This window comes from Rhea pennata, chromosome 1 (genome assembly GCF_028389875.1).
Source record: "Rhea pennata isolate bPtePen1 chromosome 1, bPtePen1.pri, whole genome shotgun sequence".
Classification (NCBI taxonomy): Eukaryota; Metazoa; Chordata; class Aves; order Rheiformes; family Rheidae; genus Rhea; species Rhea pennata.
In genome coordinates this window covers 52841994-52982527 of record NC_084663.1, presented here as the reverse complement: position 1 = coordinate 52982527, position 140534 = coordinate 52841994, and the positions used below count along the sequence as shown (strand labels likewise).

The 140534-nt window shown below is 44.9% G+C and overlaps 8 protein-coding genes across 15 annotated transcripts; 5 read left to right on the top strand and 3 right to left on the bottom strand.

Annotated features, from left to right (window-relative positions):
- Positions 1–11407: 11407 nt before the first annotated feature.
- Positions 11408–35780, top strand: AGBL3 (AGBL carboxypeptidase 3). Its single transcript, XM_062586039.1, has 12 exons — positions 11408–11462; positions 14784–14928; positions 17812–17919; positions 21348–21486; positions 22003–22782; positions 24645–24807; positions 25921–26047; positions 26502–26599; positions 26744–26776; positions 33370–33427; positions 34913–35101; positions 35746–35780. The coding sequence occupies exons 2-12, from the start codon at positions 14811–14813 to the stop codon at positions 35748–35750; spliced, it is 1818 nt and encodes a 605-aa protein (XP_062442023.1). The 5' UTR covers positions 11408–11462; positions 14784–14810; the 3' UTR covers positions 35751–35780.
- A 7790-nt stretch (positions 35781–43570) lies between these two features.
- Positions 43571–49330, top strand: LOC134145961 (transmembrane protein 140-like). Of its 3 annotated transcripts, none has more exons than XM_062586050.1 (4): positions 43571–43726; positions 45674–45765; positions 46361–46512; positions 47707–49330. In XM_062586050.1, the coding sequence occupies exon 4, from the start codon at positions 47763–47765 to the stop codon at positions 48345–48347; it is 585 nt and encodes a 194-aa protein (XP_062442034.1). In that variant the 5' UTR covers positions 43571–43726; positions 45674–45765; positions 46361–46512; positions 47707–47762; the 3' UTR covers positions 48348–49330. The 3 variants fall into 3 exon arrangements, with proteins under 3 accessions (XP_062442034.1, XP_062442044.1, XP_062442049.1); XM_062586060.1 differs by having other exon boundaries at positions 43571–44014; XM_062586065.1 differs by lacking the exon at positions 46361–46512.
- A 442-nt stretch (positions 49331–49772) lies between these two features.
- CYREN (cell cycle regulator of NHEJ) lies at positions 49773–50703 on the bottom strand. The gene is made up of 3 exons (XM_062586066.1): positions 50488–50703; positions 50349–50415; positions 49773–50238 (listed from the first exon to the last, which is right to left on the bottom strand). The coding sequence occupies exons 1-3, from the start codon at positions 50613–50615 to the stop codon at positions 50011–50013; spliced, it is 423 nt and encodes a 140-aa protein (XP_062442050.1). The 5' UTR covers positions 50616–50703; the 3' UTR covers positions 49773–50010.
- A 2443-nt stretch (positions 50704–53146) lies between these two features.
- Positions 53147–53632, top strand: LOC134141454 (transmembrane protein 140-like). The gene has a single exon (XM_062578075.1). It carries the CDS (start codon positions 53147–53149, stop codon positions 53630–53632), a length of 486 nt encoding a protein of 161 aa, XP_062434059.1.
- Positions 53633–57422: 3790 nt separating this feature from the next.
- Positions 57423–75773, bottom strand: WDR91 (WD repeat domain 91). 3 transcript variants are annotated; one of them, XM_062586004.1, is made up of 15 exons: positions 75632–75773; positions 74042–74221; positions 72356–72562; positions 71414–71497; positions 69123–69247; positions 67029–67206; positions 66602–66760; positions 64265–64464; positions 63653–63803; positions 62107–62201; positions 61584–61752; positions 61115–61223; positions 60192–60304; positions 59263–59460; positions 57423–58285 (listed from the first exon to the last, which is right to left on the bottom strand). In XM_062586004.1, the coding sequence occupies exons 1-15, from the start codon at positions 75752–75754 to the stop codon at positions 58121–58123; spliced, it is 2256 nt and encodes a 751-aa protein (XP_062441988.1). In that variant the 5' UTR covers positions 75755–75773; the 3' UTR covers positions 57423–58120. The 3 variants fall into 3 exon arrangements, with proteins under 3 accessions (XP_062441988.1, XP_062442008.1, XP_062441998.1); XM_062586024.1 differs by lacking the exons at positions 74042–74221; positions 75632–75773 and adding an exon at positions 73908–73988; XM_062586014.1 differs by lacking the exons at positions 74042–74221; positions 75632–75773 and having other exon boundaries at positions 71374–71497; positions 72356–72432.
- A 743-nt stretch (positions 75774–76516) lies between these two features.
- On the top strand, positions 76517–91277 carry STRA8 (stimulated by retinoic acid 8). Of its 4 annotated transcripts, none has more exons than XM_062568489.1 (10): positions 76517–76583; positions 77358–77581; positions 79178–79253; positions 80500–80584; positions 80956–81108; positions 83040–83072; positions 84283–84565; positions 85510–85586; positions 87344–87455; positions 91030–91277. In XM_062568489.1, exons 2-10 carry the CDS (start codon positions 77384–77386, stop codon positions 91102–91104), a joined length of 1092 nt encoding a protein of 363 aa, XP_062424473.1. In that variant the 5' UTR covers positions 76517–76583; positions 77358–77383; the 3' UTR covers positions 91105–91277. The 4 variants fall into 4 exon arrangements, with proteins under 4 accessions (XP_062424473.1, XP_062424479.1, XP_062424486.1 ...); XM_062568495.1 differs by having other exon boundaries at positions 76561–76583; positions 77378–77581; XM_062568502.1 differs by lacking the exon at positions 83040–83072 and having other exon boundaries at positions 76561–76583; positions 77378–77581.
- A 4013-nt stretch (positions 91278–95290) lies between these two features.
- On the bottom strand, positions 95291–117767 carry LOC134136560 (solute carrier family 23 member 1-like). Its single transcript, XM_062568479.1, has 12 exons — positions 117714–117767; positions 114392–114538; positions 112845–113002; positions 109170–109329; positions 107353–107534; positions 103586–103706; positions 102928–103084; positions 102423–102676; positions 99038–99202; positions 98178–98286; positions 97028–97123; positions 95291–95559 (listed from the first exon to the last, which is right to left on the bottom strand). Exons 1-12 carry the CDS (start codon positions 117765–117767, stop codon positions 95291–95293), a joined length of 1872 nt encoding a protein of 623 aa, XP_062424463.1.
- A 5989-nt stretch (positions 117768–123756) lies between these two features.
- On the top strand, positions 123757–133247 carry LOC134140828 (uncharacterized). Its single transcript, XM_062576866.1, has 5 exons — positions 123757–123937; positions 125143–125331; positions 129307–129442; positions 132200–132379; positions 132998–133247. The coding sequence occupies exons 1-5, from the start codon at positions 123757–123759 to the stop codon at positions 133245–133247; spliced, it is 936 nt and encodes a 311-aa protein (XP_062432850.1).
- The last annotated feature ends 7287 nt before the right edge of the window (positions 133248–140534 follow it).

The following is a 140534-nucleotide window of genomic DNA, read 5'->3' as shown; positions in this document are numbered from 1 at the left end:
AGAAAGCTCCTTTTATGACAGTGGTTTTCCTTAAGAGGCTAATAAAAACGAGCTCTAAAAACTCTGACAAAGCCCTTCCAGCATGTGTTTGTTTCTCAAGCCCTGATGCAATGCTGCTCCGCATGAGGCAGTGCCCAAGGGAAGACGCCTCCTGCCACAGCATCACAATCCCATCCTGCCACCCTTTGCCATCTTCTAGCCTTCATCCATTTTGTTGTTGTTGTTGTTGTTGTCCTGTAAGTCAAACTGAAAGCAGGGAAAGGAAATCTGGAGCAGCTTCTACATTCCCAAATGTGCTGCCAGAACAGGCTGGCCACACGAAGGCTGGCTTGCAAAGTCATGGCTGGCAGGTCATCGCTTGCCACATCCTTGAACATTTTCCCCAACAGTGGGGCTGAAAATTCCTCATCCATAGAAACATTCAAGGAATTTTTAAAAGATAATGAGAGAGGAACCGCAGGATTTTTAATGCCTGACATCTGAATGAGGACTGGGGAAAGCCCTGCTGCATCCTACCATTGGGCCTAGCATGCATGATGGGAGTAATACCATCCTGTCCCGGAGCAATGCAAAGGGCACTGGACACTTATCCATAGTGCCCACTGCTTATCTCAGGATAAACTTTTCCTAAATGCAAACAGGGACTTGTACTAAAGTAAATGCCAGCTGTTGGTATAAAATTACTAGTAAAAGAGCAGTTTTATAAAACAGATTTCATCTTGTAGCAACTCACTTCACTACTGTTACATAAATTGGAATTTACTCTTACTGGAAGAAAAGACAGGAGGCTTTGGGACTATAATCATATTGTTAGCTCTATCAAGTATGATCTAAGCTCTCCACAGCTGTAAACAAACGGCAGTTTGGTCCTGTTTAGGCTAGTAAAATCATAGTCATGACTTTGCATGACACAAGCACAGAGATAGAAATAGCTTATTTTTATTTATTTTGGGTTTTGACCTCTATAAAATAAGCATCTTCAAGACTGTGTGACTTTGCCAAAAGTTAAAAATACAATTAAAGAAGAAACAGCCATAGACTGCTCCTAATCCCAAGTCAAAATAAAACTAGCCACAGCAGAGTAAATCTAACCAGTATTTTCTACTCTATAAACATGAACTCACTTACCTCACCTCACCTCCCATAAAAGAAGTTTCAAATGCCAAAGTATATTAATAAATTAAATCATTATCATACACTAAATGTCAATTAGCCCTTGTGCTCTGTATCAGGTTCTTTTTGACATGCATCCCCCAATGTCCTGATCTAAAAAACTTGCTTTTTTCTTCAAATAAGCAACAACTACATAGGCAGATGCATCACCCTGTTCTCACTGTTGAAAGAGATGCTGCATCCCAAGAATCAGCAAGGCACCAGGAAAACAAGAATTATTAAGTGATTTTCAGTCTATGGTCTAGAGTCACGAGGGAGTCCATGAACTATTTTTAAAGAGTCCAGGAAAAACAACCAAGGCAAGCATGACTCTTGTCACTAGGCTTTAATTTGATAGACAGGAACTCATACTCCATTAGAAAATTTCTGGAAACATATTGGAAAAATGTAAAAGACATCATCCAAGGTTAAAGGTGCTCTGCAGAAGTCCATGCATCCATCTAAAGACCACAAACCTGCTTCACACATACCACATTCTGGATTACAAGTGTTCCAATTAGCTGAAGCATGAAACTGGTGAATGTACTTTGCTTCTCAGCAGCATTTTGCAGCCCTTTCAGATTTCTCACTACTGCAGCTATTTTCTTGGCAGCATCCACATCAGATAGTTTAAATCTAGTTCAGTGGTTTCACCATCTTTCTTGTGCTTCTCTGCCTGAGCCTTTGTCATTTCTCTGAGACAAGGAGCTCTGTTTTCATGTTCTGAGTAGGAACATTATTGAACTCTTTGTTTCTGCACTGTAGACTTGTTTTGCTGATTTACCAAGCCAGCTCAGACTCTTCCTGATTCATTAAGCAGCCCCAGGTCCCCTCTTTAGTGTCCCATACTGGGTACAGCCACCTTGTGACAGACGCACAAAAAAGCCCCTCAGCTGGGTGAACTCTGCTGGGTTAACATTTGTCATTTTGTCTGTCAAATCACTGATCTGTTTGGTGCAGAAGCAGCCAACAGGGCGTATCTACATTGTACAACAGAGCTCTGTGCACTGATCATGGAGTTAATGCCCACCAAGATAGCTCTGGATTGAGAAACAGTCTAATATTTCAGCACAGCAGTCTGCCTGCTAATTTAGTCCTATAGAGAGATGGAGTCACTAAAGAAACTGCTATACTGTTCTTTGGATCCAAACTGCTATCTCTGCATAGCACGGCACAGATATTCCAGCTCTGCCTGGAGTCAACTCCAAGATATCTATACTACGAAATTTAGACATGCCACTTATGTGCTGTTCTAGAAATTGCTGGAGAAATTCCAGAAATCACTGCAGAAGGATGCTGAATATTTTACACAGACCACATCACCTCTAGAGAAAACGTTTGCATAAAGAAATAAATCAGCTTAACAAAATATTTTCCATGCTCTGGTGCAGCAGCATAACACAGCACATGTTAACAGTAGTGTTAGAAATGTAACTGGCACAAGAAGATAATCTTTTTGCCATTCCACCAGGGGATCATTCGGTGAAACTCCCAGCTTGCGTTAGGCAGGAAAGCAGACTGCAAATATCTGTGTTAGATTAATAACGGTTTGTTTTTAGGCTATCACTGCATGCTGTGGAAATATAAATTCAGCCTCCTGCTCCTTAACAATGTATGCATTTAGGATAGCTGTTCTCTGAACGCTCTGGTTTATTGACACACTGCTGTAGAAGTCAGTAAGCCTATAATGTCTGCCTGTTTTCCCTTTCATACGACAGGTTTCTAAACTTTTCCCTTCCTAGAGCATTTTCCCCTATCCTCACTTCTTCCCCTAATTTTGTGTCATTTTGGAAAATTGGGCGCTCTTTCTCCCAGCACTGGTGTTACACAGTGCCTTCTGATCAGCCTGTACTTTACAACTTTGCAGTGTATTCTCAGAGCCAGAGGAGCCGTCTGGCTGGATTGCTTCTTACAGAGGTCTTCCCAAGGCACAAGGCTGTTCAAAGCATGGTTATCCCACTGGGTTCATAACCTGGATGATTGTGTACTAAACTGGAGGTAATCTTTAGTTCAAGTCTGGACAAGGCTTAACTCATATTTCTATTTCACTACTACTAGATGCCTTAGCCCTTCTACCCCTGCCACAAGATTTATCACCCCAGGCTGTAGTAATTCCATTTACTGTTTATTCACTCTTTGACTACCTACAATTACTATGAAGTTTACAGTTCAGGAAAATCTAATTATTATTTCATTAAAAAAAAAGCAACTGAATTGGTGCTTGCAAGTAAACCCCATGTTCAAGAAATAGTCACACATGCCCAAGATAGTGAGCAGTACCCAGTCTAGTGTGCAGAGGGGAGAGGAAGGGCTAAACATGCTTACCTCAAACCCATTCCACATTGCTACCTCGTTTGTGAACGCACGTTATTTAAACTTTAAAATAATGTCTCTGATCTAGTAAGAATTTGAGCCAGATCTCTGGAGGCTCAAAGTACCACCACAGGCTTGCCCTGTGTTTTTCCCCAGTGTTCGCTATAGGTAGCTATCAGAAAAATGACAGTAGGTATATGAACCCTTGGAATGACCTGATATGGCTAGTCTTAATGTCTTAAGGTGACTGTTTCAAAAGCTAAGGAAAGAACTTCTACTTCTGATGTCTATTTAGTCAGAAAGAAACTAGTAAAAATGGTAGAACTAGCAGACTGCTCTGGTGCTGGGTAGAAGCCACAGCAGGTAGAGCCAGCAAAGAACTAGCAAAAGGGAAAGGCAGGAGAGGCAGGGCAGGGAAGGGAAGATGTAACCAAGGGAAAAAGATATGAAGATTATTTATTATAGGTTCTGGAATTCAAGCTCGGGCCCAGATGTGGCTAAGTCTGTGGGACTGCTTACAGGAAAGCCACAGAATAATGGAAATATTGAAGGAGCTCCTCAGCTGGGCTGGGCCCCTAGCCTCCCCAGGGCCTTGTCCTCTTACAGGGATCACCATCTACATACCAGCTTTCCATGCCTAATTACACCAGAGCATGGTAGAGGTCTCTAAGGATGGGATTCATCTCTCCTAATTTTAGGTATCTACAGCACAACTGCCAATGAGGATTTAGTCAATAAAACCAGCAGAGGTTGAGGAGGGATTCATCTGACCTAGTGCAGACATCTGCTTCACAGTTAAATGGATCATACCCTAGACCCATATCCAGTTATATTGACTAAATCTCTGCAGACTAACAAGAATATCTAAAGTGTCTAACTCAGATGTAGACACTTGCATGTTGCTAGATGTGAGCATCAAAGTAAGAATCCAAAAATAAGGTAATTCAGAATTCAGTGAGGACCAATTCTAGCACAATAATGACAGTGATAACCACACAGAAAAGTATTCAGGGAATACAGACAAAAATAAACCTTGTTGGAACAAACCAAATTCTCAAACCACTACAATGACCAATAGTTAAACAGTGTACTTTTGACGGGCATTCCAAAAACATACCAAAACCCTTAGCAAGGTTCAAAATTTCATTATGCTGAACACTGTACAACCATATGATAAAAAGATACTCCCTATCCCTAGAGAATACATGCAGAAGCAGTAAGATCTGTGCATGGTTGCCATTCATTTTCTCTGATTTTTTTCTTTCCCTACCATTTCACATAGAGTTCACACAATCGCCCATCTCCTCTAAAGGGTTATCCTGGAACATAGCAGCATGATTTTGGCAAGCACTTGGATTTAAATTGGGTTGCCTCAGAACAGGGCACGTATTGCTGTTTGCAAACTTTCTGACTTTTCAAGGCCAGGTTCATACCATGACACTTCGGTTTCCTTTTGGGTGATATCAGGTTGTTTCAAAATGTCTCAAGACCTTCACCCAAGACTTTACAACAGAATGAGGTAACAAAGAACAATATTAGAAATATTCCCCAAATATGTTAGTGAATTATTTCCTTTTTGTACAAAACCCAGAGCATAGGGGGGAAAATGTGAAAGAAATACACTCACTCTAATGATAAATTCTACAGAATTCATTTTTTTAACTGAGTAAACACAGGAAGGAACTTAAATATTCAGACAATTAACATTGTTAATGAAGGCAGAAAAAAAAGTAAAAAATGTGTTTGCTTTTTCTGTACCTCAGATTTAACTTCAGGTATGTGTTGAGTACCTATCTCCATGTATGTTCAAGAGTTTTTTGTTCAGCCTTTAAAACAAGGTCACCCGGCTTTTTAATCCAAACAGTAACATCAGAGATACGCAAGCGTTTATTTCCTTTGCAGCTGAAGTTTTCAAATAAAGCCCAGGAGGCTTATTAAAGTTGGAGCTGGGAAAAGGAAGAAGAGAAGCCCAAGCATGGACACAAATATCTGCACTGGCAGCTAAAGAGGAGACTTTCAGGAAACAGGCCAAGAGAAGAAAATATCTGGAAAGAACAGGAGAGAACAAAGAAGAGGAAATGACTGGATTTAAAAGAGCTTACTTGTGAAAGAGCTTCTTAAATACCTGTAAAATTCATAGATTTGCTACATCCTATGAGTGAGACAGTTGTAAAAGTATTTGGAGAATATCTTATTTTTAATTATCTAAAAAGAGATGGAATATTTATTCTTAAACAGTTTTACCTGTTAAATGTAGGGTGGACCTTTGAGAGCTATAGGATAAAAGGAAAATATGTGGAAATTAAATCACATAGAATTAGAAAAACATATCAATTGCATCAGATATATAAACTCTACAGCTACTTCAGTTTGTCATTTTATCACCCTGTAAGCTATATTCCAACCAAAGGAAAATAATAATGAAGAGAATTAGGTCAATTTAGGACATGATTTACTTTATATCCTCCCCTGTTCTATGTTTGATGGAAAATTTTACTCTACCTGCTAAGAATAGTCCCATTTAAATCAACAGAAATTTAAGATATGTGTGCAGATTTGCAGCACTGGGTAAAGTGGGCCCAATAAAAATCATGATTTCATCTTGTGCAACTTTAACTGACATTTTTTCACTCCTCCTTTTCCTCCAGGTAGAGAGTCTTACTGAGCAATGACTATGTGAAACACTAGCACTGAACAGAAAGATGTGCACAAGAGTAAAGGTGGGCTCCACATGGGAAATAAGTTTAGACTATAGGTTACGGTTTTTATTAAGCATATGACAATGAATATAAGTACATACTAGTACTGACTCTTTTTTGCTTTAAAAGGCTTACACTGTGTGCTGCAAAGTGTCTCAGCATGAAATGACTAAATGAAGCTGTTGCTATTCACAGCACAACTAGCACTTCTGGTTAGAAATACAGCAAGATTTTGGCACCCAGGGCTTATCTTCATTGTAGAGCTAAATTATGTTTAGAATGTTGTAACCTTAATGCTGCCTTTATTTTAAGATCTATTTACACACACAAAAAAAAAAACTTAAGTATGATGCAGAGTAGATATGCTGTAGAAGGAAATTAACGCTACTAAACCTCAGATACCTTCCTATCATTCCCATAAAGACATAATTCTCCCAGAATTCACATTGAAATAGTTTACAGAACAACTTTGTATACTAATGAGTGCAAGAATGTTTTCTGACAACTGTAATCCAGACGAGAGGTACCTCCACAATTGCCTGCCCCAGTTATCTGTCATAGGCTCCCTCTTGCCGTCTTCCCTCTCATAACAGGGGCAGCAGAAGTTAACGTGCATTTTTTGCCTGAAACTGTGGTTTCATGTTCATTAGTATGGGTCTGTGCACTGCCAGATCACTCAGCAGCACAATTTTAATCTTGATCACATGTGGGCATATGACTGCATTTCTGTCAAATCAGACAGAGCACATGATGGAGTTCTTGCTGCCTTGATGTATTGACACGAACTTCGTGCCAACCCCAGGAGGCTGGGTGATGTCTGATGTCCCATAAGGCCTGACAGTATAAAGTTAACTCATTTCCTTGCTCTGAACCAATCTGAGCTGGCAGAATCAGCATATAGGAGATGAGCACTTTGCAACCAATGCCTGTGCCAATCTGGATGCTTTTCTGAGAGTTTGAAAGGCAGACCGATTACACTGTCCAACAAGGTTCGAACATCTCAACAAACTACCCAGCATGTTAGATTAAGTTGATAATTTAAAATATATTAGCCCTTGGACTCCAGATATTCCTTTCAGCAATTTACGCTACAGGATTGATATTCAGGGCAAGGGCACATACCGGCAGGCTGTGAGGCACTACAACCCAAGTGATCAATGAGCCAGCGTAGAGACGATGATGTGAATGTTACCGCCCATGGCTCTACCTCACACAAGATTAACTCCAAGTGAAATACCTCAAATTAACGCAGAACAGAAAGTAGATCTCAAATAACTCTGCTGGAACATCGCAAGTGCTCCACTCTACAGCACGATGCTTGCAGCAAGTATCTGACTCCATAGATCATTAAGCAAAGCTCTGACCATCTCCTCGCCCTTCTTTACAGACTACTACCATCTTGTGGTCATTCTGTTTTACATGTTGACATAAACAGCTGAAACTAACAATTAGTCCATTTTTCTCTGTTCTCCTAGCTGTTTCTTTGGAGATAAATATTTCTTAGGGAAAAAGTAGAAAACGCAGAACTCTGTGGGAGAACTGTGTCACTGTAGAAAAAGTAACACAAACAAAAATATATTAAAAACATTTTTCTTAAAATCTACACAAGGATCTCAAAATAGCACCTACAACTCCGTTCTGTAAATGCAGATGAAACTATTAAAGAAGAATATCATGGACATTTTAAAAACAAGGAACTACTGTGAAGAACAATTGCCCTAATATCAAACACACTTTACACACTCATTCTGAAATCCTGGCCTCCTTGGATAATTCAGGAACAATTTGACACAGAGACAGAGCAATGTTCCCTAATATAAAGCTAATAGAAAACATCTTAAATTAAGCTGCTACCAATACAAACATTTTCTCAAAGAAAAAAAAAATTAATATGTAACATCTCACCAGAGGTACCCAAAGGTTTCTGGAGATCCCAAACTAAAAATCAGATTGTGAGCTTCTCACTGTCAGCCCAGCAGCTCGCTTTTGAGCTCCTGTAAGGCCCAGTAGCTGACTAGTGGTCACAGGTCAGGACAGTGCTGACGAGTGTAGGACAGATAATGCATTTTCTATTCTCAGTTCTGCCACTCTAGTCCCCTGGGGAAAGTCACTTCTATTTCTTATTCCTTTCTTTCTTGCCTTCCCTGTTGACCTCTCCAAAGCAACAATAGACTCCTAGCAATATATAGCACCTAACACAACACAGTTCTGACAGAGATAATGGTTTTTAAGCACAGTGGTGATAGTGAAATAAATGTGAATAATTGACAGAAAATGTACAGCTCATTTTGTTTGTTTTTATTTGTTTTAGTTTGTGATTAGGTCTCAGAGATGGCTGTTTATACAAGGGAAGTAAATTTCCTGATCATTCATTTGGCATTTTAGGAAAACAAGTAAACTATTAAGAAAATATTATGATATCAATCAGTTAATACTATTTTTCTGCCTACAAAACAGAATCATCTCTATGGTCTGTTTCAGGAGCTTTCCAATTATTTGCCCATGTTATAAAGCCTTTCTTGAGGCACACAGTAGTCGTCTAAATTGGTTCTACATTAAATGCTCAATTTTCACTCATCATAATCAGAAAAACATTACAATTGAAAATGCTCTTCTGGGAGACTTACCTTTTTTCAAGTATTTTAATGACACGGGACAGATGTTTGGCACTGCATACACATCTCAGGACCAGCTAGCTTCACTACAGAGAAAAAAACACGTATTCCTTTCCAGAACTGAAGGTACGCGGTCTGTCTCTAGAGGGGGTTGTAAAACCATACGTGGAACATGATTTATAGGGGGAAAAATCTTTCCTATGTGTTAAACAGCAGTGAGTCCCATTTCATATACAAATTGAAACAACCATGACACATACTGCTGATGCAGAGGACACAGCATTTCTCTTGTGGCAACTGACAGCAAAGATCCCATGAGTGTTCAGTCCTGGAGACTGCTTTTGGAGCTAACAGCTGCTCCATCATTATACAGGACCTAGCTATACTATACTATACTATACTATAGCTATACTAGCTATACCTAGCCAAATCATTACTGTAAGAGACAGGTCCAAATATTGTCTCCCCTGCTCAGGTAAAAGAGCACGCTTACTGCACACAGTCCTTTTTGTGACTGGATGTTGTCCTTGTGACTTGCTCTGGGCAAGGTGGAGGGCTCTGGGCAGCCACTGCTGCTGGTAATTCACAGAAGCCTTTGGGAATGGACATGCAACCACCTTGGACCCCTAGTTCAGCCAAGGAACTCTCCAAAGGTCTCCTCTCTAACTGCTGGAGAAAGAGCAGATCCCCCAAAGAACAAATTCAAGCAAATCCAAAATCTGGCACTGTTGATAGTTTTTTGGGAGAACCTACCTTCTTTGAGTGACCTACGTCAGATGCAGGGAATACTCTTCCTGCATTGCAGCCTCCAACAACATAGTTATTCCTATACTTCAGTCTAAATTTCTCCTTCTTTTGGGCCTTCATCATCCTTGAAGACCAATGTCCAAGGTGTACACTGCTTCACTCTCTGCCTTCATGCTCTGGTCCTCTCAGCCAGGGATGGCAAGCTGCTGGCACTGCTGCCAGGATGGTCAATGAGATGATGAGGCTGGTAGCAGCCACACTGAGCTGCAAGGCTCTGAAACACATTTGTCACTGGTCAGCAAACAGTTTCACTCTCCTGCTCCCTGGGCCCAGAGGGCCTCTACCCAGGCTCCACATCTGAATACATTTCTATTCATGGGGCACTTTCCTGGGTCTTGCGCAGAAACGCTCTGGAAGCTAGCTCATTTTGGAGTTAGCCATTCCAGCATTAAAAGAAGAACTATTGCAAGGAAGTTAGAAAATTAAGCAGCAGCCTTGTTTTATGCAGGACACTGAGGGAGAGACATTCACACTACGATCTTTATGTCAGCCATCATATTTGTAAGCCTGTTGTGGCTTCAGCAATGACACCTAAGGCTCAAGGGGGACCTTCTACATCCACTTCTATGTATTTAAGGCAGAAGCAATGCTGTAAAATGATGAGTGTAATTATTTTAGCCATGAGATTGAAGTGATGTGGTACTTGATGGACAACACAATAACCTATTAGAAAACAGACTACTGAGCAGAACTTCTTTGGTCCATCAAAGTGCTGGTAGAAGTCTAAAAAAATAAAGTATGGTATTATACAGCAAAAAGATTGGAAAATGACCAAAAATAATATAAGGAGGTATAGCATGAATGGACTCTTCTTCCATGGGCCAGATTACAGATACCATGGCTATTAGGAGGCCAGACAGGAGATGTTGCCCTGGTGGTACATAAGCATTCACAAGCATTATGTTTACTTTCATTGCAATGCTTTACACTGCTTGTATTCTCGGTGTGAGTCACAGGATTAAGCGTTACACTTTAACAGAAGAGACATTTCTGCCTCCCGCAGGCAGCAGGGAAACAACAGGCGCCCTAAAAGCACCGCAAGGCCAGGCCGCAGCTCCCCCACCACGCACACATCATGGCCCCCGTATCCCGGCAACGGGGCCTCGCAGCGCGCAGGCGCCGCACCGCTCCCCCGAGGCAGCCGAACTCTCGCGAGAAGAGAGCCCGGTTGCCGCGGTGACGGGACGCCCGACGCCCGCCGGCGGCGGCGTTGGTGGTGGGGGGCGGGCGGGTGCGGTGAGGAGGCCCAAGGGGTTGGGGTCGGTTTTGGTCTTTGTCTGTCCTCGTTGTCCCGTTGAGGTCCCCAGCAGCAGCCCCGGTGGGGCGGAGGCGCCCTCGGGGTGGGGGGCTCCCTTCAGAGAGGCGCCATCGCTGGCGGCGGCAGGCGTTTGCCCCGCTAGGGGCCAAGAGTAGCTGCCATTTGGCGGCCCCGCGGAAGGGGGTGGGGGCTGCGTGTGTGATGGCGGCGGTTCCTCAGAGGGACGGCTAATGCGACTGTCACCGCCGGCGTCGCTCTCGGCGCAGTCTCGCTTCCCCAGGGTTTCCCTTCACACGGCCTGCGCACAGGTTTTGCTTGAGAAATCGGAGTAGGAGTGCAGCTGGGCCAGCCGGGGCCGGGCACTCCCCTGGCTGTGGCGGTTGGCAGCGGGGGGGCCGGGACAGAGCCTCTCCTGCCCGTGGGAAGGAGTTACGGAGCGGGAGGGGGAGAGTGGATTGCAGGGAGATGAGGGTCGTCGTCGTCCCCTCCCCCCCCCCCCCCCCCGGCACATTTTGAAGGAGCAATATGTTTCCTAGTCTGCAGAAAAGCAACTTTTGCATTTTTGAAGATTAAGTCAGAAGACTGGGAGAAGAGTAAGCGAAAGAGCACACTTAGTCGGTAAGGAGTACAATTCAGTAAGTTTCCCTTGGTTCATTTTCCTTATCTGTGTGCTCAGAATAAACCCACTGATGTAATAACTCATACTGGTTTATGGGAGAACTCCATGAATCTTTATTTCAGCTCCTTATTTTAAAAGGACAATTTCATTTTGCAGTCTAGCCCCGTAAAATTAATTGAAGGTACTCCTGAATATCTCTGTTCATTTGAGTGAGTTAATGATCACTTTAGTCATCTTTCCCTCCTACTCTCCTGTGCAGACAAGAAGGAAAATATAGCAGTGAAACCAAGCAAAACCAAATTTCTGCCAAAATAATCAATGAACTGGAAAAGAAGGATTCAGACACATGAATTTTATTTAGAGGCTGGTTGCGTGAGAAATCCGTACAAGAAGTCTGGTTTCTCCACACTGCTATAATACAACATTCTTTGTTCTACTTCAGTTCATATTGCACAAATGTAGTGATGCAGTCACAGGATATAACAGTTCTACTGTAAGTCATTAGTAGCAATTGCTTCTTATTCTTACCTTCAGTGGATTTCAAAGGCTTCCCTTTTTTCTCTTGTGCCATAATCATTTTGCAACTTCTAATGTATCTTCACATTTGCCATGCACAAAAGGCCTTAGACTGTTTTTGAAGACTGTCCCCACCTTCAAGGAGACATCCTGCGCATAGTTCTCCAGTGTTCGTGATTGCTTGTGCTGTCTTCCCTCATACTAAGCAATATCTTCGGACAATTAAATCAACTGCTTTCTTGGAAAAAAAGTAATACAAAAATACTCTGAATTTCTAACACTGATCCTATTCTGAACTTTTAAAAATAGTTTAATGGGAGAAAGTCAAAAAAAAACAACCCCTGTAACAAACCATCTCCACAGGCACCTGAAATGCTTCACAGAATATCCTTTGTCTATAAACTAAATTTTGGAACCTTGCTGTGTGTAGGACCACACAAAGCTCTGTCCTAAGAGTTTATCATTAGTAATAAGCATGTTATTCGGAGCAGTACAGTTTTACAGTCCTGAGCAAAGTAAAATTCTCTGCCTTCTCTTAAATTGTTTTTTATCAATGCTTTTTATTCATGAACTGTTCTCAGTTCTTTCCCTGTAAAAATCAAGTCCTGATTTGCCATTGGACTAGCAGATTTTTCGAAGCAATGTATATGCAAATGTAGTAAATTTAAATAGAAGCGATTAATAAAGCTGGGAGACTTGCCACTAACTGTCAAACAGATTTGATATTAGCAACATTTGTTCATATTTCAGGAAGGAAGGTGGATTTTTAATTAAACATAGTGTTTAATGAAAGGGAAAGATTGCATACCCAGAAAGTAAAGTTCTATGTTAAACACTGTGAAGAGAATGAGTGCTGTTCCACTGTGTTGCCATGCCCATATGCTTCAAATTTAACCCAGGGCACTTGATTATTTTTCATAGCCTATGTGCACTTTGGGTTTCAGAGTGATTCCTTTTCCATTTTCACCGTGTGTTAAGCCTCAATTCACCAGTATCAAGTTCATCTCCTTTCATTTCTGGTTGTTGTTTTAGGATAATTGTAGCATAAATCTGGGTTGCTGCCAAAAGGGCTGTTGTAGCTACTGTTTTCCATTGCCTGTTCTGCACTTAAATTAATAGACTTACTTGATGAATTTGATCAGAATGCTAAGTAATGCAACTGAAAACATTTTGTTGTTATGTTAGTTCGTTGTTCTAGCTTTTCACACAATACTATCAATACTAGTACTATACAAGAGAAGCAGTGGAAATAAGTTGCTGGAAAACAAAAGAGGACAAGAGAAAACTTTAGACGGGCAACCAGGAGTAATGTGAGAGTAAATAACTACACAGATTCAGCCTAATTTTTATTCGAGCTATAACATAAACCAAAACAAAGGCTGTTGTTTCACTCTGAAAAGAAACAGGAGAAAGCTATCCTATTGTGAAGTGTTAATTTTATTTTAGTACTTTATTTTTTTTAGGATAAATATCTCGTTAACTCATTTGAGATAGAAGGATGAATAGGAAAAGACATATTAAGGTTCACATAACTGCCAAACTCTAAAACAGAATCTGAGCCAAGTCTAGTCAAACTTTATGGTTCTTGACCTATATAAGTAATTACTTATATATGAACTTAATAGGAACATAAATGAGCAGTCCTATCTTGCAGCCTGTCCTTGATCAGCAATTATTGTTTTGGCCAGGTTATATTACAGTATCCAGGTATCCACTAGAATTAGATAACAGCTAGAGTTTACAAATGGGTTCAGCAGTTTTGTTTTTAATTCATTCCTTTTTATGTATGATATAATCTGCATTTGAAACTAGATCCTTAAGGTGAAAAGCTTTTGTATTAAGATGGTCTTTTGTTTGTTATGAAGGGAAATAGGTCTAGAAATCAGATCTAAAACTGATTAGAAATTTTTCTGTCAAGATAGGTTTTATGGGTACTAGTGCCTGATGCAGACCCAACGCAAGTACAAAATGAATAAAATAGCCAGATTCCTATCTTCTGGTCTGCTCTGGGCAGATGGTAGCTAAGGATAGATGGAATGCTTTGGGTAAATATTTCTGTATCTATGACAATTAATTAACTCTGGGCAATGTTATAATCCATGCACAATACTAGTCCCAATTATCCACTTACTATTACTTTTCAAAGCTTTTTCTCTGTCTTGTTTTCATTCAAGTGGCTTCTCATAACTTTGAGGAATTCCTTGCTGACAAGTGAGACCTCCCACCTCTTCCCAATATCTCTGATGCTTTACAAAACTCGTGATAGAGTCAGGTTGTTATCTCTCCTGTCATGCTAGCCAGCACTGTCTCATTATTGCATACAGTTTGTGTGACTAAAATTATGCGCTGTTCCTTATGTGATAAGTTTTGTAGGAATAAGCTTTGTTCTGTGTTTATTATAACACTGCACAGTACATATTTTTGGCTCAGGCATTGAGATTGTAGGCCTTACTGTAACACACTAGTAATAAAAGCAGTAATAATGTTGAAAAGCGCCAGCATTTTCTACAGGAGCCCAAATAAACTATTTCTTGCTTACAGTTAAATATTTGATGTGTTTTGTGGTTTAATTAGTTAACAGGTTATTCAGTGCTACTTTTATATTCAGTGCCATTTATAGGATGGAGCACTGAATTTCCATTTCAGTGGGATGTAATTTTATTATGCCATGCGTAATTATGTTAATGTCGTGCAGGTGATCTCTGTACACTGCTCCTACTTCAAGAGTAAAAGAGACTGATAGGAGCATTTTTTCACTTTCTTACAAATTCTGTTTGTGCCCATCCTTTTCTAAAACAAAACAGATTCTCTTATCATCTGGCTCAGAAAGGATGGTACCCCATCTTCATGCACCTCAAAATCTTCAGGGCTTATCATCTGCAGGTCAGCTTTCCCTCGTGCATTGGCCACACCAATGTGAAGTCATCAGGGACAGAATTGAGCACATTGGTAAGTTGTGTGTAATGCTCGAGATCTTGTTTATGGCAAATAGGAGCTACACTTTAAATGTAAAAGTAAAGCCAAGAATTTATTGTTAGTTTAATTGAAATCTTAAGAGTCATTGTAAGTCCAGATCTAATTGTTACAGAAGGAAAAAGAATAACAATACAGTTAAAGTTGTTATACACTTGCTTCACTTGCACCCTTTTCCTGATGTTATGCTCATCCTTCCACTGCTTCTCTGAGGCCTAAGGCTGGTGGTCGCATTCTAATGGCAGAAGGAGTTGCCAGCACCTGGAGCCCTTTGCCAGGAGGAGCATGATATTCATACGATGGTTTCTTCTTCTTCACTTTATGGTCCTCTCAAAGTCATTTTTATATGTTTGGTAATGCTTTTATACCTTCATCAGTCTGCAGCTCCAATTTACATCTGAATTTGCTATATGTGGTGCCCTTCACATGTTAAATGCTATTTTCTTGTTGTCTTTGTTTTGTTCAACCAATGTTGTCCAACTCCAGGTCTACATTTCTTTAAGTTGACCATAGGTGAGTTGTTTAAAACCATGGGGTCACTAGTGCCACATCTGTGCCCCGTCTCTTATCATCCTTCGTCTGTGCTTCTCTACCATGCCCTGTGTCTCCACTGCTCAAGGCCTCTGCTGTCATAGCAGGCCTGTATTTCTCTACACTATATCATTTGTGTTAGAATTGTATATATCTCATTCTACATAGAATAACTGCTTGTTACTGCTATCTATATAAAACTATGGTTGTACCACACAAAAGGTAAACGAACGTAAAACAAGTTAGCCATAGATTCCCAGCCAATTAGAGAAGCTGCTATCACAGCTAAACTAAGTGAAACAAAGCTACAGGCAAATAAAGAAAGTTCGCACAGAGCAAGCCTGACAAGTCTCAGTCTTGAGGCCTTCCAAATTCAGTATGAAGCTTAAATGGCCTGTTAGTAGCTATGGCAATACTGTATCACAGAGCTATATGGTTACTTACAAATGTAAGCTAGTAATTGCTTTCGTGCAGACTATATAAAAAACTGCAATACCTATTAGGAGAGACTGAAGACTAGAGCAGTCTCTGTGCTTTATAAATAAAACCTGTTGTGATTTGGAAGTGATCTGTAGAAATCAGAGGTGCACAAGAGGTGGAACTGAAGATTTATGTCCTTCTTTTGTTATCTTTGAAAATAAATCCTAGTATCTTGAGTAGAATGGGATAGGACTGCCATGAGTAATACAGAAAGGGAATTTCACAGAAACTCCAAGAGATAAGATGTTCAGTTTTTAATAAAAGCTAAAAAGTGTGCATTGGGAAGCAGAGATTAATAGACTCACCAAAAAAGTAATGCTTGTGTTTTTCGCCTTATTTTTCACTTTTTTTTCATATTCTGTTTGGTTTTGTTCAGTCATGGCTGGTATTTGTGCTAAATACATGGCCATACAGTATATCAGAACTTCTATCATAATGTGTTTTGTTCTGTAGTATTATCAGCTTCCCCTTAAAATGCGACAGTTTCTCTCTACTTATTTTTTTATCTGGACATACACTTGAATCGTAGGTTTTACGTGAAAAAGAATACTTGCAGATTGGGAAATGGAAAACCTGAAAGGCATGACCTGCCTTGCTTTTTTCTTTCTTAAGGGTACCAGTTGAGGTACCCAAAGATAATATTTCACTGATGATCGTGGCTCATTCACAATTCATTAAAATAGCTAGGAAAGATCGTGATGTGAATGTGTGTACATATAACTCTGAAAAACTTCAGATAGGTACTCCCAGTAAGTAGACTGGCTAAGAATTGCAACTGTTCCCTTGCTCCTCAAGCTTCATCAAGCTATGGAGCTAGAGCACATGCAGCCCTTACATAGATCAGTGCAGTCTGAATCTCCACAAACTGCAGCTGAATCTAGAAACTCAGTAGGTACATGAGTCTTACTGAAGATAAATCACTGTTTAAAATGTCTTTAATCACTTTAAAGGTCCTTTAATGCCACTGATCAGCACTTTAAAATTATGACTTTGCCCTTAAATCAACAAGCAAATTTGCTGATGCATCTTTGAATTATGCAAAATGAAAATTTATGGTTTGGAAGCCTTATAGAACAGTGCTGCTTTTTTCCTTTTTGATTTGAACAGAATAATATAAAGGAAATTTGGTCCCTTTTTTGATAATGCTATTATGTGCTATTGCTGAGGGTGGAGAAGAAATATAGAGATCTGTGCTGAGATGCTTGGCTGTGAGTTATTGGCAACAATCTGTTAAGTGAAAATTGGTTAAGTGTGTCATGTCTCTGTTAGAACTTCGCTAATATACTGAAGTATTTATTACTGCTGAATTTAAGAATCTTTATTTTTACATATGAACATGATTTTAGCAACATTCAACTGATTACACAGAAATCTGAAATCCTCCAGTTATGTTGTTAATTGTTTTATGAATTCATCTTTCACATAAATTGTCAGTCCCAGAACATAGTGGCAGACAATATATCATTGTTGAAATCCACGAATCCCATCTCAAGTCTGTCCGTTAGTATTTGCAGGCATACAAAGAAAATATTTACTAAATTGTCATATGAATCTTTCCCCAGCTCTGGTGTCAAAAAGACCCTAGATGGGTACTAGAACTTTGAACATATGCTTTCTCTTATATTCTACATGAAGTACTGAATTGACTAAGCCTGCAAGTCATGTGGGTTATGCTATTTTGAAGACACTATCCAAACTAGTTGCAACAGAAAGGAGCCTCCCTAGTCCTTCATCTAGCGTTGGAGTAAATAGGATGAAATGCTAAGTTTTTGGTATCTCCTCCGCTTTACAAGCAGTCTAATAAAATCTCCCTGCTTGTACTCCTTTTGTATATCTCTTCTTTTTCAGATTGGACACCCCCTAGGCCTGAGCCATTGTACACTCCAACCGGTTTGGAGATGAAGCCATCATACCAACCCAGTAACGAGGGCACTGTGATTTATTTGACAGAAGAAGGTGGGAGCACCCTGAGAAATGTTGCTATCACTTGTATGTAGCTCCTTTGTGAGCCTAATTCAAAGCCTATTGAAATCAACAGGACTTGGGAATAAATCCTTTCCTTATAGTTAGGGAAGGAATTCAGTTATACAGCTGTACTTTCATCTATACATTCTGCTCATACTATTAATTATTTCAGAAGTTCAGTTCAAGCCATTGTTCTCAGTCAATAGCAGATAAACTATTCTGATCAAGTTTATTACGAAAATATGAGTGCAGAAAGATAACGTAACATCCATCCAAAGGAGAAAGTGAAAAGGTAAGAACTGCGTAACTGCAGGATCAAAACTAAAGTCTGTTTTGGGAGAAGATTTTTATTGTCCCGTTTTCTGTAGAGTTTTTTCAAGCCTTGTAAACAAAACATGTCCAGATTGGATTGGTGCTTAATTACAGGCTCCTAGGTCTGGGAAGGACTAATTGGACAGAACTGAGGGGGGATAGTTGCCTTATTCCACCAGTTGATTATGAGACTTCTTTATTCTTTCTTGTGTTTTCTAAGTTGATGCAATTGCCTTGAATGAACTTGGAACTTAGCCAGTTGTTGATTTTGGTCCTGGACTACTTGTACCCAGATAAGAAGGGATGATACAGTTTTACAATTCTAGGCTAACTGGATGTGGCAACAAAATTTTCAGATGTGCAAAAATGAAGGGGAGCTGACCTCCTTGAGGTCATTAACACAACCGGTAAAGGTATGCGATATTCTGAAAAACACTAGTATTCTTTGATACCATGTTTATTTAGAAGTTCCCTGCTTCTGCAGTATGAGTGTATTACCCTTCACTTCCTCCCTTTAAATTAAGTGCTACGCCTGGCCAGTAAAATGATAGCTGCTCAGTGACTGGAAAAGAATCTCTGTCCTCTGCAGCTGGCTTGCTAATTTATTTGTCTGGAAGGGATAAGGGTAGGAAGAAACACACTGAAACCCAGTTTCCTGGCTCTTTTGAAAACTAGGACAGTGATTTCTGTTGCTGTCTATTAGAATCACAGAATGGTAAGGTTGGAAGGGACCTCTGGAGATCATCTAGTCCAACCCTAGTTGCTATTCTTTAAATGTGTAACTTTCCATATACTTTATTACTGACTTGAACTTCACATAAAAGCAACTGGAAATAGTTCTTATCTTTGTCCATATTTCTCTCTAGCAAAGGGTGTATTTTGGTACCATAGTTCTCAGACCATAATAATGAAACTTCCCAACTGAAAAAGAGAAAACATCTGCCAGTAAGAGGGGCCAGTTCTCTCTCCTGCTCCTGAGGAATAATATTCCTTCTGGCAGTGAGCAGATTTCTGATTAGCAAACATTCAGCATCAGCAGGAAATCAGTGCTTGCTTTTGTTGCTATGACTATGAAAACTGGGTACCTAAGCACATGGATGGCAACAATCACTTCTCTGCTTGCCTTGTGCTAACTGAGCTGCCAGGCTCCTCACCCACTATGGCCAGTTAGGAACAGGCACAGGTGGAAGGAGGAGGAGTTCCCCTTTCTGTTCCTGGGATGGAAATCTCCAGGCTGGTAGCTTTGCCATCTAAGATATATAGCCAATAAATTTAATCTAAAAAATTCTAAAATTGTCCTTACAGGAAAGCTCTATAGGGTAGGACAGAGATCTGCACTTATGCAGAATTACGGCATGAGTACTGTAGACTGACTAACATGTAACAAGGAGCCATTGCATCCTGAGGGAGACGGAAGCTCTCATCTCCTGATTCCAGCTGAATTTGAACTCAGCAGAAGCTGGGAGCTACTGTGTGACTACCTCCTGCTGAGCTCTTACAGCCTTTCTGATACCTAATTTGGAAGGGAAAAATACAATCTAGCAGTGATTCCAGTGCAGAAAAATCAAAATACCATGATAGAGATCTCAGATTTTTATGTGTTTCATTCTGTAGCATGTGAGTGATACAGATATTTCCACAAACAATTTTATTAGATTTACTACTGAAACACTTTTCTTCCTTCATGTCAAGGAAGAGCATAAGGCAGGAAGTAAAGGAGGCAGAAACTGTGAATGGAATTTCAGCTGAACAGAAAGTAATCATCCAAGTGGGTTTCCTAGCCAGGAGAGCAGACACTCTTGTTTAATGAAAAACTGTACGGGTCTGTAATAACTTAAGTCACCAAGAACAATACACTGAATATGGCACCTTTTGAGTGTGGCAACAGTGATTCAAGGATAAAGAAATGGCTTATGGGAATTTTGGCTTCATGTAATTTTCCTGAATGGTGTAGCCAGCACTTTTCTAAAACTACTGTGGTTCAGCAGAGAATAAGACAGACTCCCATCACAGTCACCCATCACCTTAAGCAAGGGCAGACAGTTCTGATCTGAATGGAGGCTGCACAGCTTTAGCCATGTTGTATGGTACAAGATCAGTCCCCCTTATTTGATAATGTGGTAAGGCAGCAGTATCTTATCAGCTGCGTCTGGTACTGAGGAGGTAGAGAGAAAACAGAATACAGGAGCTCAGAATACAACAGCTTAACAATCGATGTCCTGCTACCAGTATACAGCCTCCCTTATGCCAGTAGGAAAGTTTGGTAGGAGAGAAATTCTGCTACCTCTGTAAGATTAGACAAGCCAGTCCGTTGTTAGCAGCATGAAACTGGTGTTCTCACAGTACACAGTTATAGCATGGAATACTTGCAGTTTTCACCTGTCCTGCTTCTGCCTGAGCAGGCCCTTACCAAAGTATCAGAGTGTAGCTCATGCACAGCCTAGATCAAGCCAGAGTCACAAGCATGAGTACACTGAATTCTGCAGCAAGGTCTCTGGGCTCATAGCTTTTGGCAGAAGAGCTGCATCTTCAGTTGTGTCTCTATGAGCCTCATCCGAGGAACGATGAACAAGGTAACAGAAGCAGATAAGAGCTCAAACTATATGCTAAATGTGATAAGGAAACATCACTTACAAAGTGAAGTGATGGCTGCTATGTCTGGGAGTCATTTTTTTTCCTCAGATAGGAAGACTTGAATATAGAGTTTTAAAAATAAACTGATGGCAACATTAGCTACATGTAATTTCTGAGTTGAGAAGTTGCCCACCTGATTGATGAGAAGACCTGAGGGAGCTAGAACCTCGCATCTTTCCACCTAATTTAGCTGTCTTGCCTGAATACAGACTGTGAATTGCCCTTAGCTCATACAGTGATACACAGGCACATCCAAGACAGAGTCAGATCTTAGGTTGCCCTGAATCCATAAAGTTAAGTAGGAATAGACAGCAAAATCTTCGTATAATTTCTTTTGCATTTGCCCAAGATATGCCTTGAAGCTCAACTGCATGCAGTTGTCCATTTCTAGAAGGAAGTTCTAGAAGGATGGAAGTACTCCCTAAAATGACTCAGACTGCAATAAAAGGCATCTGTGCTGTTTTTCCCACTAGCCAACAAAGACTCTGGATTTGTGTATTCTCGAGTGAGAGGTCTCTGCCCTTCAAAGCAGATCCTCCATCAGAACGGGGACAACACATTGATCTTTGAAGCACGATTTGAGAGTGGGAATTTGCAGAAGGTGGTCAAAGTGTAAGTTTCTAGTCTTTTCTTCTTTTATTAAGACAAAGTTATTATCAGAGTTGTTATTATCAGTGGCCTGCTATCAGCTTGTAAGCATGATGTTCTGGTGTGTTTTCAACCATTACACTAGTTGAATGAGTTTTGAAAATAGTTTCAAATAATCTTTGTATGAAATGATCTAATAGCCATTGCACAGAGCTGAATGGTTTCTGTAAGTGATAATCACCTATGCAAAATCACAAACCATTTTTTAAGACATTCCTTTTAAAGCATAGAGTGGAGAACTCTGTAACTGAATTATTATTAAAAGTCCTAAGGAAGACAGCAGTTCCATTATTGACAGACTCCATCCAATTAGGTATCCTTCTCTGGCTATGGCCTAGACTGTATTTGATGGTGTAAATGTGCTAGATTTGTACCTTATTCACTGCTGAGTGCTTTTTCATGACAGTTTGCATTATGTGATGCTGCGTCATACTACAGTGCTAATCACCATCACAACTGTTTCTTTTTCCTGCCTGCCAGTAATGAGTTTGAGTATCAGCTGACCCTGCGCACTGACCTCTACACAAGTAAATACACGCAGTGGTACTATTTCCAAGTAAGCAACACTCAAGCAGGGATGCCATATCGTTTCACCATTGTCAACTTCACCAAGCCTAACAGCCTCTATAAACGTGGGATGCGCCCTCTCTTGTACTCGGAAGCTGATGCCAAGAAACACAACGTTGGCTGGCGGAGAACAGGGAACGAAATTAAGTATTACAGAAACAATGCGGGCCGAGGTGGACAGCAGTATTTCTCACTCACCTGGACATTCCAATTCCCTCACAACAGAGACACCTGCTATTTTGCCCACTGCTATCCTTACACCTACTCCAACCTACAGGAGTACCTAGTAGCCATCTCTAAAGATCCAGTGAAGTCCAAATTCTGCAAGATCCACATCTTATGCCATTCATTGGCAAGAAACATAGTATATGTTTTAACAATCACCAGTCCCCATGAAGGTGACAAGGACACAAAGAGAAAGGCTGTGATATTAACTGCAAGGGTGCATCCAGGGGAAACTAACAGTTCCTGGATAATGAAAGGCTTTCTGGATTACATTCTTGGCAATTCAGGCAATGCTCAAGTGCTCCGGGACAACTTTGTCTTCAAAGTGGTGCCAATGCTGAATCCAGATGGTGTGATTGTGGGAAATCAGCGTTGCTCTTTAGCAGGTCAGGACTTGAATCGCAAATACAAATCTAACCTGAAGGAATTTTATCCTTCCATCTGGTATACCCGAAACATGATCAAAAGGTAACCTCATTTGCTTTCCCTTTAAAATAAGTGATTTGTTTTCAGTGTCTCCATATTAATGTGACTTCTTTTTGTTCTGTAATGTTTTGATATTATTTGCTCTGTGCCCAAGCATTTCTGACTGTTTTGTTTACAATATGTTGCATTTCAGAGTGGTGGGGTTTTTTTTGCTATAGCATTGTGCACATTTTCCTGTAATATATGTTCTCTTTCCTGGTTAAAAGTTATAACTATGAAGTAAGGAGGTTTCTTCAGAACATTTTTAGTACATTTCTCCCCACTGCCTAGATCTACTAATTAAAGTTCTAATTTCTCTCTCATTTTCTTCTTTTCTGGCATACAGCCATATTCCAGAATGCACTTAGGTTCAGAATAGATGCCAACTGTCCATTTGACAGAAAAGATAGTCAAGTTTGCTTTATGTTTTTCTACGAATATGTTTGATTTCTGATGCAGACCTCTATCACATAGACATTAATACTGTGGTTATTAAACTAAACCTTCTGGTATTAAACAAAACCTTCTCACCCAATAAACTATTGTGTGAGAAGCCAATGTCAGAATTAGTAGATTTAATGTTTTTCATGAAGTGCTGGTTACAGTTTATTTTAAATAAGATCTGTGTTCCTTCAAATAAGTATTTTGGCATGCAGGTAGCATAAAGGAGATGAGCATTGTGCCTCTCCTTTTCTATGAGAATCCCTCTCTCTAGCTTATTATATGAAGAGAGCCTGCGCTTCCAAGTACACTGTAATTAATGTTAATTATTTGTGCTGAAATGCTACAGATCTTCAGACTCGTGTTCTGCTACTGTCAGCTAAGACAGATGTGTTTATTATTGCTTCCTTTTTAATTCCACCAAGAATTTCCAACTCCCACCCAGAGGAAAGCCCCAAGATGACTTGCTCTGATACATCCTCCCCATAAAACTCTGCATCAACAGGAACTGGGTGCTGGAGGTGTGGGCAGCTAAATCTATCCATATCTACCTGAAAATTTTCTTCAGAAAGCTAGTTAAATGACAATACCTTGCAGGATGTTGACACATAGTAAAAACTAATGTCTGCCCTGAATAAGGGGAAGAATATTCCTTCCTATCGTTCTGAGTTGCTTGTTTGTGCTTCAGTCTCGTAAAGCATGTATGATTCAGCATAGGTACAGAGCAAAAGAGCTGCAGACAGGAATAGGGTATGGGGGGGTGGGTTTAGCTCAGTTGGTTAGAGCATGGTGCTGCTAACGCCAAGGTCGCGGGTTCAGTCCCTGTATGGGCTGCCCTGAGGGTTGGACTAGATGATCTCCAGAGGTCCCTTCCAACCTTACCATTCTATGATTTCAGCCCTACAATGTACTCTAGTATACATCTACGGATTTGGATGTATGTAACTGGACTGGGGTTATGAAGAGGAAAGAGGGAAGAGGAGAGTGGAAGCAATACACTGTATGCACCTACTAGACAGAAGGAGATCAAAGAAATAATATGCAGAAAAAAATGAAAACTGGGGACTTGTTGTTTTGAAAGGTGGTGCCCAGCTTCTGAAATTCGTGAAGATAACTAACCAATGAAAACTTATGATCAAGTAGACAAAGACTGCAGATGTATACACTCTTATATCTTAATACTGTACTGTGACATCCTGCATGAAATTGAACCATCTCTCTCTGATTAGCATACCAAAGACTTGACTTAAAGCTCAGAACATGAAGCTCGTTGTTGTTTTTTTTTGTTGTTTTGTTTTGCTCTTCATGTTAAACTTGAGCTTCAGTGTTTATTCTGCAGCATTTTAGCCCAGACTAATATATCTGAAGTGAAAGAAAAAAAACCACACTTTTAGTAAAATATTCTATGTTGTCTTGTATTACAGAGTGATGGAGGAACGTGACATTCTTTTGTATTGTGATCTCCATGGTCACAACAGAAAAAAGAATGTCTTTGTATATGGTTGTGAAAGAAAGCAGCAATCAAAAGCACCAAATTTGCATCCTCGTGTCTTTCCACTCTTACTGAGCAAGATCTGCCCAGATAAGGTAAGCAAAATTCTGGCTAGAAACTTCATCTAAAGTTTCAAATGTCCACCGTGAATCTCAGATTTTTTATAAAGGTGTCATATGCACTGGAAAACCACACTTTGTCCAGTAAAATAACATTTGGTTGGTTAAAAATGCAGATTGTAGGAATATGAAATATCATTTCCTTTGAAGATTCCAGCAGCCCAAAATATATCATGCTGAACTAGGATAAAAGGTTAGTGTTTTTTAAGATTTTTTTTAAGAATGAAAAAAATAGGAAATATGAAAGAAAAACTGTGCATTTTGCTTTTAAAATGTGAAAGACTAACATTAAATATTACATATTTATGTTAGATGTAGCTTTATAATGTATTGTAAAAATAAAAACAAACAACTAAACAAATAAGAAACTAAGGGAAAAGTTAAGGTATTTCTTTAGGTTGAATAGTTTTGAAATCTTACTGTTGAAAATTATATCAAATTCACCCTGTAAGTGTAAGATATTTCAACTGGAAAAGAAATAACTTTTCAGTAAAAAATGACTACATTTAAACTGTGCTATTTTCCAGCAAAATCTGACTTGAAGAAGTTACTTTAAACCAGAAAAGTTGCAAAGGTTCAGCATTTTTTTTAAAAAAAATCCCACTAACTTACTGGCATACTTACAGCTAATCCTATTATACTCAAGTATCATGTGGTGATTGTGAGCTCCAGTTAGGTTACATTATCAAACTGTTAACCTATTAATTTGTGAGAAGAGCTATTAAGAGTTTTATTAAATATATGTGTTAGTATAAATCAGGATTTGTGATAAGTCAGCTGGTCATTTGTCTATATAGGCTCATTTAGAAACAGTAAATATAGACACCTAAAAAAATATTTGAGAAGTCTCCTAAGTCCTTGTTAAAGTAAAATAAACTTCTAATCAAAGAATTGTCATTTCACATGCATCTCTGTTATACCAAGAATGACAATGATTGCTATGAAGAATATAGTGCAATACTGAAGTAAGGCAGCATGAAAAATTGCATTTGTTTACCTGATAGAAAGATGCAAAAAACTTGGCAGCATTAAAATGACATTATTGCATCTTCATTTTACTTCAAAGGCTAATGCTGTACTTCTCTTAAGTTCTCATTCCCAGACTGCCGTTTCAGAGTACAAAAGAGCAAAGAAGGCACAGGACGAGTTGTAATGTGGAAGATGGGCATCAGCAACAGCTACACTTTGGAAGCCTCTGTCTGTGGTTCTAAGTTGGGTGAGCCAGTTTTCCCATAGCTGTTTGGTAGGAGTCATCAAACAATTCCTATATTTTTTGTTTTTTCAGGAAAATAATAGTTTGAGCCTCCATCCCCTTGGTGTTCTGTCTTATTGGGTAGAAATGAATGATGATCGAAGATAAGAGTAGGGAAAAACACCAAAATTAGGGCACTTGCCTAGGGACCTTTCAGGCCACTGCTACTGTTGTTACATATATATTATAAAAATACAGATAACATCAGTGGATGGCAAGTTAAAAGCAGTGGGTGAAAATAGTTGTGTGAGAGTCAGTTGTCTGGAAGAGAATGTAGAGCCTTGGTGCGTGGGTGCTGTCTAGCATCCTTCAATGAAATATATGTGAGTTTGCAGTCAAAACGCCATCCTGAACGTAACACAGCTGGCAGTCAGCAATATGACTGGCATTTTCTGACTTGCCCCTATTGATGCTGCAGGCCAGAGACGAAGCACTCATTTCAATACAAAAGACTTAGAGTCAGTAGGACACCGTTTCTGTGATGCTCTCTTGGACTACTGTGTTCCTAATGTGAAGGTAAGGAACATCTTTTCTAGGCCTTTTTTACTGCCTCAGTTGATCTTACTGTGACAAAGTATGATATTCTGTAGGGTTATAGTAATAATAAATTTGATAATAGCTTTCAGTAAAGCAGTAAACTACATGTATGGTGTTTCTTAGTATTATCTGTGCCTGAAGGAACACGAGGAAATGGTGAAACAGCAAGCTAAGGTGAACTCTGAGGGCCTGAATTCAGATGTGTTAGACAGGGATTCTAGGTAAGTTAGAACTATTAAGACATGCCACAATTTGTTGTATCTTCCTCTGTACCCCTAAAGAGTGCTGGAATACATGCTATAAGTGTTACTAAAATTAGACTCTTAATATTTGCACTCCTGTAAGATGGCCACATGAAAATCTTATTATGCAAACCTTAATAACCTGCTAGTTGGGAATAGAGCTCTGTATCTGCTCAAACTGATACTATGCTTCAAAGGAATGCTATATTCATTTCACATAGTGGAGTTCTGAGGGCTCTTGAGGAGAGATGAAACTGCACTGGTACAGAACTTGGTCTATTGCATCGCTTAAATTAATGTGCTCTTTTTCAGCCTGACATTTTGCAGAACAGTCTAGCCATAGTATAAGGTATATTGTTTTATTTTTGCTTATATGTAATTTCATTAACCAGAGAAGGTACTAGATTGATTCCATTTAGCTAAAGGAGATAATTTCAGGGTAACTGATAGCAGTGTAAGGGTCTGCACACTGACCAAGCAATACACTTTTCATAAAAGTGATCAGCTTCTCCTGTGCCAGTATTGACTGTGAGAGACAGCAGGACCAGTTGTGCAGGTGATTTGCAAGAGATGGGCATTTATGTATTATGAATGACTGTGAGCCCTAAGATCATTCCTCTGAGAATAAAACTTTTGTGGAATTCTTTTTAGGGAAACATTAATGGGTTAGATCCCTGTCATCTAAGTTTAGGTACATAAAATATCGAAATCAACAGTTGAGTTTCACAGCTGATATTGAAATGCAAGAAAATAAAGAGAAATACTATCTTAATGCATCATCAGAAAACTATCAGAAGGTTCACTGGGGACAAAGAGGATGATGTCTTTTGAGAGGGTTTAAGAGGGGAGGAGGAAGGTATGTGAAGCAGAACTAAAGGAGCTCTAGCTATAAGCGGGAGGTACCATCTGGATAGATTAGATCTCCTCCAATGACCAGCCTCTCTAAAATGAGGATGCCTGCTTTTTTGTGGGTTAACTGTAGGTCTATAAAACTAAAACATAAATCTGAAAGACAGATTTGGAAAACATATTTACATCTGTACAACAGCTAGGGTTACTACAGGGAACACCTGCTAATGCTTGCTATGAATTCAGAAAAAAACTATTTGTAGTCACCAAATTTGGAAATAAAACAAAACAATGCTCATCTTTCACAGCACCCAAACTTCTGACAGCTCAGACTCGTGTGATCTTGATGCACACCAGCTAAAACTAGGTACTAAGGTATGCTGTCCAATTTTCTTGACTGTTTACACCTCTTACTGAATACCACCAGGACAGAATTACTAGAGTTTAGTAGGCCCTATTTTGAAGAAGCTTGGGATTAAATTAGTCAGAGTAGTAGTTAACAAATCAATTAAGTAACTGATAATTGTAAATGATCTATATAGTTGATAGGCATGCAGTCCAAATTAACAGTGTAGAGCAATACTATTATTTTTCCCTATAGCTTCACTCAAGAAACACCAGAAGCTGGTGTTTTAGTTTCAAAAGAATGCAGCTTTCTACCTATCATATTCCATAGTACAGCTACGTAGCAGATTTAGATCCTCAGAGTGAGGATGAGGATCCCAGCTTTTAGCACAGAAAGTATCACGCTTGTTTGTATGCTATGTCAGGCATATGTTGCAAATACTCAGTTCAGAGTGTATAGGGATTGTGTTTTTCTCTTACACATACAGACAAGCTGTAACATTGGTGCTAAGTGCTGTCAGCATATGACTCATCCTGCCCCATTGCCTACTTCCATCCTAGTAGGCAGATTTGGCCCCAGATTTTACAAAATGATTTCACTTGAAGGCAATGAGACATTTTATTTTGTTAAATCATGTATTTACTTGCTCGGTAAACAGGAGCAGAACACAATTTGTGAAGGGGCTTTATTTACTTGATATTTATTTCTTTGGTGCCTGGGATTACCATAATAGTACTTGAGATGTTTGCTGCAGATGAGCAAAAACAACTGTTGTCAGTGTATTGCTTTTAGAAAGCTTGTGAGTGAATTTTAGCCAACAATAACAGTTCCTGTAAGTTGTTACTTCCTGTTTGTGACATAAATGCAATAAATACACAAAAGGGGAAGCTGTCATATCAAGACAAAGAGGTATAAAAGTGAGGTGACCACCTGTAGGACTTTTCAGAACATTGGTAGATAGGCATCTCAGATGACTGAGGTAGCTGACCATTTGCATGATTTGGATCATAGCATCAGTGACGCTAGACTGAAACAAGTTGTAGTCAGATGAATTCTGGTGAGTTCAGCTGTGGTGAGAGAAGCTGCCACAGGCTCTTTTATGTGCCCTGTCCAGGTATGTGTCTCTGGAAGACTTTCATAGAGAGCATGCATTTTTGCAAAGTCCAACAGCTCAACTTAGTCCTGCTGTCATCCAGAGTTTAAGCAATGCTACTAGGTTTTATATTTAGAGGAGGTGAGGTCCAGATGAGCTTTCCACTCAGCCAACCCTCCTGGGGAAGTAATAATGTCTGATGAAAGGGTTGTGATAGTGGTGTTGGCTTTTATTGTTTACACAGCTTGAAATTTCTTCTTCTATTTTGTTTTGTACTAAAGAATCAAGCAACGTCACAGAATTTATTATTATTATATTTTTATTACCAGGACTATATTATTTACAGAATGTCAACCACAGTGGTTCGGACCAAAAATCTGTTTTGTTTGGTAGGATGCCTAGCAGCAGAGTGCTAGTAAAAGTACACAGAGAAGGGATGAGTATTGAGAGACTTTTTTTCTTAATGTACCTTCATTCTTGCTTGCTTGCTTTGGGATTGAATCTACTGATACATGAATGGTAAATCCATGTAGGCCCATTTCCCAGTGCTGAGTTTAAAAAATTCATGAAAACCTCAGCATGATATGAATGAACAATGGACTGTAAAGCTAGCAACATTTTCCAATTGACAGCAAATGTGCTGGCCTTTTTAGTACTTTTCAGCCATTCATGCTTTTTTACCCACATCACAGTATGCCTGTGCATGTAAGGGTGTGACATGTGACTGGCAGCTGTGAGGAATGGCAGCTTGAGAATAGTGTGAAGAACTTGCCTAAAACGCTGAGCCTTTCCATTTGATTTGCTAAAAATAACCTTGTTTGTGTCGAAAGACTCACCATGCCAGTCAGTAGGACTGTTTCCAATTTTTTCTCATGTCTGTCAGCACTATTTTTTTATTTAGTCTATAAATGCTACATACAAAACAAAGCATGCAAGTTTGCCAGATGTCTGTGATACAATTGTAGATTGAGCTGGCTGCCATATAACTCATTTAGTTCATCATTGCTTATGGTAAGACAAGTATCTCTGGTAGTCATCCCATGGATTGGGATGAAAGGGCACTTAGACAATATTGGAATTGTGCAATCCTTCTGGATAATCATGATTGAAGGGGATTTTCAAACTCAAAAATCCTGATAGACTTGCTAGGTAATACACAAAAAGAAACCTCCAGAAACACACACAGATATGCCTTCCTAGAAGCACTTGAAAGGAGCCATACAGAACCCACACAAGAGCATTTAGTAAGGTGTAATTACTTTAGTGGCCATACACATGCTAGACAGTGAATTAGAATATTCCCCAACCCAAAGGACTTTTCACATGATGTGATAAGCCATTTAATAGTTCATCACTTACAGTCTTCCCTTCGCTCCTCGTGCCACATTCCTAGCTGTGTATTCCTTCCACTCCTCTCATTCCCTTCCATGACCTGATTTAACACAGTAATCTGAGAGCAAACAAACCCAGGGGGGAGAAAAAAATCAGTTTTCTACTGGGTTAATGTGTTTAATCAGCTCACAGAAGATTTTATTGAGCATCAGAGACAATTTGAGAGATGTAGCAAAACACTAGCTAAGGGAGGAGTGATTAAAGTGTCAGATTGGGGAGTGTAGGGGAGGCAGGACCAAGGGTAGAGGAAATGAGACTTTCTCCTTCAGCAGCAAGGAGGCCTTTAGGAGATTTCAGCTGTCTGTGAAAGCACAGCTTTAGGTGATTACTTGAACCTCTCTATTTTTAAAGTTGCTTCATTTTATAAATCAGGCACTGATTTAATACAAAATAAAGAACAAGCTGCACCAGCAGAGATCCCTTTGGGTGCAGAGCCCATCCCATCACATGCTTGTGTCAGGAGGTGATGAGCATGTCTGGAATGAACAGGGCTTGGGCCACATAAGAACTTAATTCTGAAACTCTGCCTGAGTTTCACATTCTGCCAGTACCTATAAACACCAGTATATATTGCAAAACTATTAGTTAAATGGAGTTTCGCTGTGTCCTCTTCTGTAATTTCTGTGCTGAAATGTAGACACCTTTTAGGCAAATAAACTGAAGATTTCTTGCTGTATGTATAATAGCAACAAAACATGTCAAACTGATATTGTTATTGCTTAAAGAAGGTAACAACAGTATATCAAGAAAGTCTGAAAGAACAGCACAGCACAATTCCTGTAAGAAATTTCTTTCTTTTGTCCTTTTCCTGGTTATGTGTGTCTTTTCTTGTGGATCTACTTTAGTGACTGTTTCAAGTGATGAGATTAGAAGACTTATCAAAATTCCTGTTTTTCTTTATAAACTTCCCACAGAAGTTCTTAAAGGCCTTTGGAAAACGTAAATGGCAAGGAATATAACAGGTATAGGAGACAGTTTGGTGGAGATCTGTGCTAAAGCTGCTTGTAATCCTCAACTGCCCTTTGTTCGTGTTCAGCCTAGAATATGGCCCCCAGGCTCCATATAAAACAGGAGCACTGCTGCTGTTGCCTAGAGAAAGCAAATTGTCATTCGAAAAGAAAAGAACACATTAATATTTTCACATTTTTTTTTATATACATGTACATTATAACACAGGCTGATTTATTAATGCTTTCATCGGTTTGATGGATAGACCACTGCTTCCCAGGCTTCTTGTGTTTTATGCCAGTCTTTCTTTACAGGAGCCCTACATTGGAAAAACAGAGCAGTGGTAATTAATACTACTGAGAAACCCTGGTACTTCAGGTTCCCAGACTAAAAATAAACATCCCAAATTGAGTAGGAAATGAGATCTCTTGTCAGTATGACATGTTTGTGTCCAGGTTTGTAAATATTTGCTGAACAGAACAACATAAGGAATTCCGACTTGAGCAGTTTGCTTGCATGTGCTCCTTCTGGCACTGTGATTATCATGTTTATTTACAACTTGTTTTTTCATAACTATGTTTATTCCCTCATGAATCAGAATTATTACATACCTTTCTTTCTGTGCAGAACAAAACCGAAACATCAGGAGAACATTTTCACAGGATTGCTAAGGATAGAAGTCATGAAAGCAAAAACGTGAGCATTTTTTCATCCCAGTAGAAACATCTGACCAGAAAGTGAATTGGTTAATTCAACCCAAGTAAATTTGGGCAAACAATTCTGTCACCGAAGTCACTGACCGGAAAGGTCGTTGCTTTTTGTTAACAATTGAATCTAATTTATGTCACAGATTTCTTTTAAAAAGGAAGTGTAAACATCCACAAGTCTGGGGCAGGAACAAACAGTGAAATTCTATCTCTGTTAATGAATTATTTGATATTTTTAGATCTTATCTAAAGATCTAGATTTAGATCTTTCTGTCAAAGAGTGTGCCTTGGCCATCTCTTCAGTCTCTGAAACTACCAACGCCTCACTCCCTCAGCTGGACCTGTTTTTCTTTTAATTTCATTGAAGAACATTTTTGCCAAATATATTAAAACATTTTCTGTTGTGTTTTTCAGTCCAAAAGAGCGTTGCAAAGAGCAGAGAAAGGAGAAAGTCATGGGGTGTTTTAGGGAAACAGGCAGTCAAACTTCTAATTAATTTGGGGTTCTTTGCCAAGCTCCAGCTCTGAAATATTTGCACTGGCAATATTTGTAAAGCTGAGTTATGTCCCGTCTTACATTTCAGAGGATGTAATTTGGTGCTCAGCATTTATTAGCTGACCTAGCTACTAGCATTAGTTTTATTAAAGTGTCGTTATTAGAATAGTTGGTATAATTGATACAAGATCTTCTTCTAACACACCATTTCTCCATTGTTATTGTTCAGCATTTTACATAACTATTTAGGTGAATGTGACCCTGACTGTAGTTGGCAAGCACTTGAAAATCCAAAGTGAAAACAATAGAGCCTAATATTATCTTCCTCCTTTTATGGAAAGGAATTTAGCTTAAACATTTTTAAAATGCTGAGCACCTAAAAGCTTACAAAGTCATCTGAAGTTACTGAGTTTTCTGTGCTTTTGGGAATCAGCCAAATATTGAATGTCTAGCTTGTTTCCTACTTTAAATAAAGAAATAATCAGCCTCATCTTTACATGTTAGCCTTTTCCTACTTGAGTTAGTTATACCTTGCCAAATTACCCCTACCCTAACGTAATTTACAGGCCTTGAACAAACTACACAGCACCAGTGGCTGCTGAATAATAGCTTCTGCTCATTTTGTCTCCTAGAACGTAATATTAATAATATTTTTGTGTTTCTGTTCTTTTTCACAGGCTCAAGGCATTGAAACATTACATAAGATATTTCAGGAACTTGACCCTGTAGGCAGAGGTAAACATTGTATGTTTTTTTTTAAGTCTTAAAATCCCAACAAGCCAATTTTTCTCTATAATCTTGTACCCCAGTAAAAAGTGTATTCTAAAAAGATAATTACAGAATTCTTTGGCTGGGATTTCACTCAGTGTCAGTATTTGGAAGTGCTTATTTTTCCTTAATTTAAACTGTCTTCCTCACATTGTTGCACTTCACTGATTGGGAACAGTCTCACTGGAGAAAAACTGAACCCAAGGCAACTTCCAGAGAGGTGCAAAAATAAATATTTGCTGCTATTGGCAGTAGGATGCATGCAGTTGTAATAATGTGCTCATTGGCCTAGAGAAACTAGAAGAGAAAACATTCATTGCGGTAATGCTCCAGACTAAATCCAATTTGAAAAGAAAACTTTTATTTCCTGAGAGCAGGATAAAACATTTAAGTTCAGCTGAACATCCAAATGCAGTCATTGAAACATGTTTTCATTTTGGTTTTGCCTCTGTCTTTTGTCACAAGCAAAACTGTTCTTAGATGTCAGACTGGACTTATTGATAGAGGGTATCTTGTGTTCTTAACATGCTTTTTTAAACCTATGTAAAGATAATTAGAAGGCTTTTGTGTGTTTTGCCTGCCCCTCCCCTTCTTCATTTTGAGCTTCATTTCAGTTTGTGGATTAAATGTTATTAATGAAATTCTCCGTTAACTATATGAGGTACCCTTTCAAAATATTGTAATTATATTTATGTCCAAGGGTCATGCTTCCTATAGACTGTCAGACCTGCTTCATGTCACCTATAGATCATGAAACTCACACAATAGTTTCCTTCCTCACACTACCTTTCAGATACGCTATTTACAGTGCAGTGGTAACGCCAGCCACAGCTAATCTAGTCCAGAGTCTGCTGGTAGGCTGCGTCTGCCAGGTCATGATGTAAGAGAGATACCAGGGACCAAGGCTGCAGCAGTGGCTTTTGCCACTTAAGAAGAGATGGCCTTCATCTGCTGCTTAGTGCCAGGAGTCTTGCCTGTCACACAGTCGATGCATTGGGAATCCAAGTATTGAGAAACAAGACACACAGATCATCTGCAGTGTGGAGGGAATGATGAAGTAAAAAACGGCTCCCTGTTCTTCACCCTCTCACTTTGGGCACAAAGAATTATAGCTGTAATTAAAATATGTGGGACAATCTCATTCTATGTCTATATGGTTAAGCACATTTAAGTACTATGACTACTCAGGACTTGCCTGCAAAAGAGGAGATTAATAAGGAGCTTGAGTACTCACTAACGACATGAATTTGTAAAGGTTTTTGCAGTCTTGGGAGACTTTCAAGCCCTTTCTTCCCCAGCTGCAGCTGTTCCTAGTTATTGTGTAGTATGCCCAAGGGTAAAAAATATAACAGATCACATTCTTCTATTTTTCTTGGAAATGACACTACTTGGAGGAATAAAAACAAATCCTGTCTGACTAACAGCTCTTGTGACTTTGTCATGTGTTTTTAGACCTTAACTGGAGTACTATCCCCCAGCCTATAGAACACTTTATATCCCAGAATCTTTTCCTTCCTCCTACTGCTCTTCAAGAAGTGTGCTATGCAAGTGAAAGAGGAGGAGTTAGACCAGTCTCTGGATGTCATCCTCTGAAGATGGAGAGCAGGTCAAGGGAGAAGGAAGAAAAGATCCAGCACAGAGGTAAGGACTAGGAGAAACTGGAGTTAATCAGGTCTGGAAAACTGCTTAACGTCTTGCAAGCAGAGATGATCATACAGCTGATAGTCTCCAAATCCCATAGATTATGGGAGTCTAAATGCTGTTAGTTGCATTAGCAGAATGGGTAGTAGTGAATATAGGTGCTATGTACATACCTGAAAGGAAATGACTGTAGCCTAAAGGTTGCTCTGATTTGCACACTTTTATCTCACCTGTACCAGACTCCCTGTTCTGCTGCTGCCTCAATGCAGCAGCATGAACACTGTAGGCTGTCAGGCTACTTGCAGATTCACTAGATGTTTGCAATCTTAAACTGCTGCCCAAGGGCACCACATTCTTATCATAGCCCACTATCTTGGAGTGCTCACCGGTAGCTGAGCAGCTCATGAACATATATGTCCCATCAAGATCAGTAAGCAAGCACCACCTCTTCTCTTTTCCCACTCCCACCCTAGAACACATGCTCTAAAGACATCTGCTATGACACTACCACAGTGAACACCACACACAGTGCAACCATGTGGATCGCTTTTTGTAGTGGTAGGATAGCTGTCATCCTCACTAGAAGACTAGTGCTTTGAGTCTTTATCGGTGAGAGGGACAGCTAAGTGTTATTTCTTCTTCAGCCTAGGGGATTCAAACCTATATTTTCCCACTTCCCGCTGAAAGTCCCTAAGAACCAGACTCTTCGGTTGTGTATCTCTGTTCTTCTCTGGTGGTCTGGTAAAGCGTTTCTACTTATTGAGATTGAGCAGGGAATCGTGCAGTCCAAAAAAAGAGAAACAGAGAAAGGAGAAAACACGGAAGTACGTATGACTTTCTACTCTAACTCCATCTGCCACAGAGTAGTCCCTGCTCTGAAGATTGAGTTTTGCCTGGTGTCATTTGAATGTCAAACACAGTTGTACTCCTTGAAGCAGAAACCAGGACTGAGAACATACTCCTCAACAGAGCTGCATCCTTACCAGAGCAAGAGAATCACATTGCTTTTAGCACCTTCACTTGTTGACTATGGTTTTGCCCACAGTAGAACAGTTTCAGTGGGAGCTGAGCAGAATGATGCTATCCCAAAATACCCGTCGTTAGGCAATAGAAGAAGAAGGGGAGGTGGGACTGTGAATTTGAATATGCTCAATATGAGTAAAGTCTAAACCTCTAGAACTATCTGCCTTAAGTTTATGTTGTAAGTATCTGAGTACGTGGCTTGATGTCCAGAGATGTCTGTTTACTGTAACTCATCCACCTCAGCCAACCACTGAGCATAAACTAGCCAAGATAAAATTTCAGTGTTTCATTGTATTGCTGAGTTTTTTTTTTAGTGACCTGACATACACTTTCAATTTTTTTTAACAGTAAAATTACCGATTACAGCCTCTGTGAAGCAAGTAGGAGAGTGCTTCAGGTAGGAGAGTATTATATTTGAGATGCATCTAGCCTTTCACACAAAGCCAGGGTGAGAGAATGATCCCAGCCTGATTTCACAGAATCTACCCTCATCTTTGTGCTCCTGTGATACTGTTCCTTATTCCCTTGCAAACTAAAACAGCTCTCCTTGGCCTCTTCATCTTCTTGTGGAAACTGCAGTGCAAGGTGACGCTAGCAAAGCAGAGAACCTTTCTTTTTCTATTCCATCTGGAGTGCCAGACCCTCTCTTTCAGCAAATAGCTCTTCTTTCCCCACCCCTGCTGGCCACCCAGGAGCACAGGCATTGATCTGGCACAGTGCTGGAGGAAGCAAAGATCGCTGCTGCCTTAGGAGGGAAGGTATAGATCGGGGGAAAAGGCTGTGCTGGACTAGGTGGCACAGGCAGTTCAAAACAGGACATCTGCTAGTTTTAGTATGGTTTGATATCTAATACATTTAAAATCATAATATGATCGTGGTATTAGTGTGTAGCTTATTGCTAGTGCATCCCCTTCACTTCCAGGTTTTTGTTCTTTGGCAGTGAACACTGAAGGCTGTGGTCTCTTACAGGTATGCAAGACCCTGTGGCATAACACTGATGATCAGTGTCGATTACTTTCATAAATGCCCACCTACTGATAGGATAAAACACTCTGATCTTGCCCAGCATACCGTTGGCTGTTACTGGGCAGTCAGAGCCAGTTCCAAGTGGAACTGGCTAGCTACTCAGACTGCAGTGGATTTTGCCAAAAGCACCATATGAAATAACTATTTTTTGTTTACAAAAAATTAATTTTGTTCACAATTAATTTTGTGAACATTTCTTAATTTGTTCACACAAAATTAATTCGAATTTGAATTAATTAATTTGAATTAATTAATTCAAAAATCTTACATTTTCCCCTGAGAAAGAGCAGAACAATGTGTTTGGTGGTTTTGTTTAATTTTAGGATGGTAAGCTAAACCTCTGTGGCTTCTATGATAAGTGCGTCTCCTCTGATTCAGAAGGGGATAGTAGTATAGTGGCTATATGAAACTGCTACTAGTGTTCTTAAGGTACTATGATGGCATTGTGATTCTGTATATTTTGAAGTATAGTGAATAACTTCCCCCCCCCCCATATGATCCTCAGGAAACGCGTCAAACTAAAGTAGCAGTAATTTTAACTGTAATGATAGGTTTTTTTTCTAGGCTGTCATCTTTATGTATATTTTGTCATGAATTTATGTGGAGATAAAATATTTTTTTGGCCTGACCTCTGTGTGTTTTAGCTCTAAGAGACTTACCCATGGTGCTGAAGGTAATCATGAAAAGCCATCTGTGTCACAAGAGTCAAAAAAAAGCATGTCCCATGCTGTAGTACTAGCTACAAGAGAAAATTTCCATTCGTCCAGCTTTAATCTGATCTCCCAGAAGATGAAGAAATATGAAAGCAAAAGTATCTCCAACTCTACAGAGAAGACATTTCAACATTCAGAAGGTTTCTCAGTTATTGTTCTATTTTCACAAAAAACAGGATTCAAGTCTGTTTGGGTTTCCTAGTCTAGCTATCTCAAGGTTCTGAAAGCCCTAAGTCAGATGTTAGTGGTAACCAGTAATAACGCTGGAAAACTCCTATGTGCTCAGAAGTACCTGACACATTCTAGAGAATATCAGAGCTGATTTCACTGAGCCTTGCAGCTGAGACAATTGAGGTCCAAAAACTTTTTAAACTCTTCCTGCAGAGCAGCCCACTGAAAAGTTGAAAAATCTCAGCCTAATGGCAAAGAATGATGCCTCTGACCCTGTCCTGTTCTTCTCCAGCTCCTAGTGGGAGAAACTCTAACCATCGGTTTATACCTTGTCATATGTGTCAGCATACCATAAAGCATTGTATGTTATGATTCTGTGAACCATTAGAAATAATCCTATAATGAGGGTCAATAGATGATCATAATGCTGGAGCAATAGAACCAGGTCCTGTATGGCAGAAGGTTTTACTAGATTATGAATTATACTGTGGCTCTCCTGTAGTAAAATAAATAAATAAATAAATAAAATAAAAAAGCATGTTCCTGCCAGAATACCAGTTTTTGTAAATGAAACCACAGCCTTGTATTTTTTTTTAGCAAGAAGTAGCTCCTTAGCAGTTGATACAGATTTGTTTTTTCCTTCTTTTTGACTCAGGTCATGATCCTAATCCAAAGAGCAGTTCAAGCAAGGAAGAAAGAAAAATGAAGGAGAGGCTCCCCTCAAAAGCCACAAGGCCTAGCAAAAACAAGACAGCAAAACAAGATGTAAATTTTAGGAAGAGTAAAGCCTGTCAGGCTCAAAATACATTACAGTTCTTTCCGCCCTTATTGCCTGAAGCAAAAGGCAAACGATCTGCTGCAAAATATGAGGATGTATTTTGGAACTTCAGCTCTTCAGCCAATGAAGACACCTGAAAGTGTCATGTATCTGATTTACCTAAACAATTCTTAAGACTTTGATTATGGATTATGTTTCTACCAGTGAGGGTGCAGTTATCTGCAGAAACCAAAGCTTTTTGCTCTTTTTTTCTAAAAACAGTTCTCACACTGTTGGGTTATGAGCACATAAAGTTTTTGTTGGTATTTGAAGAAGTACTCCAAATTCTAAGCCAGTTTAGCTGGAAGTGGCTCCTCAGGATAAAGTATCATTTGTCTTAAACAATACATACTTTTTTTGTGAGGCAAAGTCCAAAGAAAGAGCTGGAAGAAGAGCTAAGTCCCTGTTTCTGTTTTGCTTCTTCAGCTCTATTTGGAAGTTTCCCTAATGTTCTTGGGGAGAAGGATTATTCACTGAGCAACTGAAATTACTTGGTCAGAGTAGAGAAACTGGAAAGTCAGAAGCCACAATAACTGGAGAGTTATAAGCCCTTTCTCCCAAGAACCAAATGCATTTTACACTGAAAAATTTTTACAAAATCTGTACACAGTCAGTCTATGGAATTTTTTGCTAATGGACTTTGCAGATGCAAAAGATTAATGTGGATTAATGTGGAAGGGAAACATACTTTGAAGATAGACATTGGAAGGAAATTTTTAAATAGATGGGTCATATGTGGCTTGGGAAATCTCAGCTTGAAAGAGTGCGAATCTAGGAGAGTGTTTGGAAAAAGTACTGCTTATGTTTGTTCTGTCCCTAGTCTAACCTGGGCATCCACATATAGTCACTGTGGAGATAGGGTGCTGTGAAAGATAGCTTTGGTCTAAGTCAGATGGCCATTCTTATGTTTATTTATTACAGTCATTAACTTGCCTAGTTTGTGGCTTCTTAAAATATATTACACTGTGCAGACACCTGAGAGATGAAAAACATCCTTCTTAAGGCGGGTATTGAATTTTGTCTCCTCAAATTTCTTAACACAGTGGTTCGGTAAGCAATTCAGTAGGCTGCTTTTTTCTACCCTCTCTATGTCTCTACAGCGTATTCCATTCTAACTCCAAAGCTAGAGTCTACTACTGCAGAATCAGGGCCATCATGTTTTTAGTATTTGAAGGAGGCCATACTAGATTTTGTCTGTAATAAATAAAACCTTCTCTACCAGAGGAAAGAATTGACTGAGCGCTTAAAATGCTAGGACAGTTGGATGAGGAGAACTGCAAAGTGTAGCAGTTTGGAGATGTGAGATTTTAAAATTATGTCATATCTAGAGGCCCTTAAAGGGACCTAGATCCTCTTTCAAATATGGAGGGGAACCTAGCCATGTCTAAATTATCAGACAGGACTATTTTAGTACCCTAGTATCACAAGAAAGAAACATCACATCCAGACCCTCTGTTGTGTGCTATACAAGAGAAAACAGACAAAATCATATTGTGCTACAGCAAGACAAAGGCAGTAAACAAGACAAGAACGGTAGGCACAGCCTGTCCTTACAAGGCCTCCCAGAAGACAACTGAACCAGTTTTCTGTCAGGGTTAGAAATGGATGCAAGTACTGTAATGAATGGTACTTTCTAAGCTGAAGTCTACAGCCAGATTGGGCACAAGTCCCAGGGAGTGAGTTCTGGAAGCCTCACGTCTGATAGCCTGAGGGATTAGGGTTCTGTCTTGTGGAGTCCTAAATGCAGCCTCCATGCAGACAGCACAAAGCCATCTAGCTTTGCACTGTCTTGAAGTTCATTCTAAAAATACTGTTAGATTGCCAGGGAGTGCTATAGTAAGAAAAGTGTAGAGTTAGTTTGGTTTCATTTAGGTTTATTTATTTTTAATTATCAACAGATTACAGAAGAGAAAAAAAGTAGCCATCTTAACAATTTCTTCTGAATAAAAGTGATCTCTGAACAATTTAGAAAAATGTGAAGTCCAGTCCTTCTCACCAGCCTAAGAAGTCCAACAAGAGTCCCTCAATTCCGGTACAGTATAGCTATAACTGCTGTATAGTTTTTTGCGTAACTAAAGGGAAAACAGTTCTGTGGAGATTCCCTCAGGAATGAGGAAGAGGGTCATGACCCTAAGCCTTAGGGCTTCCTTCTAGGTCCTAGTCATTCATCACATTCAGCTCACCAGCTGTGGCCTGCTATGCTTTAGCTGCTGCAGTCCTTACGTCCCAGCACTTTTTCTTGAAGGCCTCCAGTCCCCATAGTTCTTCCACCATAGCCTATGCCTGAGCCATCTGTGGTCTGGACCATTCAACCCAGATCCTTGTCTTTCTCAATGGTCAAGTCACTCTGTGCATGCAGGCCAGATAGGGAAGCACCTTCCTACTGCCTTCTAGCTCATGGGTTCCTCCACAGCCTTCTTTCGGGGCTTCCTCCTGTATTTTCTTTCACTTACCTTGAGTTGTTGGATCTAAGTGCTGTAGCATTGCATGGCAGTGGGGCTGTTTTTATGTATTACAGACACACATTGTGAGCATCACCTGGACATTTCTAAGCCTTTCCAGAAGTGGAATTGCTGGGTGTGACTCTATGAGTAGCTTCGTGGTTTGATGTCCCACACACAGACCTCACCTAGCAGACTGACCACCAAAGTTTCTAACAGGACAGGACAAAAGTTCTGGGTCTGGCCAGGAAGACTAAAGAAAGGAGAGTTTTGCCTTTTCCATCTTATGAGCCAGCATATGTCAACTAGGGAAGGTCCTCCTTTTTCATTCCATTCCTGGGAAAGATCATTCCCTTGCGAAAGAGCTAGCAGCAGTGTTAGGAGCTGGTGAAACATGGACATGCTTTAGTCCATGCTTCCTGTCCTGTATGCCGTCCAGGCAGAGGGGAGTGTAGTGACTGGGGCTGAACATGTGTCTGCAAATCTGGGCAGGCAGAGAGCATGTCAGTCAAGGAGCTGGGCTGCAACCCAAAATCTGAGTGAAGCGTGGAAGGGAAAAGGGACAGAAACATGGTATAAGAAAGGGAAGAAAGCTGTTGTTTCACCCAACTGCTGTGAGAGAGTTGTTTCCTGGGCTGCAGCAATGCGAAAACCTGCCAGTTTTCTTGCAGCCCCTTTCCAGGGTATGTATGTGATGGCAGTGCACTCCCCCTGCCCATACCACCCCGTGTGGGGCTCAGCTGAGCTGCCTGTCTCCTCCCTCTGGGTAAGACACTGCCTTTTTGTCATGGCTGGGGTTGTCTTAGGGGTATGGGGGGAGGGTTGAACAGCCACCAAATCACAGCTGCCTCGCCCCCCCCCCCCCACCAAAGCCTGGAGGGCTGGACATATGGGAAGGTTGGCCCTCTGCAACCATGCTCTGCCAGGAGACCCCCCACTGTCGAGATTTTCTCCCTCATTCCCTACTCCACATGGGCAAACAGCCCCTCCTCCACGCCCTTCGGCTCCACAGCTTCTCATTACTTTTTTCGTTCGGATTGTGCAAACATTAATGGAGTGATGGCAGAGCTAGAGCACATTTGCTGTTTGAGCTCAGCTGGAATCACTGCTTCTCTTTCTGTCACGAAGGAGGCATGTGCCCAGGGTCCCTGTGTTTTCCCAGACCAGCACTCTCCAGACCTCTGGCTCAAAACTTTGGCTTACCTGCCTCCTTAGGACAGCCCAGCCACAACCCTACCTTTGCATGCTCTCATATGAGTCTGCATTTTACTTCATCTTCCTTTCCATTTTAGGACATTTCACTTTTCCACCTCTTCAAGTAAAAAAGCTGTGGAAAGTGCAGCCATTAAATCATTCAACACTCTGCATCCATCCATCACTGCATACACACTCTTCAGTAACTAGAGAGAGTCACAAGGCTAAAATATCCCATTTTGCTGAACTTTTAGTATTCATTTCTGCTCATTTTGCAGTGATTCACTGAGAACTCAAAAAAGGAGGCCAGAGATGTAAGAATGACCTTTGCTTGCCTGCTCCAGGGGCTCTGGATGTCTCTTTTCTTAGCCCTGGGGCAATGAGGAACACACACTGCCCATCTACACGCCAACCTCACTGAGAAGCACTGGGCTGAGTCATACGATAGCTTTTTGAGGGAAAAGTAGCCTCTGAAAAGCCCTGCTGGTCACACTCACTTTTGCACTAGATGCCTGAGCAGGGAGATTTTCTTGGCACTTACCACTTAGTAGAGAAGGGGTCCCGTGACCAAGGAGCAGGAGCTGTGCATGCCAACATGCACGCATGCAAGTTTAAACGGGTGTCAGTAAGCTGATAAACGACGGTCAGGGCCGCTCGTCCCCTTCAGGCAGGGCTTCGGGGGAGCAGTTTTCCCACTGCAGCACATCATTGGTCATGGTTTCTCCTGCACTGTGCATGCAGGGAGAGGAGTGAGGTGAAGCACGATCCACAAAGCAGAGGGACACGGAACAATATTCAAAGGTGGGGGGGGGCAGACAAAGTTGCCAGTGAATTCTGATAGTGCTTCTGTAACTAGGTCGGACCGGACAGTCTCCTCTACAGACGTGTCAGGACCAAACAAGCACATCTTAGCCCCCCACTGATACCCAAACCACTCCAGGAGCAAAACTTTCCTGGGTTAGCCATGAAAAGAAAGTGTAAATCTGCACCCAGCCCGGGCTGTGGTGGCTTGCTCGGGTTGTTTTCTTGTTCATATTCCAATGACGCAGTAGCAGGGAGGAGCACAGCTCCAGGAGCCCAGGGCCCTCAAAACTGAAACAGAAACTGGGGCCAGAGACCCGTGACAACAACAAGGGCTGCGGTTGCTGCTTGCCGCTGGCAGACGGGATCAGCTTGCCAGGCCTGTGCCTCCCCAGTGTATTTCGGCTCTGGACGCAGCCTGCAGCCTGATGGCCGCCCTGTGAGTACCCGCCCGCCGGGTCCCCCCAGCTTTTCAATCTCACTGCACCTGGGAGCTGCTGTGGGAAGAGGTGGCCCCGCTGGTGGCAGAGGGCTGGGAGGCAGCAGGTCCTTCCCCAGCTGTGGGGCAGTCCCACACGGCCCGGTCCGCCTGCCACTGGCAGCTTTCCATTTGCCACCAAACGTCAGCTTATCGGTGGCCCTTTATCACCTGCGATTTCCACGCGGCCGGGGAGAGCGCGGATCCTGCCAGAGAAGGAGAGATTTAGCCAAGGGATCCTGGCAGGAGGTGAGTGGGCTGACAAGCCCAGAGGTGCCTCCCTTCTCGCTGCTCTTGCATGGCATTAACCTTCCCAGAAACGGAGGAGGGGGGGGAACACAGGAAAGCCAAGTCTTCTGGGAGCTTTTCAGCAGGCAAGAAACTGCCCTTCCCTTTGCCGCTTGGTGCTCAGCCTGTCGGCTGCGGCTGCGTCACGTGCTTCCGCGCAGCTGTTTATTCCTGCTGAGTGACCCTTGGGGCCTCGGCCCAGGTCCTCGCCTCCCTGCGGCTGGAGCTGCGTGCCGGCATCCCGGCCCACCGCTGCCCTCGCCCCTGGGTTCAGCCGGCGGCTCAGCCCAGGTGCCCCAAGCGGGATGCGTGCCTGGAGCCTCTCTCTGCCCTGGAGCCTGAGACATAGGCTCCCATGGGGATATTCAGCGTTTCCCACCATGCCTGCCCTAAAATGAGGGAGGGGAGCTAGGCTGGAGCTGGCTGCACCATGCTGGGGCTACTCTTTGCACCTTTGCGGCAGAGCTGCAAACTCTCCTGCCCAAAGGCACAGGCACCGCTTTCGAGGAAGAGGAGCTGCACCTTCTGGGAAATGGCCCAGCTGGATGCTGGCTGATGGCTCTTTCCTGTTTATCCCCCACTTCCCATCCAGGCTGCTCTGAACTGAGCTCCGAATCACGCCGCATGGCTTACAAATGCTGTGTCTGAGGCTGCGTTGCTGGCAGGGTGCCAGTTCTTCCCTCCAGGCCAGCTGCGTGCTCCCTGCCCCAGCTAGCACCGGGCACCGGCACCAGCAGCTTTCCGTCCCTGTCACAGGTCATACCTGTGCCCAAGGATCACATGTTGGGCTGGGCAGGGAGCAGGAGGCCAAGTGGAAAATCTGTCTCCAGTGCACCCAGTGTAAAGAGTGAAGGCATGGCACTACTGGGAAAAAAGTTACATTCTTACAGGTTTGAGGTCTCAAAGAACAGGAGGGAGGCAAAGAAACCTTAGGATTTCTTTGGAGCCTCATAAATGCAGAGCTCACATAAGAGCCATTCTGTCAGCACAGAGTGTCTTAAGGGCATCTCTCCTCTACCCCTGCGACACACTTCCGTGAACCTTCCAGGAATTTAAATCTTTGTTTCTCTTTCTGGCAAACATGTGCAAAAGGAACAACTTCTAATTGCTTTTGTGTCTGGGCAGACGGTGTTAAAAAAAAAAAAAAAAAGCAACCGGAGGTGATCGAACAAAAGCCTGTGTTTCTACAAGCATTTCTTCTTTGGAAATCAGGCTGGGGATGCATGACAGTAATGGCTAGTTGTTCAGCACAGGCTGAGAGCTGGCTGGGCACTACAGGTCATAGTTTTGGGTCTGACAGAAATCATGATAGACCTGGTTGGCTAATCAAGAGCTCTCTCAAAGTGCTTCCTGGACACCTTGTGAGGGCTTGTGAGGCAGGACGCCAAAAGCGAAGGGTAAGCGAGGCACAATCCCTTGCAGGGCCAGGGAGAGGAAAGGCAGCAAGGACTGGCTGGAGGAGACTGAATGTAAAGACAGATGAACCAAGGGGAGATGCTGAGGGCAAGAGGTCTGACATACTCCAGTCAAACTACTCACATATATGGGAGGGCCTATTCTGCAATAAGGTCCAGGCACAGATACTGACATTTTCCTGGCCCGTTTGTGTCTTTATGGCAGGTTTAATGCAATGGATATCCTCCATGTGGCCTTCAGACCTCTCCAGAAGCCTGTTGTGAAGAAGGTCTCCAAGGGAAGCACTAAGAACTGAGGTATTGCTACTGGAGGGGCACAGATTGGTTGCTTGATCCTGTGACCTTCTCCAGCTCCTCCTGGCTATATACCATGGGAACAAGGACATTTGGGACAGAGAAGTTGTAGGTCGATGCACATTAAACCTAGACAGCCATCCCCAACATCCAGGGAGACTGGAGAGGGGGATGATGAAGGGGCGGCAGTCACCAGTACCGCAGCCAGGTGCTAGGTGCAGATGTGAGCAAGGTCTCTTCTGGCACTCTGAAAAGCCAGGTAGGTTGTAACTAAACCCACAAGCAGTTGTGGGGCAGGAATGCAAGCAGTATCATGCAGGAAAGGTGGCTTAGGGTGCCAGGGACCTAGGTACCCATGATACACTATGGGTAATGGCCAGTAGAGTGGAGCTAGTGGGGCTACTCTTGCATACTTCTAGGGAAACGCTAGTAAAGGATACACATGAGATACTGCTTGGCAGAGGAGGAAAGGAGCAGAACCTCAGGACAAGGTCTCCAAGCTCCTTGTCTCCCTGCAGATCAGGGTGGACAGCTGTCAGCTTCGTGGGGCGCTGCAGCCAGGGATTTCCTGTCCTGATCCCACATGCCTGTTTTTCAGCTTGCAGCTGCAGGAGCACTGCTGAAGACAAGCCACAAGTGTCTAGGGAAGAAGCAGGTAGCCAGTTTTGCCAAGAGAGGAGTGAGCAGGAGGGTGACTCAAGGCGCATCCGACTCCACAGCACCAGTCTTGCTGGGGCTGAGCCCACAGAGGTGAGGAGCCAGCAGGTGGATCCACGGACGCCTTTGTGGTGTCACAGCTGACGCCCTCGCTAGGGACCATAGGTGGGCTCCAGACGGGGGTGACTAACCCTGCCATGTCCAGAAGCATATGGGGATATAAAGGCTTCAGGGGGATGTGGGCATAGAAAACCTGGGGCACCGGTAGTACTGAGCGCCCAACACAGCAGGGGGTTCTGCACGTCTGACCTATGCATGCTGCATTTTGCTCACTTGTCCAAAGATCACAAGGGTGATCACAAAGATCACATAGATCTGGTTCTTGCTGAACCAGAACTGAAAGAAAAGCATCTTCCCAGCATAGCTCTTAACCCCATCTTTACCAGACAGCAGCATTTTTTTGCCCTCACCATCACTGCACAGAGGCCCTTTGCTGCTATGCCTGACTCATCCTATATGAGATCGTGGCGTGTGTATGTTGTGTTTGGGGTGGGGAACAGCACCAGGCTCATCTCCTTCCCTCCCAGCACTGGTCTGTGGGCATGATTAAGCCACCTTTGCTGTGACCAAAAGTGCCCCTGCGTGCAGCCCAGTAGGACACGGACATCATACTCAGAGATTATGTGCAGATTCCAACTTGCCCGGGCATGCTGCACCCCAAGGAAAACAACCCCCTCCACGCTGGCGCCCCTGGCAGCATGTGGGATATTGCAGGCACGGAGACTGGGGCTCTGAGCGCGGCAGCCTGCTTGCTGGGGCTGTCCAACTGGCTCCCTCGGCACTAGCCCACCACTCTCTGCCATTGTGGGCACTCAACCACCCTGCCAGGCTGGGCTGTAAGGTTTTAACAGATGCACTGGAAGGCTTTGGGATGCTCTGGTCTGATCCTTCCCACTAGGCCCCCGCGCACAATGGGAGGATATGAGCTCTGGCTCCCTGCCCTCAGGAGTGAGGGCCTCTCACTCCAGGAGGCAGAAAGCAGTCAGCTAAGCGCAGGAAGGGTAACACACGGAGACCTCTTGCTTGCTTGTCTAAACTACCAGTCAGGAGCTACTGACATGGCTCTGGGTTCAGGTGGGCCACCCTGGCTTTGGGGCAGGACTGAGGTGCTCCCATTCCATGCGCAAGGGGAGTCGCAAGCAGTCAGTGACACAGGCACAGAGCACACCTGGGAACGTGTGCCATACAGGCAATAACCAAGGGGTCTCCTACCTTCCTGTCTTGCAGCTCGTGTCTCCGCAGCAGGCTTTACCGTGGTATCAAGAGAGCACGTTGGCACAGGAATGCGCCTGCTGAAACAGAGGTGCACTGGGCACCTGCTGTGCACACTGATCCTCCTGAAGGCTGCAGGGGTCTTGGCCTTGATGCTTTATGCTTTACTATGGGAAGCTGGGAACCTGGTCAACCTCCCTGGCAAGCGCATTGGCTTTTACAACTTCTGCCTGTGGAACGAGACAACCATGGAGCTGCAGTGCCTGAAGTACAGGCATCTGCAGGTGATGGGCATCAGCCTAACAGGAATAGTGCTAGCCAGGGTTTGTGTGTACTCTTGCCTGGTCTTTGGCATCTTCTATCCCCTTTTCGTTGTACATGTGAAGTGCATGGAAGACACGGAGGGCTGGAGGGCAATTCTCATCATACTCGTCATCAAGGTGATGATACTGTCTGGAGGCCTGGGTATATTTCTCTTCCAGACCTCGCATTGGCTTCACCCCTTCGAATTCACTGGGGGCTTCCTGGCACTGCTTGGGACTCAGGCTCTGCTACTCCTCCAGATTTTCACTGCCACTACGTACCTCAGCTGGGCCAAGCACAGGTATACATGCGGAAGCCCTTTCCCTGAGGATGCCATGTCCATGGAAATTTGAAGGCAGAGAAGATGCAAGAGCTATGAATTGCCTGATTTAGAATAATAATAGCACTGCAATTTCTGTAACTAGCAGGAATTTGTTCCCAAGTCCAGGTGTTCACGCCCAGCCGTGCTCTGACACACAGCTGTGATTGCCAGCCAGATGCTGGCAGCACTCCTGCAGCAAATGGGCAGCAGGCACTAACATCCACAGCACAGTGTGGGAGCTTCCTGGGAATAGCAGCACATAACACACACTGCAGCCTGGGGCACAGCACCAGAGTGACAGCACTTCTGGCCCCATTTCAGATCAGACCCAGCACAAGGCAGGTATGTCTATCTGGCTGTATCTAGCCTGAGTATAGGCAGACAGAGAAACAAAACAGGCTTGCTTTCTTGGAGTTGCCCAAAGAGACTCAGCTGCTTCTCCACCTCCTGAATAACCAGGTGTATCTTAGAAATAAACTTGAGTGAGGAACTTTGTCTTCACATTGCCATCACAGCCATGCAAGACCCAGGCATGCAGTGGAAACAGTTTCTTCAGCAGAAGCATCTGCACTTCATCTGCTGGAATAACACGGACTTACAGGGTGACTCTGCTTGTAGTTTGTTTGGGTGAAGTGGCTCATGTCCAACCCCAGAAGCAGCACAGCAACTGGAAGAGCATTTTAATGTTTTGTGAACATAGCCATAACAAGGAGGGCTTCTATAAGTGATCAGAGGATTCTGATGAAGATCTCCAGGCTCTCACTGACTCCATGCAACTGAGCCCAGTACTCCAGCTGCCTCAGAGGCTCCAGCAGAGACCAGTCCTGGGTGGAAGCATCTGGCTGCCAAGATGTTTGTAACCTCGCACAAGTCAGCGCTGGCTTTCCATCTGTCCCCTCTCAGTGCACAAAAGCCTATCTTCTCATCTCTCCTTCTGCATGGGCCTTGGTGGTAACGTGGCTGGTAACATAGGTTTGACTGATTCATCATTTCAGTAAAGACTCTCGCACCTTGCTTCGGCCTTTTGCATTCTGTTCATTACTGCCTTCCTGGTTGTACTTGTCTGGAGCCCTCGACCCCTTCCGAGGCCCCCATACACCCTGCAGCGGGGGCAGCCCCCTTAGGATGGTCCCCGTCCCCCTGCTGCTCCCATCCACGTATCTCCCCCAGCTGAGGGAGGCCTGCCCTGGGCTGGGGGCAAATTCAGCACTAGGATTGACAAGCACAGTCTGCCAGACCACATAGCAGTTGTCAGGGAGAGAAAATGAAGCCAAGTGAGCTCCAGGGCCATCCAGCAGCAGCACAGGGAAGGGTGAGGGATGCCCGCAGGTGACAGCCCCACGGTCCCAGCACTTAGGCTGAACCACAACCATCCAGCTCTGGAAGCCAAGGCCAGTGACTCCCCGCTCCCTCCCTGTCCCAACATCTGCCCAGCAAAGGGACATTCACAGGCAAAGCATCTTTAATCCTCTTTAATCTAGCTGTGCTCTGAGACTTCAGACACAAACGAGCGTGCCCTTCCCTGGAGCCAAACCCTGCTGGTGCCAGCACATGCTGCGAGGAAGAAGCACCCCCTTCCCCCGGCCAGCGCAGGCCTCCTCCCAGTCCTGCGGTGAGAGGCCAACGCGCGCACGGCCACCCCAAGGCCTCACCCGTACTGCCCCAGCCGCCTGCGGACGACAGAAAGAAAGGCATTAGCTGAAAAAGATCTCCCTAACGTATTTCAGAACATCGTCCTCTGGGTCCTCCCCACTCGTCCTCTCTGCACTGGCCCCAGCGCCGGCGTCCGGAGGGGACGGCAGCCCCGCGCCGCGGTCGCTGCCTTCCTCCGCGCTGCTGGCGGGATCGCTCGGCGGCGGCGGGAGCTCCTGCTCCTCCTCGCTTCCAGAGCGGGCCTTCTCCGTTTCCTCGCGCCGCAGCTTCTGTCCGAGGGAAAACAGCCGGAGCCTGCTGTGAGCACCCTGGTTCCTGCGAGCGCCACAAACAACCGGCGGCGAGGAGAGGCGCTGGGGCACCCCCGCGCCGGGCTCACCTCGGCCAGCGCCCCCAGGGCCGCGTCCACCAGCTCCGCCTCGTTCATGCAGTACACGGTCGCCGCCCTGGGGAGCGAGGGGAGACGCTCAGCGGAAGGCCCGGCCGCCGCGGCCCTGAGCGCGGCCCGGGGGCTTTACCTGGGGGCCGCCGCCGCCTGCCGCCGCCGCCACCGCCGGGCCGAGCGGGGGGGCGCGGACGGCGGCGCGGGCCGCTCCGCCGCCGCCATCCAGGCAGGCAGCAACCGCCGCCGTGCGCCCGCCGCCATCTTGTGCGGGGCGGAGCGGAGCGGCCGTTGGGGACGGGGCGGGCGGCGCCCGACGCCCCGCGGGGCTCGGGACAGCGGAGGCGTTGGCGGGGCTGCGCTGCCTCTGGAGACCGGCACGGAGGTCGGGAGGGAGCCCCGGGCACAGCACTGCCTCCCCGGGTGCCTGTCCCAGTGCTCACCCGCTCCCGCAGGGACAAAAGCCCTCGCCCAGCCGGCCGCGGTTGCCTCTGTCCTTTCCCTGCGCGCCTCGGAGAAGAGCCTGGCCCCATCTTCTCTATTACCCGCCTTTAGGTACTTGAGAGCAACTAGCTCCCCCTCTTTCCCCCCAGCCTTCTCTTATCTGGGCGAATAGAGCCATTCCTGTCACTTTGCACGCTGTTTCCATGAAAATGATGTCACCTGTGGGGGAAGAGCCTTAGTTTGGGATTCCCCCTGAGCCAAAAGGGCTTCCCCAGCCGCAGCAGATTTGTTCCGGCCAGCTGTAACTCCCCATTACAGCCATGCCAGCAGTACTGCCAGGGATGCTCTCGGCAGGTGCCAACACGATTTTCTCCAACAAAGCTATTGGTGCAGCAAAAAAAAAGGGCAGAGTATGAGCTGGTACTTATGCACATTGGGCTGAGAGCCAGCGAGGGGCTTGCCACGCTGCCCTGGTCCAACCTACCAAGGAGATGTGCCATCCCGTGCAGCCCCCCTGAGCAGAGAGTGGCCGTTGTGGTCAAAGTCTGTGTAGTTAAGAGCAATAGGATCAGCCTCCAGGGAAAACCACAGTAGGATGACAGGAAAGTCAGTTTTACTGTGCTGCAAACTCGCAAACTTCACGATGTTTGTCCAGGACCAGTGGGCAGGTGGCAATGGGTGAAGCTTTGCCACATATTTGAAGATTTTAAGCCAGCTATCGGCAAACCCATCCATGTCCACCCCATCATGTTTTACTCCAAAGGCTCACCCCATGACATCCTTGAATGTTTTGTTCTGACAAGTAAATGGGACTCCTAAACAGCAAGACATGGCATATTTTCAAAGTCAGATCTTGGCCTTGCTCTTGACAACCACCCTGCTATTACATGCAGAATGGAGAATACTGAAGATCTACCTCCACTTTTGTTTCCGAGGTCAGGCATGTTTTGTTTGAAATGTCACTTGATTCGGAAAAACAGTCAAACAGCTCTCATAGGCTGATGCAATCTTGTGATGTAACACTCCAAAGGAAATGGAAGTGAGAGTGGGAACACCTCAGTATATAAACAGCGGTCACTTGCATCCCTGCCCTGTGCTCAAAAACAGCTACCCCAGCACATCAGTCTTGACGGTGTCTGCAAAAAGGAGCAAACCAGCAGGACTAGGTGCCTGCCCTTTTCACGGATTTCCTCCATTAGGTTCCGCCATCAACAGCCTGACGTCCACCAGTATCTCTCTTGAGATTTGCTTTGGAACCTTCTCAACCTTTTATTCCTCCTTTGCTTTCACTTACCTTCACCGTCACTCATATAAGTAGCACCACAGACAGGGAGGGAGCCAGGAGAAATGTGTGCGCATCTGCAGGTTGCTGTTACTACCTGTTTGCTATCCCATGCAGGGCATTTCCCCATTTTCTCTTTTACTTAACATTTGGCAGCAGCACTTCAGTTGTTGGGTCTTTTATTTGTTTGACAAATTGTCACAGCACAAGGACTGGAAAGGCAATTTCTTTTCCTGAGAGAGTTCTCCGGAACAGGTTTGCAGGAGCCAGACGAATAAAAGTAGATGAACATCTACTACTTCTGCTTTGCTTTCTTGTAATGCTCAAATTTCTATGTGGGGGTGTTAGGGCAGGAAGGGAAACAGAGGTGATTAGAGTGACTGTAATGGGGTTACATAATCTCCCCGCTTGAATGAGGTTAAAGTTCCCATGGCTGGCCTGATCCTAACCATACCCTCAAGCACTCTTAGGAAGGGAAAAGGCTAGAGGAAGAAGAAACACAGTGAAGAACAGACACAGACTGCAACCAGTGGAAAAGAGAAAGTGGCTGAGGACTCAAGAAGTAGATCAGGAAAGCTGTGGAGGGGGGTCACCAAGCATAGCAAGCCTGACAGCAATCACTACTCCCCAAAATGTGCACTGGGAGCTAATGGAGTGGCTACAGAGGGGACCCCATGTCATGGCAGCGTCAGGCTCCTCCAAGATACCGTCCAGATGGGGGAGAGGAACTGGAGTTCTGGTACCCTCGAAGGGTCTCCCTAGTGGAGTGGGGCCTGAGAGGGTCACCAAAGTCTCCAGCACTGCAGCCAGAGGCTGGGGTTGCCCACTACCTGCTATCAGTGGGTGGCAATAACAGAGATGCGTTAACTCAATTTTTGCAGAGAGGTGCCTCAGTAACAGGCTCGGAGAACGTGGAGAAATGTAGAGCCCACTGCAGAGCACACCACAGCAATGGCATCTCCGTCTTCATCTCTCCTTACAGGCAGCTTTGAGACAAGGAGGGGGCAGCATGGACAAAACAAGGGCTGCAATGAAGCAGAGACCTACAGACAGGTGGCTTGGCACAGCGATGATTTCCATGTTATCCTTCATCCTGATGTTTTATGCCCTGTACTGGGAAGCTGGCAACCTTGTTGATCTTCCTGAGAAACGACTTGGTTTCTATAACTTCTGCCTGTGGAATGAGACGGCTCAAAAGCTACAGTGCCTGGCATATGCAGATCTGGAAGGCATTGCCGTCAATGCGGAAATAACAAAGTTAGCTGTTTTTTGTTCATATTCACCTATTGTCTTCACCCTGTTCTATGTTATTTTCATCTTATTTGCAGAGCACCCTCTTGAAAGACAGCACAGGACGGCTGTTTGGATTGTACCATTGTCCAGCGCAACACTTCTGCTTGTTGCTCTTCTCTTGTTTTTGTCCCAAATCTGGGAGCGGATTTATATCTCTGACCTTAGCTGTGCGTTCCTAGCACTAGTTTTCGCTCTGATCCTGATGCTGCTTCAGACTCTCACTGCATTTAATTCCCTCAGGTCAGAAACACATGAGGACTGAGAGCAGAAAGGACACTGTCTCTTGCTTTGCTGCACTTTAAAAAACAAATAATCCCGCTACAACTTTTGGCAAGAAATTGACCTGCAGGTCTGTCTAGCCATGCCAAGACACCACAGCCATGTCCAGGTCCTCGACCTGGGCTGCCAGCAGGACTCCCGCAGCGAGGAGTGGTGAGGAACAGACCCCAGGCAGCAGGGACACTGATCCATGCTGCATCCATAATCTTAGTGATGCAGTACTAGCTTTCTACCCTGCCCCTCTAGGCACACAAGGACCCATCTTCTCATTTCTCCTTCCACATTCTTGGTAGTGCCACTGGTTTGACCGACTGATTCCGCATTGCAATGAAGGCTCTTGCACCTTGCCTCAGTCTCACATGTTCTGTTCATTATCCCCCTTCAGCCAAATAGGAGACACTGACTGTCCTTCTCTAGAGCTCACAACCTTTTCCTACGCCCCCATACACCTACCTGCAGTGGGGGGAGGCCTGGGTCTGTCCTCAGCACTGCAGGGATCTGCTGCACAGCCCCCATGCATCCGGGCCACCAGGGAAGAGACTTCATCTGAGAACAATCTCCCTGGCCCATTCCCTCCCTGAGGCTTGATGGTCTCTCCAGGAGCTCCCACTTCCTCCTATTCTGAATTGTGACCAGAAATAGCCAACTCCACCCTAAACAACTTCACCCCTGGCCTGGCTGGGGAACATGGACCTGCCCTGCCTCACGCTGCACCAAGGCTGCAGGAGGTATCCTGGGCCCCTCTGGGATCATACTGTGGGGCTCTGTTCACGTGCCCTCCCAGCCTCCCCCAGACCTGTCAACTTGCTCGTGCCGTGGGTCTTGTCCCAGAAGCAGCAACATGGAAAAACAAACAGGATGTTATAGCTCCTTAGGAAGAAGGTATTCACTGCTGAAAACTGCTTACTCTAATGTTGCAACATACTTTTTGTTCAGCCAGAGTCTACTCCTGGACACCTTCAAAGGGACCTCTGCGCTTGTGTGTATCCAAGCTGAGGGGACAGGCTGAAATGATCTGGCCAACCTCAGCCCACAGAGGTGCCCAGAGAAACAGTGTCAGTTTGTCCCCTGGTTGCATAATCTCTGAACTAACACCCCTGTCAAGACCATAGGCCTTTCTGGCACAGGCTCTGGGCTGCCTTTCCAAGCATCCCAAGACACAAGGGGATGGCCTCAGCCCAAGTGACTGAGCCCACATCCCCTGATAAGGCAGCCAGACCATGAGCCCCACAGTGAGCCAACAGGACCCTGAGCCCCTCTTCCGGCCATCAGGAACAGGGGGCCAAGCCACCAACCCTATGCTCAGCCTGACCTTGGGATTACCAAGCCCCAGCTTTGGCCCTGTGCCTCATCCAGCCCTTGGCACTCGATATGGGGGATAAGACCAAGGAGAACACAACCTCCTCCCCACCAAAGAGCCCAGCAAACAGCTGGAAAAGCCCCCACCACCCCAGCAGGGTACTCACACCCCAGGACAGCCCTCATCCTAGAGCTACTGCCTTCTACCCCATCCCCAAAAGGCCACAGACACCCAGGAGAAAGGAGGGCAGGACACCAAGGTCAAAGCCTAGAGCAATACCTGCATGCCAGCAGCCCCATCAGCCAAGAACCAGTTTTTGTCCCAGTTTTGCTGGTGGCACATGCAGTTCATGAGAGGTGTTTGTCACCCCCTACCACAACCCCCCCAACAACGTCATTCAGGAAGGCAACGGCTAGGGAGCAAGATGGGGGAGAGGGAGAAGCAATCATAGCCAAAGCCCATTGGCTATTTGGGCTAAGCTAGGAGGTAAGAACTCATTTTCCAGCCCTGAGAAGGGCGGATGGTTCTTTCTATGGCCACATAGTTTTTCTAGAAAAAGCTGCCCTGCTCCAAGCAGTGGGCTGTTCTCTCCTGCCTCCTTGAGCAGGTAACTGCAATTTCCCCTCCAGAAGTCCCCCCTAGAATGCTACACAGCCAGGGGCTTTGTAATGGTCCTGTGAAATTCTTGACCTGCTCCAGGCACTCTATGTTAAAGAATAAAGGATTGAGGCTGTCTAGAATTAGTCACTTAGCATAAGTAGCATTAGTAGCTAAATTAGCTGAAGCCTTAGGCCACAAGCTGTGAACTTTTCCCCTAGTTAAATAAAAGAAGGCCCCAAATCCGGTTCAAGCTAGAAAGATAAGGAAGTCACAACAGAGAAGGAAAGCTGCAGAGATAAAAGAGGAATTTCTTTACAGCCTGTCTAGAGGCAATGAAGGGACCCAATGAAACACAAGAAGACCCCAAACCTAAATTTTACAATTGGTCCGAACCATTGCGTGACGGGCAGAGAAATTTAGATCGTGGGGGTACAATTGCCCAGGAATTTCTTTGTTCAGCGTCCCTCTTTGGAGGCACCCAGCTCAAGCTGTGATTTCTGCATGTGTGCCATTGAAACTTATTTTGCTTTAATTTCAGTTTGAGCTTCTGTCTCAGCGGGAACCTAGGGTTGAACCCTGTTATGGTGGCCAGCAAGCCTAGTTTTCCATAACACTCTGGTCCACATCACATTTCAGAGAGTGAGAGGTTCAACTCCCAGCATACAGATGAAGCTCTCCTCATCAGCATTCTTGTTTATGTGGATACCAGTGCCCATATGTTCACGTTTCCTTCCTGCCATGCCTACTCCAAAACTAAGCTAAAGACTTTCCACAACTCCTTCCTTCAGCTACTGGTTCTGGGAAACAGTCTGCATGAAAAAGCTATTATTAGTGTCACCTGGACAAAGAGTTGGGGCCTGCCTGCAGTCCATCCCTCAATTCCCAGTGGTACAAAAGTGACATTATTTATTACAGACCTTCCTCACCTTGTATATAGATTTGATAGGATCCCAACACAAGACCAACTTAGCCTAGCTTGAATACATGTGACTTAAATAAAGGTAAAATCCTACACCCTGGAATCACAGCAGCTTGCCTCTAGGAAGTGTCACTGGGAGTTCATGGGAAAGCTGCTCCAGGTATATGAAGGAGATTGCACATTTTTTGTCTTCAGCACAGCCTGAATTTCTTCTCAGGACTAGGGCTATTGTTAGTGGCACTCAAACAAGCCCCTTGCTCCAGCCTGGATTTGGGCTGATTTCCAACACAAAACAGACACCCAGAGGCCAGCTGGCCTACCAGCTCCAAGGGGAGCTCAGGGACACTACAGAATACTGTAGTTATCTCCACCTCGGACTTAATCCTCCTTCACATCTGGTAGGACTCAAAGATGACAAAGGTGCTCAGCAAGGGGATTTAATTTCCACTCACATCCAATGCACTGCCACCCTAGGAAGATCTCCTCTATTCCACTGCACAAAGATGTTCTGTCTTGAGAGGCAGAATTTAGAATAAAAGTGCATTTTTCCTTTAGCAATAGACGCCGGCAATTTCTAATCAATGCAGAAACTACTTCCCGCCACCATCCCGGCGGAACAGCCCTTTGTAGCCGTACCATTTCCTCAAATCAACACATCATACATTTCAAGTCCTTCTCTGGGTTGATAGATTAGGTATTTATGAGCCCTCTCCAAAAGCATCAGCTGTCTATGTCACACTAGGAAGACCCAGAAGAGTTTTCCCTTGTTCTCCATGACTCAACTGATACTTAATGTTGAAGGCAGATGGGGGGATGGGACAGCTGTAGTGAGAGAGTGAGAATGAGAGAACCAGACTGGCTCTGGCTCTCTTCTCTCCTCTTCACCATCAGGTGCTAGGTATTATCTAGGGCTTCCAATCTCTAATATAAACTTTTTAAAAAGTCCAACTCAGGCAAGGTTCCTCTTCTAATTTATGGAAGATATTACTAGGGAACACAAAACATTCAACCAATACAAGTATTTTTGTCCCTGGATGACTTGCACTGGCTCCCCCCAGTGGCAGTGTTCTCAGTGCACGAAGCATCTGGTGAAAACAAAGGTCTTTTCTCCATGCAGGAGACACATTGGCACATTGCCACCTCAGCCATCCTCCATGCTTCGCAGCAAGAGCAGAATAGAGCACAGGAATCAAGTGCAAGGGAGTGTTTTCTTTTTATGAAAAAAAGGTTATACCCAAGGAATACTCTGGTTTTGCACAGGTCTTTCCAGCTCAAGCCACCTCCATGTCCCAAGGCACTGTGCTGCCTCATGCACTCTTCCTCCTCGTCTTCTCTCGCACAGCCCTGGACGCGACCTCAGCAGCCATCTAGCCACACGCTACTTCAAGACTCCCTAACAGAGGGAGCCAGCTGCCACAACAGGTCAGTGAAGACTTGTGTATTTTTCAGTGCTGCTATTGATCCAGTCTCAGAACAGCGTTCTTCTGCACAGTGGTTTGGCATATACATTTAACATTTGTCAGGAGACAAAAGCTAAAATGAGAAGAGTGATTGTAGTCTGCCTTCTCTCTCATAAAGTTTGTTCCTGTGGAGTTAACACTTTTTCCCCCCCCCCTCAAGTCTGTTGTTCCTTTCCATCAACACTTTCCAGGTTAAGACTTTTGAGCCAGTAAAGTTGTTAATTTTATCTTCCCATCCATTGAGGCAGTAAGGCAGGTCCCACAGTCCATGGCCATGCTCCAGTCCACTGTGACAACAGGAGCTCGGTGTCCTCCAAGCGAAAGGCAACTCTCTAGGACCTTTTCCTCACCATTTAACTGAAACAAGAAAATACAAGAATTTAAAAAGGAAAATTTCTGCAATAGGAGCAGTATACCCACAGGAGAATCCAAAGCCTGCTACATACTCCATATCCCAATAAGCACACATAATTAAGTGGAAAAACAGATCTATGTAGCATACACAAGGAAGCAAACTTTCAATTTCAGGATGGAAGCACATGATCACAAGCAGGTGAATCTTTTACATCAGCTGAACTGCATTAAATGAACAGGCAGGCTAAGAGCACTCAGCTGTGAAGAGCAGGTAAGTTTAAGCCACAGTTACATTGGTGTGGATGCTTTCAATGCTGCAGATTTAAAGTAATTCAATTTAAGCTACGTCTGAGGTCAGTGAATGCTGCAGTGGCTTATACTGACATGCATTGCCTCAAAGGCAGGCAGGTAAGGGTCAGGGCTGTGCGAGAGAAGACGAGGAGGAAGAGCGCATGAGGCAGCACAGTGCCTTGGGACATGGAGATGGCTTGAGCTGGAAAGGCCTGTGCAAAAAGTCAGTGACCATCTACCACAACAATGATAATTTGGTTACTTTCAACAATACAGCCTTACCCTTCATTTCATTTTAGTGCTGTGCACACAGTAAGAGGAGAAAAATCAAGCATGGGACTAGCAAAGCATTGGCAGGCACATGAGGCAGATTAAAGAGCACCAGTTAACAACCACGCACTTTGCACTGAGCTGGCATGTGTAAACGTAAGAAATCCATGAATTCTTCCTAAGTATTAAGAAAGTGTGCTGCAACTAGGCTTTAGGAACAAAGGATCGTGCATGTTCAGCTACACACAGAGGGCCTAGAGCAAACACTTGCAACTAACACTACACATTGCTAAAACAGGATCAAACTGGAGTTTCACAGTGCAGTCGTCAGCAGGTGTTTGGGAACTTTCAATGACTGCTATTGTTGCAAGCGCTTGTATGGATCCACAAGAATATTCTCTGTCACTTTTCAGACTTACCTTAAAAATGACTCCTCCAGTAGAAGAACACGTCAACATATAATTCCCTTCAGAGTCAAAAGCAAAAAGCCTTCCTCGTGGGAACTGGACTTGCTTATATCCACTGTATCCAGACAGCACGAAGGGACCGGTAGCTTCACTGGGAAGATCATATTCAGACACTTTCAAACCACTTTTGTGAATGTTCCACTGAATAAACTAGATTGACAAAAAAAGATGACAAGTTTGTCATTAAATAAACTGGAATAGAAGAGAAAGGGCCCACTCACATATTTTAAGAGAAGTGGCTATTTCTCACACGCATGATGGCATTTCTACATCTAAAGCTATGGGGCAGCATCTACAACACACAGGCTGCAAAAGCTGCAACACTGTCTTGTGTCCAGGCAGGTGTTTTGCCTGCCTTCCATGAGTACTGCTCCCAGGTGTACTTCCACATTACAAGCAGGATGCTGCTGGGATTTCACTTAACTCTCCACAGCCAATCTTCCTCCCTGAGCCGCACCTCTGCTGTGGAGAACTGTTGAGCTGCAGAAATTGGACTTTTATTATAAGCAACAGGAAGTTCTGGCAATTAATTTTATGCAAAGGGATCAAGTATCCGCTTCCTGGTGAGCCTTATATCTCAAATGTGGTGATCTCATGGGCACAGAAAGCTCATCTTCACATGGATTTCCTAGGAATAGGATGTCACCAACAGAAGAATTTGCAGATAAGGTCAGAGTCATCCATAACTGTTAATAGATTTCTGGCCACCCTCCTCTCTGCAGAGACCGAATGCATCAACGTGCATGATGAAAACTGGCAGCCTACAGACTGCAGATTTTCCAGATTCTTACAATTGTTTTTCTGCTAACCCCTCCATACAGATAAGTTTCCAGGAGGGACTTTCCTACCAGCTGGCCAGTGGAAGATCATGCAGAGCCTACCTTGCCATCCTCCCCTATGCTGTAGACTGTGTTCTCATCGTAGCTGAATTCAACGGAGTAGACTTCCCCATCATGTGCCTTCCAGCTCATGGCGCACTCATGCTGCTGCATATCTAAGGGGAGAAACAGTACTGAGCACTCCTTGCATTCAGAGCCTGGGTAGAGAGAGAGCCCTCAAAGTTGATCAGCGCTCTCTTCCAATGCTCCATCTGGGGGAGCCCAATTCAGTCTTAGCACCCAGTCCCTATTCCCCAACATGTGCTTTCTTAATTCCACTGGCCACACAGTTACTGCCTGTAACCAAACACCCCTCCCTCCAGCTTTACGCTGCTGCATGCTCTGTGTCATCGCAGTCCTTCTGCATCAAGTCCTACTGACACTTTTCTTCTCCTCCCCTCTCTTCCTCTGTTATCCCCTTCCACCCGCCTGAGACCAGATCCACCAGCTCAGCACTCAGGGCAAAGGCAAGTCCATCCACAGAGGAGGGTGATCTGGGCTGCCTTTACGACAAGGACAGGCTGAAGGGAATAGAAACTGCTCAGTGAAGGAGGACTGAACTGTAGTCCTTGCCTCCAGAGTCACACATTAACACCTTTCTCCAAGGCTCAGCCTCTGGCAGTGGTACTGCCAGTGGTAGAGCCAAGGCCACAAGGCTCCAGGTCAGATTCACTGAGCTCTTTTACAACAGGAGGGGAACAACAAATCCAACAGTACTATCAGTGCCTCAAGACAACCACACCCAGGGAAATTTTGTGCCAACTCAAAAAAAAAAAAAAAAAAAAAAAAAAAAAAAAAAAAAAAAAAGCTCCCACCTCCGTGTTTGGGCATGTCCCACAGCTGCCTCCCTGCTGGCAGAGGGAAAGTGTTCGGGACAGCCAGTGAGAGACCCTGAGGAGCCACCTCACTGCCAATGTCCAACGTACCAAAGAGACGAACGATTCCATCTGCAGCCCCCGTGACTAGCAGGTTGCCGTTGTGGTTGAAGGCTGTGCAATTAATAGCAATAGGCTCAGGGTCCAGGGAAAACTGCAGCTGAAAGGGAAAGTCTGCATTAATTCCTGGAAACCTCAGATTGTGCTGGGGTGCTGAGCCCCATGGGAGGGAAGGAAGACAGTGCCTAGTTACCAGAACTACCCCCTCTCTGGAGCCCCACACCTCTCAGACTCACCGCACAGTGGCACCCAGGGAGATGTAACTGGGCCCCTGCCTCAATAGGAAGGGGAAAAAGGGCAGGAAAAAAAAAAAGGCAAACAACAAACCCAACAACACACCCCCACCCCAAACTCAGTAGTTGCTTCTCTTAATTTAGAAAGGGAGCTCCCACATGTTGTTTAAGCCAGAAGACACTTTCTTAGCAAACAGACTCAGAAAGGGAATAAAGCCAGGAAGTACCTGTTGCTTCATCGTTTTAGTGTCCCACAGCAGCAGTTTCCCAGGAACCTGGTTCATGCTTTTGCCTCCATAGTTGACTGCTGAGAAGTCCACATGGGAGATGGAGCTTGGGGCTGCTGCAGAACAGACAAAGGAGGCGCCACTTGGGCTGCAGGCAAGTGAGAGGATCCTGAAACACAGCAAACAGTCTGAGTTGCCCCTCTCCAGCAGCTGCCTCAAGAACGACACCCTCCACTCCTAGCTCTCCCATAGATGCCCTGCAAGTCAGGTCTTCCATCTCAGGCATATTGTAAAGGAGAGCAGGATTAAAGTGCTGAGATGGATTTTGATTTTGTTTCTCCAGTGTAACTGAGTGTCTTTATGCTCATACAGGGGCTACCCTTTGGAATAAGGCTTGACAGAATTTCAGTTGCAGGAAAACAGCAGGATCATTGAGAGATTTCATCTACCTTTCTCCAGTCATAAAAAGGAGGGGGAGGAGCAGGGGGAAGCGAGGGAAAACTCAGGAGTACAGGTGAATTACCTCGGCATGTTTTCATCAATGCTGATTTCACAAAGGTTCTTCTTTGCTTCTGTGTCATAAAGACGAACCGTCCCAACCCCACTGCCAAGCAACAGCTTGGAACCAACAAGGAAGAGACAGAAGGAATATAAGTAAAGAGTACAACAGCGGTGTCCAACAAGCATCAACACCACACAGTTAAACTTCTTTTCTGTTCATGCGTTCTGATTATACATCACTTCATTAGGGTGTATCCTATCTTTCTGTGCATATCACACTGACTACAACTATCCCAGCACCACTGTAGTGAAGGTAAGAGCACTACATTCCAGGCATCTTGAGAAAAAGATCCAACTAGCAGCAAGATGGAGTAAAAGTCACTTCCTAAAATATGGCCTAACAGTATAAGGTGTAAAGGAAATAACGAGTCTCAATATCTAGAGGAGTAAGGAAAGAGCAACACAGAATTAACAATCTAGGGTTTAAGAAAAAGCCCAGCAGAAGCCACCTCCTTTCATCCAGCAGAGGAAGAAGTCATCCACCAGGGTTCACACATGCTTTGTCAGTAGCGTTAGAATTCAAAAGTAAAATCATGGAGTGATGCATTACAAAGAAAATGAAGATAGCCAGATCCTTCTCAGTTCAGAGTCTGATCTGCTACTGAATTCTGACATATTTCATGAGGAAGAATCTTTCTATCAGCAAGCAGGAAATAAACTCCATAAAGCAGAAGAAACATCAGAATAACTGTATGGACAACTTCCTTTCTAAGAGTGAAAGAAGTGAAAGGCACGAGCAGCAGTGTCAGCTCTTTACAAGCGACATTTTAGGGTCAGCAGCAACATATCAGCAGTGCCAAAACATGAACCATCTTCCCTCAGTCACAGGCCTACACCTGGTAGGCATGAAATATCTGCAACAGTTCAAGGACTCTGACAGTATTTAGCTTAAAGGTATTTAAATTACTCTCTAGTAACAGAACTGGAGGAATGGGGCTATGGAAGACATTTAACTGTCATGAAATTTGATCAAGTCCCCAAGTCCTTATGGAAGTACTGACCCCTTTCCACAGCAGCATGGCTAAACAAATACCTACAGCACCACTGGCTACAGAGCCCATTTCATACCCCAACAAACAAAACTCCAAAAGCACACCCAGCTCCTCAGCCCTGTTCTTTCTCCCTTTCTGGTTCAGGATGTACGTGAAGCTCCACAGCTTCCCATCACGGAGCTCCCACAGGCTACTGTGCCAAGCTTCCTGCAGACAGGCACTTCTCTTGAAGAAGCTGCTTCTGTCACACTGTTGTTCACGTACTGCATCTTGAGAACCTGTCTCTGCACAAGTAGTGGGGAATTCCTTGCCCAATATGCACAGCACATTCCCTGCTATCTAGCATTTATCAGACCCTAAGGCTTCAGATCGTGATGTTCCACTAAACTAGAAACTAGCTGTTGCCCTGATCTTATCTGCAATGTAGCCATCTGGAAGTTAATGTGCAACACATAACAAAACAACTGCAAATCATCAGCCGTGACACTTGAATCTCTACATGCACACACTACTCACCAGCCGATCCCGCTTGGTTGCCCATTCCAGAGACAACAGTGGAGATTTGGAAATGGAAGAAGCTTTGGTCTGCATTATGGGGTTAAAAGACCACACTTTGATGACTCCATCCACATCCAAGCTGGCCACCCTCCGTCCAGAACAATCGACCCTATATGCAGAAGGAAACGGATTGTATATTTTTCTCCCTAGAGTTCTTATGTATGAATATGTTCCCCAGTAATCCTTCTTCTCCTAGCCACACTGGCACCATTCGCTACTGGAGGAATAACCAGATCTTCCTCGCACCACTTCTTGTTCAACTCACACCAAAAATGGGTGCAATGAAATGCACCAAGCTCCACATGCAAAGCATAACGCACTTGAACAATACCATCTTGTCTTCCAGGAGAGTTCTATCCCGGCTGGTATCTCCCAATCACAAAATCACTATCCACTCTCACTGCACAAGCCACAGGCTATTTTCAGTCATAACTACTCAGCCACCCTACTACCAAGGTTACATGCACAATGTCCTGGGCAGGACAGAGGCTGGCAGGAGACAAAACACAGCTGTTCTTCTGAAGAGGCTCCTAGCACAAAGCACTCTTCTCACTCCTGCCATCCCGTTACCTGCAGTACATGATGGATGAATGGTGCTCCCCATACTCCTCCTGGCTCAGGACAATAAAGGGCTGCTCCTCCCGGACCCCCGTAGCCTCTGCACTGCCGGCAGGCATTTTGGTGGTAGTCTCTGCCTGCTCAGTGTGTGGTTCTGAGCATGGCTCTGTCTCAGCTGTGCTAACATCAGTTTTCTTCTCAGCACTCTGGCCCTGAAGGAAGAAATACTGTGTGAAATGCAAGGAAATGGCAGCACCAGATTTTCAACGACTCAAGCCTGGTGGGAGCCAGAACCAAGGAACTGCACTAGGACAGAAGTGCTGATCATCTCAATATCCCTTCTACCTTCCTGAAAGCAAGGCTTTTAACATGGCTTTCTCGATTGTCAAGACCCCTATACGCCTGCAGTGTGCCCAGCCATGCACTTTACAGTAGGAATTAGAGAGATTACAGCATCTCTGTTCAACATTCCTTGGTCGATGTCGTAAGGCCCATTTTGATGCCATTTGGGCACAGATTCACAATCAAGTCACCACAGATTAACAGATTCTTGCATTTAGCAATGCAAGTTAAGTCAGTGTAATAGGTAGTTCAGTAAGTCTGCACAAAATCTCTTGGTGGAGGGTAAGCCACATCAGATAGATTATCCTCTTGTTTGACACAGAGTTAGTTTGCACATATTAGGACAATCACTGCAGCCAACTGACTGATGACAACTGCAAACTCTACATGTGAGTCCACGAGCTTAAAATGCAAATTGACAGGACAGATAGAAGAAAAGGAGTTTCAGAAGGTGAAGGTGTCTGAAAGAGACAACAGCCATACCACAGCACACAGCTGTTTCAAAGCAGCCTAGTCTTTCGTTGCTACCAGGAGCTGAGTGCAGAGCAGAAACAGCACACCAGGGAGTAAAATGCCTGCAAGCTACACTTTGCTACACCATCCTCTGAAGAGAAAATGGACCAAAAGCTTTGCATGGTATTAAATCCCTATCTCCCAAATATCTTGCCTTGTTTATAATAGTATCGTGTCTTCAGCAACAGATCAAACACTACAGAATCAAATCTTTTGCAATCAAAGTTGGAAAAAGCTTGGGAAATAAATCCAAGAATGCCTTTCTTTGTGTTAGTTAATGTGGGAGATAACTACCCATGACACTCACATGAAAGAAACAGTGCTGCCTTTCAGTTCCCTTTTTGCTCACGTATGTTGAGAATAGCAGAGAGTTAAATAATATCAACTTCCCCAAGAGCATCAGAAAGAAAACACTTCCTTAACCTGGAACATCATAGCAAAAGGAAAGCCAAAAGGACACTTGTTGGACAGCTGGAGCTTGCAACTTTCAGACTAATGTTTAATCAAGATTTTTTTAGACAGTTATGAAGAACAGAATTCTCTCATAGCCTAAATAATCAGTGATGCACAAATAGCTCCTCTCCAAGGTACCTTCCACTGCACACAGAACAGCCACATGTACTGGCTGATAAGTAACGGTCCCTCACCAGTCCTTTACAGACTCCACCAAGGAGTCTCAGAGAGCCAAGATAAACATGGCTGGGACATTGCCATTATGTCCTTCCTACTCTATTCTCTGTTCCAATAACATATGACTGTTGAAAAACACAGACAACACACAGATGAACAGAAGTAGTTCACTGATCTTCAATGAATAAAATCCAGGACAAAGTTTTTATTATTTCACTAGATTAGGTACAAAACTGCACCATACAGTGCAACTCCAAAAAGAAAAATGGCTATGAAGGATATTTACAGCTTCCCACCTCTTAATTTCCATTCCTTTCCAGGAAAATTTGCTAGTAATTTTCAGCTGTCCCACACAAAGCCTGCAGAAACCAGCATGAGAACCTACCTGTAAGGGATAAAAAAGCTGATTCTGGAATCCATACTGCAGGCCTGCCTGGAACCACATAATTTTAGACAAGTCTTTCAAATCCAGATTACAACTGCTCATTTAGGTAGGATGGGTGAGCCAAGGTCCTTGCTACTAAGAAAGGGCTACAAGACACTTGAACGTAGCAGTCATTAAAGTGGAAACACACACACACACACAGAGAGACCAGGCTGTTGAAAAGAGCAAGACAAAAGACAAGTCGTTTTCTTCCATTTGAAATCCCAATACTGAGTCTGCTCCAGGGACACAAAAATAACATGAGTCCGGAAAGAGTGGATTAACTACAGAGGTTAACCTTTGATACAGCTGAATTGAGCAGCAGTCCAGAAGCTTAACTGGGAACACTTGCCCTTGTTTTTCTGCTACCTTGCACAACAAACTACAAAGATGTCAGCCCTCCACTTCCTGCTGCCTGGCCTAACAGCACTGCCCAGTACCTGGGAGGTCCCTTTTGACAGCAGCTCCTTCCTTTCCTTCCCATGTTCTTGCAAGCGCTTCTGCCGCTGCTGCAGTGAGCTCAACTCGCCTGTTGCTAACCCGCTGAAGTGGCTCTTCCCATCCTTGCAGCTCACTGCTCCTTCCTTTCCTTTGGCACTCTGGAAGGCAGAGGAATGATTTGGTAAAGTTACACTTGTGCCAGGCTGCAGAACAAAGCGGGAAAGAGAAGGCAAAGAGACCAAGCAGCCACAAGGACACATGCCCCCAGATAACAGCAGGTGTTCTTGTGCTGCATTCAGCATACACTGATCAGGAAAGAAAGGTCATTTTATTTTTTTAAGTGGAAGCAAAAGCTTGGAGCAGTATCATACTGCAAGTTAGCTCCTGGCTACTGAGCACCTTTCAGTGAACATGTCTAAGAATCACCTGATGATTTGCTGGTTCTTTCTTCCCTAGCAGCATACTGCCAGTCTGTGTTGGAGAAGCCCCACTTGGCTGGGTTGGTCTGGAAGGGCCCTTTTTACTCTGGGAGAGGAAAGAGGACAGAAAGCCTCCCCGGGACTGAAGAGAGTGTGCAGTGCTCCTCTGGCTGCAGGTCATATCACTAATCCAAAAGAAATAAACAAAACATGAAAGCACAGCCAGGCAACCCGATCAGAGAAGACCCAACAAGCAAAGACCAGCTATTTGAACCACTGGAGGACAGAGGTTCCTTCCTAAACTGCTGCTGGACCACTGTGCACTAGAAAACTATTTTAGAACATCCTGTTAGTGACCTGAGCAGATCATTTTAATTACTCTAACCAGACAAAACTCACTTCTCAGAGATGCTGCACTGCAGAGACAACGGGCCCAGCTGTGGTCGAGACCCCTGTAGGGCTACCTCAAACACCTTACATCTCAACTGGTTAGTTTAAAAAGACTCCAGCGGAAAGGAGAGGGAACCTAGTTTTCCAAAGAACATGTTCAGCTGGAACTCCCAATCCAAACCATCAAACAGACCCTCTTTGAGGAGCCCTAAGTATCCAAAGTTTCACTCAACATCATTAGCAGCAAGTCAAGTTCAGCAATTATAAAGCACAGGCCCAACACCTCAAAACATGACCCAAAGAAACAAAGACAAGTTAGGTCAATTTCTACGGCTACACACATCTTCCTTCTCAGCCTACAATGCTAAGAGTGGCAGCTCCTTCCCAGAACATAACCTGTGGCCTCATCCCCCTACAGCCTTCTCTGAGAGCAGAGCAGCACCAGAAAACGGGTATATGATCTCCTCCACTGTCTCATCATCTCCTCTAACAGGGAACTCTTCTAGGCTTTGGGTTCAGCACAGGCATGGAAAGAACAACCAGAAGCACCCCTAGGGTAACACAGGAGTTGCCTACACAAGAAACCCCACAGGTTCTCAAATTTTTCTAATACAGACGGACAAAAACAAGTACGGAAAAGTATTATCCTCTGCCCCTCACATCACTCTATCCCACGTGCAAAGATGAACACTAAGGCATCCTCACAAAGTACTTACACTGAAGAGACCTCAGATTGAACTCTGTGGACTGTCCTACGTAGACAGCGCAAAGCAGTTATCAAGATGGCTCACCAGACGCTTAGACTATTTAGTCAGGCAAATTTTAGACAAAAACTAAGACTTTGTGTGTAGTCTCTGCCACAACTTCTCTTTGTCTCTGTCAGCAGCATAACTGATCAGTCCCTTCATGTCTAAATGGAAGTGGAAGAAGCACATAAGAAAAAACTAATTTCCAGCAGTGTTTGTTAATAGACTGGGGCTAAACTGCTCCTGCTCTCAGGTCCTTTTAAAAGGAACAAAGACAACCTCAATAAAACAGTGAATTCAAGTACACAGACTTGCTCCGGAGTTGGAGAAAATAAGGATTTAAACACAAATCTAACAATTCAATCTGTATCGCTGCACACATTGCCTAATCTCTGCAGACAGGAATTAAATAGACTACGTGTAACTGAGACCCACAGAAGAGACAGTCCCTTTCACTTGACTTAGAAAGGGCAAGAAAGCATCTCTTTGCCTAATGATGATCTCTTTACATGACAGGAGCCATGTCTACAGGTGAAAAAGGGCACTTGCCAACTGCACCACAGGCCCTAAAGAAAACAGATCAGGAGCCAAGAGACTCAACAACACACACTTCATCTGAGAAAGACTGCGGAGTATTGCACAGTTACCATTATCTCTGAGAAGAAAAGCCTTGCCCTAGCCATCCAAAATACCCTGGTGCAATGCCGAGACCACAGCAGAATAAATTCCACAAGAAGCTCTCACAGATTCAGAGGATAGCCTGTCCTTCCCCACCAGATGGTGAGGGGACAGAAACCACTCATGAGCTCCCCAATTAAGCTGAATCAGGCCATCAGAAATTCTGCCTGGATGCCTTTCTGCAAGGACTCTCAGGGCAGGGGAACAAGGAAATGACCCTCCTGCTGCCTCCCCAACCCAATAAAAGCAGCAGAAACTGTCCTCACTCCTCCCCTGCAAGGACTCACAGCTCAGAGTCCCCTAGACGGTCCATGTTGGCCACATATGCAGGCAGTTTGTGATGCACAACTGCTTCTTCCACTTCCAGCTCTTCTTTCTTAATGCGGGAGGATTCAGCCTGCAAGGCAAAGAGCTGCAACAAGATAGCAGAGCCAAGTGAGTAGAGGTTTAATTGCAGTTCCCCTCCTTCCCACTCACTGAAGTTGTTTATTCCTTTTATTTCAACAGCTCCAGAAAGGGTGGGGAAGGGAAGAAAGCTACTCTGATCAGCTGAGTACCACATAGTCCAAGTAGACAAAAACAATCAGTACTTTGTATGTTTGAAACTGGAATCTACTTAAAACCTTTCACTCCCCTCCTTGGACTATTGCTCTAGTGGCATTAATAGTGCTGGGAACTTAAAACTGGCCAGGACAGAGCTGATCAGCCCATCACCCCATGCTGTTTGTAGGTAGTTCAAGGCATGGCATTGCATGTGATTAACAGCGGTGCTGTGTGGACACTGAGCCTACAAGCTAATCTTCTTCCCACAAGCAAGGGTCTGGGGTGCTGGCATGTATGCTACAGCCATCAGGTCACCCCTAGATCCAACCGCACACCTGGCCCAGGTCCCTTCTGAGGGCCACAGTGAGATCTGTTGCCTCATCAGAGAGAGGAAGATATCCTTTCCTCTTTCCCCTTAGCAGAAGGGAACACCAGGAAGCAGCTTTCTGTGAGGGATGTGGTTTATGTTTGTGACTGCTGACCACAAGAAGAATTTCTCAGGCTTTTCTGTTACCGCTTTGTGTTTTCAGATACAATTCTTCTCTGTGCTTCTATTCTAATATTTAAGGAAATAAATGACAGAAAAAAAAAAAGATAATTTTAGAATTCCAGCTTACTATCCATGTTATTCATATATGTATTCAGTTTCCACAGTGAAACCGGAATCACTACCTAATTCCAGTTACTGCAGAATTCACTAGTTATTCACACCCTTTTTAATTTAAATCTGTATTCAATAGGTTGCTGCCCCTTTACTAACCTGAGCAGCTGTCAAAAAAGGAAGGACACTCATCCAGTCTGTAAGTGAGATCAATTAACACACTATGATCAAAAACTAGCTTCAATCTGACCAGAAATGCAAAATACAAAATTGGAGGGAAAAATGAGTCCTATTTCAAAACATACCCTATCCTGCTCTCCCTATTCACTGACCATCTTTGCAGATCTCTGCTGGCAAAGTGTTCCTCATCTAGCAACTCCATACAGTCTGCAGTGACAAACTTTGCTTTTCTTGAGCCATAACGCCTCCTTTCTGAAATAGGTTAATCTGTCATACTTCAACATGTTAAAATAGATGAACACAGTGCTATTCAGTTACCAAAAATGGTTTTAACAGGAAGTATAACATACCATCATAATGTTTTGTAACACAGGAAATAAAGCACAAAACTTACATTACTGAAAATCATTCATTTAGGGAGCACTTTTACTTGGTATATGTTTGAGGAAGTTTGACTAAAGTCCTGTTTACATGAATAAGGCTTCCCACTTGTAAATGATTATTCAGATGTGATCTGTAGTTTAGAAAGTTCTCACACTGAAGATTTTTCCCAGTCTCTCTAAAGGGATATTATACTGGGAAAGGACTGACTCGTCTTCTATATTCTTATGCTCTCCCTCTACACATCTGCTGACAGTATTGTCAAAAAATAAGATGTGGTTGGGTGACAATTTGACTGAAGGTCTGCTAGCCTTACAGTTTACAGTAAGGTCTAGAACTGGGAAATAAGCATCCACAGCAACATCTGCATCAGTTGCTGTAAATTACCTTAAGTGCACTTCAACCATGGTTAAATGGCCATTTTAGAAGCCACTGTTACTGCCTGTTTGACAGAAATTATTGCCCATTTCTATTGCTCCATCAGCTAAATTTTGGAAGTGACTGCAAACACTATTCACAAATTTCAGTGCAGTCAGCTATCTATGCACTTAACTTGCCACTGTTTTTTTCTAGGCTAATTTTGCACTATAACAGAAGAGAAGTTCATACAGAATGTAGCCATGTGTCAGACAGCATACGCAGAGGGACAGTAATGTCCTGAACAGACATTTCACTAATAATCACATGATCACAGCCCTAAGATTGCTGGAAAGAGTTCAAAGATAAACGAAAACAATGAAGGATTTATACAAGGCTCTGCCTTGCAATAACTGCACTAAACTGAAGAGCTGCTACTTTCTTGAACAGTAAACCAACTTTACAAAACTTACAACCTTACACAGCCAGTGAGCAAAGAGCAACTTCCGTTCTGACCTTATGCCGCAATGATTCATTTTCTTCTTGTATGAGGCTGCTCCTTTGACATTCAGCCTCAAAGTTCAAAATGACTGGAACAGGTGAGGAATGTTAAAGAAAAGCTCAAGACAATACCACATGTCTGCTCAGCTTAGCTAGAATAGTTACAAGAAAAACAGTCAATGCAACCAACTCATAACGATCATTTGCTTGTAAGACAGCAAAGCTGCCCAGTCTGTACTGCTAGCAAGAAGCACATGTGAGGCCAGAAGACTGGTAACAGTTCATTTACCTAAATCAATTTTGTATTTTGTTGCCATAAAACAGCTTCATAAACACCATTTCACATTGGCTTTGCAAGGATTTTAGACCATTCCTTTTAACAGTTGGGAAGTGGAGGACAATAAAGGTTGTGTAACAGCTGAGGAGACAGTCCAAGATGAGCTGTATTTCAGCCACAATGTAAACCTGGTCATCCCCAAATGAAGATGGCCAGAACTCTTCAGTCTGAGATAAAAGCTGTTCTTTCTCTTAATCCTGAACTTCTCTATCATAGTGGGCTGTCACTAGACAACCTTGTGAACAGATATACCTAGATAAGATAGGATATCCTAATTTAGTTATGACTGTGACCCAAGCTTGCACATCTGTTTGCACTGTCCCAAGGACAGAGGAAAAGTTTCAGAATAAAATATGCACAAATTCACTAATATATGGATGAGTTCAGCACTAGCAACAATCATGGTTTTTTGTGCCCAGGGAATGTAACATATCATCATATATTGAACAATTACTATTCCAACGTCCTCTGGTGAACATCAGCCTCCTACTAAGTCTTGGCTCTGAACAATCACCTGAATAATCACTGTAATATTAGGTTCTTGGCACTGTCGCTAATGTCAAGTACTGCACCAGGGCAAGTGAGATTTAACTACAAAACAGCAAAAAAAAAAGGATATGCATGCACTGAAACAAGACGCTCAGAAAGTTGTGCAGGGACACAATAAACGTATCTGCCCACTGGCGTGAGAAATACGTAGCGAAGGTGGGGTTGGAGTCTGGGGCAGAGAGGAAGGGCAGGACAAACCAATCCTTCCACTCCGCCTGGTTCTGGAGCTCAGAGGCCTGCTTGAGGAAGAACTCCTGCGCCTTGTCATTACGGCCAGTCTGAAACACAGCAAGAACAGGACTCACATTTCCATTTATGCCACTGCACAGGTTCTAGTTATGTTATGAACATAGTGATAACTACTTTCACCAGCCAATAAAGCAAGTTAGTTAACAGATTTATATGGAAACAAAAGAATCTGAAATACACTAAGAAACACTCACAAATGCACTTAACCTAACCTCTCTAGTCACCACAGCTTCATTTAAAGGCTGAGGCAGACCAGAAAAAATCCCTACATTGATTTCTAGTAAAAACCAGTGCAGATTGTACACTTACATAAAGGCAAAAGTGTTTGCATACAGGATTAAGGGAGAAAGTATACTTCAAATTACTCAATAGCTTTACAATGGATGTAGCTTGAAAAGAATTCCATCTGACATATTATTCAGACAGGACAGTTATATGCTGCACAGTAAGCAGAGGGCAAAATAACAAATCACAAAAACCCACATTACCATGATGTAAGATTTTCAGTGAAGGGAGTGGAATCAAGGAGGAAATATTGCTCCTAAATTGTAAAAAATGAACCCAAATTCCTGACAGGCATTTATCTATTCTGCTTCCTGAAGTCCGCCCTGTGTAATATATCCCGTTCACTTTCCTAAGGTCTCATCGAGAGCCTCTGCTTCAATTTATACTCATTATTTTCTGTTCTATTCACAGCATACAAAATTGTTTATTCCCTTTCTCTCCCCCATTACCTTGTACAGATTTGAAGGCCACTTCTCCCCTCAGTCTTCTCTTTTATAAACTAAAAAAGAAAAAACCAACTCAACTCCATCAAGTCTCCTTGCTTTCTTCTAGACTCTCCAACTGCCCTGATCCTTTAAGACTGGCTGAGTCCTGCCAGATTACAGTGGAAGGAATATAGACAACAATCCTGTTTACTCATCTGAGTGAAGGATCTGTCTGACTTTATTTGGAAATATTACCACTCTGATACCATCACCTAGTACTGCACTGAGACCCTTTTCTGCAGTACTGCTGCCTGCCCAGTCATTCCTTAACCTGTACTAGGTGCAGTTGACTATTCTTATCTATATATAGAAGCCTGTTCTTTTTCTGTTTCTTCAGCTTCTGAAGAACACCGATCTTGTCTTCCCATGTTCTCACTGCCATGCCCCAAATGCAAGTGTTTATGAAACTCATGATCTCTCATGGTGTTCAAGTCATTAATAGAGACTGAAAAACACTCTGCAATACAGCCGTCCTATCTGACAGTGACACGTCTTTATGTCTGAGTGTGGATTTCCTGCTTCCAGCTAGCCACGGTTCCCTCTAGCCTGAGTTTCCCCATCCTGCTTACAAGCTCATCATGCGAGTCTGTGTCAAACTCCTTACCAAACTCCTGACACGTGACGCATTATTTGCTTGTCCCTTCCCACCAGGCCTGTCAGAGGTTCGCAAGGGTAGGTCAATGCTCTGGTTTGCCCATCAGGGATGTTTTAAACAGAAGCCTAAAAACCAAAGACCACCTGAACAGTATGGACGAGGTAGTAGCGGAATAAACTAGTTTTCAGCTTGTTCACTGTTGGCCGGTACACATCTTCCAAACGGCTGAAAAGGCGCCGGTCCAGATAACCCCAGTAATCCCGCAGGGCAGCCAGATCGTAGCTCTGAACAAACTGCTGCAGCTGGTCCACTATCTTATCCACCTAGAGAAGACAAAAGGGGGAAGAATTCAGTCACGTGGGGGCTCCTCTGGCACACAAGACTCTCTGCAACTTAATGCTGAGAAGCTTTAACTGTGCAAACAGAGCTAACAATCCAATACTTTTGCATAAGCCATTTTCCTAAGCCAGGAAACACTCTGCATTCTGTACTAGCACTCTCCACTCTGCAGCACCTTCCAAATAAAATAGGTAGAAATGCAAAAGAACATGGCCAAACAAATTCTAGCACAAAGATTATATTTTGTTAAACACAAGGTTTTTACAGCAGTAAGCAGAATGTTCCCACTTCTTTTAAAAGTCAGTTGATAATGAAAAAGCACAAATGTCCTTCAATGTTGGAAACTCAAGTGCAGCAATTGGAAAATAAGATTATTTTTAGACCAGAAGGAAAAACTGTATTTAGCCAACAAAGAAGCAGCTCAGAAAGAGGAAAAAAGATCTGTTGGACTGTGATCTTTGAAGTCTTTTCATCTTTAATAACATCACCTATTAACAAAACAAGAGTAAAAGTTTACAATAGAGGAATTTTTTGTCATTAGGTCTTTTTAAAAATCACTTCTGCAATATGAATCATGCAGAATGGTGCTGGGGGACTAGATTTACAGTTCAATGATTTCTCACCGTCACAGAAAAAGATTCTGCACCTGATGCACAACTCAACTACCAAAAAAATTTTGGGGGGGGTTGGGTTTTTTTTTTTTTTTTTTTTTTTTTTTTTTTTTTAGTATTTGGCTTGCTTCCTCCTCATCAGTTAATCTCCTAAGACATCATCTGGCCTCTATTTCTGTTGGTTCCTACAGTTGCAGGAAGCAGAAGTGTGCGACCCCAGCAGCCCCTTCTCAATTTTGCCGTGGACAGTAATATTCCACATAAGTCAATTGTGTGCTCAGCCCTAAACATCAGCACGGCGCTCGTGTTATAAAGATATTTTTTTTTTATGAGTGATGAAGAGAGCGCTTGCAGCGCCGGCCAAAGAAGAACCAAACCCGTGAAAGCGCCGCGTTTACGTTATTGCAGCGGCGGTTGTGGGCGCCAAAAGTCTGCGCACGGAGCAGGTTTAAACCGAGGCAGTTTAAACTGCACTTTCACGGCTCATGAAGCCTGCACCGGTTTACTCGCCTCTACCAGCTAGCTGATGCATGACACGCTCAGGCTGTCAAGCAGCTGCAGTGAAGTCCCTGGGCAGAAACCGCAGGAAGAAGGACGGATGCAGGCACTGCCGGGCCGCCCCCTCCGCCGCCGGGGCCCTGCGCCGGGGGGGGTGGGGGGGTACCGGGTGAGCAGCCCCAAGCCCGCAGCCTGCCGCCTTCCCTCCCCCCGGCCCCAAGCCGCGGCCCGGGGAGGCGCGGAGGCGCCGCCGCGGCCTGCGGGCTGCCCGCCGCCGCCGCTCACCCGGAAGCCCTTCTCCCGGTCCGCCTTGATCTCGGCGTCCAGCTGCTTGAGGGCGGCGGTGAAGCCGCGGAAGAGCAGATACTCCCGCACCAGCTCGTCCGTGCGCTCCGCCGCCGCCGCCATGGGAGCGCCGCGGCGGCGCCGGCTCCGCCCGCCGACGGGCGGGCAGCGGGGTGGGGTGGGGGCGGCCGCCGCGGAACGGCCCTGCCCTCGGAAGGACTACAGCTCCCGGCATGCCCTGCCGCGCCCGCGGGGCGCAAGGCACGCCGGGGCTTGTAGTCCCCGCCGGGGGGGCCCTGCGGCCGCACGCCCAGCGACGCCACAGCGCCGCGCCCCCGCGCAGCGGGCAGAGGGGCCGCGGAGCTGCCAGGGCGGCTGCGGGTGGCGCCGCATACCCCCCTCCCCCTCCGCGAGTGGGGCCGGCACGTCCACTGCCCCCCGCCACGGGTGGGGCCCGTGTTTCCTCCCGCCCCGCCCATCCCCTCCCGGCGCGGCGCCCCGGGTCCCCCCCCCGTGTTTTCCCGCCTCTTTGTCCCCCCCCCCCTTCCATTCCCTCCTCCCCCCGCCGGCAGCTCCAGCCCGCGTTCTCCTCGCCTCCCTATTGGCACCCCGCCGGCGCCGCCGGCGCTCCCATTGGTCGCCCGCCACGTGCGGCGCATGTTGCTGGGCGCGGTGTGGGCAGAGGCGCGCCGGCGGGCGCGGGAGCTGCGCGGCGGCCGGGGCCGGGGCCGGGGCCGGGGCCGGGGCCGGGGCCGGGCGGCACTGCCGGGAGTGCCGCCCTCTCCGCCTGAGGAGCCTCGTCGCGTGGGGTTTTTTGGGCGACCGCAGAGGGTTTTTTTTAAAAAAAAAAAAAAAAAAAAAAAAAAAAAAAAAAACGCCGGGGTGTTTTTCCTCCCGGCTGTGGAAGAAAAAGCAGGCGCGGGAGTTCTGCCGTGCGTACGTTCTGCTGCCGGTGGGTAACAGGGGCAGCAGGTCGGGTTTGGGCGTTTCTCCTTCCTCGCTCCTTGTGGGGCTGCAAGTGCGGGCAGACCCCCCAGCCCTTCCGTGCGAGGGCTTCCCACCCGCTGCTTGGGGTGGGGCATGTCGCGACTGAAGCACGTCACGACAGCAGCCAACCCCCTTCCCCCACCCGTAAGATTTTTGGGAAATGTTACACCGGCTGCTGCAGGGCTGAAGCTGAACTGGAAAGTTGTTAGCACAACAGGCAGCACGAACTTACTTTACTGGTTGATCATCCTTAGCTACATATTTACCCAAATCTAGTATATCAAAAGAGTGAACGGATCCATTTTGTAATACACTGTAAATATGCATTGCTTGGGGTAATTAATTGACTTTTTGTGCTGCTCACCAAAGTTTCAGTGCTAGGCTTATTGTGTGAGTAGCACCTGGTGACTTTTAAGTTGTAGCACTGCCATATCTCTGTAAGGTGTGATCAGTCTTTTTAGTGATTTCAGCAGAAGTTTGATGGGGCTACTGACAGCGAAGCACGCTGAGTAGCAGATGATTTAATTAATATGATTTTTTTCTACACTATATCTTTTAACCAAAAATGGTGTTTATGGAGCTACCTCCCTCAATTCTACTCCAGTATCATGACTTTAAGCTATGATTTCCTGCCAAATGTGAGCTGGAACACTCTTGTACATCGCTTTACCTCTTTATCTGTCCACTCCCCTTGCTATGGAGTTGCTTTTCCCTCACTTACATTCTTTTTATTTGGTAGAAATAAATGTTGCGTTGCAGCTTTTGATGGAGACAGCTGACGACTGTAGCAAGCCACACGTCAGAGTGAGTCCCAGTTCCCTGAACCAGCTGCCAGAGATCGAGCCAGAGCCGCGCGTGCTAAAAAGACGCTTGTCGCAGGCGCGCCACCGGGCCAAGCTGGCAGGACTCTTCAACAGCTTGCGGGAAACTGTTCTGTCCCAGTCGGGCAACTCGGCCTCCAAGGTGCGGAGAGCAGTGACTGTGTTTGCCTGTTTGTCACTATTACATGCGTGTATGTTTAAAGTTAACTAGATTTGCTGTGATGCCCACTGTACCTTTAGGGGTGCCAGAGTCTGTGTAATTTCACTGCCTGCAGTTTGCCTGGATCCGTTTTGCTTTGCTCATGCAGCTGTCAGCTCAGCGTGAGCAAATTGCTCGCTTTCTCTTCTCAGCGTCATGGGTTTATCGTGTGGCTCATCGGCGCTTTGCTTGTGGCAGTTCTGCTGCTTCTTAATAGCAGTATTTTGGAAATTAATCAAGGAATCCCATGATGAAAGTTTCCTGATTTCGCAGCTTTTTTTGCTATGAAATCAGAACTAGTGAGTTTAGGGGCAGAAGTTGAGGGAAGAAAAGGGAATAATTTATTCAGTGTTACGAGTTGCAGTCTGTCTTAGGAGACAGTCTGGAAAAACAAGTCAGGAGAAAAGACAACAGCCAGTACTGTTTACTGCACTTTATTAAACTAAGAAACTATTTAACCAAAAGAGATACTGTTTATAAAGGTGGAATTGGCCTGGAACATGTGCAAAATGCTGCTGCCTAGGGCTTGTGCCTGCCAAGCCCCTTCCCTCTGATGCAGTTCGAGGTAAGAGCTCAGCTTGCCCAGCTGTGAACAAGCTGAAGTCACCGTGATCTCCAAAGCTGAGACGAAACAAATGCTTGTTTTGCCTAATCTAAGGAGACTCTGTTAATATTCCAGTTCTTTCCACAGTGGGCTCCTGAGTTTTCATAGTTTGGTAAGTCCTCCCGATTTATTCCTAGCCAAAAACTGCTCTGTTCCATAGTATAATGTGCCTGTCACGGACTTCTTGGGGTCAAGGAAGATAGAATATTTTTGGGAGTCTAAATACTGATGTTCTCACCTAATCCTAGTGCTTACTGCCTGGCTAAAACATCCCCTGCAGACAGTGTGCAAAGCAGGCCTCCTGCCTAAGGTGACTGTGAATGGTCTCAATGATCATGTCGATCTTGAAAGATTTTTGAGTTGTGTATGTTTAAATGCATTGGCCAGATGCTCTCAGTTATGCCTGCTATAAATGATGAAGGGATGATGTGCAGCACAGTGAAGTGGCTCCAGTTTGCATCAGTGTAGTAGAGCGCAGACATGGCAAAGGCTTCTGCTAGCATAATTCTCACAGGAAATGATTAGTAAAATTTTAATGCCCAGTGTTGGTAACCATCCATCAAGACTTCACAGGGTGGCATTTCTGGACATGCTCCAAGAAGAGAATGATCCAAACAAGAACAGTTGCTGATGGAAGGAGATCAGAGTTAAGCAGCAAATGGCTGTGTGACTGGGTGTTATGTGTATGTATTACATAGTATGTACCCTAATATTTATATTTAAGTTTGCTCTGATACTAGTTCTTTCATTTTTTTCAAAGTGGATAAAAGTGGATAAAGGTAGATAGTGAAACAACTCTGTGAGTGGTTCTCACAGAGACTTTGAGATAACCGAAGGTCAAAATGAAGCAAAGTGTAGAAAACAACCAAGGCATGTTAAAACATGAATCCAGTCAGAGCCAAGAGCAATCAGTTCTGATTTCTTTTTATGTTTAGTGTCAGGTTTTGCGTAAGGCTAAGAATTATATCCAGGAGCTGGAGCAAACCCTGGGTTCTTTGCTGAAGATGAAAGGTACTGTATGCCTTGTATTTGTCTTGCACAGTTTGCTTGGACTTGTATTTTATTTATTTAATAGAAGCAGCTGGATGCACACTGAGCCACGGCTTTAGCTGCAGCCATAAGCAAGGGACAGTGTGAAAGTCTAGCAACCCACAAAGCACCGTTCCCCAGGCATACCCCTCTGGCTTGCAATGTTTTCTACCCCCTGCCCAGCCCAGTCTGGGCTGGGGGAAGGAAACCAGCAATTCCTGCTGGCCTGGGGCTGGTGTGAGCTCCCTGGCATGGTGAGTCAAGTACAGGCAGGGTTGAGCTGGAGACTGTAGCGTCCCAATTTGAGGCAGAGGTACAAGAGAAAGACAGAAAGTCCACTGAGGATTTCCTCGCAAAACTGTGAGAAGTGGGAACCTCTTAGAATTTAGTTAAGAATTTGCTCTAGGAACAAGAAGGAAGAGAGAGGCTGCGTTTTTGTTTTTTTCCAGCTTACTGGGTCACCTTCAGGTGCTCCTGCAACACCATGCTTCCCAACTGTCTGGCCACTGCATGCTGACACTGGCCAAGGACTCCCATGGCAGAAATAGGGCTGGGAGTCCATGTGCTAGAGAATTGGGACATATTTTTTATGTCCGTTCAGTGTCCAAAATACTGTCACAAAAAAAAATCTATTTGTGTAACTTGCACCTCAAATCATTGGCATCAATTGAAAATCCTGGTGCTTGAAATGAGCCAATTCCTCTGAACCCGCACGCTTGGATAACCTGCGAAATGCAGTGATAGGTAGAGCAAATATTTGGACAGAGAAGGAGGTTTGAAGTGATCGCAAGCAGTGGAGCTGGCTAAGGAGAGTTTTGAGGTAAATGTCCCCTTGCACGTACATCTAACTCATACTGCTTCTAATTCACAGAATTTGCTTGTCTGGGGTTTTTACATACAGCTTGCTGGCTGCACAGCAATCACAAAATGCTGTATTGACAGGTTCTTGCCTAGACTGTGATTTGCTGGTGGTTTTTACTGTTATTTTTTTCTGTTAAACCAGCATTACAAAAGGAGCAGTGATACTAAGTCCCTCAGTGATCATAAGCTCCCAGTCATGTTAGCCACTTTATAGGGGAGCCTGAGGTGTCTTGTCGCACATCATTTTTGCCTAATCAAAAGCTCTGGCTCGTGACAGCAAAACCAGTTGTCAGAATTGATTGGGATGAGGAGTAAGAGGGGAGGCAGGCACTCCTCTGACATGACGGCCACCTTTCTGCTGCAACAGAGTCCTTCAGCCTGGAGGATGGGAGCCCATCCAGCTTGGAGGAAGTCAGAGAGGAGTATGTCAAGAGGCACTTCGGCAGTCACAGGTAAAGACTTGTACCAAGCAAAGAAAGATGATAGTTCTTTACACCTGCTTCCAGCATCTCTTTGTCCGTGTTACTGAGGTACCAAGAAGCCTGTCAAAAGGGAAAGATGAAGAGATCTCACCAAGACCCTTGTAATCCCATTCAGTGCATGAATACCCTAGGTGTTGGTCTCATTTTCAGACAGTGCTTATATTCCTTTCCCTCCTGTATAGCTCATTTGCACCAAGGAGATCTCACTTACTTGCGAAGCAAAAGGGAGGAAAAAGGCCTGCTTGGGAAGAATGGCCTCCGACTTCATCATGGGCCATGACAGGGGCATCACTAATCCAGCTGAGAATTAATTTAGCTTTTTTGCTATGTGTTCTTCCCAGCACTGCATCCCCCTCAGAAACTGTGAGTGAGAGTGGCTCTACGATCTGGTGTTTGATTCAAGAATATGAAAAAAACACAATGGAAGAGGATGGGAAGCCAGGACTTATTGAGTCCTCAACCACTTCGTCCCCTGATCTGGTGGAATTTGAACGGTAGGTTCACGCTTGGTTACCTTCCATTTATTCATTTGTTTAAGACTGCACACTCAGTCCCTGCTGTATGTGCAGCCTTGTTGGAGCCTGCATTGCCGTGTAGAAGCCTCAAGCCAGTGACTTCAGTCCTGCTGGTGAGGTTGCTGAGCACCTCTTGAGTCTCTTGCCCATGCTTGGCATGTGAATGGGTTCCCAACATTGTGGCAGCCCCTAGCTTTACTGGCCTTGGAGAATCTCTGATTTTCCATCCATCCTCAAGAAAGAGATAAACTTCGATTCAAGTGTGTAAGTCCCTTTCCAACTGCTTAGGTGGCTTACAGAGTAAGAAGCAACATACCTGCTGACAATGGTGTAAGGGGCAAGCTCAAATAGAGTGAGGGTATATTCATTGAGTGTGACAAATCCTGGCATGTCCCCCTGTAGGTGTGTGATATCAGTGCCACTGTCAAGCTCTATCCTCACAATGGGACCATATTTCAGGAAGGTAGAAATTGCTGTACCAGATCAAGTGCACAAGCTGCGAGCTGTGTATGTTCTGTGGGAGGTGCAAGGTAGACAGATGTGGGCAGGTGTCTTCCTCATAATGATGTTCATTCTGCCTCTAGTTGACATTGAAGTTTGAGCGCTCATGTTCTGTATAGAATTAGGTTTTTGACATTCACATTCCATAGGATCTCAGCAGGGTATGGCTGGAAGAGCATGTAGCCTTCAGCCTATGTCTGCAGAAGAGCAATTGTCTAGAAGACTTCAGAAGGCACTCCTCAAAATGACTGCAACACAGGGAGGGAGAAAAGAAACCTGAACACTCACATGTGCGTTCCCATAGCAAAAAGGTGTGAGGCCCTTGGGATCAGCTAGCAAATGCCTGATGCAGGAGCTAGGAATCAGAGCAGAGTTCTGTTACCAGTGATCTATGTATTTTAATCTGGGATTATAATGGTAAAATTACTTCTTTTGGGTCAAAGTTACTCATATTTTAAGTACGTTATTCATCACATTCTTCCCCTTGCATCAGACAGCACTAGGATATACTTCGGGGTCATGCATGCTTGTCAGAAAGGCTGAATGATCATGTCATTATAAAGGTTTAAGAAACAGTGACTCATTTTATCTATTCCATGTTGTCAAGTTTACCCCAGTTACCCAGGCAGACGTTTGTCAAATTTGTGTTCAGAACATCCAGCTCAGGAGACTCCACAGCTGGAGCTGGCATCCTCTTCCAGAGCTGATGCACCACCTTAAAGAAAAGCTTCCACAGTTCCTTCTTTTCTTTTGATCTGAGTTGGTGTTTTTTATGACATTCCCTTGGACTGAGTTTTTCATCAGGACGAAACTGCAGCTGAGCCAGCAGATGGCTGTAGCCTACCACTGTTTCTGCTCTTGCTTTTGTGAGAACAGAGAGATGTCTGTAGGAAGGTATCATTTACAAGACCTTGAAATGTGCTGAATCAAGATTTTCTGAGAGAAGTAAGCTCTGCTTCATCAAAGACTGCACAACAGAGCCATAAACTCTCCTTCTCCTTCTTCACTGACAAGATAAACCAGTGTCATTGCCATGTTACATGGACTCTGGCATTTACCCTGCAGTTTTATGGCAGAGCACAGTTGCTTTATAGCTAATCCTTCTTGCAAAATGATCTTTAACTGACACAAAACAGCAGGGACTGTCCCGCAAAGAAAACAAGCGCCTTTCAGTGATAATCTAATTATGTTATTTTGGCAGCATCAGAAATGTGTTGGGCTTCGAAGAACTTTGTATTTCCATGTCCTGTACCAGGTACCCCAGTGATAGCACTGCACAGTACTCTTTCCCCTGCAAAATGTGGTTGCCTCTTACCATCTGAAAGAACTTGATGGTCATGGTTCAAGCTTAATTTCTTTCTCAGAGCAATCTAATAGTAATTCATGTTCTTCTGTTTGAGAAACTCCAGATCTTTCATTTGGAGCTGGACTCAGAACCCTTGGTGAGTATAATAGCTGAAATGAGAGTGCTAATTCTCTTTAGGATATTTTTGTCTCTAGGAATGGTGGCAAAAGCTGCAGAGCATGGAGATAGAAGGGTAAACATGCTTATACTTGCATGCGGGATTATTTTAAGACTTTCAATTTGGTTTATTAACTATTAAAAGTTAAAAGACTGAACAGTTTTGATTTACTTGCTCATGCAGTACTCTTCTGTTAACCAGGAAATTTGCTCAGTTAGGATATCTTTCAAGGAATCATTCTGAGCTCAGTCAAATATAGTAACAATGATTTCTGCTTGTATTACTTTCCTTCAGATTCCTTTAAACTTATTCTTTTCATCTGAGAAGCTCTATAAACATTTAATAAATTTTAAGTAACCTTCAGTGCTACTTTCTATAGTAGATGTTGTTATCCGTAGTTCTCTGTGTCATACCGTGCTAACAGAAGCAGCAGACTGGTTCTGTGATTTAGACACCAGATTAAAATTAAGATGTTTTATGTTCAATTGCTGAGTTTGCTACAGACCTCTTACAAGTCAAGCTTGCAGACATGGTTCCTCAGATGTAAAATGGAGGAAATTGAGCTCCCATGCTTGCTCAAGCAGAGCTTTCAGGCCTGAGGTAGTCTTCCTCTTGGTATGCACAGTGCCTAATACCTCAGGGTCATGACATTGGCCAAGGCTTTAAAGCGTAGTGCAATACTAATAAAAGTACAAAAAAATAGCTTATAGTATAAAAGCCTCAGAACACTAAGACAAGTACTCAAAGTTTATGAAATGCCAGAATGAAGTTTGCCTTTGCAGCTGCAGCGGCTGGAGCTTCACTCGTGAGGCAACTGTGCTGAGGCTCTGGCTGGAGCCTGCCTTTTACAGATGAAGTCTTGGCAGAACAGAGTTGCTAAAATCTTCAAACAGCATTGGGCAACCTTCATCAGTTGTGTGAAGTCTGGCAGCGGGTAGTCAGAGAAGCAGTTATGAATCAGAGCTGCTCCCCAGTCATCATAAAATCATAGAATGGCAAGGTTGGAAGGGACCTCTGGAGGTCATCTAAGTCCAGCCCTCAGCATAGCCCATACAGGGATTAAACCCACAACCTTGGTATTAGTAGCACTGCACTCCAACCAACTGAGCTAAACCTGCCCATGCTGCTTTCTGGTAGATAACTGCATCAGAGCTTGCTCTTAGAGATGCTCCTTTTCCTTTCATTACAGGTATCTGTGTTTTTATAAGCACACAGTGGACCTGCTGATAGAGCATGGCATAGTTTGCACTGAAGAACTGCCTCTTCCTGTAGTCTCCACAGCCATTTCCCACCTCTGGCAAGAACTTTCTGAAGAAAGGAGAGACAGCATCTTGCATTACTGTAGTCAGAGAGATTTCCTCCTGGATCCCAAGGCTCCTTGCCAAGAGCCTGCATGCACTGAAGGCAGCGTGAGGGACAGCAGAGGTAACAGTGAGGAAGCCAGTGGTTCCTTGGTCTCCACACAGGAGGAAGTAAGTATTCAGTAATGCAGCCCAACTGCCTCTGAGGCTCCAAGCCTTGAGGAGCTAATTGGCTGTGCAGCTTTTAATTGGAGACATACAGTAATTGTAATTCAGTTTGCCCATGACCACTTGAATGCATAAATGGAACCTGTAAGCAGTCTTTGAGTAAAGTCTGCATTGAATTCTCTTTTAATATGATATGTAGCAAGCTGTCAGCAGGCAGTGGTAGTAGTCCTGCTAATCTCCCCTGACCTATAGTGTTTCTGTGCTAAGTGACAGTTGCATTTGCTCTAACTTACTCCGGGGGAGAGAGCAAGAACAAGGATTACAGAGTTATCATCCTCTGCAACTTCTCCAGAGAGCACAAATGGTTTAAACTCAGAAGGAATACCCGATTTCCCAAGTCACAGGACACTTGGGCAATTCACATTGCTGACCTACTTGGGAAATGCCATGGAGATATTACATATACAGTACTTCCTGGCACAAAAAATTTTTGATGGAGGAGATTAATAAGTTTATGGGTCTGTAACATGGACAATCCGAACTCCATTGTAAGGCAGGTCGCATGCTGGAGTCAGGTTTGGTGAGAGTGGCTGGCGCAGCTACGATCTCTGGCCCTAAACAGCAGTAACAGCCCAAAGTTAAGGCTGGAAAGTGCTGGTATAGTCCATGTTTTTTCCTGCTATGTTGGGAGAGTTTAATGTAAGCCTAATTCCTAGAGGCTGGCGCAGGCCTAAAGGAATGGACTAATATTGTGCTCTTAGTCATGAAATATTGTTATTATTACTGTCTCCACAAAACATCATGGGTTTACTCTAACAGTAAACATGTCTGTTAAATAGGAAGAAAGAATTTCATGTTTCTTTAAGACATAATTATTAAAAATTTTAGCCTAGGTAAAATTCTAAAGTGGCTGGATGTGTTGACATCTGAAGTGTTTTCTTTGGTAGGTAATGTTTGAAGATGCATTTGATGTTGCTTCTGGTTTCCTTGACAGAAATGAGACTCAGGGAATGTCTAGTCAGAGGTAAATTATAAACCCACCTCTTCTCCTAGATAGTGTACACATCCATTGGAGCACATCAGTAGACTAACTTTTTTTTGTGTGTGTGTGTGCCTAATTTTTAGTAAATGGTTAAAATAGAAGCCTCTAGCTGTGGTGCTCACAATAATACTCTCTCCTAAGATGTAAAAGTGAAATGATAGGCATTTGCATGAATGCATGAATAGGCGTTTACAGCAGAACAAGGAAGAATCGCTTACCAAGAGTGCCCAAGCAGTTCCAGATAATAGTGGGTCCAGCTGGCAGTTGATTCCTTTACTGCTCCTCATAACTTTCTCTTGTCCAGTTGAAAAGTTTGCAATGTTTTCCTGGTTTTTTTTTCTTTTACTTGACAGGACTATGACGTTCCCTGGATAAAAGTCAGCTGACTGTGAACTGTGCTATTATTTGATGAGACAAAAATAACTTTTTTTTTTTAAACATTGCCTTCCTTACCTTTACCAAATACTGTAATTCAATCAAAAGGAGTTGATCAAGCTGAAGTGAGGTTGACTGGAACAGTGACATTGAAGAAACATGAGATCTATTAAATAATAACATCTTTTTCCTCTGCAGGTCAAATCACAATTCCCTAACAATTCCTTAAGAGAGAACATGTCATAAACAAAACTGGCACTGCATTTGATTTTGCCAGTAGATGGGAGAAAGACAAGAGTTGTTTTCCTCAAGAGGAAAATTGCATTATGACTCATGTCTTATGTATTCTCACTTGGTCTTTATATTTAGTTAGGATTTTTTTTTTTTTTGTCTTTGTAAAGTGTTTTTAATACCTCTTTGGGATTCAAATTTCTGTGTATTTTTTCATATTCAAAGGGTTCTTTAGTATGAATTTTGTTCTCCCTTTTATCACTGCTCCACTTTGCACTTTCAGAACAGCATGAATGAAAATAAGGTTGTTTTGGCTGTTGATCAGAATACACTTGAATACACAATAAAGCTTAACAAAACACAAACCCGTTAAATAACGTTGATTGCTCAAATCATGATTAAATAACATTGTTTTCTTTTGAAATAAGAAAAAACATTCCTTAATGCTGCAATTTCTTGCTGCCATCTTTGCAGTTTAGAGATTAGCACCCAAAAATCTAGTATAAGCTCCAAATTTGATTAGTATTTCAGTAGTCGCTTATTCTGTCTCCTCCTTTTTCTGTCACCCTGAGCCTTGTAATTCAGGGCAGAGATGTGTGGGCAGAACTTCATAAGATCTCATACAGAATATATAGGTGAGGCTCAGAGTGAATATGTGAGCCTTTTACCAAAGTTGCTCATTACCCTAGTAAGAAGCTGCTAATGAAAGCCAATGTGTCAGGCCATTACCACATAGTTACCACTCAAACCACTTAACAAAAAAAGTCAAAGCTATTCCTCTGAACAACCCTAAAAAATATCTTACCAAATAACCTCTGTTGCTCTGCATTATAATGAATGCATGCTTTTCCCTAAAACAGTATGAGAACTGCAGTCATGTAGCAGTAGATTTCTTTGTTGTGATAATGGTTCTTGTCTTGCAATTCTCTGTTCTAAGTGTCTTCCTTACATTTGTCAGTATCTCCTCCACCCCTCCTTGTTTTGTTCAGCTGTTGCCTTTAATATCAGATTCATCTTGAAAACGATCTTTTTTTGATATGTAAGTAAAACGTTGAGGAGAGAAAGTAAGTAGGAGAAAAGACAGGACAAGAAATTAAATATATTAATATATGTATTTGTGGTTCCATTTGCAGTTCAGCATTTGGCAGCTGCACTTCTGAAAATCCAGAGGATCACCACAGACTCTATCTGCAGATCATTGACTTCCTAAAAAGCCTTTTCTTTGCTAATGCGCAGTTTTGCCAGGTAAGCTTTGCCAAAGGATTCCTTATAGAAAGAGCAGCGTATTTCTCTTGTTGTTAGAAAGGGATTTCTTTCTCCTGCAATTTTCCTCTTATTCTCCAGCATCATTAAAACAAGAACTTGGGAGCCATTACTTCAGATGTGTTGTTCCAAAGTTCAACAGCATTCTTACATTGATTATGTAAGAAGCAAGGTTTGAGGGGTTAGTAGCATGTAGAGCGTTACTCAAAATGGCAATGACGTGAGGAACCTTTCATTATTCTTTGCATAGAACTTCCACGTGGAAAAGCTTCAGTGATCTCATCTGAGCAGGCAAATCAGTGCCTGCTCATTTTGCTATTCTCCATTACCCACAGGCTGCTGATCTTGAGCTCAGCCAGCTCACCTTGTTCTTTGTCTTGGTGCCAGGCTGCCTCGTCTGGGACATCTGCATGAAGGCTTCACGTGCTCCAAAGGCCTGATAAACATCTGCTGGGCTCTTACCCTAAGTCTGCTGTTGCAGGTTCACTGTACCAGAAGCCATTTGATTTGCAGTGTTCTTCCTCCCCTTTCTTGCTCCAGTGCTGAGGAGGGATCTGAGAACATGCCCAGGATAGGGGACCAAAAAGGAGAGCTTCTGCAGCAAAAGGCTATTTGTTTGGTCTCAGAGTCAACTGTATCTGTGCAGTGGCCACTGTTTTTGTGTTTTCTGTTACTACCTAGCTTTTGCTGGTCTCTTGCTTGAGCAGGTGCTCCATTGAAGGAAATAGTGATGAGGGGAAATGAGACAGAAAACAAAATAGAAACTATTTTTTACACTGCTGTCTCTATCACATAATGACTGCTCCTTGCTATTTGGATCCTACTAGCTCAGAAAGCCAGTCACACTAGAGGAGATGCAGAGAGATAACAGGAAACACAGCAAAAATCATTAAACAGGAACAGCTGGAGTAGGATTTGTAAGCATGGGAAGAAAAGAAAGACTTGAGGGGTAGTATGGGAGAATTTTGTAAAACAGTAAGTGCTGTAGAGATAGTAAACATAACATGTTTTAGATAGCTTCTAAAAACAGAACTAAAAAGCACCCAATGAAATGAACAGGCAGCACGTTAAAAAAAATACTTTTTCATGGAAGTTATCAGGTTTAACTTGAGGAAACTTGTTCGTCAGATGGTGCAACAGAGATTGAAAGATTAAAAAAAAAAGTGGATTAGAAAAATTTCTGGAGGATTAATTCATTGCTGGCTAATAAACTTGAAGGTCTGAGTACAATTTGCTGTTCAGAAGATCCACCACAGATTGCAGCAAATACTATCAGACAGAGCACACTACATGCACAGTTTTTGCACTTCTTGTCTAAACATCACTCCTTGCTATTGTCAAAGCTACACAGATCTGTAGTTTGTGAATTGCCACATTTGGCTTAAGAAGAGGGGTCTTTCTAAGTTTATGTAAATGACCACGAACTAAAGGTGGCTATAAAAGAAAGAACAGCTTTATGCAAGACAGTATTTTCTGTTTTTAAATATCCTTTGTGAATGTCATGCCCAGCAGCATTAGGCACTCCCAGTTTGTTCTTCAGCTTGGTGTTGCATTGGTGTGTGTGAGCCCAAGTCCATCTCACAGCAACCAGGCCAGATGGTATGAGAAAACATTGCACCTCTTTCAAGCTTTGAAGAGGGATGGTTGTATTAGGACTAGAACAGGAATGATGGGAAGATGTGCAGCAGAAGAAAAAGCTGAGATACTGCAGATAGGCAGTTGACAAAGCTTTTGTGGATCCAAAAGGAAACAAAAGGCTGCGTGCACTTTATTATGCAGGAACTTTGAGTTTTCTGTGATAACAGAAGCCGATCAAAAGGGATTTTGAGCAGAAGTCACCCAGGCTATAGAGTACTGATAACATGAAGGTCGCAAGCTGTTTTGGTTTAGATAACTTCAGTACAGCACATTGAGAGAGTTGTGCCAAGAGGCCAAAAGAATCCAACTGACAAGATTTTCTGGTTTTGAGGACAGAAATTCAGCTCTATCTCACAGTAAACAGATCTAGGCAGTCATGGAAGTGGCCGCAGAGTGGGGGACTAGGAGACATCGCAGATAGCTTGAAATGCACTAATTCAGGCAGCAGCAGAGAGCCCAGTGTAGGCTATGCAATTTGCCCCAGTAAATGAGTTATGCAGAGCACACTAGACTCCTGTTCTTGGTTGGGATTGGAGCCCTTCCTGCTGCCTGGTTGCTCGCTCTGCGCTCTTTACATTGCACTGGTGTGACTGAATCCCAGCAGACCGTTCTTCCCCTGGTACAGTACCTCTGCCAGTGATATGCTAGCCCAGGAGTTTGCACAGGGATGGAGGCATAAAATATCCCAAGTGTTGCCCTGGTGCACTGTGCACATGCTTTGTAGAAGATACAGAGGTGGGGGGCAGATACGATAGTGAGGCAAGGCATGCAGTGTGTGCCTGACTGAAGTATGAAAGGCAGCCTGTGATCTCCTTACTTCAGCAGAGCTGATGAGGTGGCAGGTTTTATTGCTGGTCAGTAGGTACCAGTTCTCTGTTATGTCATTTCCAGTTAACTGTACAGTTAGGTGCTGTTGCTGGATTATGTACATTACCATTTCATAGTCACAGACCCACCGAGTGCAGCTCCCTTTGAGCTGCTGCTCTCAAAGCTGCCAGGGCTATGCACCCACTGGTATAAAATGCTTGAGAAAGAACCATACAAGAGGAGGGAAGAAATCATTTACACAAAGAAGAGGAGGGCTCTTAAATGGGCAGTGACCCAAGAGTAAGAACAGGAGCATGGAAGTTATGTGATAGAAAAATATTTCTGAGCATGAGATCAGTTAAGTAATTGCATCATTTTTCCAGAGTTGTTGTCTTGAGGCCACATTGTAAGAAATGCTTAGAAGCAAAGGCAGTAAAGCATTAAGCATTCAGATTGAGATCCAAATTTTCAACTGAGCATTTCTGCATCTTCAGATACACACTTTCTTTTAATTAAAAAAAAAAAAAGATTTTTAGGTGAGTCATGTCACAAGCAAGTGGGATTTAGTGCTCTGTAAGCTGTATATTCTGTTTTTAAAAGCACCAGTTTTCAAAAGCAGTCTTACCCTAGAGAGTCTTGCATCAATGCAGAAGGTGGACTGGACATACTGTAGAGAGGAACTCCTTCATCTCCTAGACTTTGATTTGTCAAGAGCCACTTACTTTCTATAAGCTGGTCAAACAGAAGATCATTTCTTTGTGTTGCTAAAAGAGCAGTAAAGCCTGAAGTCAATGGAAGTTAAGGGCTCTGGGAAGTGTTTGTGTCTTCAGAGCCTGTTATGTGACCCTATTGCTACTGCAGTCAGTAATACCCATCCAAATGACATAAAATGAAACAGGATGGAGCCCTATGATTTTTAGAAAGAAATTGGTTGAAAATTTGAGCTGTTCTTCATCAGGCACCTCAGTTCTGGTTGCTGATTCAGAGAGGAAGGAGGGCTTGTGGCTCATTAGCTGATTCATGCCAGCACTGACCAAACCAACAACTGTTTATCTGAAACACAACCAACTCTTGTGATTTTTAACCCTCCTTGGGTTTGGTGTTTTTTCAGGAAGAAGCTCTTCAGTTCGACTATGAGACTGTGATGCTAAGATGCACTGAGACCTTCGATGATGAAGATCTGTAAACAGTACCTGTTTGCTGATGTTTTGCCGAGCGTTGCTGGGTACACCAGATATACCAAGAGACTGCGTGTCTTTCGGTGGAGTGCCCCTTGGAGGGGTTGGAGACACTGTTGAAGTGATTTGTTGCTGTTGACTTCCCATTCCCTTGTCAGTGCTTCTTGATACATCAGTTGAGTAATTTATACCTTTAAAAGTTCTAGGTTTTAGATTATTTATAAAATCATAACAAAGAGTTTTTTTTGTCTATTGCTTCTTAATGCTTAATGAGGCATGTGCAGATAGGTGACTTTGTTTAGCATAAGCAGTGGCAGAGCAGAAAATAGACAGTATCAGTGTCATCCTGCACACTCACCTAACATGCAGATCTCAAACTGTGACTTGTAAAAGTCATCAAGTGTCTTCCAGCACGCTGGCAGTAATTCCCGTCTTGTACAACTTTTCAGCTCAGATTGGCAGCAAAAGAGGGATTTCTTCCTTTCCAGACAGACACAGAGAGTGGCACAGGTTTCTTCCCTCTTCTTTATGAGGACAAGAGCAGTGGCCATCTACTCTTGAGTTACCAGGAGAAGTGGAGGCACAGTAATAAACTTTGGAGTATTTACTTTTGGAAAGTGTGTCAACCTGAGCGAGGGCAAAGCCTCCAGTGCCCTTCTGCCACATCCTATTTTTTGATGATAGTGCTGCTCAGATGGTGTCTAGGAATTAAAAACCCTATGGAGATAAGTAAGTTCATTCACATCTCTGACGTATCTTTAGAGGCACTCTACAAATATAGACAAATGGTGCTCTAGCAGGGGTCATGCTGATAACCGCCACAAACGTGGGAACAAGGGCTGTGGAGCTGAGGCTGTGGTAGCACTCCCAATAGAGTGTTTCACAGACCATTTTGGTTTTGGGGGGGGGTCCCCCTACTTCACAGCTCCTGTTTGGGTTTAAGAGCTCCCATGAGTTCTTCAACCTCATTTTCCTCTGGCTTCCTGACGTGCTTCACGTGCGCAGGCTGCCACCACTTTCAGGCTTAAGGATGTTAGGAGCAAGGCTGGATCTCCCACCTCTTCCTCTGAGTCTCATTCACAATATATTAAGCATATCCATCCCCTGGACAGTCTGGGTCTGGGAACACATGCTGGTTGAAATAACTGTGTAGACTTTCCCTGTTAATCCAAGGTCAAACCATTCTTTACTTTAGCTCGTACAGATGTATGTAGAGTAGTAAGTGCATACATCAAGTGTCCTGCCTGTTTTTTCTCATCCTTTTGTAATTAGGAGGGGAAGGAGGAAGGAGGGAATTTTTTCTACAGCTTATTGCTTCTCTTTCAAATCTTGCAGACTCTTTCATTCCTTGTCCTAGTCCTTGCCTCATCACACCAGCAAATGCAGGACAGACTTGCGTAATCTCAGGTCTGTTTGCCATGTGACATCAGTTTGGTTACATCGGTGAGTCTCTCAGCAGGTCCAGCTTAAATACTGCATCAACTGAGGTCAAAGCTGACAAAGCTGGCTTGTGCTGTGCACCCTGTGCACAGAGGATGAGCAAGGATTAACAACCTTTTTAATTTGGGCTTTATGCCTACCCTTTTGAAGGCCAGCCTAGGACAGAAGTTAAACAGCAGCATATTCCCCTTTCAGAAGGTGCTTGCAGCCTTCCACAGGAGACTACTTTAAATGGACATCATAGGCTATGTAGATGCAGACCCTTAATTAAATGTAGGAGACCCTGGTGCTTTGCAGAGAGAGTTTGGGATTAGGACAGGCATGAACGTGCATAAGAAACATCAGATGTGTTCAGCTGGGGTGAAAACAGTGACACCCTGCAATCAGCAGCAAGCTTTGTGGGAGGTATTATGGAGTTGAGATGAAGAGTGCGCTAGTTTGATTCCTCCTGTCGAGTGGTTGTAGTTTACAAATGTGCAGGCACACGTGTACCATGGGAAGGCGGTTTCCCCTCCGGCAGAGCTGATGCTGCACAGGCGAAGCGGTAACCGACAGCAATGCATTCTGCTGGGTGCTTGCTGTTTCCCAGGCAATCCTCAGTTTTACATCTGAGGACCCTCTGTTTTTCATTCATTTTCATGAAGTAGGAGACAAACTGAAGCTCTGTCACTGCACTGCAAACCAAAGCTGCCTCCAAACGTCAAGTGGCTGAACGCAGCTGAGGAGTCGGAGCCCTGCAATCCCCACCTGCTTCACTTTAAAAAACTAGAAATTTCTCCCAAGGCAAATAAAAAGATTTTCCTTATATATAACAAACACACCAAAGAGAAAGTTTTGAAGGACACTTAAAGAGCCTGGGCTTGAAATCAGGACTTACACAGCTTCTGAAAACTGCCTCTAAGCCTTTACACACAAACACCAGCGTGCTCCCCCATGGCCACCTGTCCCTCCTGTGCTGTAGGATGGGCTGTGGTCAGGCTGATTAGCCTCCAGCAAGGATTCACCTTCCTCATCCTACATAAAGACATGCCTGGCTCTGCTCCAGAAAGCTCATGAGCCACACGCAAGCAGGGATGTGGGAACACGGCAGCAGACCGGAAGCGCAAGATAACAGCAGAGCAGATGAGCAATGGTCCCATCCATATGGTGGGGAGCAAAAAAACTCATTGAGGACAGATTTTTAGAGGAAATCTATGTCAAATTTTCTTTCCAACAGATCTAAATAAAATATAAACCTGGCACTTCCAGCATTCTACTAAGTCTTACGAGGAGAAACAAGAAATGGATGCAGCCTCCGCAGACTCACACAGAGCCAACAAAAACGCTGAGGTTCCCCATCCACGTTTCCCACCTTGCTTTCACCATATGGGGATCCCAGCCACAGTGCTGAAGGGAAGTCTCAACATGGAGGACACAGCATCTGAAGATTACATAATACAGCAGTTTTCACCCTTTTCTTGGTCGTGTAGTTCATTCATTAACTGCTGTATCCTGTTCTCCTCTAAACCAACTCTTCTTCCATCTTTGGAGATGGTCATAGCTCAGCTTGAATAATCTATCTGGATCTGCTCTTAGCAAGGGCTTGGCCCAGATGACTACCAGAGGTCACTTCCAACCTGAATTATTCTGTGATTCTAGTAATCACATGATAAAAACATGGCACTTGTTATGACAGTCACCCTAGAGACACTGCACTTTATATTTTATTTGATTTTCTCCAAAAATATCTCAATATAAATCTCAAGCTTATGATACAGCAGCAATGTTATTACATGTCACCAGCAACCCATACCACGTACAATCACACATGTATATGGCCATATTGATTAAGACTGTTTCCACTGATTGTAGAAAGAAGGAAGAATCTGCAAACTGACTTCCAGAGAAGTGATCTTCACTGCACAACTACCACACCAGGCCAAACAGGTAAAATGGAGACACATGGGACTTAGTAGTAGCATGGCTACATTAGTCTGAGCAAAAGCGCTTTTTCCCTCATCTTTGATGAAAACTCCTTTGTTGTTCTAGGATATGATTTCCCGGAAAAGTTGGTTCCCCTATGCCTGCTCCCAGCAATCCCAGGCAGGGTTCATTGCAGTGAAGTTCATTATTTCTGTAATGTCAATAGCCTAAGCGAGGTCTCTAGATTTTTTCTGCAGGTGTTTCTCCCTCCTTAGGCTGCAGAAGACAATCCATCTCATTAATCTCAGACAACTCTTAGAGCAGCATTCATCTGATCTTTAAAAATGTCATGGGAGCTAACTAGAGGTTCCCATTTCTTTTCTTTGGTCAGAATAGCGGCAAACTACAGGCTGAGACGAACATTGCTGCTGCAGATCTTTAGAGTGAGGGGGACGCACCTCAGCCCAAGAGACACTTGAAGGTGGGAGAGAGCCCACAGAGGGGTACCTGCTTCTCTGGCCCCATGAGCCACCACAGAAGGGGAAAGGAAGGTCTCTGCTTCAGCTAAACAGCTGGGGGACACCGAGGCTCAGCACAAGGAGGGAAACTGAATGGAGTTTGGTGTTCTCCAAAGCTGGGTTATGATCTTGCTGGAGATGGACAGGTAGAAGCAGAGAGGTGAAAGAAAAGTGACTCCTTTGAGGTTACCAGTGGCTCTGGGAAGAGAAAGGACATGTTATCAGCTGTTCTGCTCCAGCCTCTGGGAGCTGCCACCTAAGGCTCAAATGATGGGGCTGCAGACACAATTTTCAGACCTCTGCTTCAGAGATGACTTCATCTTCAGGCCAAAGCTTATATCCTTGTATCAGCACCTATCTCAGGAGCTCTTTCCAAGCTTCCTTTAACGCTGCTTTCCTGTTTGGCAGTCTTTTGTTCACCTGTTCGCCTGCCTCCCGGTGGTCTTTTGGGGCAAGCAGGGAGATACCGAAACCAAGAGACAGCACAGTATTTGGTGCCTATGCCAAAGGGAAGATCATAGACGTTGGAAACAAGCTGAGAGTTGTTCCCCTCTTCCTTATGGCTTTGCTTCCATGCCAGGAGTCCTCGCTCTTCCTGTGTTCCTGAAAAAGAGAAAAGAAGATCATTATGCAGAAAACATTGAAAGAGATGTACCAAATGTAAGTAAGTCTGCTTTGTGCACTTCACACCCACTCCCCCTATCCTAGCAGACCCAGTACAACATAGAGATCCCATGCACTTAAACCCTTCTGGCTTCAAAGCTTGTCACAAAGATTACCTAACTGCTTGTTAGACCACCTGTCTTCCTGCTACAGCTTCCCTATCAGCAGTCTTCTCCACTGCTTTTCACATGGATCAGGTATACAGAAACAGGTTTTCACAAGCAATGGGGGAGTCCAAGAATTATTCAAAGGGAATCACAAAGTGCTAGAAAAACAAGGCTGGATGGTAACTGCTGAGTTACTGTGGAGCAAGGGGAACAAGATTTAAGGAGCAATTACTAGCTACGGGTGTTTACATTGGCCAAGGCATTGCTGAGTGCCTTTAATTGTTGGCAGTGGCTGAGTTCTTCCTGGGGTGAGTGAGGACACCTGTAATAATTGCCTGGAGGAACTGAGGACCAAGGATTACAAGAAAATTAAAGATCTGAAAGGAGACTGGCTTTTCAGGAAAACTGAGACAGAAAACAACATAGGAATCTAGTTAATGGTGTGTCCTTCATGCTTTCTTTCCTTTTTTTTTTTTTTTTTTTTTTTCCCCTGCTACAGAAATGAGGTTTTTCTCTCTTGTTCCTGCTCTGTCTCTCCCCAAGCTTGATTGAACTCAGAGCTTCTCCACTGGCAGTGAGCGCTAGCAGCAGGTGCTATATCCCATCTGTGGCCATGAGCCTTTCCTGGTGCTTTCCATGCCTGTGGCACCAGGGCAGGCTTAGTTTTAGTAGCTCTTGTAAGTAGGCACACCTTGGCACTCTGCCTACAACCAAGCAAGAACTATTTTTTTCCTATCTCACAATGTTCCCTGAGGTTCCAAAACACTTTCTGAAATCTCAGGACAGGACTGAGGCCTTCTGAGAATTTATGGGGGAAAGAGGAGAAAAATAAGTTGATAAAAGAAAGAGGATTGAAAAAAATACCCTCAAAATCAAAGTGGCTGCGTTGTGCTTGATCTGACATATGAATCTGAGTATATCACCATCAAGCAAGGGCCCTTCCCTCCAGTTGCCTCTGTCTCTCCTCTCAACTAACAACACAACTTTAGCCTGGTATTTTCCTTAAAAGATTTTATTGCAAATAAACTTCTCTTCAGACCAGGTTGTTCCTAAAATATCAGTAGTTTTTGATGAACAGCTGTTTCTTCAGCCAGAGACCATTTCAGCAACAGGTTCCCTATGTCTCCTGGTCTTCGTCCCTCTCTGGGAGGAGTTCAGGGACACGGTGTTTCATAGTTACTAGCACAACTCTTACCCGCAGAGCTAATCCAGTAGTAATAAAGACAAAAAAAAAACCCACTAAGAAACAAACCCTAGGGCAGGCAGAGCCTAGTAGTTTAGCTCTTTGCAACAAATCCTACCTGGAATGGTGTTATCAAGGAGAAACCCCAAGAATCCACCCACGAACATGCCAGTGGTGAGAAGCACCTGTATCACTTGGTCCAGCTGGATGATTCCTAGCAGAAAAACAGCTTTGGGTAGCAATGCAGAGAGATGCATGTTTGCCAAGCAACACAGCCAGTGCCAAAAGGTTGTAAGCTGCATGCCTGTTAAGACAAGACTTGCAAATCCCAAAGCAGAGCCTAGCATTTGGCAATGCAAGGGAGATTGATCTTCCTGCTAATTGCAGACCTACAGTTTTATTCTGCATAATTATTCATTGACACAGCTGCCAGTGGGCAGGGGATGACTCACAAATACCTTAAGAGCCTGTCTACAGTGCGAGCCGTCACAGCACTGTGTCAGGAAGAAACCTTCTTCTGCTCCAAACAGGTTCTGCACCTCCGTAACATAACGCCAAGCTGTTCCCTACAAATGCACAAGCTTCACTCCCCAGAGAAATACAGGTTTATTTAGCATGGGGTTTCACTCTAAGTTGATCAGGTATGCTGCTTCTCTGCAAGAGCTGACAGATGTGAGCAAAATAACCCAATGACATAGGGCATCTGATAGAGCACCTAAAGCACATCTGATTTCTGGGCCCAGCTCTCTCATCAGTCCAGCCTGCCATATATACCTGTGACAGAGACATTAATCACCAGAGATATACTGAAGGGTTAATCGTTCTAGGGCTAGAAATGTAGGTGAATTTATCTTGACAAATTAGCAGATGAGCCTGCTTGTGCGGTTTGGAAACACAAAGTTTTCCTGTCTGTGAGCACATAAGAAAGCCTGGAGATCTTGAACAGGAGTCAGCCGCAGGCTGCTGCCCTCCTGGGCAAGGCCTCACCCTGGAGCCCATCCCAGGGACGCGCACTCAGCGATCCTTGGCCAGTCGGGAGCCTGCTAGGGTCCAGAGGCTAATCGGTAGCAAATTTCCACCCCAGAGTTCTGCAGGAGAGCAGAGGGCAAGAATAGCACACCCTGAAAGCAACAGGCAACAGTCAAAGCACAGACTTCAAGGTTTTTATTTGGAAAACTGCATTTTGAAAGAATTCTTGAGATCGGCCTTTGCTTCAGTTTTATGCTACAGAAAATAGTTCTAAAATGTGATGTGATTTCATTTCTTACCTGTTTCCAGCAGTTCACTGTTTTTGTTTGCCCAGTTGGGAATTGTGAGGCCAGCAAAGACAGAAAACCCAAAAATAAAGATGTTTCTGGAGGAGTTCATATCTGTATACTGCACAGAGAAATTGTAGACGTTACTGTTTGCTGTTTAGGTGACCATAAGATGTGTGCACAAACACAAAGGCAGTGACAGGTGCTACAGTAGGAAGTTGTGTTTTAAGGTGAATCAAAATTAGCAAAAGCTTTCAGGGATGTGTATGTGTATATGCATATAGGGGCAATTATATAAGGCAGTTACAGTTAGATGGCAAAGCATGCCATGGTCTCCATTCTACTGATTGGGAGACTGAGGCACTGAAAGAAGGTGGGATTCACCCAGCAAACTACTGGGCAAGCTGGAAATGAAAGTTGTTTACCTAAGCCCCATTCCTGGCTTGTGTCCTCCTCCCTTGAACAGACACGTGCCTGGGGGTGCTGGATATAGCAACAAATCAGCCATACAGGCCGTGATAGAAACTTCCTCCTTGTGATAACAGCTTGCTTCAGATAAACCATGAAAAGAGTCTGAAAATAACCCCCTAGGGAAATCACTACATGCATGAATGAAGCCAGGGAGCAGCCCTGACCCACTAGGTTGTTAGTAACACCACTACCTTAAGAAGCAGCAAACTCTGTCCCAACCATGAACCTCTCTGTGGTTTAGCCCTCTGGGTCTATTGAGTCCTCGGCTTCTCCAAGGAGCTGCCAACACAAATGTTTGCATTTGCTGCAGCTCGTTTACATTTGATTCAGCCTGATAAGAGTCTTATTTCAAAACGAAGATGCTTTCCTTGAGGATGAAATGGTATTCACCCAGCTGTTACCTGCAAATTGGAAATTCCCACTGCTGTGATAACGCCGAACATCACTAGGAACATTCCTCCGATCACAGGGGTAGGTATGCTAGCAAACAGAGCCCCAATTTTCCCAAAGACGCCGCTCAGGAGCATGGCACAGCCACCAGCAACTATCACCATTCGGCTCCCTACCTGGGGCAAGAGCAAGAGGACACAGAGTCATGTGCACGGTACAGAGAGGTGGAGGAGGGATGGCTCCATGCAGCAAGCGCACACCTGGCAGGCAGTCATTGCACCTCAGATAAAGCACTTTTAATTGCACATTCAGCTCCAAGGTTCAGATACAGCCTTGGGTGAGCATGTCCTAACTGAGATGTCCTCACTGCATGGGAAGCCTCTGTATTTGCAGACTGGTGAAGAGTTATTACAAAAGCCACCCTGAGAACACTCACAGATCCACACCCATTTATTTTATGTCATCCTCTTCCCTACTATTGGCAAGGACTTTAACTGTTTGCTGCTAAACAAAAGTTTATCATTAAGCTAAAAGCTCAATAACCACCACATGTGGCTTTGCTCTTGCTCCAGCCTAGAAATGTCTCAGTATACCCACAAGCTGGGGCTGCAACTACCTACTTAATTTATTAGACAATATTTCTACTAGGATTTAGATGTCTGTCTAAAAATGTGTTTCAATCAGGTGCCTGGCACTGTGGCCTCCATTTCCTCGGGAGCAACAATTGGGAGAGTAGAGCTGGCTGGACAAGCTGTTTGGATCGCTAGCTCCTGGATCTGGCATATTCTTTCCATATTTAATAAATGGCTAGCAAGACCTGGAGAAGTCAGTCGGTCTGCCCCTATCTGTCATTACCCATCTAGCTTCAGTGAAACCAGTTTTGTCTCATTTTTTTCCCCTAGGGAGAGCCTTTCCTTTGTCTGGCACTACAACAAAGATGGGGTGAAGCACCAAGTCACAGCTCTTGTGCAGATCTGCTAGAGTATGTGAACAGGAAGAAAAAGAGTATCTGCAAACACATAGGGATTAAAGAGACATTTAGAGGTTATAGAAATTAAAAATAAATAAATAAAAAACAATATTTATTAGACTTTCAATTCAAGATGTGTATTGTCACACCAACGCTTGCAAGGCTTAAAAATCATGCTAAGATTTACAATGTTTGTGTCTTAGGCAAGGCAGAGGAATTCTGTAATCCTCCGCAAACATTTTGTAATTTGATTAATTATTTTAATCTTGCCTTGCAAATATCTGACGAATGTTGTATTTCCAGAACGGGCTTTTTGCCAATGCTTTCAACTAAAACATTTCCAGTAACTGGCAGTATCCCTTTTTGAATATTTCTTGATTGTAAATGAATAAGATTTTGTGGGGAGTTTCAAAACAAAATCATACATATGTTTCCCTTTGCCATTGGATGTGCTTTTTATATTCCTTGACTTTAAAGCTTGGGTTGTTGTTGTTATCAAAAAGTGGAATTTAATAAAAGCCAAAGGATCTGTTTGTTCCAGTCTTAGAATGAAGTTTAAGATTCTTAACTTGCCAAAATTACAGATTACCTAGCATGTGGAGCTGGCCTTAAAGGCAAATTAACTAATCCATTGATGCCAGAATCAAGAGCATATGGTTTTACAGCCTGTAGGTTAGAGTTTTTTTCAATTATGTCAGGAAAATAAGATACTCAGTTCTTTTAAGGTAGAAGAAGTACAGTTTGCTAATACGTATATGGTGGTTCTGAGGTCTTTACCTCTCCTTAAAATTCTTATCTTATTTTCTTGAAAATGAGAGCTCGGTGTTGGCACACTGGACTTGATCCACTAACTTAGGCATAGGTGTGTCGTGTCTCTTTAGAGGTTGTATCTTGGCAGCTTCTCCTTTGCTTTGTCTGCCAGCCCCTGTATCTGAGATACCCGAAGACATTTCAAATGGTGCTATTCAAGCAGGGAAATGAGTCCCTTATGTTTCCATTTGTTATGAAAAGATGCATTTCCCATGCAAACCCAAATGAAATGAAATCTGCCTTGTGCTCTCAGCACCCTCGTCTATCCCAGCCAGAGTCTTTCCACTCTTTTAAGACTGATTAAAATGAAGCTCTGCGTTTTCTGAACTCTTAGGTGCAAATGAGTAACTTTTCCAGAGGTGGGATCTCAGGGAAACACCTCCCTCAGAACAGAAAAGGTGACATGTCTGCCTGAAGGCACAGGGCAGACACAGGGAGAATGGGCTGATCTGGTAACTCTGAGTCTGGGCACCTTTGCACTGTGCTTACATCCCACATATACAACATATGCCGCAAACTCCTTGTCTTGAAACAAGGAGCTCAGGCACGTGGTCAGTATGTACAGACCACATAGCAACAAGATACGTGGGGTAAGAGGCTAAACTGGCCTCCGTGCAGACATCCAGACAACCCTCTCTGCCGGAAACAAACACCTCAAACACCAAGGGTTCAGTCTGTGAAAAATGGTTATTGCGAGTGAGATTTATAAAATCCCGTGAAATAAACAATATTATAGAGTGGGAGCCATAAAGCAATTTCTGTGTTTACTTACTGTCTTGTGGCTCTGCTGATATGACAATAGCTTATTTGACAATGATTTAAAAATGTTTTCTGGATGGCTGCTGTATGTACCCTTTCCCTGGCTATAAAGCTGAGTGAAAATCTCTGATCTGATTGTCAAGTTTATCTCTAGAAATTTCACTCCCTTATAGGAGCAATAAGATACTCAAGGGATTCCTGAAATTTTATGGGGAGGTAAAAAATATAAACCTTTGTCATCACGTTTTATAACTGCAAAAAAACAGTCTACCTTTCACATGATTGCCACCTTTGGGTTATAAAAATGTGGAATTTGAAGCCCTAATAAAGATTTCTTATATTCCTCCTCTCCTTTCCTCTCCTCTCCTCTCTTCTCCTCTCCTCTACTCTCCCATATTAAGGAAAATAGACATATAGATAGATGGATACATAGGCAGATGGATAGACAAATAACTTTTTGATAAATTCAGTTCTCAGGAAGTTCCCTAGTTAGCTCACCGCATAATGTCCTCTCTTCAGTCTTACAAACCACGAGCCATGAGTAACAGCAGTGTATACCTTTCCAACATTCATGCGGCGACTCAGTGGGAATGACTGCTTACGTTACATGTTTTGGACAGTCTGGCTGAGATGGTCACCAAGTGCCCATGGGCAGCAAGCACTTTTTCTTTCCTTTTTTTTTTTTTTTTTTTGCATGGCTTACCCAGGAAGAGCTGGGCTAAGATTGGTTCCCAGGTCCAGCACGTGTCCAGTGGATAACATGCTTGTAAACATGCCCTCAGGATATATCTCTGAGTGAGCTATGACATTCCTCAGCAAGTGATGTGATGGGGACATCCCGCTGCAGCAAAACTCACCTTGGTGATGCCCAGGGCGCCCACATTCTCGCTGTAAGATGTGGTGCCATTGCCGGTCCCCCAGGCCCCCGCCAGAAGACAGCCGATGCCTTCCACCCCGATCCCACGGTTGATGGCGTGCTTCGGTGGTGGCGGGGCACCCGACAGGCGGGCGCACGCGTAGTAATCACCCAGCGACTCCAGCATGGAGGAAATCACCCCAGCTATGATGCCAAATACCCCAGCCAGGCTGATGGTTGGGACTCCCCACTGGCCTGCAAAAAAAGCTCAATTCAGGGTCAGTGGCAACAAGTTTGCTCTCAAACCTACTGACGGACAGAGCAGTGGGGGCACTTCCAAGTGTTTTGCCTCATCATCCAGCCAAGCCCAGCTGGGCTGCTTGGGGTCCTTTCACCTCCCCGTAGTGCCCATGGGTGAGGGCACAAGCCACTGGGGCCCCTCGGAGTGGGAGCAGCAGGAGCAGTGGGAGTAGCAGGTCACGAGGCAGAGGCGGGCGCCACGCTACCTGGGTAGGGGAACCGGAACCAGGGAGCCTGGGACAGGACGTCCCCTCGCGTGTCAGTCCGAGCCAGGTGGCCGTATCCTGCCGGGTCCACGGGGAGCACGTCGGTCACCGTGAGCACGTAGCAGAGCAGCCAGCTCAGGGAGAGCCCCAGCAGCACCTGTCCGTCACATTCGACAGGGGCATCCCATTAGGGCACAGCCACATCTCCAGAAAGCCGGTAGGACCACCACACGGTGGTGCAGGGTTTGGGGCAGGGTCTCTCCTGGTCTGGTCGCCTCCCTCCCTCGTACGGGGTGGTGGTACCTTCCTCCCTCCTGTGCTCTCCCCTGCAAAGAGCAGTCCTGCGGGAAGGTGCACGGGGCAGCTGAAGAGGACTTGGCTTCATTTGGAAAGTGCTTTCTGATTATCCAGACAATGAAATAAAGGACCAGAGAAAGCAGGGATCATAGAGAAGCCAGCTCGAGCACACAGAGGTGGTGAGCAGCCTGCGTTTCTGAGATAAAGATGGCTTTCCAACACTAAGATGAACCCAAGCTGCAACATAGGCGAGACTGGGAACCCTTACTGTGCTGGAAGTGAGTGGAAATAACATTTAAGCCCAGACTGCCTGAACTGGATTAGCCCAGTCCCTCTGTCATCACTAGGGACCATAACTTACTGGGAAGATCTGGAAGAGGTAGATCTTAGAGAAGTAGCACTTCTTGCCTTTCTGGTAAGACGGCAATGGCACAGGCACATCTTTCAGGTACTGAGAAAATATAACTATGAAAGCAATAGTCCTAGAGGGAAGGAAAAAGTAGATCATGAGACAAAACATACCCCCCCCCCAAAATCAGGCTCTCAGCATACAGGATGATTCCCACTCTGGGAACATTATATGCTACCTTAAGTTTTGTTGTGCTTGTAAATGCTTTTTTCTCCTTTTTGTTCCAGTACCCACATCACTGCAATGGTAAATCATTGAGTATGATACCATTGCCAGAAGTATAAAAATGATGCTGAGTAAAAGAAAGATGTGAAAGACCTGCAAGGTCCAGATAGGCTATATAGGAAGCTGTCCTTGAACTTCTCTATATAATTTAGATGCACTAGAAATACAGGATTTATTAGTTTCCTGGTTTCAAGTTTACTTATGCTGCTTTTAAGTTGCAAAGAGTTCCTACACAGCAAGGAGAAAAGAAAGAGGAAGTCACAGCGTTTCGTTTCACATTGCAAGGGGGCATGAACTCACTTTGATTTGCCTATGCAAGTCCTCGTTTTGAAAGAAAAAAAATATGGCAGGACGGTGGGGGCTGCACGTCGCGCCCTGCCGTCCTCCCTGACGCTGGGGTCTCGTTCAGCGAGTACAAAGTAGTGCCCATGCGCCTGCCGAAGCAGCAATGCTGGCCCTAGGGAGAGCCCTCCAGCGACACGGCCAGGGCACGGCTTTCCGGTCACACGCAAAGGGCAGAGCACGGCCGCCCACCCTGCCACAGCCACGCCGTAGATGGGTTGTCCAACGTAGTGGTGGCCCTGTTTGCCCCCAGCAGGCCGCAGGGCTCATTCTTGTAGAGGTGGCCACCGGGTGTAGCTCCTCTCTCGCCTTGGCCATGGGGCTGTAAGTCCAGAAACCCCAGTGCAGGGCTGCAGGCGAACAGCATCGGGTTTGCCTTGCATGCTCAGCTGAGCGTGTGCTCACAGCAAGCCCTGTCTTCCCTCCATGCTGCTTCACTCAGGAAAGGACAGCCGGGACTGGTGGTAAATTAAGCTGCTGGTTGTGGTATCTAGTGGGAGGCTGGCGACTGGGTAACCCACACCAGCTGCTCAACTCCAAAACAAATACAAATTATATACAATGAGTGAATTATTTGAAATAGGATTTGGCAAATTACATTTAGTAACTTTGCACACTGATGTGAAGAATTGATAGTTTTCCATGAGTGAAATGGTAACGTGAGCCACAGGTACAATATGGATGCCCACCTGTGCCCCACATATTAACTCAAGGCCTGGCTACCTGAGGAGCTCAGGACTCTAGAGGACTCAGAAAGCCAGGCTCTCTCCACCACAGGGAGGCTCTTCGTCCTTTAAGGACGTGAAGAATGCAAGCAGTGCAGAGGAAACACTAGCCTCCCCTCTCTGCAAAGACATACTGCAACATACGGCCAAAGGCTACGAATCATCAATCAAAGTGCTGAATGAGGACCAGAAAGTTCGAGGAGGACCTGCTTTGTGTTCTTTGTTTCTAAAGCAACAGGGCCCAGGCCGGCTGAGTCAATGCACATTTCGTGCATTTGCACTTACAAAGGGTCTCAGCAGCTTTATGAATCAGCGAGGAGCAGTCTTCTATCTTGGGTAGGTGTCACTGCTTATTCTTCAGATTGCCTGACACATCCCATTAATAGATGCTATTTTCAGCTGCTTATAATTCTTCCTAACTCTAACAATTCAAGATGAAGTTTTCCATGGAAAACGTCTGCCTCAGGCCAAATATTTCTGGAAAAATATATCCCAAACCTGTTTCCAATAATAACACTCAGGAAATAAACACAGCGTTGAGAGGTGATTTTACCTTGAACAGTGGGAGGCTCTGCCCACGATCTGAAGCAAAGACTTAAAATTCAATAAGACTTGACCTTTAGGGTGAAGGATATTGCTCTTTCTCATTAAAATCTGCTCAAGTATGAAAAATCTGTAAAAATGATCATTCATCCTAGGTCCCAAGTGCTTGGCATTTCTGAATTTAATGTTTGCAGCCCATAAATGTGCTGAGCTTTTTGAGTACTCCCAAGCCTTGTCCTTTGCCCAGTGATGAACTGTGTATGCACAATCATCAGGGAGCGATCATCAGGGAGCAGATGAGCACACAGTAGCCCAGGCACTCAAGGTAACGGCAAGTTTTGCCCACCATGAGTGCTGTGGGATGTGGTGAGGCTGGCTAGCAGGGCAAAGACCACAGGGCTTGTGTCTTCCCCCTACTCTGTTATGACGCTTTTCCCTTTCCCTAGTGGTACTCCCACAGCATGGAGGAGGCAGCCTCCCGGCAAAATAGGACACAACCTAGATGATAGCTCAGAGCATGGTGATCAGGTTGGGGCAAAGAAGTCTGAGTCACGAAAGAAAGGACTGAGATTAGCACAGGCAGGAGATGGGATAGAAAGGGTGGCCAGGGTTGAGGGCAGGTAATGGACTTGGATTGGAGGTGGGAGACCTCGCTGATGGCAGCTGGGTTGGGCAAAGAAGTTAAAGAAGGGCCTAAAGTTAGGAGCCAGTGAGTGGAACAGCAAGGCAGAAAGAGGAGATAGTCCAGACAAGGCTAAGGAAAGGGGTCAGGATAGTTCACTGGGGCTGGAGACTAGGACAAGTCAGAGATGTTGTGGGAGAAACTATGGTTAGATGGGAAGCCTGGGGGAGCAGACAGGGCTTGGGGTCTTAGGGAATGGGAGAGGAGAGACCAATTACATGAGGAAGCGGAGGTGGAGAACAGTCTGATTCAGCAGAGATGGGGCCTTGCACTGGAGCTGTTGGGAGGCAGAGCAGACCAGCTGGGTCAGGAGGAGTACAGCCAGGAGCACAAGCCCAGCTTGGGGCCAGAGCCAGGGTGGGGAGCATGTCCCCCAAAAGCACACTGCCTCCCAGAGGCTGGAGTCAAACTTGATCTCTGTGTCTCTAAAGACAGCTCTGGCACCACTAGCTACAGTGAGAGTCTGGTGACACTACCACCACAGTGAGAGTCCATAGGGCAGAAAATAAACTAATGTTGTACATTATCCCAAGCTCAAGTCTACGTAATGGATATGAAAATCAAATCTGCAGATGAACCATGCAGTGGCATTTCTACCCTTTTAATTTGTTTCTGGAGTGCCAAGGAAATTCTACCATCAATCATAACAGCACACAATACAAATGTCTCTTAAAGAGCGCTCTTAATAATGCAACGCCACATGCACACAATGTAGATATTTCCAGACCCCCAACACCCTCCTAGGAGAAAACAATTCCTTCTAGTAATGCGAAAACAATATATACAGCTATTTTAATTTGGGGAATGCCTAACTTGGAGCACTCAACTTTGTCATTTTAGGAATGTCTTTTTAACTTAAATTCTAAGTGTATGAGATACTATGTGTGTGATAGAAATTGCCCCCAGGAATCACCGTAGAAGAGATTTTTTTGCTGACCTGTGACCTCATGGTTTTCACAAAATCAGATTTTTCAAACCTCATTCTTGTTTTTTGCTCTGTTGTTGATGTTGCTGAAGGCTCTAAGCTCCTGGAGAACAAACTATGCCATATTGGTGTCTTGTATAAGCCTGTCGCATGTTAGTATTCAACACATAAGTCCTCAATCCCTAGGGAAGCCTGCTACAGACTATAACATTTTGCTTTATATTAGAAGTAGATGGTCCATGTACATACAGCTTTCCCAAGGGGAAGTGAGACTTACGTGAATGATATGCCCCAGTGTTGCCCAGCATCATCTCCAGCTGAGTCAAAGAGAGGTAGTGCAACCAGGGTGATGGTTGGGGCAATTGTCAGAGGGCCAATGAATCTCATTAGAAATCCAATCAGGCCGGAAAATCCAATGAAGATTTGAAAGCAGGAAGCTACAATGATAGCTCCTTGCACCTGGAAAAATGGAGGAAAAGAACAGAGGCTGAAAGGAGCTCCAGCTGTTAAGCCTTTTCTTAGATAAGTGAGCGCAAAACCAGCGTGAGAGCCAGGCTCAGCTCCCAGTGACGGACAAGCATGGAGGCTTCGTTCTGATGACAGCAGGAGCTGTCTGAGTGTCATGCATAGAGAAGGGCCACAAAAGCACCAGCATATCAACTCCCCCTTGGCTGATGGGTTTGGATGGCCCCCAGGACCAAGTGCCTGGTTACTCAGAATCACAGAATCACAGAACGGTTGAGGTTGGAAGGAACCTCTGGAGATCATCTAGTCCATTCCCCTGCACAAGCAGGGTCACCTAGAGCATGTTAGACAGGATTGTGTCCAGGCAGCTTTTGAATGTCTCCAAGCATAGAGACCCCAGAACCTCTCTCAGCAACCTGGGCCAGTGCTCAGTCACCCTCATGCTAAAGAAGTTTTTCCCTTGTTCAGACAGGACTTCCTGTGTTTTGGTTTGTGCCCATTGCCTCTCGTCCTATCGCTGGGCACCACTGAAAAGATTCTGGACCTGTCCTCTTGACACCCTTCCTTCACATACTTATACACATTGATAAGATCCCTCTTCAGTCTTCTCTTGTCCAGGCTGAAGAATTCCAGCTCTTCCAGTCTTTCCTCATGTAAGAGATACTCCAGCCCCTTAATCATCTTAGTAGCCCCTTATTCATGTTACCCCTACCAGCCCCATGGCAGTGGGTTGTCAAGGGAGAGGAGACAAACACACTGATCATGTCCCATTGTCTATCCAAACTGTCTTTTGGAGATGCTAGGAGGTTTGTGCTCAGGCAGACCTCAAGCAGGTGAACACAGTGCTGTATCCCAAGTCCCTTGTACTGCACAGCCCACAGAGGAGGATGTGGCTAATTGGGCATTGCAGCAGATCGGTAGGAGAGGACAGTTACAGCCAGGCCTCTGTTTTTTGTAGAATATTGGTTTCCCCCAGGGGACCCACTTACCACCCTGAGCTTCCCTGTGTTTGACAATCACTGTTTAAGTAGCCAGTGGTTACAGCCTGAAAGTTGGTTTGCTGTTCGTGTCAGCTCCAGCCAGGAGACTCGGTAAGGCTCCTCTCTGCCGTTGCAGATGGAGTGGTAAGTCCTGGCCTGGTTTGTCTGAGGTGCTGAGCACTTCCTCTCCCTCTGGCCTGGGGGGAAGAGAAATACCCCCAGCCTGGGGATAAAGCCAGAGACTTTGAAGGGACCATCAAATCACCTGAGGACTATATGTCCTGTTGTACAAACCCCTGTTTAAAAGCAGCAAAGCACTTTTCTGCTGGGGAATAGATGCTAAGGGAGCTGCAGTAGGATGAGGACCAGAGTCACCTGATGGTGGGGGGTTCTCAGGCACTTATGGCCCTGCCGTGGTCAGGAGCTTTTGTGAAAGAAAGCAGTTCTGATGGAGAACAGGTATCACTGAAATTACAATACGGCTACGCAAACACATACATCTGCAGAGCTGCTTGTCATGCAGCCTTTAGTCTGCCCTGACTCAACAGTTTCTCTTGGGAGAATCTTCTCCCCAGATCCTTATCCACTCAGAGAACCATTTATCATGCTTCTAGAGCTGGGCTCAGCACAGCCTGTCTGCAGGGATTACCTCTCGCATTCGTGTCTGCCAGACTTCGATGAACTCTGGTGAAGAGGCATTCACAAGGGTGGCATTCTCTGTCCAGGCAGGGCACTTCCACTTGGGGAGAGACAGCATAGCCAGCGTGGGGGTCAGGAACGCAAAAGTCCCTCCTTGGATAATAGGCAACCTGGAAGGAACCCAGAGGGAAAAGCTGAAGAGTGTGAATGCTAGGATCTGAGCTCTGTAGGATTAAGAAAGAGAAAAGTAAAATAAATTGAAAACAAATGAAAAATCAATCTACTCAAGGCCTCTGGCAATGCCTTTAGAAAAGTTCTGGCAGGTCTCCATCACTGACAATGCTTGGGAATTGTTGCCCATTGCACTCAAAAGCAGTATCAGGGAAAGCCCAGGTTCAAACGTTGAAAATTGAAAGAGAAACTGGTTCTGGAGTCAAATTCTGCTACTCTGCTTTAAGGGAAAAAAAAAAAAGTATTCTTAATGTGTGATCAGATCATTTGTCTGACCAGATGACAGAGCTGCATATAGTAAAACAACAAGGAAAAGAAAACCTGGAGGAGAAGACCAAGGAAGAAAGAGGTTGAAATTCTCAAGAAAAACTTAGCACAGGTGATACTTTTAGGCACGGATCTTGCCAAGCTTCATTTTTTTCCTCTGTTCCCTTCAGCTGCCTCACTTTTCTTCATGACCTGCTTATAAACATGAGCACATACACTGTTTATTCCCCACATCATAACCATCTTCAGACTGGATGTAGAAACTGGGACTTAGCTTTAGTACAGTGAGTTTTAAAGCTAATTCCTCTGCTTTGTTTTCACTGACACAGGAAGGGAAAACCTGCATGAGCAGCTCTGAGCACTCTGCTTTGGGGAGAGCTCAGCACCTCCCACATGCTGCACATCTCCTAGCTTAGAGGAACTCTCTTGAAACCCAAGCTAGCAATGACCTTGCACCTTCAGCGGCATTTGGACGTGGCTTGGTATAGGGCTTTATATATAGCAATCAGTGCTCCCTTCACTCTTGTGAGCTAAGCCAGACTTCTTATTTATTTCACATACGGACAAATGGCCACAGATATCTAAAAGGCCTAAATGACTCTTCAAAGACACTGAAGGTACTAAGCCCCCATTTTGGTGGAAGATGTTTGTTGATGAGGCCATTTCTCTAGCGCACTTCAAAAACCTGAATCTGTCTGTCAGCCCAGGCTGACCCAGCAAGCTCTGAACAAGTTGTCACACCTCAGCTTCATTCTTTACAGACCATTCCTGAGAGCGGTTCCCAAAATAACTTCTCCTTGAGCTGGAAGCTCCTGTGGCACCTGCTTAGAAAACCAGTGGCATGGTGACCCAAGTGCTTCAGCAGAGAAAAAACTTCCCTGAAGAAGGGGCATTTTTACCATTCTCTGGAACACACTGGAAAATAAAAGATGGCATAGCCTTATCAGTACCACCCCTTCTTCATCTAAAATAAATATTTATACCACTACTCTTACTCATGCCATGTACATCAGAACCATTGTTCAGGACTTTGGCAGCAATTTACATTTGAATGTCAGTCATCTATGGAGTCACTAATTTATAGCATTCAGTCGAACATGTTTCAGCTTCCAAAGAATCTTACTAGGTAAGGAAAAAAATAAACAAAAAGAAACACAGAAGGCCCAAAGACATGACTGTTGACTTAACAACAGATTTATATCTCATCCTGTGTTAGCCCTGAAGCTAGTTTGCAGCTCGTGGCGACACACAGGGGGGACACTGGCTTCTTTCCAGTGAGGTTAGAAAGACAAAATACTGTAGGCTTAAAGAAGGAAATGTTGTGCTCTGATGATGTCTGAGCAAGTGCCAAGGGGGTTCACTGTAATGATAAGCAATCTATGCCTCCCTCAGGAGCCTCTTGGATACAGTCTCTCCAGTGACTGGAACTCATCTCTGCTTTTTCATGCTGTATAACATGACTGAGCTGCAGGTTAAAGTGGGTCAGGCTTTTCCCTGGGTTATTGCTTCTGGAGGGCTGCTCCAGAACTCCATTCACTCTTGGTAGGAACCTCCCAATTTCTTATATTTGTGGCCAGTTTCTATTTGTTCACATGCCAACATTGTCTTTTAGCTGAAACAGTTTCTCCCTGCTTGATCCAATCCTTTTCTTTTCCAGCCTAATTGTTGACCACTGCCATACCCTGCTGAGCCTCCACTTTGCCAAGCTAAATAAACCAATCTCACTCAAATTGCTTCTGTAAAACGAATTGTCTCCTTTCCTCATGCCACCTTAATGGCTTATCTCCATTCATCTTCTCCTCTGAATTACTCTTTCTTACATCTTGACCATCATGAACTGTACATAGTACTTAGCTGAGGGCTCCCAAAGGTCTCAGACAATAGCACTGATGTTTTCCAAGAAAAAGCATCCCCTCAACCTTATATTTACTGTTTCCTTGACTGCCATGTTGGTGGCTCATGGTTGTCAACTACTGTAAGGTTTGAAAAAACAGTAAGAGAAAAAGAAGAAAAAGAATACTTCCAACTTTCTCCTCAGGCTTGGTTTCCCTTCTTTAGGAACATCATAGCCTAAGTCCCACCTTTCCAGCAGTGAATGCCCTCATACCTTTAAAATCTGGGCTGGTGGCAAGGCATTCACATTCTCAGCTCAACAGAATCCTTTTAAGCTTGATTGGATCTGTTGTTCCTCATTTAGCTGTTCAGCTACAAGAAATAATGCTCCCTGTTACTCTTCCATTCTTGGCTAGCCCAGAATCAAAGGTATCACAGCTCCTAGGTATTCACAGAGCCATCTGGGATGAAATCCCATCTGGGAGAAATTCCAAAATGAATATCCCCAATAGCCACAGATAATAAAGGTCATAGCTGTACACTCGATCCTGAATTTAATTGAACTGAGAAGAGCCAGATTCCCTCTTTCACAGCCAGAAAGGGTGACCTGGCCCACGTGACACACCTGTAATTTGTGAGAAGTGGAGCCCTCTTGGAGGTGAGGTTTGTCTACAGCCATTTCCTGTAAAGGAAAAGTTGCAGTGGAGGAAGAAGCAGGAAGAATAAAAGCTTTTTATGAAAGTGGCAATCTAAATCTTTGGAAGAAAGGGAGTGCTTGCAGATGTCTCTTACAGGTACTTCAGTTTCAGGGCAGGTCCAAACTCAAATTCTTGTCACTTACCCTTCAACAGTTGAGCAATGAAGAGGATTTACTTTGATTCAGTCCAGATTGTGTCATGAATCCCTGACATGAAAAGGGGTACTGCATAACTGGATACGCTTGAGATATGCTTCTCCCATTTATTCCCTGCCCTAGAGTTTTTCACAAAGTCTGTCTTCCCTTGGTCCTGGGCCCAGATCAAAAGGGTCCTACCTCAACTTGAGGATTCCTGACATGTGGAAGGAGCAGATGCAGTTTACTGCATACTTTAATACTTTACTGTTTGCATGATAGATTCCTTACTGTCACAAGAAAAAGTGCATTGGGAGACACAAAAGTCAGAGCACTTAGTAAGCTGATCCTGCAGTATCATGTACAGTGATTTTAGGATGCTTTGACATGAGCCTAATTATCCAAAGGTAGCAGATAACCCTCACTGATAGATAAGTTCAACAGCAAGCTGGTCAGTGAGCACATAGTAATTGAATCTATAAATGATTTTGTCATGTGTCCCATTTCTGGCATTTGGCCTACCTGACTCCAAAGAAGACTTGCAGTAGGGTGCAAATCCCCGAGACAAAGAAGATAGTGCTGATCAGGTGGCTCTGGGTGAGGAGGTCATGCTGGAGGCACAGTTCTTTGGAGAGGATCAGAGGGATGGCCACAAGACCTCCCATGGCCGTCAGGAAATGCTAGGAATCATAGAGAAAAATTCGATGAGGAATGATGTAGAACTGGTCATGTATTATTACTGCATTGCTGAGGGAAATCTAAAAGTAAGTTGTAGACCTTGAGCTTGTGTGATACTAGTATTACTCATGCTCCTGTTTTTTAGCCAACCTTAATTCTCTGCTAGGGACTCTTCCAAAGTACTCATGAGAACTTAAATGCCATCCACTAACTTGTCCCAATTTTCATGCTCAAAAACCTTTTGTAGTATTCTGGACTCCTCAAATTGCTGTCAGAAGGGACCAGGTTATCCCCAGCACCTGCAGACAATGCTGCTGGGGATGCTTCTGTAAGGAGTGAGGAGGAGATGGAGACTTTCCAGGGCAGGAGAGGAGAGTCAACAGGCTAGATGAGTGCAAATACAAGTTTAAATCCCTCTCTTTTTCACCAGAAAATAAAATGTAAAATGTTACCAAACCAGAGCTACCCATTTTTTGCTATTAGTAGCATTTTTTACACCATGTATTTACTTATTTATTTAAAAATAACCTCCAAAATGAATGACAAGTAGTGGAAAAATCAGGCCCTGTATTTTTCAGAAGGATCATAGACATATTTCTACAATGACCTTCGATTAATTACCAAATGTGAAAATACTTTTTCAAATATAATTTTGCTTTAAATGTTGACCTTATTTGCAGTGAACAGTGGAATCCAAGGTCATTTTAGTTGCCAGTTCTCATCTTGTAGCACAAGACTGCAATGATGGAAGTGACAGCACTTGATAGCTCACAGAACTCATTATAGGCATGTTTTATTAAAATAGTGATGGAGATGTGTTCATAAAACCTTCTTTTCATACAGTTTAAATTTCAGAGTGCCATTTAAAGAAACCAAGTACAAAATGTCCACTCAGCTCAGTCCGTCGTTATCTTAATCATCCTGAGGTGTCCCTCCACTGAGGCTCTACACCAAGTGATTTTGCATGTCATTACTAATGTTGGGTCATTCAACATGCACTGCTGTGGATATGGACCATCACAGCATGGGCCTTTCTCGTGCTGTCTCTGCTTAGCTAGGGATGGCAGAAATTCTGAAGCCTTTAGACATTTGGCTAACTGTAGTAGAGGTATCTATCTATCTAACCTATTCTTATTAACTATTTGGCTCTGACCCTGGGACTCTGCCTTCCCATTTGTACTTCAAAGGGCATAGTGTAATCATAAGCATAAGAATAAGGATCAGTGTTCAGGAGATGGTGGGAAGGATTTAATCGCATGGAGATCTGATCCCACAGCTCTAGTCATGCCTGGAGAATGTAAAGCACTTCCAAATTCAGGTTTCACCCCCATTAACTGGTTGAAAAGCCATTAAACTCCCACCCACTTCCTCTGCAATTCTCCCAGTCTCACTTGAATGCCCAGCAAGATGCACAGATACCACGGTGGTATATCCGTGACGGTGTATGCCAGCTTGCTGCTGTGGTCCTCACCCCTGCCTTCCTTTGGGCTCTGGGCAGCAAGGTTGGGAAAGGCGTAGTAGTGGCTCCCGTCTTCACCCTGGCAAGCAGGAAAGAGTTTTTGTTAGCCAAAGCCTGACCCAGTAGGCACCAAGCCGTTGCCTCTCCTGTGACTGTGCTCCATGTCTTGTGGGAACACTTCATCTGTAGCTTTCAGCAAGGCCAGGATAAAAAAAGAACAAAAGGGGAAAATTAAAACATAGGTAAAAAAACTCTATGGAAACTGTTTATAGGTGTATGTATATCTAGACCAGAAGAAACACTGGACAGCATCTCAATTAGCCCCAAAGACATATCTGGAAAAAATGCATTAGCATCATTTATGTTTAGTTGGCAATGGAGTAACAAGAAAGAGTCTGCTACAGGTTAATCCATGAAATCTGCATTATCCCCTACTGTCTGTTGTCCATGGCTGTCACCAACAAGCAGTGTTTTTGAAAAAATATCCTAAAACAAGTGAGCAGCAAATAATCACAGACTAGAAGCATATTTTATATTTTATTTTCTTCTCTTCAGTCTTCTCTTTCTAATCTCCTTACCAAACACTCTAAAATCTTCCACCTTGATAAACACATCTTCACTTTGTCATATTAGAAAACCTCTCTAATACTCAGAGCCAGGTGAAACACAGCAAAATCAATGATCTTGGAGACTCTGCGCCCATTTTGAAAGAGGACACGGGCAAAAGCAGGGCCTATTGAAACCCCCTACACATGCTGCTGGAGGCATGTTGGTCAGAGTAGCCACAGAAAAAGGGGCAAGCTGGGCACTCCTGCAGTGGGTCCGCCCTTGGTCAGGGTTGGCTGCCACCAAAGAAGTATCCTGCTGCAATGGCATCACTGAGGACTGGGCAAGTCTCAGACCTTGATGTTGCAGGGAGCTGGGTAGGAACCGAAATAGCTCCCCAGAAAGGTGCAGATATTGCCTCCCAGAAGCCTCAGGGCTCTCGGGGGAGCTGTACTTGTCATGAAGCATATTTATATAGAAATGTATTCTCCCAAGAAAAGCAAAATATTGCTTTGCTTCAGTTGCCTCAGTTTTTCAATGGAGTAATTGCTCCAGGTTGTCCTCTCCTCCTTTGCCACCGCTGCAGCCCTCTGTGCACAAAAACGTGCCACCCCATGCACACACCTCCCCACGCACACATCACCCCAGATGCACGCGTGCACACGCACACACACACACAAATCCCTGCATATGCACACACAAAGTTTTGATCCCAATCCAAAAGCCTATTAAGATCCCCAACTATTTGTTTCACTGAAGCTTCTCCAGCCAGCGAGTCCTCAGCACACTTGGAGCAGAGGACCTTTTCTGGGCTGGAAAGCTTGGATCTGGCAGGCAGGGGCAGAAGCCTATCTTGCCCTATTCTTTTCCCAGTTTCCCAACCAGCTTGTCAGTACCAAAATTTTTCTTTTCTTTATCCTTCAGTCTTACTGGAACCTATAGACCCCAAAATGCCTAGCAAAGAAAGCTGTCTGCAGTACCTGTCATGGTCTAACTACCACTGCAAACAAAAACTGACACGGTAATCAGGAAATAGGGATGTAAAATTAATATTACCTTCAGCTGCAAATATGCAACTACAGCTTACTAAGCCTGGAGAACTGCATCATTTGCCTGAAATCTCGATTTTTCTTGTCTCTCTCATGGCTGAGTCTCCAAAGTCCCATTTAAGATCACACTGTTAAAATGCACTGTCTAATACCTTTTAAAATACAGTGTATTTATGTAGTCTAGGCAGGCTGGGAGCATTACAGGTACTTAAAAACACATAGGTGAGGGCAGAGTTAATTCAAAGAGAGCTCAGGCATGAATCTAAAGAGCAACAGGCATTCCCAAATAACTCCCTGTGGAGGCATTTTCATTTTGGAACAAGAAAGCCTGAGTATTAGGATTAGCAAATGTACAACAAGGTACTTAAGCTTGCTCATGCGTGGAATTTTTTGGGGGAGAAAGCTATTCCTGAACACCACCACACATGGATGGGTGATAAGCCAGGCGGGCAGCAGTAAGCGCCTTTCCTGCAGCAAGCCTCCCTCCGCCTCCCCTGGTCTCAGCAGGGACAAGTCCCCACAGCAGCCACCCAGCTTGCCATGATGTTTCCCAGCCCAGCTATTTCTGCAAGCTCAAGTGTCCAGGTTGTCCCCTGCCTGCTGTCAGGTGCCAGGCATGGGATCAGGGCCCTCGTCAGTATTTCAGATAAGCTTATCAGGAGAGCAATAGGAAACTGAACTGCTGGAACCACAGATAGGAGATAAAGGGGTGATTCCCGCCCGAGGGAGTTACAAACCTGGTCTGAGTTACTGTGGAAGAGGCAGAAACAGAGATGACTAGTAATAACACCAGAAAAACTCTGCTTTTCTCCGAGCTCTTTTCCAGAGGATCTGCCTGCAGCTGGCCCACAGCGGCACCCTCATCTCCACCACTTGCAGCAAGCTGGCCAAGAGTTACTTGGGGAATGGGAAACTTGGGCACTGAGAGGTTAAATGACTCCTTCAAGGCCCAAGTTCTGCCCTGAGGCAAGTGTAGGGTGGGCATATGAGCAGCTCTTCTAAAGTAGCTCTTTCTGGTGGAAGTTGCCTCTGCCCTGAGGTGGGAACAGAGCTGCCATGCCCCACTCCTGGTCCTATGACTCTGTCACAGCATGCAGTATTTTACATGCCCTGTATAACTCTCAATAATATTCATTTGCAGGTGCTTTTATTATCCTATAACCATACAGACTGCTCTCCACAGCTGACCCCCGAATCCTTTCTTCAGCCATCTCTCTGTCAATTTTCCCCACTAGAAATAGATCCAGAAGACAAAGAAACACATTCTTCACCAGTCTAAATTTCACTTTTTCTTTTACTTATTACAGCTACCCAGGGACACAGCCACAAAGAGCCACAAGCTCAGTTCCTTTTCCACACAGATACTTGCACTGCCATTCATCTATTCTGTCATTCAATAAATAATAGGGAGAAAAGAAGCAAAAAAAAAAAAAAAAAAAAAAAAATCCAAAGAGTAGAAACTACCTCAGGTCTTTAAGAGTAATAAGCTTTAGTGAGGAAATTATTCCTCAGATTCCCGTTGATAAGAGCTATGATAGATGTTCACCCACAAGCATCCTTGCAGCCAGTCCAAAACCCCCTGGCTTTCCCTTTGGCTTCCTTTTGCAGGGCTCGCACCAATTTATGCCAGAGTTAATCTTCAGAGAAGAGCACACTCACCACGAAGCTGGGGTTATCTAGCCCGTTGAGCTCTTTGTCTGAGGAGGGGGTCATGCCTTCTGCTTTTCTTCACAGACTTCCTTGAAAAAGAAAGACAAATAAAAAGAGGAAAGCCTCCAAAATTGCCACTTGTCCCAGTCAAGGTTGCCCTAAGGAAAATGGGTGAAAAGAAGCAGAAGCTGGACTTCAGGAGTCCACCAGCACTCAGTCCTAGTTATTCATGTGAGCAGTATCACAGAGGCATTTCCTTTCCCTTCGGCTTATATAAGTGACTCCTTTTCTCCAGCTGATTAGAGGACCGGCATTCAAACCGAACTGGAAAGCAGCCCTTCCCTGGACTGAGTGAATCAGTAACTGGTGACAGAAGAAACTTCCTCCATAGGTAAGGATGCGAGGGGGTATCCAAGAGGTGAGACATTTCCCTGTTTTTCTGGCACAGCCTTCAAAAGTGTTGTTTCATTATTGATCCAACAGCAATTTGCATTTTCCATGTGGGCTGGGCCTATTTGAAGAGCTTTGTGCTGATCTCTAGAAAATTCAATTTCTAGATGGTTTCACTTATTCTGCGTGTAGATTGCTGTGTATTTTGGCTCAGGTACACATGTCGTCATCTTGTACGATAATCTTATTACAACATGAAAAGGAGGAGGATGGCCCTGGGAACCTATTATCAAGTTATCCGAAGATGATACCAGAGAGGTTTAAAAGATATAAAGAAGATATTAAAACTAAAAAACCACAGAGCATAGTCCTTACACGCCTAAGGATCCTAGCTTAATGGAAATAATCAGATGACCTGAGGCACACAATTTAGTTAACCTTATCTCAATAAGCTGCAAATAGCGTTAATGCTCCATCAAGCCATTCCAGCCACCCTCCTCAGATTAAGTATTTGTTTAATTTAATTTAATGGCTTCCCAAGGCAGTAAACAGCACAGACCGGCTGCAGAGGGCTCCCGCAGAGAGGGCCACGCTGATCGCTTACACACAGTAATCGCTCACTTGGAACGTCTCGTCTCCTGGTTTCCAGATAGGAAGCAGAAAAACAGAAAGAAGCTCTGTTCCCTAATCATCGTGTAAAGCATTCGTACCCTCAGACCCCAGTGCCAGCTCTGCCTTTGGCTAAATAATCCTAAAAGTCCATTACAGGGTGAGACAGCTTTGCCCCAGACACCACCAGTGAAGCAACAAGCTGCCAGAAAGCTACAGCTTAAGGCATTAAAATCATCAGAAGTTTACGACACTGCTAGATCTCCTGCCTGAACTCTCGTTATGTAGGACTCTCCCTATATTTTTAATTTCATGAGGTGCATTTCTAGCCTGATCTTGGCATGAGGATGCTCCTTTTGTGTAAGCTCTGGACAAGAACTATTTTCCTGGTCAGACTACTCTGGACACCTTCACCCTCAATGCTACTGATTCCCAGCACAGAGGGAACATCCCAAAACCACCTTCTTTTACAGACATGCTCATTTCTTACTATCCAGTGACTGTATGGCTGTGGCTCATTATGTATCCATGGCTTCACATGGCATTGTATATATAGACAGTGTCTATTAAGCAATACCAGTGAGGATGCTCAATTGCAAAACCTAAGAAAGAGTATTTGTTTTTCTCCATTCCTTTTTTAAAAGTGTACACTCTCGCCTACATTTCTCAATGAATGTGCTGTTCTTTCAGCAGCTAAATCCATCCATTCTGATATCTTCCATCAACCTTTCTCCATGGCATGAATCAGCCATGCTCTGTACCTTATGATCTCTCTCTTTGCTTTGGAGTTTTTTTGGGGGGGCTTTTTTGTTTTATTTTGTTTTGTTTTTTTGTCAGGCCATGGCATAATATTCCTCTGGGGTTATTCTACCTTCTCAGTAGAATTTTATGAGAGCTCTCATCAAAAAGCAGTCTTTCATCTTTTAGTTTCAGCCCAGCATCTGTTCAATGGCTCCTCAGAGAACCACAGACCTGCCATAGCCTTGATTTCAAATAAGACCTAGGCATTCATCATTCAGGGCTTCCTCTTCTCTTTGTATATAAACTTGTGAAACAGCCCAAAGAGGAAGGTGAATAACAATGCCTGTGTCATCTAGACTGGCTGTAAAACTTCCCAGATATATAGCATTAAATGAATGGGGTGAAAAGAATGAAAGGACTTCAAAAATAGCAATCCCTTTTCTCAATAAAGCTGGGCAGAAAACAATTTCGCCACTCCTAGAAACTCTCAGGTGTCAAAAAAGCACTGGCAGAGTAACAAGACAGTGCAGGTTTTCATGAAAAATGCAGGAAGTAAGTCCTGACTAGCCAAAAGCCTGGACATTGGAGTAGGCTTGTTAGGAACGAAGAGTTTAACAGAATCAGGCTCTGGTCAATGAAAGGTTAATGCTGTAAGTCTAGAATCTAGACAGTTATTATGAAATAGCAAAATGGACATGTCAAAGAAGGAATTTATGGAGTCTGTGTAAAAATGCCCCAGTCTGGGATGTTCTGGCCTTGGAAAGAAATAAAGTCTGTAGGAGCTCTGTGCGCATGCATAAATGTCTATGTCACATGCGTATGTGCATGTACGTATATAACAGGATTAGCAATAAATTACTAAATTGGGAGGTTTTCAGAAAAAATAGTTATTCGGATAGCAAAGATTCATGCTTAACCAGTAATGCCATCAATTAATAGTACCATAATCTGCTGTATGCACGGCTTTTAGGAATACATGGGCAGGTAGTCACCTGTTCAAATCCTTTGCAATGTGTTAAATACACACATTACACAGCTGACTGGAAATGTCCATAAAGACAGTCTTGGTTTATGCCTCTGGGAGCAGCAGAAGCCAGTAGACTGCTAGAAGAAGCAAAGTGAGGACAAGCTTGCGGATGTGGTAGACCCAGGGAGATTCCAACCAGACTGTGATACCCAGTGGGCTGGGTGCATAAGCTCCTCCTGCTCTTCTCTGGCAGTCCCCCAGTCTTCTCACAAGTCTTCTCCCAACCCACTCCTTTCCTGTGTCCTCCTGGCATTCATCTGCTTATTCCATAGCCATGCCACAGCAGGGGCACTGGTGAGAGCATGTCTACCCCCGCGGACCAGCTCTTTCCTCTGCTTGACCTGCTCTCCATGCCCAGGCCTTGCTCAAGCCAAACCTGAGCTCACTGAGTTGGAGTCCGGGTGGGTGACACAAGACACAGGGCCCAAGAACCGTTTCTTACTACCCGCAACGTTTATCTGCCCATGCTCCACCAGCGACTGTCCTCCAGACATCCTTGTTTCATGAGGCAGAAGAAAAGCTCTTGCTCTTCTCTCGGCCTGGTGCTTTTTGTCATCATAGAAACTGCCTTGTGCTGGGGAGGTGGACAGCTGCACACCACAGAGCTGTCAGGGGTTGTGCCAAACCCAGAAGATCAATCACCATGAGGGTGTGGGCCATGCTGGGAGTGAAACAACACCTACAGGAGATTAAAGGAGGGTTAGCTTAAATTTCACTGCACTGTGCTAATGCCAACGCCTCTCTCTGCTCGGCTGTCTCGTGAGGGAAGCGAAATCCTTCCGCCATGGGAGGGGAGCCCCACAGCTTTTCTCCGATCAGGAGAACCGGGGTGAGAGGACGGTGATGGGTGAAGACAATGGGGGGGAACCAGGTGGCATCTCCTGAGGCTGGGGCACGTGGTGGCCGGGTGAGAGAGGACACGTGAGACCCAGCAGCTGCTCTGAGCCAAGATGCTGGTTTTGCGGCTGCAGAGCAGAGACTGGAGGAAGAAAATCTTCCGGGGTAAGGGGACAGCGACTCAGGCAGTAGAATGTGTGAGGGGGAAATTTTTCTGGAGGGGAATTTGAATTTCCAGCGGTTTGAACGAACACAGGAGAAGGCAGCAGGTACAGCTGAGGGCACATACGGGGGGGGGGGGAGAGGGGGCCTTTGAACCCTCCCGAAAGCCCTCCGTTGAGCTGAGCTCTCCTATGCGGAGCAGCTATCCCAAAGGAGCCCACCCACAGCCCCCGCTGCCGTGGCCGGGAACGCAGGAGCCCTGGGGCACCCTGGGGCTGGGGCAGCTGCTCTCCCAGAGCCACCCCAGCTCCCGCCGGAGCTCCCCTTTCCTTTTCCCCTTTCCCACAAGGGGAGGCCTGGGCACGGCTCCTGCCCAGGGCCACCCGCGGGCCCTGCCGCACATCCCCACGCCCAGCTCTGCTTCCGCACAGGCAGCCGCGACTAAAAGGCAGGGGAGGGGGTGGGGGGCAACAGCTCTGAAATCCCGCCTCGGCAGGACATGAATTTTGCAATAATAAGCCCCTTTATCTCCCTCGGGCTCAGGAACAGCTCTTAAGAGCATTAGCCGCGGGATAATCCATGTCATCTACTCAGCATTTTGAGCACGAGCTCAGCAGCAGTTGTTGTATCCCCGGGCTCCCGCTGAGCCCGTTCATTCCTCGGCGCATGTGACGTGACTTAGCACCAGCTCTGCGGCTCGAGGCCACGTTGGCGGCATGGGCTTGGTTCCCCAGCTGTTTAGCGGATATATTGGGCAGCGGGGAGGGGGACCGGGGGCAAACCGCAAGGCTGAGCCGGCGCTGCCCGAGGTGGTGCAGGAGAGAGCAGGGAAGTGACCGCGCGGTCACAGCAAGCCGCAGCGGCCGAGCTCCCCTGCCCGCACGAGGCTGCCCGCGCCCCGGCGTTGCTCAGCGGACACGGATGCGGGAGAGGGGCGAACAAAAAGCAAACAGCTCACAAAACCCGAGCACCCTCCCGCCTGGCTGTGGAGCTTGTTGCGTTCACGTAAATGTTATTATTGAATAATTGTCTGGACGTTATTACACCTCTAACTCCCTGGCTTGGAGGGAGACCCGGGTTGCCCCAGGACGTGCAAAGACGCAGGCAGAGCTTGCTGCCAAAGCCTTGTTCCCCTTCGCCCACTGTGTTTTGGCACAGCCCAGTGAGGAAGGGAGGGAGGAGAGGGAGAAGGGGTGCTCCAAAACATGCCGGCAAGCCCTGACCTAAGGGATCTGGTCCCACACCCGGTGCACTGACCGCTGGGCAAGGCAGCGGCACGGAGGTTTTTCCCTTTTTCTGCTCCGAAATCTCCTGCTCTCCAGTTCTTGTATGCCGCTGGCTGCATCTCGCCTCTTCTGGGGTGCGTGCAAGGGGTCGGGCAGGGAAGAGCAACTTAGCCCCCAAAATACCGGGAGGCAAGAGGTGGCTGCTACTACAGCCTCTCCCAGCTATAAAACATTACAAGCAGCCTGGGCAGTCAAAGTGACAAAGCAAGACGCTGAACAGAAGAAAAGAAACCCCACGGAAAAGGAGAATAGATATTTCCAGGGTTCCCCCAGCAGCAAAGCTGGCTAAGTTGCTGTTATGAAACCTTTTTGATCCTGATGCCACATATTCAGTGCCACAGTTATTTACAGAAAATTAGCCCTGGGCTTTGGTGGAAGGGAAGAAAAAGGCTCAGGAGGATCTGTAATCCAAGAGCCTCAGTGTTTCTTTGCAGAAAAAAAATTAAAGGAAATCTTGTTTTTAAATTGCGGTTCAATGCCCAGCCCTTGGCTTGCTGGCTGTCACCACGTCCCAGAACCGGGCTCCCAGCAGGTAGGCGCTGAGGCCGCCCGAGAGGCAACCTCATACCCCGGGACGCTGCAACGACCGGAGACACGGTGACAGCCGGGCCCTGTGGGAGAGAGCTGTGAAAGAGGGACCCCAGACGCCTGCAATTTCTCAACGCCTTCCCGGCACCTGGTTTTTCTACGGGGCTTCACAGTCGCTCAGCCAAGCAGGGGGGCAGCCGGGCGCTGGGTGAGACTGGTGGAGCCAGGACCGGCAGGAAAGGGAAGCCGGAGGCCAGCGACGCGCAGCTGGAGAGGGGCCGGCCGTGCCGGGGGCGCCGGGGTTTGCACCTAAAAGCGGAGGGCAGGCAAGCCCGGGGGGGACGAGCGGCCGCCAGCTTACAGCTCACGGCTTAGCGTCCTAAGAGCCCAGCTGACTGCTGCTCAGCGGCGAAGCAAAGCCGCGGGCGCTCGGGAGCGCGGGGCGGTCGAGGATGCCGCGTTCCCCCGAACCATGACGGGACGCGGCCGGCTGGGGAAATGCGTCGCCCTTTGCCTGCTGCCTTGGAGCTGCCTGAGCGTCGCGGGCGGCGGGGCCGCGGGGCCGGCGCTCGCTTCGCCCGGCGCCGGGCGCCCGGGGAAGGGGCCGCTCGCGGACGTTGCCAACGGGACCTCCGGGCGCAGCAACGTTTCAGGTACTCGAGCGAGTCGCTGCCGGGCTGCTGGGGGTCCCCGGTGGGCGAGAGGGCGTGGGGGGAGCACCCCTGCGCAGCGAGGCTTCGCGCGGGCCGCAGGGCTTTGCGCTGGGGCAAGCCCGGGACATCAGAGGCTCGAGGCACAGCGAGGCACTTCAAGGCATTAGCGCCTTGGAGAGGAGCGGAGCCTTCTGCGTGGTTCCCCTCCGTGCCTATCACAAGGGTCCACCCTGCCAGCCAGGTGCACCGAGCACAGCCTCCCGCCGGGGCTTGCTAGGGCTGCTGGGGCCAAGGCGGAGTGGGACAGGACACGGACCCCAGGGAAGAAACGAGGATGGAGATTTTTAGAAGGCATAAGTGATCTCAAAATGCTGAGGGTGATTATTTTTATTATTATTATTTTTTTTTTAATCTGCTTACTAGAGCAGGGCACGCACAGTTACTCGGCAGGTGGGGCACTGGGTCGGCCCATGGCTCTCCTGCTGAGCTCACTAATCTTCCAAAGCCTTCGTCCGTTACACGTTGTTTCCAAAACGCCTGTCAGGAACAGTCTCTGGACCACCCTGTCTTCAAACCATAGCTTGGAATAGTTGGGGAAACTCGAGTCAGTGCAGGACTTTCCTGACTGCAACCAACCAAGCATCCAGGAGACTTCACTGACACTAATTTACTCAAAAAGATGTGCCCACTAGCTCTTAACAGCGTTGCTGGCCCTGGAAAACATCTGACTTTACTCAACATGATTTTTTTTTCCTGTAAGTCCCTCTTGAGAAGAGCCCTGGATCATCTCAGCAAAGCCAGAGGGAAAGCAAACCTCTTCCTAGAATCAGCTTTATTGCTGCACTTCATATTTGCCTTGAAAGTTTCCCCTTACGTAGACACATAGCAAATTTCTGCCTGCACGTATTAAGCTTGGCTAAGCTGTCAGATGAAGATTTTCTTTTAATTCAAGGTGTTTGTGTCTGTGATACCTCTTACACTAAGGTCTAGAAATTCGCATCTTCTTGGCTATTTGTTTTTCTTTTTCTCTCTCTCCAAATAAAGCCATGAGGCTTCCCTACATGTCTCGTTTAGGATGACACAGATGTTTTGCAGAGACTTGGAGGACCTGCAGCAGTGACACATGGGACAGGTGACTGTTTCAAATGTGCCACGAGAGTGGCTTTGCTAGCCACCTGCACCTAACGCCTTCCCTTCTCCTGCAGCAGAGTGCACGGCTCTTGCCCCGCCACGCTACGGATACTATGATGTGGACGGAGGCTCCGGCAGCTCTTCGGGCTCTGTCATCACGTACTGGTGCAAAGACGGGTACCAGCTGGTGGGCAGCGAGAGGCTGGTGTGCCTCCGCCAGGACGGCTTTGCATCCTGGAGCCATCGCCCGCCCCACTGCGAGGGTAAGGAGCAGAGCCAACCCCTCTCCCTCTTTCCGATGGCACTGGCTGGCTTAGTTTTTGCTTACTTAGATGGTTACAGCTAGTTTTCTGTGATCTTCGTCCCTTTGCGAACCATCAGGCCTCACAAAACGTGAGCGCAGTTTTCACTCACTGGCTGTTCAGAAATAACAGCCAAGGGAGGGGGCCAGCGAAACCCTGCTGGCCCGGGGGGATGTTTGCAGGGGCACAGAAGTATCAGATGCTGCGAGGGCTCAGGCAGGTGCCTAACAGCACAGGCCCCTGAGGAGGCCACGTGGCACCGGCTCTCTGCTCCACATGGGATCTCCTCTGGGACATGCTGGGGCCAGGAGCTGGCTCTGCTGCCCATGTGGACAACAGAGGTGCAGCTTGCTCTGGTCCGTAGCCCATCTCAATGCAAATCAGGGTTTCTGTGAGCTTTTCATGGGATCTGCTCATCAGCATTTAGCAAACGATGTATGCTGAGCCGTCCTACGAGCCTCCAGCTGGGCACAGAAAGCTGAGGCCTTATGGGGCTTTTGGACCTTGTGGGTGAAAAAGCAGCTCAGGGGAGATGTAGGAAACCCTGCTCAGGGAAACCAGGTGTTTTTGTCTAGCTGACACCTTTCCAGGATTCTCACGGGATAGTTTCCATATGATCATAAGGCAAAGGAGCATCTCAACATCTTCTCTTTTCTTGCCCCATAGTAGTTTCCTTCAAAGTCAGGTCTACCAGTCCCAGCCTTTAGTGAAGAGGTTGTGGACACACCAGCCTCTGGGCTTTGGCACCACAGAAGAGAAGAAGGGAGATACTTTAGCGTAAAAGATGGCTGTGTATTTTCCTACACTATTTTCTGTCCGTTACAGAACAGCTATTAAGCTTAAAAACATTTTTTTTGAGGGAGATTTTATCAAATGAGTATATTCACCAGGAATTGATTCACCCCACAACCAGCCAGTGTTGTGCTTGAACTAACTTTTACAAAAAAAGACAAGTTAGGCCAAAACCAGGCAAAGGCTCACGCCTGACTCTGGATACCCAGATACCCAGCAAAGGGAGCCTTAATCGCAGCTGAAACTTCAGGCGGTAGGAAGGAGAAAGCTGAACTTTGCAATAACCCAACGTGTTGTTTATAAAAGCACGTGACAGATTCAAATGTCCTTTTTTTTTTTTTTTATGTTACAATCTCATGAAGAACTGTTGGCTTAACATTTAAAAGAACAAAGTCTACATCTCGTTTTAAAAGCTCTCGATCACGTGCTCTGCATTGTGTGCATATACAAAATAATTTCAGGAAAATTGCCTTCAAGAAAGTTATATATTTCTGCAGTGGTAGCCAACAATATTACAATAGTTGTAAATACTACATAGCTACACTTTAAATATATTGCTTGTGCTGGATGCTAACAATCAAAGACACATGATCCTATCCAAAAACAGTTTACCAAAAAACTAATGGTGCAATGGTTGGCTAAAAAAGTTTTAAAAGGGAAGCCTGTCGCATGTGCTCTTACTCCTTCTTTTTCGTTTGCTTGAGAGAAGCAAACCTATTTAAGAAAGGTAATATCTCATAAAAATCAGAAACAATTGTCTCTATTACGGAACATCTCTCCACGTCCTGTGCTAGGACGCTGCAGCTCAGGCCAAGAAATGCAAAAGACAGCTTGTTCTTTAACAACACGAACACAAATAAAACAATTTACCGTCAATTCAGAGTTGTAAAATCTGCTGATACACAGTCAGTGGCTGTCTCCTTTTCATCAAAGCAATTGCAATAAAAAGCAATGAACTTTGCTGCAATAAGTTACAGGTACTCCTGGTACTCCTGTTTCAGCAATAAAACATTCATAAAGCTAATTAGCAAACCTTATCTTCTCAGCTCTGAACATATGCTGCATTTTGTACACCATATAATGCAGAAAGATCTTTAGTGATCCAAAAAAAAAAAAAAAAAAAAAAAAGGACAAACACCAAATCATATCTTAAGTGCTCTAAAATAAACAGATTTTGGAATAGTTTTAAGGAAAAAGATCCCCCAGATGCTTCAAATTTCCCTTTGAAATACAAACCAAACCTTTATGCTTTTGGATGTTTTAGTTTGGACTTCTGTAAGTGTCATAAAGTTTTTGCTTACTATGTATCTTATTACTTTGAAAATCTTAACATACCTATTTTGCAGACATTAGCAAATTCTTTCCATATTATTTTGACCTTGGGATGAGAGTCGTGTCTCTAACTTCAGACATCTATGGCAGAGACAATATTTAGATTCCCTTTATAGTTTCATCAGAGCACAATTCATCTGATCTTTTCAGACGTCTATGTTAAAGTAGATAGAGATCATGCACTCAGATGGATCATACACCTGCCTGAGAAAACCCTGAAAGAAATAGCTACTGCATCTGCAGAGGTTTCCAATCATTTTTTTCCATGTTTCACAAGCCATATTTCTTCCAAATATTCTTGCTTCCTTAAGCCATTTTAACTCCTTTCTTCCCCCCCCCCAAGAAGGGATAAGTAGTAATATAATTTCTTTCTTTGAATTGAAGCTTAATTCATGCGACCTTTGTGGTTTATGTGAGACACAATAGTGTTGCATTTTGCTTTAATTCTAATCATCTGAAGAAAATACTAATTTTGAACACAATTCTGTCAGAAACCTTTTCATTGCTAAAGGGTTGCAGTGTCACGTGTGCTCACCATTTTGTAAAGCTACAATAATTAGTTCACAAAACAACCCTTTAATAAGCTTTCTTGCAAGTAGTTTTCCATGCACGCCTAGTTAGGTAACACATTCATTAATATGAATTATACATCAAGCATACCTTTAGGTTATCAGAGGCCTGTCTACATCTTTAACACATAGGGGAGAGATTACCTGAGATAAGAGTATCTCCTTTTAAAAGCAAAAAGTTCTTTATTGCTTAGGGTCTGGAAAATTATCAGGCAAGTTAACTTCAATTCCTTGAAAATGCAGAACAATTTAATTAAATAAAACTCTTTTTTCACTGTCTGGTAGATAACAGAAGAAAGCAGACAGCATTTGTTCATCAAGAACGCGTCTTTTCAAGCCTAGTCTAATTCCTCCTGAATTTTGGCAGGAGCCAGCCTTTGCCAGCGGCGGGGTAAACTTGCCCTCCTCGGTCGCGCTCGCCGCGTCTCTCGCAGGGAGACGAGGTGCCCGCAAACGGTGGAGGCGCTGGCTAGAGGCACGACTGCGAGCTGGGAACCAACTAGCCGGGAAGGCACATGGAGACGGTGGTTCCCGGATGGCTTTGAGCGGGTGCTGCTTCGGCACTGGTCCGGGGGGCAGACGGGGGGTGCACCCGCTAAATCCGTGGGGGGTTCTGCTCCGGGGAGTCACGCTGCACGCCGGCACGCGCCCCAGCAACTCGCAGCTTTAGGATCGGGGCTGAATACAGCACCTGGCACGCTGTGGACTCGCGCCGGGCACTAGGAGCACACTGGATTGAGCAAGAGCGCGGATCCAGCCCCGGGAGCCGCGAGCGCCTGGGGGACCTCACGGGTCGTAAACTCGGCCACAAGTCCCAGCTACCGAGGTGCTGTGAGGAAGGCGAACGCGCTCCTGGGGCGAGCAAGGAGCAGGGTCCGCGAGGCAGGCGAAGGCTCCGCGCGGGGCGCGCAGGGACGCCAGGCAGAGCGCGCTTGGGCGGGCTGCGGGGAAGAGGCGAGAAGCTCTCCGGACGTAAGCCTTAACGGCAGAGCAGAAAGAGAAGGGGCATCTCTCCGCTTCCCGGAGGTTAAGGCAAGAAGCAACAAGCTTAAATCACAGTAAGGCTGGCCAAAGTCAGACGCTGGGAAAAGCTTTGATCCCGTGGGGCGTCAAAGCCCTGGCTGGAGGAGGTCGCAGCACCACCATCGCCGAAGGTTAGGTGGCACCGAAGGTTGGGCCACGGGAGCTTCGGCCACCCCAGCTGCCGCTCATGGTGCCCTGCTCTGTCTCCCTGTCCCGGCAGCCATCCCCCATCCCCGCGACAAGGGCTTCCGCGTGGCCGTCGTGGCCTCGCTCGTCAGCGGGGCCGTCATCCTGGCCCTGTCCGTCTCCTTCGCCGTGTGCTGCTGGCGGGACAGGACGCTGAGGAGCTGCGCCCTGCGGCACGAGGCCGGCCAGGGGTGAGTACCCACTTGACAAGGACCCAGTTACGGACAGAACCGCTCCACAGCCTAACGGGGAGACGTGAGTGGGGGAGAGGAGGGTCTCAAAAGCGAGGGGGAGGTGGGACCTGTCTGGGACCTGTCATCACCACACGTGCTTTTTGCCCTAATAGAGCCAGCCCCAGACCCCCATAAGCCCTTCCCCCGACAGGCAAGAGAAGCTGTACTAGTGATGCTTGCCAAAAGCCACAGTGGAGAGCTGGAGGGCTACAGCTGCCTTTTCCAGGCAGAGGCACTGGGTGCCAGCAGCGCAGGGAAGAGCATGCGCGCTCTGGAGCTGAACCAGGAGACTGCTCGCCCTTCCTTCCCAGTCACTTCCTTAGCTGGAAGCTTGTTATTTTAAAAATAGACATCCACACTCTTCTGCACTTCTGCACTTTATTGCAAGAAATGATACCCAACAGGATTTATCTGTCCACATGCAGGAGAAAACAAACACACACACACGCGCAAAAAAAAAAAAAAAAAAAAAAAAAAAAAAAAAAAAGTAAAAGAAATCCACCCTCACTGAATTTTGGCCCTCTGCTATGCTGTATAGCAATTGCACAGGACAGACCAGCTGCTCCAGAGGGTCCAGTCCTGCAGCTCGCTGCCCCCCATAGCAAAGCACAGGCCTTGGGCATGCAGACTGACAGCTGAGCGGGCAGGGGCTCCACCCTGAGCAGCAGCTTTTGGGGTGGAGGGTGTGTGGGGTTGTCACACCACCTACAAGCTTAGTGGAAAAGAGATCATGACTGAGGCAGTGGCAACTGCCAAGAGTCACTTGGTTTCAGTGGGGACTTTTGCAGTTACACAGGACAAAGGGGAGAAACTGCTGGGACACAGCTTTGCCCAGGAGAGCCGGTCAGATTTGATGATGACAAGTCACCTTCTAGGTTTCCTGACTCCAGGCTGTCCCATGCACGGACAGAGCAACTTCCTCCAGCCCAAGGCAGCAACCTGCCACCCTTGTGGAGGGTATTGAGGTGGGGGGGGGGGGGGAGATCCAACCTGTGGTCACCAGGCACAGCTCATCTGGGTCTCTGCAAACAGTCCTAGTCTCCTCCTTTACTGCACGGCTTGCATCGATCTCTCCCATCTGCTACACTATCTGCCTCTTAAATCGGACCTCCGCTGTCCTGACGAGCCCAACCGGGGGAGGCGGAGGGGGAAAGAGATGACATGACAGGGCCTCCCTGAGCTAAAGAACAGCCGATGCTGCCATCTGCTGAACAACATGCTCCAGTGGCATCAGATCCACAAACATAGCTGCATTTCTGCATGGTTTCTTGAACCCACATTCCCATGCAGATGTGGCAGCTCACACCTCTGTAGCATTTTGGTCCAGAAGCCACACTCTAGGGTGACAAGAAAGCTGGATGCAGCTTGACACAAGCACATGGGAAAAAATGAAACTGCTGTCCAGAACCAAAGCTATATTCAACCCCAGTGAGGAAGACAGGGATTTTGGCAGGGGGTTCCCTGGCAGCTGAGATGCTCCTGTAGCCAAGCAGCCTGCAAGGAAGGTCGAGATACGTGAGAAGCTGCTAGTTTGCCAATGCATAAAAAGCTCTCCCATAAGGGAGGAAGCAGGCAACATAACTTGGCAGACAATGTATGGAGACCGATCAGTGGGAACATCCATGTCTTCTTCCAGAGAGAGGCTAAGTTCAGCAGCAACCCAGTGTGCAGCTCAGCTACCGCGACAGCAAGCGCACGGCCCAGCAGGGCAAAGGAGGAGCATCCTTCTCCAGGAAGGATTTTTCTTGCAAAAATACGAGATTCTGTTTAGTTTTCCAAGCAAATAGTTGCTGAAATACATTTTACAAACCTGTCCCTGAACTATGCTTACCAGAGGCCAGGAAAGAGGAGAGAGAAAGGCAGGGAAATGCCCACAGCCCTCTCTGCAGCAGGGAAGTACGGTCTTGCTGTGGGAACTGCTGCAGATCAGGAGCATGGGAAAAAGCTCCAAGTGCAGCAAAAAACTAGTGAACTCCAATTTAGGGAGGAAAGCCGTAATCCCACCATGGGGCTGCTCTTTCCTCCCGCTTTCCTGTGCAACGGTGGCTGACACCAGGGTCGATGAGGAGCCCGTAGTAATGTTAACGCTGACTGCCCTACGCAGAGCGCTGCCCCCGGCTTCACCACTGAGCCGTCAGTTTTCCCAAAGCTGGTGCATTTCTGCCCAAACAACAGGATTTGCTCAAGAGGCCGAGCAGCTCCGCAGGGAGAGCTGCCAGGCAGGACAATGTTGCCATCATTCCAGCGAAAAGCAGAAAGAGAAAACACTGGTGGCAGAGGAGAGCATGTAGCACGCCGAGGGACACGTGGAGGCTTTGCAAGCTTTGGTTTCACAGGAGGCTTCATCCACACCTCTCCTCTCCGGCCTGCTCTTCTTAAGCGGGCTGGAGGTCACCAGTCCATCACAGCTCTTTGTTCCCTTCCTGCAGGACTTGGACAACCGGTGCCCAGTGTGCTGTGGACCAGGGAAGCACAACTGTCTGGCTTTCCTTGGACAAGCTGTGCAAAGCACGGAGGCTCCCACGCTCTCCTCTGGGAGCAGAGGGAGGGCTTGAAACGAGCCTGTTCAGACCCCCACAAACACCTTGCTTTACAAAACATGGCAACTGCTTCCAGGGAATAAAGGAAAGCAGCCAGTCCTGAAAAAATATAAGCACCTATCCATGCAAATCTCTCCCTCTTCCTCCCTTCCAGGCAGCAACATGGCAGAAAATTCAGAGGAGGAAGGAAACGTGATCCCGCAGCCCTAGAGAGGAGGAAGATTGCATTTGGGAGACTAACACACTACCACCGGCGTGATTACCACCTCTCAGCCCTCTCCAGCTCCGTATTCCCGGGGGCGTTTGCAGGCTGCAATAATCCAGCTTTCCAGAGGTACGGCTGAGCACAGAGCCCGGGGCCAGCGCAGGCAGTGGCCTGATGGTCCCCATGCAACCGCTCACGTTGCGGGGAGAGCCGTTTCCTGACTAACCAGTCAGGTTGTTAAATCTCACTGCTCCTAAGCCACATGAGCCTTTGACCCCCTCATGCATGGTCCCAAGAGGATAGACTGGGTGTTGGTACAGACCTCCTCCTACACAGCAAGAGTTCCTCCTTTCCTGAGCCTGGTCTCTGCTAAAGCACGGCATCACTGAGCTGCCACAGCCCTTGCTTGGAGGCAGGGCCCCTGCTGCCTGGGCTCTGCATGTTTTAATAAACTGTTACTAAATTATGCAATGGAGAAGCCTGCTCTGCAGGTCACAGCCCATTTTCCATGGTTCTACACAAGGCTTAGAAAACAAATCTGTAGGGAAATTCTCCCACCCAGCTCTCCACCTCACACCTAACACTAATGTGCAAGGAAACACTTGCACCAGCTCTTTTTCCAGAAGAGCCGCAAACCTGTCACTAGCCCAGAGCTCCCCTTCACTCAGCCTCATTGAGCCCACCTGAGGGCACCTAGTAGTCCTTCATCCTTTTCTGATTTTATTTTCTCCCTCTTGCCTTTAACAGGAGCCCAGAAAACTTGCCCAAGCTGTCCATGCAAAGCCTACACGCTGACATGCTGGTCTTCCCGCCGGCGATGCTGTGCCCAGGCACGCCGCCCTCTGTCCCCACGTATGGTCAGCTGTTCCACAAGCCAAGCAACATACTCCTGTCTGCAATGCCTGGCCATGCCAACCTCCCCAGGGACTTGCTCCCCATCTATTACAGAGGCTATGAGGAACATAATCTCTTAAACAAGCTTGAGAGGCCAGTTTGAAAATTTGAACCGTCACACAACTTTTTTTAAAAATTAAATCCCTCTTAAAAAAAAAAAAAAAACACCAATTTCTTGACACTCTGCAGAGCTCAGGGAGGAATTTCACAAGATCCAATTACTGCACCTGGGTTTTCAAATGGAGAAGATTGGACAATTCATGTTGAAAGGCTTTCTGATATAATCCTTCCCCCGCCCCATTTCCAGAAGTGCACAGTTCAGACAAAAGTTCCTAAGTTACAAGGTTCTTATTGCCTCATTTTAGTGAAAAAATACCAAGCTAAGTCAGAACAGCTCTTGGTTAAAATATAGCATAAGCACATATAGACTTTCAGGTTTTACTTTTTAACATAAAAGAGTCTGATTTTCTGTTTAGGGTTCTTATAAAGGCTGAAAGTAAACACAGCCAGTTACCAGGAACAAGGAGTCTGTGTCATTAGATAATTAGAAGCATTTACAATTCATTGCACTTGAATGTAGGCTGAGATTTTAAAGATTTTTTTGCTGTTGTTTAGAACTCACCTTATCCTCAACATTTCTACACAATCTTGGATTTGCAAAATGCAGTGGCAAGTGTGTAAAGACAGTCAGTCAAGAGGAAAACATGAATTTATTTTTAATATAAAGGACATAGCATGTTTGAAAAAGATCTTTAGGTTTATTCTTCTTTCTCCTATTAAAAATTCAAATCATGTGTATCAGGACCTACAGCAGTGCTTGAGGAGCTAGCATGTGTCCTTATTTGCATTCAGAGAGCAATGACACCCATATTTCTGTCCACACTTCTCTGGATGGAAATGTATAGGCGCATTTCCATGCGCTGCATGCAGAGCATATCGAGCAGCTTCAGGACACCTCAGTCCCTTCCGTCTTAGCTCTAGAGAGCAGATCTGTGCATTCAGAGCAAATCTGGTATGTGGGGCCTGTTCAGTAATACAGCGTTGCCTGAGCACAGAGAGATGATGCTTTCATTTCAGGAGCTGCTACTCCATTAGCCAAAACAAGTGCTGGCAGCCCAAAGAGATGCAATAAGAACCAGCACCCAGAACATGAGCCAACAACATCACCATCCGGTGCGCAAGGATGTAAACTGTGATACTCAGTCTACCCTGCTACAAGGAGTTTTCAGCTGCTGACTTTATTTCCATCAATATTTGCATTACATTTTTAGGCAAGAAGCTTTAGTTAAAGGCTCAAGGTATCACGTCTTTCTGATAAGGACAACACTCACCAGCAGACATCCTCAGAAACCCTGATGCTTCTCTTTGGGGGGAGGACTGGGACCACCATTCTTGCTATTTCTAATAACAATAAAGAAATCTCTCCCCATTCCACCTTGTAAGTATTCTTTTCACATTACCAAGCAACATAAAATCTGGTTTGGGGGCTGACTTTTGGCGGGAAGGGAACAGATGTTAACAAAACTTTTACATATCATTTTCAAGAGAAGAGGACACCCACAATGACCATTTATTAGCCACTGCACTGTAAGAAGGAAAAACCCTTCATTTTCATAGAGCAACTGAAACTGCAGAGCAGACAGAAAAAACACCACCTACTCCATGTTTCCCTCAGGCTCATGTCCTAACCTTACCTTCTCCCTCTCCTCTTCTGGACATCTCCAGTGAGCAGCAGGGTTGGATGCAACAGCCTGCCTAGACCCACTGGGGGAGCCCAATGTTCGATTTGCCCAGTGCTCCCAGTTCAATACCATGGCATTGATCCACCTGAACCAGTCACACACAGAAGAGAGCATAGGAAAAGGAAAACTGTCTCCATGCCACAAACCAGGGCTGGGAGCCAGATGGAGACAAGCAACACCAGGTTGGCACTCCCCTCCCAGGGGCACTTCTGAGCGAGTGCACGTACCAGCACAGCCAAACTGGCCCAGGTGGATTGCCCAGCAGAGCAACTTCTGCTCTGACAAGGGAAATCTCTGTTGGCCCTCTTGCATTAGTAACCCAGTTGCAGCGAGGGGAACAGCACTGCCTCAAGGCAACTTGCTCTGCAATCACTTGCCTGAGGCTTGTGAGATTGCACCGAGTACGTGCTCTCTATTCAGAGGCACCAGCGGTGAAATGCAGATATAATGCTATGGGCATTTTAACCATCACTGGTACTGTAGAATGCCCATGGGTACTGTATTCACAGATTATGTTTTCATTTATGCTTCATTAACGCATATTTTATGGCTGGGGATTCAGCACAGGTTCTGTCCTGGGAACAGTGCTGCCAAATATCTTGCTCATATACAAAGAAACTATTTTTAAGAGACTAAATCAGAAATAGGAAAAAAAAGGGGGGGGGGAACTAAAGAAGGGAATGATATTTTTGACATCTGATCCCTTTTTTTATTCTCCCCTACCAAGCTTTAAAGCAAAAAATAAAATTCACTACAATTCCCCTTCTCTCAAAGGAGACTTTTTGTGCAAAAAATGCATTTGGGATAAATTTGGAGTTCTCTGTTTTCTGGATCCAGATAAGGCTTTAAAAACAAAAGTAGGGGATTTTTTGCTACATAAGATCAGAGATTGACATTTATTTTCACTGCAAACTGAAATGATGCATGTTTTAAATATAAAATCTAGTGCCAAGCATGTCCAGAAAGATGTTGATTTTGAAGTGTCATAACAAAACGTTAGCATTTTCAATAAAAAATGACAGAGTAAATTCTCATGCTGAGAAGAGTGCCAAATCAAAGCAAGCATTTTAATCAACTGACATTAAAGAAAAAAGATTTTCCTGACAAAACTGAAGAGTTTTATTGAAGAATTTTCCTGACTTCATATATGTGTGTGTGTGCGCGCAAAAGTCAAGTTTTCTACCACAAAAATTGCATCCCAAAACCTTGACAGTCTTAGCTACACAGACAGCTCCTCCCTAGGGAACAACATATACAGGACCTCCTAGAAATTCACCTCAGACTTACAGGAGACTAAAGCCAATAAAGATGGGTTAACGGCAGTAAGCCCAGCCCTACCACGAGTTTTCATATTAATTACCCAGCCTTTATCTCAATTTCTTTTCACCTGGGACTGTTATAGCAAATATCAGTTCAGTTAAGGCTGTGAAAAGCCATAACCAGCTTCGCACAGAGAAGGCACCATGAGTAAAGTAGTAAGAGTTCACCATCTGGATTTGTTCAGCATAAAATGGAGGGGAGGAAAGATAATTATGTAGAAACTTTGACGTAATTTGTAAACTAGAAGAAAAACAATACCACAAGCTTATAACGACACATGTTCTGACCACATTTTGGCTTTTCCTGTGGTTGGAACCAGCTTCTAATCCTTCTTCACCCAAGAAGAGCCCTGCGTTTCTCACCATTCTTGATCCTGGCTTTCTCCATACGAGGGACCCATAGCTGCCTGAGATCCTGGCCTCTCTAGAAAGAAGCTGAAGCCCAAAGGGGTTTAAAGAGGGACAGAGGCAGCGCAAGGCTGGTTCATGTAATACTCTGTCCTTGGAACATCTTGGAGGCAGCTGTTGGCCACTCAGCATGTCTGAACAAACAGTGAATGCACATTCAGCCTTTTTAAATTTGGATTTTAAGTGTAAAAATCCACACTGGGAAGTAGCAGCCTGCATGTTTGTTTAGGAACAGGTGAGTAAGTCTTGGTCACAACTTTAAATTCTTTAAGTTGAGCTCAGAGTATCACCCTTCCATGACTGTCAGCAACTCCAATCTCTAAAGATGTGGGCAAGGTGAATGCTGGGATCTGTAATATAAAAAGCCATGAGATCCCCAGTTCTGTAGAAGAATTAGAAAATATTCATTGTGATGTTGTGTGTTGGGGGGGAGGGGGGAGAAGCAGAGACCTCTGCTAGTACAAGCTTTCTGGAGTGCCATTTGAAAAGCCACCGTGCTGAGAGAAAGCAAGTAAGTCTGTAAGTCTAGCCTCTTCCCAGGCATCTCTGCAATGGAGAGGAGTTTGCTGAAGTTATGAGTCTGAGGTTTAGAGGAAAGAAAGATGGAGGAAATAGTAATCTAGCAAGATCTCAGAGCAGAAAGCAACAGTAACAACCTGATGACTGTATCCTACAAGGACTGCACCTCATACTATTCCAAAAGATGGGCTCCTACTGAACACCAGAGGCCAGGCAGATCACCTCTCCCACAGATGGCTTATGTTGAGGACTTTATGTATTTTCCCTCCACGATGACAACACTTCTTCATTCAAATGACTTACCACATCTAGGATCACTGCATCAGCACCTTCCTAAACCTGGGCCTTTTCATTAGCAAAACTAGCTACAAACTTGTTCCTGCCAGGATCACCCAGCTCACCTCAAACCTCTGCTGCGCAGAATGTCAGACTCCTACATTCCAGTAAGTGGCTTAAGCTCCCTACATTTGATTGGCAAGAATTTCATCTGGCCATGTAAACACAACAGCGGTGGGTCTTGGGCAAAGACAAATGCACAAAGGAAGCAAGATGGGAAGGATGATCTTGTTCATACACAGTGCTCTCACACATAGATCAGAGTGCAAGAAAAGGTATAGCCTCAGCACACTATCCTAAAGCTACAATGACACTTCACCTTTTCCCCCTTTTGGAGCTTTGTTTATAGCAAAAGCTATACATGGAAGAGGACCCAAGAGGTGGACAAGAACCTGCAGCTGTTTTCTATCACTATAGCACTTCAAAACAGCAGAAAAGAAAGATGCTGGAATTTGGGCCAAAAGAAGGTAGTGCAAGTTCTTACAGTTGCTACAGGCACATTCAATTTGAATATTTAATACAGAAGTAGCCAAGTGGAAGGCACTTCTAGTAATGGATACAGCCACATAGCACCAGAAGATTTAAAGTAACAAGTGTTCTTAATAGAGACACATTCATGACAAACAGCACTTCACATTTCATCTTTGCTTTGTGAGTGCTAAAAATTCATGTCACTAATGGCAGGCAAGCTGGACTCAGGGAGAGGTCATTCTCCTCATTACAAGCACACACCCATGACTCCTCTGACAAGTGCTGGTGACAGCTCCAGTTCCTTCATTCTTAGAGCACTATGCCACCTCTCAATGTTTGTCGACATACCTCAATTCTGAGAAGTAACAATTTTTATTCCAGCACTGCAGTTTTTCCTCAGAGTCCCAGGCAGTACATTACTTTCTGCTTGATGGATTCACACGTGCCAGGGAGCAACACCAAATCCAAGTTGCTTTGTAACTTGAGGCACAATTCCATGCATCCTGAGAAGGACAAACAAGAAGCAGTTAGATAACTGCTGTACAACCTTTCTAAGTGTATTTTTCTAAATTCCTTTGCAAGAGGGAGAGGGGGAAAAAAATCAGTGAATCTCACCATGGAAGGAAAAACATGTTCAAGCCAAATAAATCTCAACAGCAGCAGGGCCAGTTCTCAGATTTGTAAATCAGTAGTCTGAGAACGACTAATCTCCCCCAAAATCCTATCTCCTGAAGGCCTGAGATTAAATGAGTATCTTTTGTTAAAACTTTATGGAGAGTGGAGATTATGACGGTGGTGAGGGGAGGAAGAGGGAAAACACAAACATTGGGAGTTCAAGAACTAGAGAACTACTGTTCAAATCCATGATTAAATATAGTCATTGAAGTTGGCAATGGTGTTTTAAGTATGGTTACAGCAGCCCTGTTGGGACACTGCATTTGTAGGGGCACATACCTGCTCATGCTTGACTCACAAATAGGAAACAAAGTTTATAAAAAGATGACCTTACTTATGCAGTGGCTCTTCAACTTTCCTAGGTGGCATTATACTCCTGAGAAGCATCTTTCTCTTACCAGAATAAAAAAAAGAAATAGCAGCCATGAACCTTTAATGTCAGTCCAGAGCTGCTGAGCTCAGTTACTACACTTACAGTGCAACCCTTTGAAAACACATTCTTCCTTCTACCAACGCATTCACAGCTAACAACTTCCTATCTCCCTGCAACACAGATTTTTTATTCATTTTGTAGGAGTCCAAGCCATTCTCCTTCACGTTTATGCAGTCTAGATGTCGCCACCTTTTTAGTCAAGCATGTTCTTGGCTAACAAGAAAGAGTTGCACATGTTCATACAGTACCTACAAAACAACAGATGATGTACTACTATAAATCACATGGACAAAGCAGCCACAGGAGCATTCTCCTTTCAATAAAGGCTCCTCTACAGTGTTTCTTGTAATAGGAAGAGTCCATCATCAACAACAAAAAATCTATGAGAAACTGATAAAGCCCTACACAGTTGAACAGAGTGAAATGCCAAGTAGTTTCCCAACCAGAAACAGGGAACATCTGTCCCAGACAGTAGATAAAACTAGGCTAGAAGTTGCAAAAGTCCACCCTTTGCACTGCTGCCTTCGCAGTATTATTGCCCACTTCTGTCCAAGAATAGCATTTCCCCATAAATCTGATCACAGCTATGTTTTAGTGTTACGGTACTTAATGTTACCCAACTAGAACTCTCAGCTTGGAGGACAAGAAAAAAAATTCCAGTGGTCAGCCTTTTCTTAATGCTAATAGTTTGTCTTTAGGTAACTATAAACCATTGTACAGCAGTGGGAAATAGGCTTTGACTGCTTGGGAAAGTGCTTTCTCTCTAAGGGCAACAGTCCACAAGGAGAGTTTTCCTTCAATGCATCTCAAACTTAAAGCTAAATCAAGAAACTGGAAAGGTTCCAGCTTCATGAATTGCTATTGTAAATAGACAATGATTACAGCTACTTTAGGCTGCTTATTTTCAGGGTTGAGAAGCAAAATCTGCTAAAAGAGAAGTGTTAAAGTTTCAAAAGCGTCTGTCACCAATAACTGGGCAAAAATCCATCACATCTTCACCAGTCTCCAGACAGTGGCTCTCACCGGGTCGCTTCCTCCACGGCTGAGGCCACGGGGTGGCACGCTGTACCACGGGAGAGGGCGCTCCCACCCCACAGTCAAAGCTGCTGCAGCACTAAGCACTTTCCTGATTACAGTAAGGGACTGTGCAAGGGCTGTTCGGGTCACACACACACACCCCAAAAAAAAAAAAAAAAAAAAAGCACCTGTTTTGTGTATTTTTTTGCAAGAATGCCTGTCCAAAAACCAGTACATTCAGTTACCAGACAGTGCTAAATAGTACTAGTAACACGGATAACAGAGCAGCAAAAGCAAGCAATCACCAACAAGTAGCATTTTATAAGGCAGGCTATTCAGAGTAACTTCAGGCACCAAATGCAGTACTTGACGTTAGCAGGCTGGTTTCCCTACGCAGTGAGGGATTCACGAGGACTCTGCTCCGAGTCCCAACAGGAGCCAGTCTCTGTGTATTAGGTGCCCACACTTCA

Bases quoted from the DNA above. Each gene is read 5' to 3' on its own strand.
- LOC134141454 (XM_062578075.1), top strand. From the start codon at position 53,147: ATGATTTCCATGTTATCCTTCATCCTGATGTTTTATGCCCTGTACTGG.
- LOC134136560 (XM_062568479.1), bottom strand. From the start codon at position 117,767: ATGACCCCCTCCTCAGACAAAGAGCTCAACGGGCTAGATAACCCCAGC. The intron at 114,539-117,713 runs GTGAGTGTGCTC...CCTGCTTGCCAG, and splicing joins TAGATAACCCCAGCTTCGTG to GGTGAAGACGGGAGCCACTA. The intron at 107,535-109,169 runs GTAATCCCTGCA...CCATTTTTCCAG, and splicing joins GGCAGACACGAATGCGAGAG to GTGCAAGGAGCTATCATTGT.
- LOC134145961 (XM_062586065.1), top strand. From the start codon at position 47,763: ATGCGCCTGCTGAAACAGAGGTGCACTGGGCACCTGCTGTGCACACTG.
- WDR91 (XM_062586004.1), bottom strand. From the start codon at position 75,754: ATGGCGGCGGCGGCGGAGCGCACGGACGAGCTGGTGCGGGAGTATCTG. The intron at 74,222-75,631 runs GTGAGCGGCGGC...TGTCTTCTCTAG, and splicing joins ACCGGGAGAAGGGCTTCCGG to GTGGATAAGATAGTGGACCA. The intron at 71,498-72,355 runs CATATCCTTTTT...TAACATTCCTCA, and splicing joins GCGTCTTGTTTCAGTGCATG to CCTGTTCCAGTCATTTTGAA.
- STRA8 (XM_062568489.1), top strand. From the start codon at position 77,384: ATGGAGACAGCTGACGACTGTAGCAAGCCACACGTCAGAGTGAGTCCC. The intron at 83,073-84,282 runs GTGAGTATAATA...CTTTCATTACAG, and splicing joins AGCTGGACTCAGAACCCTTG to GTATCTGTGTTTTTATAAGC. The intron at 85,587-87,343 runs GTAAATTATAAA...TTCCATTTGCAG, and splicing joins CAGGGAATGTCTAGTCAGAG to TTCAGCATTTGGCAGCTGCA.
- LOC134140828 (XM_062576866.1), top strand. From the start codon at position 123,757: ATGACGGGACGCGGCCGGCTGGGGAAATGCGTCGCCCTTTGCCTGCTG. The intron at 125,332-129,306 runs GTAAGGAGCAGA...CTGTCCCGGCAG, and splicing joins TCGCCCGCCCCACTGCGAGG to CCATCCCCCATCCCCGCGAC. The intron at 129,443-132,199 runs GCGGCACGAGGC...CCTCCCTTCCAG, and splicing joins ACGCTGAGGAGCTGCGCCCT to GCAGCAACATGGCAGAAAAT.
- CYREN (XM_062586066.1), bottom strand. From the start codon at position 50,615: ATGGCGGCGGGCGCACGGCGGCGGTTGCTGCCTGCCTGGATGGCGGCG. The intron at 50,416-50,487 runs GTAAAGCCCCCG...CTCGCTCCCCAG, and splicing joins CAGGCGGCGGCGGCCCCCAG to GGCGGCGACCGTGTACTGCA. The intron at 50,239-50,348 runs GTGAGCCCGGCG...TCCCTCGGACAG, and splicing joins CCCTGGGGGCGCTGGCCGAG to AAGCTGCGGCGCGAGGAAAC.
- AGBL3 (XM_062586039.1), top strand. From the start codon at position 14,811: ATGGTACCCCATCTTCATGCACCTCAAAATCTTCAGGGCTTATCATCT. The intron at 14,929-17,811 runs GTAAGTTGTGTG...CTTCTTTTTCAG, and splicing joins GGACAGAATTGAGCACATTG to ATTGGACACCCCCTAGGCCT. The intron at 26,777-33,369 runs GTGAAACAGCAA...TCTTTTTCACAG, and splicing joins TGAAGGAACACGAGGAAATG to GCTCAAGGCATTGAAACATT.